The sequence below is a fragment of the Parasteatoda tepidariorum genome, chromosome 7, assembly GCF_982258835.1.
Source record: "Parasteatoda tepidariorum strain Cologne lab strain chromosome 7, Ptep-v5.0, whole genome shotgun sequence".
NCBI classification, from domain to species: domain Eukaryota; kingdom Metazoa; phylum Arthropoda; class Arachnida; order Araneae; family Theridiidae; genus Parasteatoda; species Parasteatoda tepidariorum.
The window spans coordinates 36213440-36339385 of record NC_141761.1 but is presented as its reverse complement, the minus strand read 5'-3'; the positions used below and the strand labels follow the sequence as shown (position 1 = coordinate 36339385).

Genomic DNA, 125946 nt, shown 5'->3' with positions numbered 1-125946 from the left:
TGGATTAAGTACCTTTAAGGGAGTTAACTTTAAAATACATTTGTAATTCTGTCTAATGACAGGACATAGCATAAGTTATTAAAAGCGCTGCTAAAGCGCAAGAAAAGTAATTAGAGAAAAAAATAAATTATTGCTTTTGAAAAACATAATTAATCTTTACAAAGCCAAAAAAAGAAAGAAAGGAAGAAAAAAAATCGAAAGAAAAAAATATATAAATTTTTAAACATTTAAATTGATACAAAACTTTTTTTTTTTTCAAATATTGATGAACAGGATAATAAAATTACAATTAAAAATTCGAATAAATATCGGTAAGATATATGCCCTAAGATTTTGTGATTGCAATTTTTTCGGATTGTTAATTTGCCTTGTTTCCTGGCAATTTGTTATGATTAAAAACGCAATTTGAAATATTTAGAATCAAATCGAGGACCAGTTAAATATTACATAACATGTGTTATTAAATGATATTTTTCAATCCTGAAAATATAATAAAAATTAAAAAAGAAAAAATTCGATTTTGATAGAATAAGTTTAGAACAGATTTTAGATGGAATAGATTTAAAAATAGAAAGAAAAAATCATGTTCGAAAGTGTGTATAGCAAACAAAAACAACCCAAAGCATTGATTCCTGACCTGAGAAATAAACCGGTTTTCTCGAGATAGTTGTGGTTGAAGACATCCTCTTGTGGATGATATCAAATTAAAGAAAAGAAAAAATAATAATAAATCTTATTTCCTCGATTCGAGGACAAGATTTACCAATATAAAACTTTCCTAGGTTTCGAAACATGATTTTAATTCTGATAAACAATAAAAGTAAATTCTGACAATTCTATTCAATAGCAATTCTCATAGCAGGGGAAAAAACGTAAATCTCACTTTTTTTTTATACCCATGGCAAACAGTTTAATAGTAAATTACAAGTTGAAAATTCGTTGTTCTTATGTAGTATGTAATTCGCTCAGATACTGATGTCAGACTTACCATCCTCAGAAAATAAACAAGTCTCAGACTTTTTGTGACTACGGCACGTCGTGAGAGCAACAATAATAAATGCAAAAAAATAATAATAAAGTCATATATTCTTCAAATTAAATTTATTTTAAGTAACATTTTTAACACTAAAAATTACTTAGAAATAAATTATTCTGTCTTTTTAAAACAGATTGAGTGACTGATTTAGCATTTTTTTAAAAAAAGCTGTATAAAAAAATTTTTTGAAATTCATTCAGGTTTGCCTTCCAAGTCAACAATTCTCCACAGTTTATTGTGACAAATAACAGAATTAAGTCTACATATTTTGCTGTGCGGCTAAATGTTCACCACTCTGAGAGGAATGGCCAATTTAATTTAATAATATTGCCAATTTTAACTTAGTCAACACACTATAGGTATCACAATAGGTGTCGTATCGTCATGGGAGCATAGGGGGGCATGTGCCCCCTCAATAATTTCACTTAACTTTAGACTTTTTTAAATTTCTTACTTTTTTTTTAAGAAAAAAAACACCAAAAAACTATTTTTCAATTTAATAAAAAATTAATTCTTTAGATTATTTCACAAATTAGTTCTATGCTTAGCACTTTTACGTAAATGACATCTTAAAAATTATTTGATTTTTTTAAAATTATTCCGATTATTATTTAATGATTTCCTAATTAGCCTATAATAGTGGTTGCTAGTTATTTAGTTCATGCTCGATACATTTTTTTAAATTACAATTATTTTCTGTTAACACAGCATAATAAATTTTAAACATACTGTTTACTTTTTATAACTGTCGAATGTTATTAGTGTCATCTTAACTTATTTTTGCCTTTTAGCATTCAACAACTGCCAGCTTGTTTGGAACTCTAAATTTATATTCTGATTAACTCCAAGCATTAATTTCTAGGTATAATTTGATAGAATACTTATGTTTTATATTTTTACCATTAAGTTCCATTTCATACGAAATATCCTTTCCTCATTATGAATGAACTTCAAATCTAGTGTTAGAATTTTTAGGTAGGTTTCAATCGAAAGAGTTCTTAATTATTTTATTTGAGACAGTCAAATGACTCCTGAAAACCTAAAACTGGACTTGAAAGAACAGATTGCACTAAATGGAAAAAATATTTTAAAAAATGGCATTGCACATAGTAAAAATGTTATTCCTTTAGACTATAAGCGTCATATCCAGGATAACAGTGTTAAATTATAAATAAAGAACATTTATGATGGATTTGATATTGTCATAATCTTCCGGTTATAGTTAAAAACGAACTAAATCTGTAAAAAAATTTTACGTTTTAAGTACTGTGGGTAAAGCGATCATATCACTTATTACAAGCCTAAACTAATTTTATTTATGCTATTCTTTTATTAAAAATATATATTGTGCGAATTAGGTTAGGGTTGTTTTGGATTCTATACTATTTTCTATCCGAACCATTTATTTCAAAACTAAAATGAAACATAATTCTTATAAGAGCAATTTCTTAATATTTACTTAAAAAAGTAAATATAAAAAAAATCTAAGAACAAAAAAGCTTAAAAAAACGAATATATCAAAAAAAAATTATAATTTTATTTAAAAATAAACTCAGAAACCGAGAAAAATCGAATTTTTATGTTACTAATCCTTGAAATATTAATGTGCGGGGTAAAACGGAACACCCTGAATAACTTTTGATCGAATGATCTGATCTTCGCTTTAGGACTCAATCTAAACATACAAAAAGGAAAATTTACATCTAAACTTTGGATATCGGTCTCCTGACCTAGTCATGGGGACCATATTTCCCCGATTGCGAGTGTTATATTCTTGGGGTCAGAAATCCGAATCCGTCAAAAAAAAGTATGTTTTTTCAGAGAAATTATGTTTTTATGCTGATTTCGTAACTTAAAATATCGTATGCACTAATAATTAATTAGCATATTTGAAATGATCCCCTTGTACCATTAAGATTGAGTTTTGGAACGTGAAGATCAAATACAATTCAGGGTGGTAAGTTTTTTTTTTTTTTTTTTTGCACTGCACCTTTTTCTCTCCTTCAATTTTTACTGTAGCTTTTTTTAAACTTTTAAAAAATAAAATATCCAAATTCAGATTGCCCATGGTTTTACAATATGCCCTTGTTCTGAATATATTACAGAATCCGGCATGTTTCAGGAAAGTTTTTCATTAATGCCAGGGACCGACCAAGACAAATTCAGGCTCAAGGCTCACAAAATTTTCGGGGCCCCTAACAAAATATTTTGAAATTAAATTTCTGAAGAATAGTCCCAACTATAAAAAGAATCTATTGAACTGCATGAATCAAGAGAAACATTCCAAAAAATTTTGAAAGTAGACAATTGAAGAGTATTTTTCTAAGATAATGTTTAAACATATAATTATTAAAGCAAAATATAAAACAATGTTGAATGAAAATAAAAATAGTTTGGTGACCACAAACAATTGAAATCGGTGATTTTTGCTAAAGTCACTGATTAGCTTAATTATTTTAAAGATTGCAGCTTTACATATTTGTTAAGTTCTTGTTGACACTAATCGTTTATAGAAAACTTAAGTAATATGCATTCTAGTTGCATTTAAGCTGTTGGAGTAAAAATAGCACTAATTAAAATTAAGCTGTACTTTCGAAATTGATTAGTGCAATGTTTACACGAGTTTAGTTTAACACAATATAAAGAAAATTTGAAATAAAAAATTTCTTTTGAGATAAACTGTTTCTTTCAGTATTTTTTTCAATGTAATATTGTGGACTTTTTACTAGTTTTTGAGGCCCCCAAGAAAGTGGGGACCCTAGGCCCGTACCTATTGGGCCTAGACGATAATCCGGCCCTGATTAATGCCAATAATTATTATGTCCTCTGTTAAATACAGAAAATGGGTGGGTTTCCTCTCAATGTAACGCAAATGCGGGTTTAATTCAATCAAAAGGTCCTCCTCGTAGCCAAAATTTAACCCAATACTTAATCCAGGAGTTCCCTTGTCTTCTGGATTGGGTTCAAAATTACAAGGCTATGGAGTTTAAAATTAGTAGTCATAAACTCAAAATTTAGGTTGGCTGTTCAACGACAGTTATAAAATCAGATCATCTTAATTGGGCCATGATGTTTCAGGGGATAGAGTGTTCGCTCTCCGATGAGATGAACCGGTTTCGAACCCCAACGCGGGCTGATCGATACGAATTCCGCATCCAGCTCGAAGTAACCACAGTGCCGACGTAAAATATCCTTAGTGATAGACGGATCATGGGTTAGTGTCCTCTTGCCATCAGACTAACCGTGAGACGTCTTCCTCTCCATGTAATGCAAATGCTGGTTAGCTCCATCAAAAAACCTTCCACAAAGGTTAGTTTGTCCCAATGCTTGATCCAGAAGTTCCCTTGTCTTCTGGGTTGGGTTTAAAATTACAAGGGTAAGCAGTTTAACATCGATAGTCGTAAACTGAGAATTTTGTCGGCTGATCAATGCTGGTTATGAAAAAAAATGCTTTTGCATTAAAAAAATATTTACTATTCTCTCATACCAATATATAATTAAAATTTGTAATCGAGTCCAAGGTTTTCTTACACAAATAACTTTAAAGTGGGATTGCAGTAAGTTTAAAATAAAAATAGTGTATATGTCACATAGCATATTTGTACAAAATTTTAGAGGATGATCTCTGAATTCATAATATAAAATTTTATAAGATTGCGTTGATTGGAATTGATCATTTTAATAATTACATAAAAGTGCATTCATATTTGTGAAAGTCCACCCCCACAAGATTTGTTACAGAATTTGCATAAAATAATAATCACCTCAATTCATTCGGATAAATATTTCATTACATAAAATTGTTAATTTTCCTTTTCATAGACTCAGTGAACATTCAAAAATATTTAAACAAAACTCAGTGAGTAAGCAGACTATATTCCTGAATCATGCACATAATTAGTAGATGGTCCTTAAATTGAAACTATGGAATTTGATTTCCACTAGCATTAGTCATTAAAATAAAATGTTGGATAGGAAAACAAAATTTTGAGATTCTTCAAAACTATTTTTTAAAAATATGCATTTGTATGGAGAGAAAAAATTGGATAATTTTGAGAACACAAAAATCCTGGACATCAGAACAAAATATTGTTTATCAGGAAAACTAGGAATATCAGCAAAACATTTTTTAATCAGGAAAATCAGGACAATATGAATTCTATGAATAATTGTATAAATGCAATTTTCGCAATTATTCGGTAACTTATTTATAGTTTTTAATAAAATTTGTTTCTTTTCATTTTTTAGATTAGTTACTCAAGTTTCTCAAAGTTCAAACCTTAAACATGCTCATAAACATAATGTTTAACAACTCAGTTTAATAGAACTAATTTCAATATATTTATATTTCCTAAAAGTGCTCAAAATTGAATAAAACAAAAAAGTATTAATCAGTTACTTAATAAACAAAGAAATTGCTTTAATATAATTTTCTTTGAGGTTAACCAAAGTAGGATCCCTTTTCTTAAAATCGGAGAAAAATCAGTAAAGTTTTTCTAAAGATACATAGGTATTTAAAACATTTCTTACTATCTTTACAATATATAATGTAAAACTTCACATTGAAAAAGTATTAACTTTTAAAGACACATGAAATTATTTAGTATGGAACAAGATTTTTTTTATAATTAACATTTGTAATATATTAGCTATTACACAAGGGGAAAATAGTTTCTTTTTTGAAAACGAATTGTCAGGTTAGAAAGAAAAAAAAAGATATATTCTTTAGTACAGTTCTGAGACAGAATTCGTGGCTTGAATATGGTTCCACCTCAAACAAGTTCTTTTGTTAGGAGATGCAGTTGGTAAATATACTCAATAAAAATATCTTGAATTGTATCATTATGTCACAGTTTAAACGTTATTCCAATGCATTGATTAATAAAAAAAAACTATCAAATTAATCCGACACAGTATAAGTAATTTAGAAACAAATTTTATACTTTGAAAATGTTAACTTTAATGGCATATTTTTCTGAATTTATCTTATACAGAGTGTTTAACGACCAGCATAAAAAATTTGAAAGAGATCTGGCAGTGCTTCTCAGCCTTATTTACTTTGAAGGAATGATAAAATATTTAAGTGCTTTATCACAGAGTGGTAAAATTAAAAACTATTGGCAGAATTTTTACCTACAAACAAAATTGTGGCTCCTTAACAATTTTTTGACAAGTTTGTTTCTGATCATTTGCATATTCTCTACAGTCGAAAATATTTTTATTCTAAACTTATCTAAATATAAATGAAATTTATATAAAACCTAATACAAATATTAATCTGCAGTTTGGCAGTTGAGAAACAATGGTGTCGAGCAGTGTTTCCCAAGCTTATGACTTTTGTGTACCCTTTCTAAATTTTTCCTAACGCTGTGTAGCACTAATAAAAACATGAATATTTTTACTACAAAAAAATTGCACAAAAGTTAAAAATCACAACTGGCTGTTGACACCACTAATTATTAACTGTTAACTCTGCAAAAAATATCCAATAGAAAAATACGTAATCTTAAATTTTTAAATAAAATGTTTTGAAATTTTCCTTTGTTGCAGGATATTTCACATAAGAACACGCACCCCGCTAAACCCTGTTCCTGTAACCCCTGGGGGTACGCGTACCACACTTTGGGAAACACTGGTGAATTGAACACAAGTTGTCATTTCTAAGGTATGCTGACCTATCATGCCTGCAGTTGCCCTGCTGATACCAAATGAAAACTTTATTTAACTGAAGACCCCATAAGAAATTTTTTGTAGCTGCATGACATGCCAGAAAACTTCCAGAACATTAGAAATAACAAGCCATACAGCTGTAACGCCTGTTTGACTGCTTCCAGTCCAGATTTTAAACGACTTCTGTAGCAAGTGGCCCAACAGCTAAATATGTCAGACTTTTTTTGACACATTATCCTGGAGCGGTTTTTTTCCTTTTTTTTTTTTTAAATGCTGCTTGCATAGAATTCGTATCTAAACCTACAATGCTGTTTTTTTAAAATTTTTCTTAGTGATCTCTAAACTTTGTACGAGTTTGTCACACTGATAGCGAAACAGTCTATATGTGTACAAATCTTTTGCATTAAAATGCTTTTAAATCTCATACTAATAACTAAGTTTCACAGGGATATTTAACACAGTGATTATCATAAAAAGTCAGTGAAAGGTTTCAAACTAGAAGAAAAACAAAATGTTAAGAAGAAACTTTCTATTTATTGAAACATTCTTAAGATCCAATTAATATTCATGTAAACAATTGGCATCATATTTCCAAGGTTCCAGTTTATAATTCCCCCAAATAAGCAAAGTTCACATAGAACTTAAAAATCACCAATCTCATAAAATTCAATATATATATATATATATATATATATATATATATATATATATATATATATATATAATTATTAAGTATTCAAACAGTTTTAGGCAGATCGTTGATCAGATCTAGATACTGCTTAAAGATACATTTATTTAAAGAGAAGAAATTAAATAAAAGGAGTAACAATAACAAATATAAGGAGTGTCAAACCTTTGAAATGATATTTTATGCTTACAGCACCTTTTTTTTTTTAACCTAAACTAATATTTCAGCTAATTCTAGATAATAAACAATGTCTAAAATTTTATTTAACATTTTGTCAATATGAATTATTTTCTAGAGAAAATTTAATAATTTTAATCTTAGATTAAGGTTTTAATCTTCTCTTTAAAGTAGATATTAATCGCATTAAAAGGGAAGAGTAATTTGGAAGCAAATCTCTTTCAAAGCAAAAAGCTGTTATAGAAAAAATAAATGCAATACTATAAACTAAATTAAAAAATCTCAAAGCGATTTTTTAGTTAGAAAAACCTAATATGAGATTTTATAATTCTGGTGTTCTAAAATATTACACATGGGAAATAAATAACAAAAATAGTTAAAATTAGTTATAGATAATAGTTAAGAATCAGGCATAGATTGAAAATTTTTTTAAATACTAAATGCTGCAACTAAGTATTACATAATTATTTATTTTAAACATTCTTGCTTCTGTACGCATACAAAATTGAAAATAGATTACACTAAAATACAGTTTTGAAATTTTGAATATAGGGAATAAACTGCAATACTTTGATTATAGACAGAACATTTTTACCTAAATGTTTTGGAGATCAATAATTTTGTCAATTTTTACTTGACATTAGTTAAAAATATTTATTACTCATACATACCTAGAAAAGTCCACTTTTCATTCAAAATACAAAATGAATTACACACAGGACAGTACAAATAAAATTTTCAATTTGCAACAAATAAAATTTTCATCTCTTAACAGGCAATATTTTTGGAAAAAAAAATAATTTTTTTATATGTTAATTGAAAATAAAGATATGAAGAGAAAAACTAATAAGCTCAACATATTGCAATTTAAGTACAACTATATACACAAAAATTCAGAGAACCAATTTTTAGAAATATTGCAAACATTATAATCAGAAGACATTATTAAAAATGAAGTTTAAAATAAAAATTGAAAATATTACATCCACAAGAAAACTTTCGATGCATCAAATGACAAGTATGAACACAGGGTTTTTTGCTTTTAAAAAAGGTAAAGAACAAAATTCAATGTTTTTTTTTTGTTAAGCCTTAGAGAAATGTTAAATGATCTTCAAGGCAGAAATGATTAAAATTCGAAAACTCCAAAAATGTTTTAGTTTGTCCAAGAGTTTAAATAACATTTCTAAGATATATAAAAATTAATAGTTCTAAGCATATACAGTAAGGTATGTGTAGTCATTTTTACACAGGTAAAAATGTAAAAACTAGACATAGGCCTAAAAGAAAGGCATTTATTTACGCTGTCTAACATCACGGCCTTTATCTTCTTGATCTGGAATACTTTTGCTAGAAAAGAAAGGACATTAGTTAGCTAAGAAATTGGGAACTAAAATATAATTACAGAAAGGTTAACTACATTAAAATACACATAATGTAAATTATAAAAGCTGAAAATAGATACTATTAAAAAAATGTTTGTTATAACATCTTGCAGACGAAATTTGTATAATTAATGAAACTAGAACTATCTTCAAAATTCAATTGGTATCATGGAATCCATGTCAGGCAGCCCATTCAAATCAGTTTCAAAAAATTTCAGGAAAAAAATTTAAGAATCCCTTCATTAGAGATGTGCCAAATTTATAAAAAATTTCAAATTAGTTCCAGAATAAATTTTTATTTTTAATACTCTCCATTGCTTTATTATATATAATAATCTTTATTCATTATCTCTTTATTTCCTTTATCTTATTTTTATCGCTTTTTAATAATCAGGGGTGAGTGTGAGCCAAACTCAAAAATCCTGAAGATTTCTTGAGTAAAATCATTAATGACGTATTTCAAAAAATTAATGTCTTTATAATTTACATAATTGATATTTCCAAAACATGAAATTCTAAATAAATTATATTCAGCATAATTTAAATGATTAATTATGTATTAGTTTACTTTTAAGCCAAAACACATTTATTATTCTATCAAAAAAATATTTACAAATGAAAGAGATGCCAAGTTAAAATTCTAGTTTTAATATTTTTAAATAAAATATACAAGAATTTTTATACATAAATGTGACCGCTGATTCTTTTTGAGATTTCTGGACCTTGGATTTTCGGAAACTTCCATATCGCAGTTAGCGAAAAATCTGGAGCACAATCATCTCTGAATAATATAACAGGGTGCATAGTCAAATTTTTCAACAAAAATAAGCACTTTTCAAGCATTCAAAAAATATTTTAAAGCACTTTGAAAAATATCATAATTAGACAGGGTAGGCAAGTTTTTAACAATTGATGGTTTTATTTACAGTGATAAAGACGATGGCGCGTCACAAACGATGAAATTAAAAAGAGAAATGGAATTTTCTATCACTGATAGAGAAAAAAATTGACAATGTTTAGTTGGTCCCCGTAATCAGCAAAAATTCGAGAGATTTTTCGATTCTATTACAGAGTGCGGAAAATGAAGTCTGAAATTGAGAATCTCTTGCAAAATGCAGCAGGGTTGTATATGAGAGTCAAAAATCCTTACCACTGAATTGCGGACCCGCAAGTATTTCATCAAATATGTAAAACAAATGGTGTTTTCATACACTACAGACTGGCGGTATGCCGAAATAGATTGGGGTTGAATTAATTGTAAAAATGTTGAACAGGACTATGTCTTTTTGCATAATTTGTGGCGAAAATCAACATGATAAAGAAAAATATCACATTTCGGAAAAAGGAAAATTAAGCACTTTTTAAAAACACCCATGGAAAAAAGCACCTTTAAGGGCTTTTAAAAAACAAAAATCGAAAATAAGCACCTTTAAGCACTTTTTAAAAATGCTACGCACCCTGTATAATAATCTGAATGTCATCCAGTTACATTTGCCAATTACAGGCCCAATAACTACAAACAATTTTATCCCATTTACCTATAAGTTGAATAGGATGTGTATCATTGTTGCAATTTGTTATGCATGTAGGTTAATTATTTTTTAAACTATTATTTTTTGCAAATTGAAAAAACAGACTTATTATTCAATTAAAAACAATAAACATCTAAGTGTATTAAAAACTACATTACTTATGCAACGTATACTATTCAATTTTAAACCAAATCAAATTAATGTTTTTACTATGACTAGTTATGTTGATATAAAGTTGAAAAATCTTATTCAATGTAAAATCGTCTAGTAATAGAATCTAAACTTATAAGAGTCCCAAATAGTTCCTTTAAGTCTGACATATCATTCATAGATATTTGACTAACTTGCCCTCAGTGCTATAAGCCCTAACTATGCCTTTGTTTGTATTAGCAAGGTTTGGTACTTAACATTTGAATGCAAATGGCAACTCTTTATCAAGTATTCGTGCTAATCTAAGTATAAGCATTTCCTTACACTCAAGAACAGTTTCTGAATATGAGCCTGAGATGCTATTCTAAAAAAAGCAAAAAAAAAAAAAAATAAAAAAAATAGCTACAGAATGTTCTGGAAAAAAAAGCCTTTTTCTCTAAATACACACTTTTTAAGATCTAAGCAAAATGATTTAAAATGCTCAAAATAAAATAAAATTTTTTCTCAAAAAATTAAAACTGATTTACCTTATAAGTAAATAATATTTACCTCATAAGTAAATAATATTTACCACAAATAAGTAAATAAAATAAATATATAAAAAAACTTCATTGATCAATCTTAGGTGAAATGAATTTGTTAATTCATTCACCTTGCTAAATAATGGTACTTCGCTTAACAGGATAGAATAAAATTAATCTGTTCTAAATTTATAACTGCTAACTTGAATGTTAGTCGAGGATTAATTTACTTAGTGGTGGTAACATATGTTCTAATGTATATAAATTGGCTATTGAAGTTTTAAAAAAATTTTAATACCCATCATGGAAAATCAATAATTCAAACACATGCATTTAAAATAAATTAGTTACGCAATTATGCTTTTAAAATTGTGAGGCTTTAGATCAGTTATATAAATATAATGAAAAAAGAAAACACTAAAAAAATCACAAACATGAGATTCACAATATTTTAAGTAACTATTACTCATTAATGTAGTCATCAAAATTATGTGTTTCATTGAAAGTAGTTTTATGTCAATTTAATCTTATTTTTTTGAGATTTGATTTTAATTACATTATAAGAAATATAGTGAAAGAACCCTGAATTTTAATATAGAACCTCACATTAATGCATAATTCAGATTAATGCAGGCAGAATTTGATTATAGTACAGTTTGACTATGGTTCATAGAATTTCAGTATTGTGTAGAATAATAAAATATTTCAGATCATTTACAAAAAATTTCACTTTTCAAGTAACAAACATAATATTGAAAACAGACGCTTATAATTTGAAGAGGAAAAGAAATTATATTACTTCTCAGTGTTATGGTCAGTTTCAGATTCATCAAAATCTGGTTTCTGCCTTCGTTTCTCGTAGATGAAGATGATAGTGCACAAAATGGCAACTTCAGCACAAATTCCCAAGAAAGGCCACAATGCTGCATACTTATCTAAATAATTAATAAAGTTCAATTTTGTTAAGTGACTCTGTTTTAATAAAAGATGCATCAAAAAATTCGAAGATATGATAATTAGTAAACAATGTAAAGCAAAAAAACAAGAACAAATATTGCTCCAAAAAATTTCCTCACTTCAAAACTAATTACATTTTTAAGTGAAATAAAAATTATATATGCGTTGAAATAAAAAAAAAAATAAAAAAGACAAACTTTATATGCATAATTACAAATTTATATTAAGGGGCTTGTTCCAGACAAAATAACAACCAGAGGGAAATTGCCAAATATGCGCTTAATTCTAAATTAAACAGACAGATCTAAAACAAATCTTTTAATATAAGGTTGCCCTCTATGAGAATATGATAAAATAAAGTAAAGTTATTCGATAATTTCGCTGAAATTTTTCAAATATAATTTTACCAATATATCCAGAATGGTAATTTAGTATATTATTTGTTTGCTTTGAGATTCCTGAAAAATACTTGTTTTAGCATTTTTAAAATAGCATTGTAAAAAGAATTTTTCATCATCCAAATCAGTTTTCATTTGTTCAAAGAAAAATAAAACTGAATTATGTCACTAAAAATAAAATAATTACACAGTGAATTAACTAACCAAAATTATTAATCTTATAATTTTGTCCGAATTTAAAAAAAAATCTATGAATTATTTCTTTTTAAGTTATTTTTTCTTAAGCAATGAAAAAAATTGTTAAAATTGTTTCTAAAAGTCTAAGAAGAAAAAATAAATGAATAAAAAATTTAACCTAAAATCCAAAAAAGAAAAGTCCTAATAATAATGAATATCTATTTAAATTTCAAATCTTCTCAATTGAGAAGATGGAATAAAAGATTAATTTCCAAACATGGACACAGTTATTAGATTTAATAACAGGTATCTGTTTGTTTAAAAGATTAAAATTAGAAAATATCAAAATAAAGAAATAAATATTAAACTAAGGATTGTTAAATAAGAGATTTTTATATAGAATCTACAATTCACTTGCATTGTAGTACTCTAATTGTAGAAATAAATTTGAATGAAAGATATAGCTTTACACAAAATGAAATTGAAGTATTTATTAATTTTATAAAATTTTGGGAATAATACTCGAGGTATTTTTTGGGTTTTCCTTCTGTGGTTAAAACTCAACCTCTGAAACCCTTAGAAGAAATTTTATTCCAACTCTTTTTTTTTTCCTTCCAAAATTTTATTTGAAACGTTCAATTTTTATCTCATTTTTTAAAAAAAAAAAAAGCCCTCTTTTCATAACAATATGCCTTCATACATAAGCATTATTTATAGCTCTCCCCATTGTCAGCTAAAATAAGCAAATCGCAAACTGTCACCCCATTAGGTGCTTATGTAATATTTGAAGGACACATAATTAACAAAAATAAACAATTTTTAAGAAGCAAAAAAAAAAAAATTACATAAAACAGAAGAAAATTTTAAAAGTTTAAAATTTTCATCTGTTAAGATAAGTTCTAAAAAAGGTAATGCATTATTAATTAATTGGGAAGTAGTTTTTTTTGACAATTATAAAATATTGAAGCATCATTAGAAAAAAAAATAGATTTGTAACTTTAATTATAAACATGGATATTAGTTTTGCTAATGTAAGTTAAGTGAAACATTTTGAATCATTTTTAAAACTTAAAAAGTACCTATAAGTGGTTATCACAAGATATGTTTTTACCTTTTTTAAAACCCCATTCAAAAATTTGAATTATTTTAATTTTGTAAAAATGTAAACAATTTTGTACAGTTTATATGTATTAAATTAGAATTATATAATAATTTTTAATCTAACAAAGTCTTATCAAAAAAGGATTAGATATTATTTTACTGTTCCATCAATCTTAACTCTCCCGAAGTTGTTAACTTTGCACCATTGCTTTTGTAAGTACAAAACAGAAATAACCAGAATGAGAACTCTGTTATCTGTCACACATCCATTTTTCTTTGCTAAAATCACCAGAAGATAGGGAGCATGTGACTTATGGGAATGTTTGGGATGAAGAGAGAAATATAACAGTGTGCTTACTCTATCTATATTACAACTCTATGATAACAATCATATACAACAACTCTTTGTACTCAAATGAATAATTTGTACTTAATTCTAATTTAACTCTCTGTATACCAAATCAGATAAAGATTTTTATCAAGTAGAAATTAAATCAATAATAATCTTCTAATCTTTTTGCCTAAGTTGGACTATATTATTACTAGGATTATATATATTTTTTTTGAATGTTATATTACCTACTTACATATTGTTAAATTGAAAAAGAATAAAAGAAATGTGTCAGGCATTCTATCATATTCATAATGAATTAAATCCGCCATTGCTAAGCGCGACTTTATTAAATAACATGGTTGAATACAGGTTTTTTTTCTTCTTTTTTTTAAATCTAAGCCATTAAAAGTTCAAAAAAAGCAGAGACAAATGCATACGTAAAATGCTACAATAAAAATAAAAGGACATAAATACCTTTTACTCTGATTAAAATAGTAGAGTTAACAGAATTGACTTCATTTGATGCAGTACAAGTATATTCTGCTCGATCATCGAATCGTGCATCAGAAATAACTACTTCAGTTCCTTCTATTCCTCTAACATCAGATTTCACAGTTACTCTTGGGTCTGACATGTTGAGAGGATCAGAGCCTGGAAAGAAAATATCAATGAGCTTGAAGTTGAAAAAAAAATACAACATTTTCAATGATATACATACCAAGCTGTGTCAGAAGAGAATTTTCAAGTTTTAAGACTACTAAGTAATCTCTAAATTTATTTAAAAAAAAAAAAAAAAAAAAAATTCTGTGACTTTTTATACAATTGTTGTTAAATTCATTCAGTAATGTTCTCTTTCATCTGATGCTGGATATAAAAATTATTATACTTGATAATAAAGAAAAATAAATAAAGTGAAATAAATATAATTTATCCCTTTTCTTTCGACTGATTCAGTTTCCTATAATTTTCTAATTGGAAATGTGACGGAATGCCGAATAGAAATCAAATATTTTGTTATTCATGCTTCAGGAATATATAAGTTTCAATAATAGATTTTAGAAAATAAATTTAAAGAAGAATTAGTTATAGAATTTTATTAAAACTTCATTTACTTATGGAATTAAAAAAACAGGGTAATAAATCATCATGCAAATACACATTACCATTTGACTTTATGTTTCACTTTCCTATATTTTAAAAAAAATAATTACCTTTAGTAATCCGGTACCTTTATTATATATTCCTGATAAACCTTTAGTAATTTGTTTTTTAAAATAATCTTTACTTTTTTTTTCCTGCTGCATCGAAAGGATTTGAAGGTGCCTTCAACATTTAGATTGACATTGTTTCCATCGTGGCAAATTTCTTTAGGTTTTCTTTTGTAATCACAATCAAAAATACTTTCACAAATTAATCATTCAACTTTGTAACGTAACACAGTCTGTTCATCTTAAAAATCTATCTATTTTAAAACTAAGATAAGTTCCTAGAATAACTAAACTGATATCTATTTAAACACCATTCGTATGCACTACGATATGATGAAACTGTATTTAGTATTAACCAATTCCCTTTCTTTTGGTAGAAGAAGTAGCAAGGGAGGTTCATCGAAAGTGAGTTTTTTGGCATCTGATCTCTATAGGAAAGGAGATCTTTCTGAAAGGATTTCCAGTAATTTTTACTTTCTAGAAAATCTGTATAATGAGGGAAAAGGCACAAGCATACCGAAAAATCAGAACATTTAGATTATATTTTCAGAACAAGGGTAAAAAATCAGAACAAATACAATATAATCAGAACAGTTGGTAGTTATGAGATAACATATAAAATTTAAGGCAATTAAATATAGAACAACAAAATAGAGCAGGGTTCAATCAGGTGCATATCAGACATATGACAAAATTCTGAAAAAGCATGATGAAACAAATTTGTCATATTTTAAAATACTGATCAGTTTGTACTAAAATTGTACAAGATTACAAGACTTTATATGCAAGTATTTTATGGGTAATTATTTTATGGAAAAGGCTAGTGCATTTATGGATAATAATCAAGCAGCCAGTTTAATCTAGTTTTAGAATCTTAAAAAAAAAAAAAAATTATACACATGCATTAAAAAAATTTCGCAAAAAGCAATCCATTAAGAATGCTTTAAAAAAACCTATAAAACAAAAACACAAGAGGCTTTTTTTTAACAAGGCAATGGGTATTATGAAAACATTTTATTTTATTATTGAATGCAGGCTTAAGTGTTTTTGAATGTCATTTGTAGTAAATATAGAAATATGAAATAGTATTCTATAGTTCTAATTATTAAAGACAAAATTCATATGAAAACTGATCAAAATAGAGCCATAAAAAAGATAACATACATGGAATTTCCCTAAAAACTTTTTCTAAGATAATTAAGAAAATCTATAACACTACAAAGGGTCAGAAGATTTGAAATAGATAAAGGAATTCCAAAATCTCAAGAATACAGTGAATGGAGAAAAAAAAATTTTGTTAAATAATTTTAAAAAAGCTATCAAATAACATCAAGTTTAACCATATAAATCAATGAAACTATTTTATAAAATAAAATCAGCCAACAATTCAGAATCAGATGTTGCTTTTATAAAAGGCTAATTTAAAAATGTAAAGGAGAACCAATATTTGCAGCAATATTTTATTTATAACTAATCAATTTAAAATGTCTTTATACTTAATTGACAAAAAGACATTTATTCAAGGGTCATAGCACTAAAAATCAATTTCATAGTTTATTGATGAAAAGAGATTAAAAAACTGTATTATCTCTATACACCAGATATTTTGATTATTCGAAATAGGTCCTTTCAAGAGTAGCTTAAATGATCTAGGTCCGACCGCACTCGAGTGTCTAAGAGCAATAAAATAAGCCACATCTTCAATAATTCAAAAAAAAATATTTAATACCAATGTTATTAAAAACAATGTTTTAAGCATTGAGCCTCTAAACAATATTGTATTGAAATTTCTTAGCAACACATTACTTCCTCATTGAATTAGGCTAGGGAAAATGTAATTTTAAAAAAAATCCACACACACATTTTTCAGTGTTTTCACTACAGCGCGAGAATCTCGCATATTTTTTTCTTTTCTCGCATTAAAAAATTATTACCGCGAGAAATTAGCGCATTCTATAAATCAAATTTGAAAATTCGCAAATTTCTCGCATTTTGGAAAAAGCTTCGAATTACGCCATTTAGAATAAAATCTGTTTCACTTTTCTTCCTGGATCTTTCATTATTTCCAACATCTGCCCCGTTATCTAGCTTCCCTATTTACCAGTATTGTTCAGAACCTTTTCGAACAACAGAACACAATCACGGGATCCCTTTCAGAACACATTTCTCTGCAACAACGTGTTTGTAATATACGTAAAGTTTCTTCATGTAAGATATTCAAATTTTTTATGTGCTAATGTAAGATGGACAAATATCTTGTAAAGGCAAAATCTTCTATGATGATACACCAAAAATATTCAATGCTTTAAAAAATAGAAAACGTTAATAATGTATTATAATTAAAGAAATGATTTTTATTTTCGAGAGTTTGTGTTTTTTTAGTTTTTAGAAATCTCACTTAACTTTTTGAAACCTCACGCTATTTTTGAGAAAGGGTGAGAAATTCTCACCCATTTTTTTTCTATGGTGAAAACACTGCATTTTTATTTATGTACTGCGAACTAACACAAAATTCAGCCTATAAAACTAATCACCTTTAAGCCACTTGATAGTAGGAAGAGGAGTTCCTTGAGTAACATTGCACAGTAAAACTATATTTCTGTTTTGATCTACATTCCGAGAAGCATCCATAGGTTTAAGCATTACTTTAGCTGGGGGGAAAAAAATATTTTTTTCAGAACAAATCAATAACAATATTGGAAAATTGCAATATTATAAGAATATGTAATAAAAAATAACCATTAATACCTTTTACAGCAATGATAACTTCTGAACCTCCAGAGGAGCAAGTATAATTACCACAATCATTTTCTATAGCATTACTGATTATAAGTGTATTCCCTTCAATATGAATACGACTATCAGTCCGGTTTAAAACTGCACCATTTTTAAACCTAGGGAAAGAAACACTGATTAGGTTTTACAGGAAAAATACTGAAATCTACTCACTGGAAATAGAAAATAACAGACCCATTTTTTAAAAAATTGGAATCATCTGAAAACTCACTTATTTCGGTGAAAAAAGCTATTTATTCAGCTTTGTCTTTAAACCCGTTTCTTTCGATTTTCACCTTGTGAGCAAGATTACTAGACTTTTAACAAACCTATTAAATTAAAACTTGGGTAATTGGTGAATATATAATATGTTGCTTACATTCATATCAAACGTTGTCATTTGAAAATTGATAAATATTTTATATTCTTTGTGATCAAAATAAACTTTTTATGTAAAAATTTTTTTTTAAGAAAACGAAGTTATTTTAAAATATACTATTTTTCAATTTTTTTGATTTGATTGCCTATTAAAGCTTATTAACATGATTTCTATGACATATCATGTGAACAAGACATTTGTTTTTTCATAAAATTTTAGCTCAAAAGAAAATTAAATTTGAAATGCTCTTTAGAATATTTTTCAAATGTGTTTGCAATTAAATAATATCTGTGCTCTTTTAAACTACTATAAAAAAAATTTCGAATCCTAAGTTGAATTTTAGATAAGTTATAGAAAGAAAGAAAAAAGGATATAAACATAGATGCTTTCTTGATGAATTGAAAACCACTTATCAAACCATGCATTAGAAATAAACTGAAGTGTTTAGATGGAAAGCTCCTTCAACAGAAAAAAAGTTTGATGAAATGTTTCTTTCAGCCCAAGAAAAGGAATAAATTCTACAATAAACTATTTACAAGGATATGTAAATGGTTTATTCAAACTTAAAAAATTTTTTTCTATACAAAAACAATATATGAAAATGTTTGATATAAATACATAATTCCAGATGTAGCTACAGAAAAAATTCATAATTTTCCTATTAACACAGATATTCAAGTTAGTCATATGATACCAAATATGAGCTTTCAGTCCTCAGTCGGTTTCAATTATTAGGTTTACACCCCCTAACACCTACCTATCACTTGATAGGAAAGGTGGTTAATACCTCCTTGAAAGTAAACCTCCCATGATTCACAGAAGAAAAAATGCATACCTGTAAAGTATGAGGACTTATGGAGTTGATTATTCACAATTTATCATCTATCGAGTGTCTGAATAAATGTTTCATTAACGTGAACTCTAAGATTATATTTCTTTTTTTCTTTACCCCAACTGTGTTAAATATAGTACTTCTGTGTTAAATACAGTCTTCGAATTGATAAAAAAATGAAAGAAATTTTCAGTGGGGAAGAAGCATTGAGAGCTTTATTTCAACTTGAGGGGTCTCATAACCTGTGTAGTCCAGATGAAAAGATCAAAATATGCAGATTTTGGAATTATTTCACAAAAGCAGTATCACTTTCTCTCCTTTCTTTGGAAACATAAGGCAAGATGACAGGAGAGAGATTGATTATTTAGCAGTGAAATAGCTTAATATTTTTAGTTATGGATAAGGCAAAAAATTTTCATGCTTTAAAATTTGTGAAAAGTTGCATAATTTTTTTTTCTTTCTTCTTGCAATTGAAAACAGAAATAGTTTTATTTTTAAAATTTTGAAAAAGTAGTGTCTAGTTTGAGGAGATAGAAAATAAAGTTTTAGGACAAAAGTAACTGTTTCCATCCGATTACACGAGTGTAAGCTTTGCGGATAATATACATAATTGCTCATTCCTAGAAGATTCACTGTATTTATATATAAGTTTTTAAACTTTCTGTAGTTTTAATTTAATTTATATTATGGTTTTAATTACCAAACTGATTAACAGGGGTAGCAGCAAAGTTTTTTATAATTTTAGGGTAATTTTAGGAACTTTTTCAAAAAATTTTAGGTAAATTTTAGGGGTAATATATGATTTTGCTAGGATAAAAACAGATCACACGGTAGTTTATTACATGACAGAAGATTTTTACAATTCATCCACACATATCATAAATAATTGCAAGCCATAAAATAAAGCTCTGAAATTTATTAAGTCAAGAATGAAATCTCTAAAGTGTAAAAATGAAATTTCAACTTTACATATTACCTAACAGAAATTAAGTGCATAATTCAGGAACAGGCAAAAGTGAGAAAAATCAAGAGAAAAAATAAATTAACACCAACTTGGACTTTTATTTAATTTTTACCTTCTTAATCAAAACTTTATTATTACCCTTTACCTTACTTTATTAAGAAAAACTATTGTGTGATATTATTAGATTTCAAATCAGCAATTTATATTAGAAGTTAGAGAAAAACAAATTAATCATGATCATTTTTCTAATATATTCTTGATATGATTTGTGAGATTCTTTTACTGCCCTCAATAGTGTTGTGGTGATCTTCAACACTCCTCCATAATTTCGAATGGTATCTTTGATTAGTTTAAGAGACATAATAGTATTCTCATGGTGACTCACATTAAGCATTGCTTTATTTATCAAAAAACCTCTCTCAGGATCAGAATTCCCATGTGGCAAAATTAAAACAGTTTTAATTCATGTAGTTAAATTCTTATATTTCAGATTATTGCTTTTTTATTTATATTTAGCATATAACTAATTTTTTAGGAACACCAACAAAATTTTATCAGTTTCTTAGGAATTTTAGGGTTTGCACATAGTTTTAGGAATTTTATAAATTTTAGGGGGAATGCGACCCCTATGATTAATACATAATTACTAAACTGGTGAAAAAGAAACAAAGTTGGAAAATATAGTTTTTTTCAAATATAGTTTTTTTTTGTAAAGGAGTATAAAAACCTTATTTTACAATTGTATAAAGAACTAATACAAATTTTATTAATACACAACTAAATTAACAAAAGATATTCACAACAACAAATCATATTGAATTCCTAATTACAAATACCATACATTAATTTTTATAATCAAGCACCGTTAGGTAAGAATACTCAAACCAACTATTTAATATGATACACAGATTTAAAAATTTTGTATAAAAATAAAATATGAAAATAGTTTTTTTTTTTTTTTAAATAGATAAGAACTTAATTTGCTGGCATTATTTTTAGATTTGTGTAAATTTAAAGTGTACTACTTATCACTGAACAAAGATATTGGTAATATTTAGCTTCATCCATTTCACCCAGTTTGTTCCATTTTGTGTAGTTAGATGAAATCCTGACCCTGATTATTACTTAATGTCTCCAATTCAAGCTTTTATTAAATTTAGAACATGAAATTTTAATAGGAAAATTACTAACTTAAATGGAGATACCTAGATGTGTAACCTTATTGAAGTGTTTCTGTTTTTATCCCAAGTTCAACTTTTTAAAGAAATAAAGGGGAAAATTCTCTCACGGCATGAAATAGTTAACTACAAACTTTGTATTGAAATTAACTATTAAATTTATAAGCCATTGTTGAATAAAATGTAATAAAATTTCTTTAAATAATATACAACTGAGCACTTATGAAGATTTTATATAATATTTTTCAAATTTTAACGAATACATTCAAAACAAGTCTCATTTGGTAAACTCAAAATTAGACAATATACTTTTAAAAAAATTGACAGATAAAAACTGAAGTGTATTAAAAGAATTATTTACCATTCAACTTTTGCAGAAAGATCATCTGTATTATTACACTGCAATGTTAGATCTTTTCCAACAGTTATTAAAATACCTTCTCCAGGCTCTTCTTCATTTGTACTTAATTTATTTGCTAAAATGTAAACAGAATTTTTTTTTATTGATAAGTCAACATTAAATATAGACATTAAATATAACATTGATAAGCATTTAAACAGCAAAGTGAAACAAAAATTTTCGACTAATAGTCTTAACAATTAGCTGACCGAAATGAAAAGAATGTGCAAACGACTTACTGCACATCGTGGCATAAAATCTTGCACCTCGGCATCCTTACCGTACATCCCGGCTAATGGATTCCATTTTATAATGGATTCTATTTTATCCTCATCTACTGAGAGTCCCATAAAAAATTGTTTCATCGCTATTATTCCCTTACAGTTTTTAAAAGACTTAACAATAAATTTTTTTTATGTGTCTAGTATTATTCGACACATGACGTCTATAGAAGTAGGGCTGATATTTCTTGTTTTAGTAAGTGTTTTTTCTCTTATCAAACAATCATTTCAATTTTTTAATTCATTTTAGAAATTTTTATACTTGGTTTTTTGACAGTCTATTTACACCAAACACACCATAAATTTGCTATATCTTAATTAAGAATAGGGGGTTGACTTATACACTCGAATATAATGTATCTAATCTAAATTTGAAATTAAAGAATTTCAAATATAATTACATAAAAGAATTTAGATAAAAAAAAATTAATAAAAAGTAACCAAAACAAAGTTTTTTAAAAACTTATGAATAGTGAGAGATATGCAATTTGTTTTGCAGACATAAATCAAACTATTTATGGATAATTTTTTAGTAAGATGAAAAATAAAAACTGAAAATTCAGATTTCCTATGCTAGCATTATTTTCAATGTCAGAGTTGATTTGTATAAAAGCTGCCAATACATGAGAAAATTAAATGTTTTAAAACTTAAAATCTGACTAATTTAGTAAGATATATTTGCGTGATATATTTTTCTATTTAATTCATTTTGCATGATTTCTTAAGACGTACATCTTTGATCAGCAGAATGCTTTACTAGTGTTTCCATTACACGCCAGAAAAAATTGTAAAAAGTTATATGCTTATTTTGGTCTTTCAAGATGATCGATCTAGAATAGGAATTTCCTTTGTATCTAATATATTTAATATGGTCCAGTATGGTAAACCAGTGTTTTCACTACAGCGCAAGAACCTCGCATATTTTTTTCTTTTCTCGCATTAAAAAATTATTACTGCGAGAAATTCGAGCATTCCATAAATCAAATTCAAAATTCGCGAATTTCTCGCATTTTGGAAAAAGCTTCAAATTGCGCCACTTAGAATAAAATCAGTTTCACTTTTCTTCCTGGATCTTTCATTATTTTCAACATCTGCCCCATTATCTAGCTTCCCTATTAACCAGTATTGTTCAGAACCTTTTCGAACAACAGAACACAACCATGGAACCCCTTTCAGAACACATTTCTTGTTTACCATAGATAAGGTTTCTTCATGTAAGACATTCAAATAAATTTTTTATGCACTTATGTAAGATGGACAAATACCTTGTAAAGGCAAAATCTTCTATGATGATGCGCCAAAAATATTCAATGCTTTAAAAAATAGAAGACGTTAAAAATGTATTATAATTAAAGAAATGATTTTATTTTTTCAAGAGTTTTTGTTTTTTCAGTTTTTAGAAATCTCACTGAAATTTTTGAAATCTTACCCTGTTTTCGAGAAAGGGTGAGAAATTCTCACCCATTTTTTCTATGATGAAAACACTGGTAAAGTTTAGAATTTCAATTTCTGTAAATATACTTTTTGTTTCCTGCAGTTTTGTACCCATGTTCAACAAAAAATATTTCTTCCCAGTAGTTATTAAAGTGTCACATAACTAAAATATTGGAGAATTATGTCAATATACTTTTTTTGCTTGCAAACAGTAAAATTTTAGATCTTTTGATATTTGTCTTATTTCAAAGTCTTAAAACAATAAACTTATGAATCTTTTCTGACTATGCTTTACACACAATTACTTAATGCATAAAAATTCCTTAATGAAATAAAATGAAATGTTTTAATTAAAACTAAATTTTATATAATTGAAATAATTTTTTTTAAAATCCAGTCGATTTAAAAATTATGGATTAAGGCGGAAAATATTTTTTTCATGTCTGATTTCATTGATATTGAAGTTTTTTAACTATTACTTGATGCTCAGAGATTAAATAAAATAAATGTCTAACAGGTGAAAATAAAAGTGCCGTGAAGCTTTTAAATTGTAATTTACCGTTAGTTTTACACTAAATAATTCATACATTCATATTATAATTATACCAATTTTGTTTTATGTTTATTTAAACAAAAAACAAATATCGTAACTTATTTAAAAAGATGTAGTTATAAATATAAATAATGAAAACTAACTTATTCTGCTAAGTACAATTGCTAATAATTGAATTTTTTTTTGTTCCCTGACACAAAATTAATTTATTTTTCCTTTAAAATTTGACAAATTAAGTCTGTCTACAAATTCATGAGGATATTCAATTTGAACTATGATTTTTTTATTTCTTCTTTCAGTGATTAGTTCGTAAAATTAACATAATATTTATAATTTTAGAAAGAAACATAACCTTTTGGTTACAACTGGTACAACATGTGATGGTGCAACATGGAACACCGTAAGCAAAGGGTTAAGTATTTTAGTTACAATATTAAGCATAATTTATACATTTTATCAGAACTGTGGTAGGTATAAATATTAAAAAAAATCATGATTTTCACTAATCCTGGTTTAAAGATCATGATATATTTCTTTGGATACAAGCATCTAATTTGAAATTAGAATAAAGCTTAAGTAAAAGGCTTTTATTCAAATACAGATTTTTATTCTAACTCCAAATTCGTTCACACATTCTCAATCAAAAACATTTATTACAATTATTTAATGTTTATGATATTGTCTTACATTGAAGGCCCTGAACTTGGAAAGAGGAGTGTGACTGTCTTCAGATGTGACAACTATTTATCAACAAATAGGAATATACCAAATAAATTTACTCCTTTATAATTTCAAAGTATTCAATAGATTTCATAACCTATTTTTATTAATAATATTTAGTGATAAAAATTCCCAATTTTTTCAGAATAACCGTAATATAATTTTAAAATTTTAATTATTCAGTAAATTAAGACAAACTGAAAACGTGTTAGGGTCATTAAAACAGTTATTGGCTATTGAAGACTTTTAAAAAATATAGGTTTAATCTATTTTTTTAAATCATATTTTGGATTAAATGTAACTAGTTAACCTGACCCACATACAGTATTAAAGTAAATATGAGTCTTAAGGTAAATTTTACATAAAAATCTATGAATAATAAATGCTCCCAAATGCTTTATTTATTAGCAATAAAAAATTGAAATAATAATGGCTTTAATTTGGATTATAGGTACATCTCAAAATTACTACAAATATTTCCACAAAAATTTATTCTGATATAAATTACAACAAAGCATTAATTTTTATAATGGATGATCTTTTTAAAAGTCAAACCAAAAAACTACATATAGAAGATCTGAAATATTTGTTACTACAACTTTGGGCGGCTCATCACCTTTTGTACGTAATTTAGCAGTTACTTTGCAATTCCTGGCATGATATGCAAGTAATGCTAAGAACTTCGCGTAGCGTTTTATGGTATATATATATTTTGCATAGTTAGGAAGCATTCAAGTATTTTAAAATTATTAACTATTTTCTATCCTTTAAACTCCCGGACATTTAACAAACCGAAAATCTCAGCTAATAATGCAACACGTATTATAGCATGCATTAATTAAAGTTTTAAAGCATTTCTTAAAAATATGTATATAGTATAAGCTATTGAAAGATATATAAATAGCTTTTAACATAAGAAAATGTTCATGAAGTCTTAATTCGACGAACAAACATTGTAACTCACCAAACGTAAATGATATACAAACAAAACTGAGCAGCACGGTAAGTCCGAATTTGTTCAAATAATTATTCATATTTATTAATCCACTTTCGTAGAATACACACACATACAGTTTTCAAACACAATTGATAACCCAGACAAAAAGATTAAAATAAAATCTCAAACTTTAGAAAATGAACATAACCCGACGAAAAGACTAGATATCAGAGAATCGATGAGAGAGTATCCTCGAAACCAGCTCACGCTAAAAAATTGCATTTACCAAATTTCGTAATGAGTCAGCTGATCTTAACCTCACTTCCAGTAGCTATGACGTAAGAGTAAACAGAAATTTACAATGAAGAATTTATTTTGCCTGTTATTATGATTCTTGGTTCTTCGCTTTCTCCATTTCTTTCGTTTTAAATTTTTTTAGACAAATGGGTTTTATAAATTTCCCTAATGCTTTATTTTTTTCTGTTGTAAAAAGATAACTAACCAAATTTCAAATCTAAAAATACGTTTTAAACTTTTCGGCACTTTTTTCGTGCGCTTAAAACTAAGGTGAAATAAGCTTTTTAATTTTTTATTATTTTATTGTTTAAAGGTTTTAAGACTTAAAAAAGAAGGAAATGAAAATGGAAAGTTTAAATTTTTATTGAATCTTATATTGTGTGATAAATAGTTGCGACGTTGCGAGTCTTTCTAGCCCCGAAGAATTTAGAAAATTAAAAAATAATTACTTACAAATATTGTTAATATCTATTACTGAAAATATTAAAGTTTTTAATAAGGAATTCTTATAAATTAAAAATGCAAAATTTTGAATTTTACTATAAATGAATAACAGAAATGAATTACTATAATTATATTTTTGCCATTATGCTAGAGAAAATTAAATTATAATTCAACTAATTCTGAAAATAATTTTATTTTATGATGCGACATTTTTGAAAGAAAATATTATGATCGTTAGCTGAGCCTTTTAGGATCATCCTCAGGAGTCTTTCCCAAACCGTCGCCAATAGCCCATCGTGCAGCTCTAGTGCGACGTAAATTAACTACAACTACACTAATACACCGATTCAGTAATTTCATGATTCACTAGTTAATCTTCAGCTATTTACTCATTCACTTATTTTTTAAATTACTATTCACTCCTTTTTTTATTTAGTTATATTTACGGGAATATTTAAAAACATAATAAAAAAAAGGTACGATCATTTAAAATAGAAATGAGAAACGAACCCGTGTTCGGAAGTTTTCGGCCCCTGGCTCACGATAAATCTTTCTCACATGAAAGCTTTCTTTACTTGTAAGCTAAAGAATTTTGCAAATATCCGCTTGGTTCTGTTTACGTAAGCGTTGTAAAACGTTAATATTAAGTGTAAATATTTAAGAATGATTAAATCTCATACCATGATTCGAAAATAGGCAGTCTTTAATAAAGATATCTTATTCGTCTTTTCTCTTGGTAAATTAACGAATGTAATCTGTCATCTCGGAGGCTCGGGCTGGTTGAGGCTCAAAAAAATTCCATAGATATTGGGCTCAGATTAAAAGTTATTGGGCCAAAGAGGGCTTTAAAAGTGAGCCCGTGTTTATCTCGAAAGCAAAGCTATATTTATCGCTAAAAATATATGATATACGCTACAAAAATCTTTCTCGTGTAATGTATTTACTTTGAAGAAATACATGTAGCAAGTATTTCAATCAACATGGACAACCGATTTGAAAAGTTAATTGGCTGTAGGCATACCAGTATCCAAAGAGCTTCAATACGCAAAATTTCAGCAAATTCGACTCCAAATTTAAATCTTTAAAATTAGCATAGATATTTATTTTATTTTAATTAAATGTATAGCGCACAAAATAAATAATAAATATATGAAAATCTGAATAACTTTTAATCTTAGGATCGTATTTTTTAACGAACTAAGGTACATCCTTAATGGTTTGAGGATTAGACGCAGAATTAATTAATACAGATGATAATTTTAAGTTAACGCAATCTGATAGAAAAATTAAACTTTTTCCGAATAAACAAAACATTAGAGTTAGAGATTTACGTATAGATTATCTTTTATTTTAAATTTTATCAATAGCACACATTTAGTTTAGTCAGTTCAAATCTGATTTAAACGCAGTTTTCCGGAACATACAGAAGAAAAGCTACAAATTTTATTAACTTATTTTTATACAGAATATAATGGTGTTCCGTGAGCCTCGCCCTAAATACGCATCTGTCAAAAATGAAATATATATATTAGAGCTTGAAAATGAATATTTAAGCAAGGAAGAAACAAAAAGGCCATCAAAATCTTTTGAATTATTAGTGAGGGAGGCGGCATGATCACACCAAAATCAGTTTAATTGCCTAATGTAACTTAAAGATGTTTATAATAGTCGCCTTTTCATCCACTTTCTGTTTCTTCCGGAAATCAAACAGTTTTGATATTTTCAGTCTCGCCTCCTCCGGTAGTGATTTTAGATTTTATTTAAATAGCATGTTTTTATGGCTTAAATATTAATTCGAAATTCCTTATGCAGATACTTTTTGACAAATAATCTAAAAATGCTCATTAAGAGAGGTAATGTATAAAACTGCGAGTTGCTCATTTATTTGGTTAGACAAGTTGTTATCTACTGTTACTTAGAGTTATTTTATATTGTCAAGTGTTAAAAAAATATAGCTTTGAAGAAAAAAAATCGTTTTGTTCTAAATTTACCTTTCTGAAATTCATGTTATTCTCCGATGTATTACGTGAAAGAAATTTTAAAAAAGTAAGAGAAAGCTCAAAATAGAAATCAAAACTCGCTTAATAATACTAATTTGAGTTTCAAAACAATTTATAAGTATTCTTTGAGGAATTCTGAGATAGAAATCAATTTAGATGTTCTCTGCCAATTAAAAAAAAAAAAAGATTTATTCATTTTACGAATGTTTGTAATTAAAAAATGTAGAAATATTGAATAAGAATAAATTTTTTTGTGATAAGCATCGAGATCGATATTCAAAAGTCATGAAGGGATATTCACGGATGATTGTCCAAGGCTACCGCCACGCTTTTTCACATCCCATTCTCAGAATAAGTTCCAAGAAATCCAACACTCTGAAAACATTGATCACTCATCGTTATATGACGTACGACCTTCAAAAACATAACAGACCGTGCAGATTTAAAAGTACAATTATTCAGTTTATGTTCATTAAAGTGATATGTCAATTGAACTTTTTCCGGTTTCGATCAATTTAACAGCTTCTTCGAAACCAAAATATCTAAAATTTATTGTCTTTTTTTTATTTTATCCTATTTCGGAATAGTACTTAATTCTAAATCAGGCTTTTTTTTTCTAAATTCATTTTTAATAGAAACATAATATTTTATTTAGTAGACTAAATTCGCCAACTTTCTACGAAGGAAAACTTTAGAGCAGATTTTAATATTTCAAATTCTCCTACAAAGTTAAATCCATTTTTTAAATTAGGCTATTACGCTTCTTAAAGTGAAGGTTGAGATTTATACTAAAATCATAACGTAAAGATAAATCGATAAACCGGATATTCTGTACTGAATCTTTGTTAAAAATGAAATAAAAGAAAGTATACACGCTGAAAAATATTCAATGTATATTCAAGCGAAGAAAGAAATTGGCTATCAAAATTTGTCGAACCACTAGAGAGAAAGGCGGTTGGAGACCATCAAAACCAGTTTGATTGCTTGATGACATTATGAGATGTTTCTACTCCTTCCTGTTTCCTTTTGCAATCAAACTCGTTTTGATGTTTTCACTCCTAATTTAGTGACTCGTAGTTAGATTTCAATGCCATTTCTTTCATTAGTTAGCAACTCCTAATGCATATACTTTTTAGGCGAGAAATCTAATATTACCTTTTTTAGGTGGTCATTACGAAACACGCTGTATTTCAAGTAATTTAGGAAAATCTTCGTCCAGGTCACAAAAATATAGCTAGTAAGCCGATTAAGACATTTTTGTAAAAATATTTAATGAAATTTACGAGACCTAGATACTATTTCTATGTTGGCGAAACTAGCATTGAGAGCAAAAAAATGCCACTTTGTCCACTTCCTTAAAGAAACCTTGACCATGCCAAATAAAACTGAGCTCATTTTGACAATTATTTTAACACATTTCATGCTGGCAACGCTTCCAAAAAATATGATATAATATAATATAATATAATATAATATAATATAATATAATATAATATAATATAATATAATATAATATAATATAATATAATATAATATAATATAATATAATATAATATAATATAACATAATATAATATAATATAATATAATATAATATAATATAAATCTCTCGTAGTGGTAAACAAGATCGTATCAAAGCTGTCGCAAGTTTGTTACAACTTCAATTTAAAGATAATTTATTTACTTATTTTTGTGACTTGCAGTTGTAGTTCTAAATACATGTCTTAATCGAAATGAATTAGATATGCTACCACTTTTTAAACTTTTGAATGTTGGCTGAAATTTCAAAAACGTATTTTTACATGACCCGTCTGTATTGCACAAACCGTTGATTATACATCCTCAAATACACGTTGCTCATACACATCTTTTGTGCTACTCATTTCGCAAACAACAAGAATACTTATACCCAGCTTGTCTCCAGCTGTTTCATTGGAAAGCCAGGCAAGTTTGCCTGTAATAATTAATAATAAAATATAATACTATTAATAAAACATATTACTAATGTGAAACTTTCTTAATCAAACAATTAGCGAGCCTTTAGAAATATTTTGATGATAGGGATGGTGAGAATTTGAAAATCGCAAAACTTACAAGCTTATGAAAAACTTTTTTCTCACTTATTTTATTTTTGAAATATCTTTCTTATCTCTCTGCTTATTTTGCAGACCATGACCCCTATCCTCAAGCCAGCAAATTCATTGGAAACAGGTGGCCAGTAATAAATATAATTCATTCTTGAACAGGTGGTCAGTAATAAATATAAAAAAATTTTATCATTATGAAACTTTCACGATCAGGTAATTAAAATGTCTTTCGTATATTTATGATTATTTTGGATAGCGAGAATAAGCAAATCGTAAGGTTTTTAAATTTTAATATTAAAAAAAATTTTCTATTTTATTTTCTCCAGACTTAGTGAAGGTGCTAAATAATTATATCAGAGAGTATTTCGGTAAAATAAAATTTTAGGCATCCCAAAATTGCAGATATACGATGGTTGCATTTGTAATTCGCTTCATGGATCTATGTTTTGATGTAGCATAAAATTTTTCTACTATATGAAAAGATAGCTTTTTTTCTGTCTCTTCATATACACAAGAGTCCTTCGATGCACGGATGATTGGAGATTAAAAAAAAAAAAAGAAAAAAGTAATCTACTTCGCAAGGTCTGTTGCACAATTTTATTGTTACCTCTCACGGCTAACATGGTAGAAGTGGCGGCTGATCCCTCCATATTTTCAGCTGAACACGTGATTTTGTGGTTGTCTCCGTACTGCACGTCTTTGATGAAGAAAACGGAGTTCGGTAAACCATCATTGTTTTCTCTCACTTCGTATCTGTCATCTTTCATTGCAAAATCGTCTGCGGGATTATTATCTGAAACGAACATTTCAAACGATATATATAATTATATTTTAATAAACGAATAGGCAGGCAACGTTTTCTTCTTTATAATGTTATAATTGAACTTCAAATTCTCTTTATTCAGCAATTTATTTATTTATTTTTAGTTATTTGCTTTTATTTTCTTAAGTTCTCTTATTCCAAGGAAAATTATTCGAAATACTTGGCATACAAAACGGGATTTCCTACCTGCACATTTTACTTATTATTTTTTTTTATTTTCTTCATGATAAAAATAATAATAATCGTAAACCAACATTAAAATTATTTTAATTTAGTAGTTTAGTGATCAAATTTAACGGTTGTATCAATATGTGGTTGGAGAGTTCTTTTTTTATTATTAGTATTAATTTTTGCATAAAAATAAAACCAGTTACAAAAACCTCGCATTAATACCTAGGAAAAATTTAGAAAATAGTGTCTTTAAATCTATAATAATAAAATATAGTGTGACTTTAACTTTGGAGTACTTTTAAGAAATTGTTTAAGGACTGTTAAAATATTTTAATTAGAACTTTCTGAAGAAGCATACCATAAATGAAATTTTTCTCACGCAATTTTCACAGCTCATTGTTACAAATTAATGCAGACAATTTTGAATCTTTAATTGCTATTTAAAATATGTTACAGTGATGTTTGCTAGGTTCCCAAAAGGTGCTCCCATGCATCCTGTGGCTCGAAGACTGATTGTCAATTGATTAATTAATAAAGTTTGTTATTTTTATTAAATAAAAAATCATATAGGGAAAATTCCTTATCGAGATTATAAGAACTCACTTGTGTGTATAGCAATGCAATATGCGTAAATAAAGTGCAAGTTCAAAATTGTCCTTTTTGTATATAAAATGCTTATGACTTCTAAACTATGAATCCGCTTGTCACGGAATTTATCTCATTCTATTTAGCCTGAAAAGTTATATCAGAAAATATATCTTACATGTTCAGATAGCTCTTGAATAGCAATATAATGTGTATACATGAGTAGACGTCAAAGAACATTTTATGATCCGTGACACGCGGAGGAGATAGAGCATTCGCTTTCCAATGAAGTGAACCGGGTTCGAATCCCAGCGATGGCTGGTCGATACGAATTCCGCACCCGGCTCGCACTGAACACAGTGCTGACGTTAAATAGATGGAACATGGGTCAGAGTCCCCTTGGCGCTTGCTAACCGGAAAGTTTTCGCGGTTTCCCTCATCATGTAATGCAAATTCTTGTTAATTTCATCGAAAAGCCCACCAAGAAGGCAAATTTCTCCCAATATTTGCCTTGTCCCTTGTCTTCTGGATTGGATTCACAATCACAAGGCTACGGAGTTGAATATTAGTAGGCGTAAACCCAAAAATCGGGTAGACTGTTCAACGACGGTTATAAAAGTATATTTTATGCATAAAAAGTTTTGTAAGGTTTAGATTATTTATTCTATTGACTTGTGTATGCAGTCTCATTCAACTCTGAAATGAAAAAAAAGTTAGAAACAATATTTTACTTGTCTAGGTAGCAATACCAAATGCGTAATATGCACAAGTCAAACCAGTACATTTTGTACATAAAACCCTAATAACTTCAAACCAATCGAATTCATCATTTCGAGTTTGATTTCAGTCAATTCAGGCTGAAAATTACATCGAAAGCAATACTTGTAGAAATATCACTATTTAAAATTTCCCCCTTTTTACCCTTTCCTGCCAAAATCCTTCACAGGATTTCATATGCATCCATCCCCCCACGACCCTCATAAAGAAATCCTAATAGGTCCTTGTTATTGAATATCTACCTCAAACCCTAATTTAGCTCCATTAAAAATCACTGAGAAGGGCAACAAATAATAATAAATAATAGAATAATTTTAATTTTTTTAATCGTGTTGTGTATGCTCCATCTGTTTCGTGTGTGGTTGAGTAGAGTTGATTAAACCGATTAATTTATTCTTTTTTCTGTCCATACGAAGAGCGAGTAAAAACGTTAATAATAGTTAAACTTAAAAAAACGTAAAAAACGCTTAATAACGTAGTTTGAGCTGATAAAATGGCTTGGTAAATACAGTCAAACCCCGCTATAGTGAACCTTCAAGGGACCGACATTTTGGTTCACTATAACCGGGAGTTCACTATATCTGTTACTCAGGTAATTTAACTAATGGTTCCTTAAATCCTCCTTTTTATTACACATTATTCAAGCAAATGACTGAAAAATATAATGTAGTACCAAAAAATGTGTTCCTTTTTTTATTACTCTTCGTCTGCTTGTTTTGAATTTTACGTCTGCTTGGTTTGTTTAGGGATGGGAAAGTGAGATAAAAGAAGCAAACAAGAAAAAATGTTTATTGCTACACTCCCCTCTAGAGATGTTTTTAAAAATCGATATATGTATTTATTTAAGAATAATTTTCTAAATTATTACAAAAAAATGAAGAAAAAAATCAGTCCAAGACAGAAAAAAGTTCATTATATACAACTTCCTCACTTTTTTGGTTGACTATATCCTCAAAAAATAACATTGTACGTGTATAGCAAGGTACGGGACCGAACATTTCGTTCACTATATCCGAGAGTTCACTATAAACCGTGTTATTTATAGCGGGGTTTGACTGTATTAACAATAGAAATCCGAATGTAGTGATATTTAATAAATAAAAAAAGAACGTATATTCATTGTTCATTGAAGTAAATATAAAATAATGAAGAATGTCATGAAAAAGAAATAGGTAAGATATATAAATTAACTGTTAGTTGCTCAATTGTGAATAACTATATTATTTGAGAGGAAGGAGAAAAATTAAAGAAGAATAAGGGGATTTCGTAGAGCCAAGAAAGCGAGAACGACTTTGATTTTTATTTGACAAGTATATAGACCTTTACGAAAAGACCTTTATTTGAGGCATGTCAGCAAAGTTTTATTTGTTTATTTTTGCATAATTAGTTTAAATACACCCTTAAACTACTAAGTCAGTCATAAAATACTTGTTATTTTGAAATTTATCCTCATTTGAATTCATATGTCGTATCTGTTGCCTTGTTGAAAATACGCGAAAACTTTGAATAGTAAGTGCTTTTTTGCATGGATGGAATAATGATCTTGTTTTAATTCTTTTAACTTTTCTAAAGTAATCTCTAATTGACAATGCCGCGATTCTTTCTCAAAAAATAACCAAGAGTTATTTTTTGAAGTAACTCTTGATATTAACATGAAATGTAGTGAGTTCAATTAGAAAATTAATTTAAAAAACTTCTACCTGATTATTTATTTATATATTTATTATTATTATTTCAAAAAGTTAAAAGAAATTTGTTTCTATATATTACAAAAAAGAAAAGTGTTCGTCCTAACTTTTCACACATTTTCATTAGACAGAAAAATCACATGGTGAAAATTCATACTATTAAACAGAGAAGATCCAGATATATTTGGCTGTTATTAAAAGCGATGAACTGGATCATTTGTTTTTCTGGTGTTTGAAAGCCGCAATGGATTAAAAAGCGATGGGTGATCTAGTTAAGCCACTGATGTTGTTCAGTTTTTGATTTGTTTATTAGTGTGATGTTCTTTTTTTGTAAGAACAGTTATGTTTAAAAATTATTAAAAAGTTAAGTTTTTTAACGTTGCTATCGGCAGTTTTCTCAAACAGAGTTGTGTTTTAATCAGTTCCAGTTCGTGTTTTAACAGTTATCAGCATAAAATGAATAAAAGTTATAACGCCTATTTCTCTCTCTAAATGAATTAAATTGGTGTCTAAATTACCGGTATTTATCAGTCCTTTCTAATATTTTCTGTGGTTATTATTGCGCTTTTGATTTTAATTATTATTTAAAATGTAAGTTTTAAACTAAAAGTGACATTTTTATTATATAATAAAATTGTAACGCGTTACTATGCAATATATTATGAAAAAGATATTTCGTGACCGATTTATAATTATTAAATGGAAAATAAATTATAATTAGTTTTATAATAAATTTTATGAAAAACAATAAAATATTCGAAATATATTTTTTTAAATTCTAGAGCAATATTAATAGTTAACTTGTTGCTAAACTATTGCTAACTAATCTCTTTGCCGAAAAATATTAAACGAGAGTTATCAAAAGTAAAATTAGAATTTCAAAACCAAGTTTCTGGATAAAATTGTGATCATAAACGAGCAAAACGATACGGTTTAAGTTTTATCCTAATCTATAATAATTAAATGAAGTGTGTGCTTCTCTTATAACTGAAAAAACGTTTTTCCCATCAACCTGAAATATGAACAGTGAGTGAAAGGTGTAAATTTTGCTCCCGATCATAGAAACCGCTCAAAAAAAAAAAAAAAAAAAAGAAAGAAAAAAAATTCTATTAGATCGTTCGGGAGAGACGTTTGAAAAATGGAATATTTTCATCAGTTTAAAACTCGCCATTGATAAAAAATAAACAGCAGACGAGTCTGTTATCTTTTTTGTAAAAAAATATTGTAAAGATATGTTAGAGATGTTTGCTACCTTACATCTCTCATTAAAAAAACGAAGAGTTTATTACACACTCTTTTTTCTTATTGGTTTTGTCAGATAAACTCAAGGAATAATTTAACCTAAGAGGACAACGTGATTAAATTAACATTCCTAAAGTTGTCTGAAACCACGTGTTTATTTGGTGATAATTCAATTTCGGTAGTAGGTACTAAACGAATTAAATAAATAAGCTATGTACTAAATAGTAAAAATAAAAGTAGAAAATGCACTTATTCTTTTAGGGGAGCCAAAAAAATTGTCTTGCCAAAATAACCCCTATGATGTTTAATTGATTTTGGTAACAGGCTCTAATTGAAAGAAAAAAAAATAAACTGCGTAATGAATATGAGAATTAACTCAAAAATGGTACTAGTTCGCTTTGGAAAAAAAAAATTAAGAAAACAGAAAAATTAATTGCAGGGGCCTATTCCGTTATATTCTACTATACCACAATTCAAAATGCACTGCATCACTTTCAACTGTTGAAGTTATAACTCGAGATTGAAAATGTTTTCATATGTGCACACTGTTGAACTATAGATATTTTTTTAAATTTTCACTTTTTTTTATTTGTATTAAAGCAAGATACCACTAAATGGCATCCCTGAATTCAAACTAAATTTTAACTTTTCGTTATTGGCACAATAATGTTACCAATGATTAAAAAAAAAAAAAAAATCAAACGGCTGACAGTTCAGGGCAATTTAAAATGAAGCAAAACGCGAATGAGCAGCGCGTTTAAACTGTTGGGCAAAGTTTTCATCAACTTTGATACATTTTCTGTGCGTGTAATTTTTAGTTTTGCCGATCGGTATTGGCTGACTAGATCATAGAATGCATGTTTCGGATTTTTTTCCTACACTTCATAACTGCACATGCTTAGCCTTTAAGGAGGAAACTGAATGTTGTATCAACGAAATTATTAGTCACATTCATCCGAAATGGTTTTTTGAGAATTTCGACAAAATAATGAGTGTGTGTCAGCAAAATCATGAGGGCCATGATATGCAATTTCATTCACACTTCCATACTGTATAATTTATGAGTCAATAAAAACCTGTGTTTCCTATAAAAAGTTCGTCTAGTGTTAATTTTAAAACACCCTGAATTTTTTCTCTCAATCAAATAACAGTAGAAATTTTTTTAAATGTCAGTTTTATTTCAAACATAGTTTTAGTGATCAAATAAAGCGAACCTACATACTTGATGCACAAAATAATGCTAATTTTTCTTCTACATTTTTTTTAAAAATTTACTTTTAATATTTTCTATAATTAATCAATATTACGGCAGTGTTCAAAATACGAGCCTACAAATAGAAATTGTTTTCAGCAACAACATTTTACTTAAGCGCTTAACAAGATACTAAAACGACACACATAAAAAATGCGCATCGTAAAAATTTACAAGCCATTTGTTAACTTCGTAATAAAATATATCGTGTCTTCTAGTCGTAAAATGTGAGTATACAATACACAATCAAGAAAACACACGCACATTTTCCAAGAAGCTAAAAACAAATCTTTGAGGCAAAGGCATTTCCTGATCAATGAGGTAATAAAATGATAATTCATCGAATTCAGTAGAGAAAGGAATTGCTTTTATTTTCTATGCTTTTTTCCCTCGCAACAGAATATTCCTTAGAGTTGGATTATTGGTTAATTTAAATGTGTTATTGAAAAATAATTTTGCAAAGAGAAAAAAGGAGAAAGTTATTTAAGATCATTTTTCTTCAAAATATGTTTATAAAGTAATTTATAAATACACTTAATTATGAAAAAATAACATTCAGAATAGTATTGGAGATCTATTCCAAACAAATTTAAATTTATAAACTATCTATAATGAATTTAAGACATAAATAAAAGTTTTAACGGTTTCTGTAAAAATTTGAATCTATTTTTATCCTGTCGTGGACGTTAGTCCTCAATTCTTATTCCAGTAAAAATAAACGAAATAGTCAGTCTACGTAATTCAGCTTTATTGTTGATATTACTGTTTTATTGTTGAACCTTCACATAATACATAAAACCATGTAAACTAAGTTTTTTATTTATTTAATTTTTTAAATTAACATTTATTGAATTGGTAAATATTAATAGACATTTTTTTCCGGTAACAACGGTCCAAAAGCCTTTTCTTTTAATTATATATCTTTTTTTAGCTTCTTGTTGGTCTAAAAACACTCTTGTTCATACAGTTTAAGAAATTGAAGGCTAAGTTATTTAAAATTCTGGCAATTCACTACTAGTACTACTTTGGAAAAAAAATATTCAAATAAATATATAGCCATCAGTTCCCTTAATATTAAAACGACAAAAGACAACACTTTAATATTATGGAGAAAAAAAACTCGTTTCGTTTGCATCGTGGCATATTAGTTTTTTCATGAACTAGAGCGGCATGTTTGAAAAGTGAAAAGTGTTAGTAATCAGGAATCAATTTTAAATTAAATTGTGATTTAAATGGGGAAAAATATTGAAAATTGCTCACATTAACATTTTACCAACCTTGATTAAAATTCTACTAATAATTCTACAAACTTTGCTCTCTATAGTCTAATTAAAGCAATGATTATAAATATCCTTTGAATATTTTTTTAAGGAAGGAAAGTTGTATGTAAGGACACTCTTCAAAATAATAATAATAATCTTTTCGTTTAACTAAACTACTGGTTATATATGTATATATATATATATATATATATATATATATATATATATATATATATATATATATATATATATATATATATATATATATATATATATATATATATATATATATATATATATATATATTATAACCTTCGTTAAGCAGGAGACCCGATTTTTAGGGGGCTTACGACTACCATTGTCCAATTCCATAGACTTGTGATTTTGAACCCAATCCAGAAGACAAGGAAGCTCTTGGAACAAGTATTGAGAGAAATTTGCCTTCGTGGAGAACTTTTTGATGGAACTAACTCGCATTTGCGTTATATGGAGACGAAAAAAACAGGAGAACCTCCCACGGTAAGTCTGGCTGCAAAGGGACTCTAACATGATCCGTCTACCACTGAGGATATTTTACGTCAGAACTGTGGTCGGTGCGAACCGGGTGCAGAATTAGTATCGACATCACTTGGATTCAAACCCGGGTAATCTCATTGGGAGGCGAGGGCTCTATCCGCTGAGCCACCACGGTTCTACTATTGGTTATGAATAAAATAACATTGTTATTTTAGATTTAACAAATTTGGTTTAAAAAATTGCTTTTCACCGAAAAAAAAATCAAAGGATGTACCCTTTCCCAATAATTTTCTAGTTTTAAGACTTTAAAAAGCGTTTACATTTTTAAAAAAGACGTTCTTAATCAAAATGGGTATGGTGACTTGCCTCGTCATACCCCCTTCAAAACTCTGCAGATTAAAAGTCATTCAAGGTATAGCGTTTATCATTATTTTCGCAATAAGTCTCCAAATTTAGGATAAATTTCGAGACAGTTCACACGCTGTTCTCTTAAGTGCATTTGTGACATGACAGAAAGTGGTAAACACTTTTTACCCTTACACAAGTCGCCTACAAAAACTCAGACGCTAGTGTAATAAGTTTTAAGCTGAACAAATAGGAGAATCTTGTAAATAAGGATTAATATAGGAAATTTACAAGCCCATTGAAATGTCACGTACTGTCATAAATAATGATAATTCCATGCAAGTTTTTCTCCCTTCTCATCGTCGGAAACAAGCGTCCTTCAATAAGAGGTTCTATTAGAGGTTGTTGTTTACTTTTACTTTCATACAGCATAAATCAAGACGGCTCTTGTGAAATGAAGTTAAGGAGAAAATAACCTTTACATGGAAATACTTTTACGTCATCAAAATTTTAAATGGATTAACGAAGAGCTCTTTTTTTTAATCGTTCCTTTTTTTGTTGATGATAATTGGTTTTGAATACAAAAACCATTTGGTGACAGTTCATTGACGTCAAGTTTAAATGGATATTCCGTAATAGCCTTTAAAAGCTGATAAAAAAGCCTTGTTAAAATTTATCAAATTAAAATCTATACATTGCCTCATCTTGTCAACTAGATCAGTGTTCCCCAACCCGGTCCGTGGATCAAATTGTACCGGGCCGCCCATTTCATTGAAACTGAATTTAAATTCCTAGGTTTATACCCCAAATTAAAAATCTGTGCTCCATTGGAATTTTATTTATTTAAGAAAAAGGGGGACCCGAAGGTAGTGACATAAATTTTTTAATGTTTTGAGACGATTACCCCCAGATGGAACAGTCTCATTGCAAAGAAACAAGCCCGGGGTTCTCATTGATTTGCCGTTCTAGTAAATTAAAATGTTAAATCACTTTATATTTATTTTTTGATGTAACTGTATTTTATTTTGAAGACATGTTTAAATAAAATTAAATTAAAATTAATAAATCAAAATAATCTAAAATATAAACAAGCAACCCAGGGGGCCGCGGTAAAATTATCAAACGTTGACAGGTCCGTGGTGATAAAAATGTTGGGGAACACTGAACTAGACAGTAGAGATGAGATTGGTTCAGTCCACGTCCGAGCCCATGCTAAACACGGGCAAATATGCTCAAAAATATGCTTGGTTCTTCTTTGTAGCAAAAAATTGTAAGCGCTGACTCCACTGTTTTGGGTGTTCAACTGTTGTTTTGCTGCTCAAAAACTAAAAGTAGAAACTTGAAATTGGTGATGAGTACGAAGGAGTAGAAAATAATGTAAAGGGAGAATGATGGAATTAAAAAAAATTTCACAATTGAATATTTTTACACTTTAAGTAAAAGTATCACAAGCTCGCTGAAATGCAACTACGGCATGATATGCTGGAAGTGTCATCTATATTTAGTGAACTTAACAACTATTCTAATTTATTTCTTCTTATTGAGTCACGCAATCTTTTGGTTAAATTTTTTTTAGGTACAGAGGAGTTTTACAATTTTTTTTTTAACTTTAAGGGCAGCACTGAAATACATTTTTCAGCTATTGCATCTGAAAAAAAAAATTTTTTTTTAAAATACAATTTTTACATTTTTATTTAATATATGACTAATAGTTTAAAAAAAACAACCTTGCGAACAGGGGTCAATTCCTCGCCAAAAAGGGGTCAATTCCTCGCCAATGTTACCTTTTTGGTATTTTATTTTTATAAAAATATCTATTGGATGCTGAATGGTCGTTCCACCTGAATTTCTATATAAAATCTGGTGACCATCTCGAACTACGGGTTTTTTAAAGCAAATATCCAATTGTAATTGGATATTTGCTCTAAAAACTATTAGTCATATAACAGCGAACATCACTTGTAATATTTAGTAAAAATAAAACAATTTTTTTTAATTTTGCCAGTTGTTTGTCTGTTTCAGGAAAGAATTCCCTTTTTTTCCTTTATGTAAATTAGGATAGCAATTAAATTTTGAGTCCTTCGGAATTCCAATAAAATAAAATTCATTGCTCTTACAATAAAATTTGAATTATTTTATAAGTAACACATTTAAGAATACAAGAATCTAAAAAACAGGGAAATTTCTATTTTTATTTAAAAACGCAGCATCTCTTTTTTAAAATTAAAGGATTTTTTAATTCATTATAAATATTTCCGTATGGTTTATATGGTCCCGTACTAAATATAGCCATAATTAAATTTTTATTTTCGTATTTCGTATTCTCAGCAAATTAATTTCATTTCTTAATCCATAACTTTAAGTCTGTTACTATGGAATTGCCCACAAAAAGTATCAAAACAGATGATTTTTCCAACAAGAATAAAATACGAGAACGAAATATATCTGGTTTAAATACTGGAACGTGAACGGAAAGAATTGAATTACATCATAAAAACCCCAAATAATAATAATAATAAATAATAATTTATGATGCGATTAAGCTAGATCTGCTTTATGTCTCCACGTCACATATTGAAAGGGGGGAAAAAAAGAGACATACTACGCCACATAAACCACTCCAGATTTATCTAATCGTAACCAAAATCAAAAGTTTTAAAAGAAACAACTCGGCTAATCAATCAAAACTAAATGTTTCTTTTTCGTTTTATTATTTGCTTTTCGTTTTTTGAAACATAGAAAGTCTTTTAAAAGCTTAAGAGAGAGATAAATATTGATAGAAAAATAACTGACTGACCTACAAACCATGAGATCCGAGGTACAGGGAAGCCGCGGACTTCGCACTCTAGGCTGAAATTTCTAAGAAAAATGGGACGAATTTGCTTCGGAAAATATTTCACTTCTGCCGGATCTAAAATAAATGAATAAAGGAGAATTTTATGTGAATAATGTTACAGACAGATATTAAATTTGTGATTGAAATGTTGCTTATAGGCACTATTTTATATTCAAAATTAATACTGACGAATGAAAAAATATTTAAAGTTGTAAGAGTTGTACTGTAAGTTGTACTTGAGAATAAAAACAGTAGACACAACGAAAATATTTTTAGATAAATCACTTGAGAAAAAAAAAATTTGTTTACAAGCTTGGTACTTAAAAATACAAAAATACAAATCAGTGAAATTTGTCAGGATGACCATTTATCTAAGTTGGCCACTTATTACCGAGTGAGGATTTATTTATCTAATATTATAAAAGAAAACAAAACATTCGTAAACTGATCATCTGTCTATCTTGAACCTTTACAGTTGAAATAAATCAAATTTGTCTAATAGTGCTAATGAATGCTATTCTAATTTCTTCATATGCTGACTGACAAGAAATTATTTTTAAGAAATTTCCTATGGTTATGTGTAATGTATTAGAATTTCACTGAATTGGTAAACTAGCATTATGAGAGCTCCCCCTTTGTCAGCTGACTATATGGAAAAATTATTTACTTACATAATGACGTATGTTATATTCTTGAATATGTAAGAGTAACTTAATATAAAAAAGCAATGACTCACACCGTCTATAAGCTGACCACTAAAGCAATAGGTCAACTTGCACTGCTTTTCCTACATTATTTTTTTAAAGCTTAATTGAACTTTAAAAAAAAGAAGAAGAAAACGATTTAAGCACACGAGGAAAATTATTGCACGCAGATTTAATGCGCATATGCAAAAATTAAAAACTAAAAAGCCTTGTTAAAGGAACCTGTTGTTTGCCTAGCATTCGTAAAATCTTATCAGTTACAGTAACCGATTGAATACAAAGTTTTACGAGGTAATAAAATCTCCAATGAACCCACGATTTGTACAGAATTCATCCCCTCTATTCTTAATTTATTTATGAAATGCAAATGGGGCGGACTCTTAAGCAAATTTGATTGATGGTAAATTAAGGTTTACCAATGGAAATGGAACCAATTTAAGCCAAATTAACCAATTAAGTTTACTAACGTTTCGTGACGTCATATTACAAGTAATCAGTTACCCCAATTCGTTATAAATATTCACATGCGTAAGGGAACATTATTATAAATCAGATTCAGAAATTTGGTATTTTTAACATAAGCTTAACAATAAAGTAAAAAAAGGCTTTCTTTTTATAGATGAATTTGAAAAATTAAACTGATAACCAAACTAATATATTTCTGTTTAAGATTTTGAGTTGCTTTGCTATTCCCAATTGTTTTGCAACTTTGTATTTTTGAGAGGTATATATTTGAGAGCTATTACGCTCCAAACACGTAGATAACAGCCCAATGCACTGAAATGTTGTCTTTCTTAAATGGAAGTGATTCCTGTTCACCAAACACGCTCTCCTGATCAATTTGAAAATGCAGCTTATCAATACACTATACTTTAATTCTTCATTTCTCGCCTATGTGTGTGTGTTAAGTTTTTGTTTTAGAGTTTAGAAACATAATGAAGGTCTCACATGTAACCTTGGTGCGACCTCCTAGGTAATCTGCAATAGGATAAGATCCGCCAGAACTTTCGATGATGCATAGATACTCTCCAGCATCCTCTTTAGTTGCCCTGTCTATCCAAAGTACCCCACCTTCCATTCGAATTCTGTCATCTTCCACCAATACCCTTGATCCGTCCTTATACCTGTAACGAAAATGGATGTTATAAACTTTTGATGCATCAATACGTCTTCAAGCAGATAACAAAATAAAATTGTTGTCTCAGTCGGTTTTCTGATGCAAAATGGGTTATGTGTAACCCCAGTGGAAGAATTCTAAATTTTATTTTTAGAACATGTGATTATATTTTTTGCATTTACTAATTTTTGCCTGCGAGGCTATTTGCGATGCCTTTCCACATTAATTCTACTGCTATTATTTTGAAAACAGCTGAAGGACTTAGGACAATATAATGATAGGCCACACTTTTAGGGCAATTCAATGTTTGGCCGAACGTTTCTGGTAAAAAGTGCCTGAATACGATTCTCATGTTTCCAAGATAATTCTGTATATTGTGCTGTTATATAATGGGGAAAAAATAGGCATGCATAAATTTTAGCATGCATATTGCATCAGGGTAAAAAAGGGGAAAATGTAAATGTAAGATTGGAGGTGAGGGTGAAGTTTGATTTCACTAGTTAAATTTTGGAAGATATTAAATGCGACTGTTTTTAATTATTTCCTTTTTTTTCTCGATATGACATATTTTTTATCTCAAAATTCTGATATCCACTTAAAACAACTTTTACCTCCTTTCCATTCTGCGATTGCAACGCCATCTGTAAACTAAAAAGCAAAGACCTGCAATTCAAAATATGATATTTTTCTACAAAAAAATTCAAGTCTGTCACAAAATAACCCCCGTGGTTCCCACTAAGATTTTAATTTTTCCCCACCCCAAAACTAGCGGATGAATTTGGAGGGTCAAGATTAGTATCACAGAAAGCAATTTAAAAAAAAAAAAAAAAAGTATTTACCCCTCTGTATTAGATTTTTGATGCAATGCGTATTTTTTGGAATATTTGACCGATTTCATACTTTTTGGAATGGATAGGATTTAGGAGTTATAAAAAATGAAAAAAAGGGAAAAAATGAAAGTAACAAGCCATTTAAAAAATAATAATAATAATAAAAAATACCAATGGTACCAATGCCTAAAATTTTTAAATACTTACCAAGAAGAAGAAAGAAAGGCATAAATCTGGTTGTTAAAACAAAGAACATACGATATTGTAAATTACAAAATCAGACACGAAAACGCATTTTCTCTGAATAAAAATACCTTTGCTTCGACAAAATCGGATTCTTGATCCTCAAGACAAGGGTCAGCGCTATCTGGAAAATATGGTCCCAATAATTAGGTTAGGAGAGAGGTTGACCCTTAAATGATTCGTTTTACCTTTTGCATGTTTTTCTATATCTCTAGAACTTTTTGAGCGAATCGAAAAAGTTTTTCTCCCAATTATAAAATTCGTTTATTCAAAGATAATTTTCTAGGCAAAAAATTTTATTTAATGAGTATTTATTATTTCTTAATATTTCATTTAATATTGGTTTAAAAATTTCCAATTGTAAAGCTTATAATTTTACTGCTTTATTTTTAAAGAATATAATTTTAAATTGCAAAATAGAAAATTTGAACGAAATCGGTTGAATAGTTCTCGAGAAATCAAATTTCAAATATACGCCTTTTTTAGAAATTGATAATTCAGAAACTATTCCGCCGATTGTGCTCATATTTTTCATTTTGATTTTAAAAATTACATTGTGAAAGTTTCCATACCTTACAATTCAAAATCATAGTCGATTATTATTAAATGATATGATAAAAATAATAAATATACAGGGTGTTTATAAAGTTCCGGACCCATTTTGATGCTTAATAACTCATAAAATAATAAAGATAGATTAAAATTAATAACGTAAATGGTTAGATAGCCTCAAATAGTTTCATGATCCTTGTCAATGAACTTTCACGTGTACCCCCTTCGTCGCACGGAGAATATCAAATCGACAGTCAATTTCATGCCAGGTAGCGGCAGGCATGTCGGCATCCACAGAGGGTATTTCGGTTGTAATTCTGACTTTTAGGTCATCAATGCAACAAGCATTGTCCTTTATAAATACCCAAAGAAAAAGTCCAGCGGCAGTCACGTGATCAGTTGACCGAGTCATTGGGCCTTTCTTTTTTACAGAAAACACGGTCTCATCAGTCGTATACTTAGACATGTTGTAAAACTTCGTATTTCCACAACTAGAAGAACTTCAGCCACATGTCTTTTTGCAACAAGATGGCGCACCACCTCATTGGGGTATCATCGTTCGTAGTTCTTTGAATGACTATTTTCCAGGAAGATGGATTGGACAAGGAGGTCCAATTCCTTGGCAACCCAGATCACCTGATATAACGCCGCTGGACTTTTTTCTTCGGGGATTTATAAAGGACAATGCTTACAGGAGGATCGCGTCAAGCATTGATGAACAAAATACCAGAATTACAACCACAATAGCCTCTGTGGATGCCGCCATACTAGCCGCTACCTGGCTTGAAACTGACTATCGACTTGATATTCTCCGTGCGACGAAGGGGGCATACGTGAAAGTTCATTGACAAGGGTCATGAAGCTTTTTGAGTCTATCTAACCATTTATGTTATTGATTTTAATCTATCTTTATTATTTTATGAGTTATTAAACATCAAAATGGGTACGGGACTTTATAAACACCCTGTATATTAAAAATCATTTTTTACATTTTTACATAGATTTTTTGGGAGGGTAAATGAATTTTGTAAATGTGTGCAAAATTTTTTTTTATTCACTTAAAAATTCCAGAGATATAGCGAAATACGCATGAAGTAAAATTAACAATACTTTCGACTGCTCTTCTGACGAAGCTATTGGGACTATATTTTACAGATTGCGGCCAATTCTTTGAAGATCGAAAACCCAAATCCGTTGAAAAAAGATGTTTATTCATAGAAAGTACATTTTTATGTGTGATTTCTTAATTTAAAATATCTCTGCACTATTTAATTACATATTTAAGTTCAGACCATAGAATCATTTGATTGAGTCCTGGTACGTAAAAACAAAAGGATGTTTTTTATATTTTATTTTGCGTAGAGTGCAATGTTCATAGATTTAATTGATGGCTTAAAAAGCATGATTTCAAAAAAGGTTTATCGTTATTATTCGCAAGAAACTCATTTCGTAACGATGTGAATAGTTTATGATGTTTTCATACACGCTTTATGACACGGTTTTAACTTTTTATGATCCCAATAAATGTTCTGCTTAAAACATTCATTTTGGATTCCAAAACAAAAATGTTTTTTCATGGCCATATATTTTCATAAACGTTTTGACCAAAAAATAAAAAGGATTTTTCTTTAAAAACATTCTATTTAATAGCATTCGATAAAAAGAAACATTCTTAGCATATTTAAGTTTGCGTTAGAAACTTTTACTTTCTTAAACAATTTCAATTATTTTTTTTCATCCAAGATATGATTTAGTATAACTATCCCCCTGATTTTTGTTCGTTTCAATTAGAAGGAGCAAGAAACTTTATCAACTGCAAGAGATAATTCTACTGTGCAATTGAAAACACAACGTAAGTGCTTGACGATTGATTCAGTGGCTTGACAACTTTTCTCCTTCTATTGCTAATGCTATGAAAGCTGAAATGAAATTTCGAAAAAACTGACAAAACAAAATTTATTTTTGAAAAATTTTCTTTTGTAATATGTAGCTTACCATATAAAGATACCAAATATATAAAAATTTCAATTTTGAATTTTTTGTCGCTTTGGATGAGTTTTCAATAGCACGGCAGAAGTAGATCAAAATAAGAATTGATCACGTATTAAATGTTAATATCGTTACATCCAAAGTTCACTTCCTGTTTATTTTATTTTTATTTTATAACAGACATTGAACAGCCGACCTAATTTGGTCAATATTAATCTCTAAAGCCTTGTAATTTTGAACTGAACCCAGAAGACAAGGGGACTTCTCGATCAAGCATTGGAACTAAGACTGATGCTTTGATTGAAATGACGCAAATTTGTATTGCATAGAGAGAAAAGTACACTAGTAAAAATAGTGGGAATAACACGTCTACATATAACTACTATTTCGTCTACATATAACAAACGTGTTACTCTCAGTGTACTTTTGACTTAATTTGTATTCTTTTTAAATTGTGTTTCTCTGGATATTCGATTTTATTTCGAGGTGCTGTATGATATTCTTATTTTGTTTTCCATTATGGAGTCTCGGGGCACAAAGGCTCCAGCATGTTAGGATGGCAGTGTATCCCCTGATGAAGTATTATTTGTACTGTAACATGCGTATCTTTAAAATTTGTTTGGTTTATATATATATATATATATATATATATATATATATATATATATATATATATATATATATATATATATATATATATATATATATATATATATATATATATATATATATATAATTTGAACGTGAAGCGTCACTTATGTTCCCTGTCTTCAAACTTGTAGTCATACAAAGTAAATTTTCAATATAAGTATTAGTAATAGTACTCCATTTCCGTCTCACTAAAGCTGCACAATGAGTTAATGGAAAAGGTCGGGGGATGATAAGAGATCATCTCCCCGATCCTCTGTAGAGGGGATGACTTCCCTGCTTTGGTTACCCGATGCCTGCACGTGAAGTAGAGCACTTTACTTAATGAGGACCCATATCTAGTACCCTCGGTCCTATTGCGGGTGATCAAAGTGATCATCCAACCGCAGGTCAGTGATTCTTGACTTCACCTTGTCCTACGATCAGTCTATTGTGGGACTTTAATATGAAATACATAGTACAATAAATATATATTGTGCCTTTTTTTGCAGCTTTATATTAAAGTTATCAGATATGTATACTAAATTTTTTTCCATTACCCTTTTTGTTTTCACGTTTCATTAGTTTATTTGTCACAAAGTTCCTACTGAAGTATGTTTAATGATAACGTCATCCGTGTATAGATTATTTTCATTAATATTTAATACTTTTCTTTTAAAAAAATGCTTCATAAACCATATTTTACTTCTCAGGAATATCACTTTCTGAAGAATCACTCAAAAAGAAAAGTATACTGTATGAATATATAATATTTTATACTTCTCTTTTAAATTTCGCATCGTATTTCGTAAATAATTTAAATTTGTTGAATTATGTGATTTTGTAAAGAGAAAAAAACTTCATTTCATAATTTTCTTTTTCAAAAAAATATCTTTCCAAAATTTAAAAAAAAATGTTTTTTTTAAATTTATAAAAAAAATAAAATTTATGGGGAAAAAAATACTTAAACTCTCAGGGCCGTCCTTTTTTATTACTTAAATTTACAAAATTATGAAACTTTGTGATAGAAAATAATCTACACCAGATAGCAGCACCATACATATTTCTTAAGATGAAATACTTCAGAATAGTCAAATAACAAAATTCCAAATTGCATAGTAAACAATTAATTCACAAATTATTTCTTCTTGTGATAGCGTCATGTATTTTTTAGATTTCGCGTGTTTTGGATAAAATAAAATGTTTTTTAAAAATTTTCATGGACTCATCTGTGCATTCTCAAAAACATGTTGCTAATCACAAACTAATTTTATAAAAATACCGCGCATTTTAAAATTTTATAGAGAAAGTCGTAAATTGCTTTCCCTTATAGTCGTGATATGGATGTGCTATATGTTAGTATTATGCTCCATTGTAAAATTTATTTTATTTAATTATTGGTAAAACTTACATTTGTAGGCTTGTGTGCTCAATTAAAGCTGTTAAATCTTTGTCAAGTACAACGCGACGATATATCCAGAGTAACACTGGGATTCGAACCCGCTGCTTCCACGCATCGCACAGAGTTTTTGGACGCGACACCGCTCTGCCAGGAGAGCCCCTGTTGTATAATATTTTTAATGTTTACCTTGATATAAGATGCTTTTTTAAAATATTTCCGTAAACATTTTAAGACATATATGGATATTTTCGAAAAATATTTTGTCCACATGAAAACAATTTCAAATGAATTATGTGTAGCGAAAAATTGGAAATTGTCCTTAACGTTTGCTACATATATGCATTCAAAATCGCGTATTTTGGACAAATTAAAAACTTAAAGGGAAAAAAAATTACATATTCTTTATACATGTCTAGAAATACGTATAATGCTACAGATTCTAAAATTAGAATAGCAACCATTTACTCATTAGAATCATTAGGAAAACACGAGATATAGTTTGCCGATGTATTATATAATACACCAAAGAGCCATTACATTATGACCACCCTGCTAATAACATGTAGGACCACCTTTAGCCCTCAAAACTGCTAACACCCGCCGTGGCATCGATTCCACTTCTTGTACCAAGTACCTTGTACCTTGTATCTTGTACCAAGCGCTCACCTACTGGTCCTGCAATTCCCTCACATTGCGCGGGGGTAGCGTGGCAGCAGGAATTTGGTTTTCCAAGTAGGATCACAAATGCTCTATTGAATTAAGATCAGGTGAATTTGGGTGCCAAGACATGAGTTGAAAGTCACTGGAATGTTTCTCGACGTTTCGAACCTTATGACATGGTGCATTATCCTGTTGGTAAACACCATCCCCGCAGGGAAAATTGTTTGCCATGAATTTGTGAACCTTGTCTGTAACTATGTTCAAGTAGCTTACAGGCGTCAGAGATTTTTCTATGAGGATTATGGGTCCTAATGTGACCCATGAGAACATTGTTCCTGAGCGAGAAACCATGAAAACCTGGCCGAGCCCAATGTTATAGACGGAGGGTGGTCATAATGTAATGGCTCTTCGGTGTATATTACTAATAATGCATTATAAAAAACATACCAGTTTATTGGAAAACTTGCTTGTTCCTCCAGATCACAAACCATTTTTAAAGTTCTGTTGACCCGTAACTGAACTTTTGATTGCTTTCTCATCACTTCGTCAGTCTCTAAAAATTAACAATACAAAAATAATTAGAAAAATTAAAAGGACTCATTTTTAGTCAAACAAATGATAATGAACTTATAACAGCACTGACCTTCTCGCGCAGACTAACAAAAATAGTTTAAGAGTGCTTATCTTTAAGATTACCAAATGAAAATAATGTATGACTGCCTCACGGAGTCCAAGCAGTTTGAATTTGCAATTGAATCTTTTAAATAAATTCTCTACTATAACACAAATGGAGATTCACTGTAGGGGAAAGTTTTTAGGGTAGAAAACTGAACATGGATTTTCCTAGACAATTTGCAAAGATGATTGGTGACCGAAATTAGATTTTTCAGCAGAATAGCGCCTCTATTCATGATGGAAATCTTCACGTTTTAAGATGATAGGGTGCATGTCATAAATGACATGTCCTTTTTCCTAATCTCAACCCCATGAAAAAGTTTGATGATACCCTCAGTAATTCTGGCATACATGTAAATAGCAGCCAGTTTCAGGCTGTGGCTGAATTGAAGGCTGCTATCAATGAAATATGGGGAAATGTTGGTGCTACTCTCCTCAGAAGATTGGTAAACGATATGCAACATCATGTATTCCGAGTCATATATGTTGTTGTGTTGTGGGTTATCTTCCGATGCCTGACGAAGTCAGACAAGGTCCATCAGACCGTTGACCCTAGGAAAATCGAGGACCAGAAGGGGCAGGGCTCGAAAAACAGCCCGTCCGCCCGTCCTCGACGGTCAAAAATTCTCCGCGGACAACGAATTTCTCGAATCCGACGTCCGCGCGGACGGCCATTTTCCCGTTAATGTTCGTGATGCATTTTCAATTTTTGTTATCTTACAGAGTCTTGTGAGTTACAAGGCAGCAAAATGATCCACAATACAGCAACATACTGCGCATATATTGATGTTTTCTCTGTCTGGGAGTATTGCAGCGGTTGAAAGGGGCTTTACAGCAATAAACTTACAAAAAAAACACAATACGTACTGGTCTTAAACAAGAAGCTTTAAAAGCAATTATGAACATCTACCTAAATGGAAAACCCCTTTCAGATTTCTGTTCAGAAACCTCTGTAAATCATTGGCTTGATTGTGGAACTGGCAAACGTCATATTTGATTCATTTAAAAAACGCAGTACCCTCGGATAACTTGACATTCCAGATAACTTGACCCTTGTCATTTAAATTATTTCATAAAAGAAATACTAGGTTACTATTAGTATTAGTATAACCTAGTATTTTTTTTTATTACTGTATAATGTAATTCTAGTGACGACTAATTTATTGTGCAATTTATATAAATGTTTGTAATAAATAGGAGAAAATTATATTTTTATTTATTTCGAAACGACGGGTTAGTTTAAACGGAGGACGGGTGCATTGTTGGACAAGCCGTCCTCGGGGACGGGTAAAATTTCTGAGTTTTTTCGAGCCCTGAGAAGGGGGGATAAGTATATGTCCTCTCTGGAAAGTCCCCAGGATGTGCTCGGGAGAAGCCTGTTCAGTTTGACATTTGGAGCAGCTCTCGAAGATTGCCCTGCCCTCGAAAAATGAGAGACTTTTTGTGTGATCGCTTTCTAATCTAGAAATTCCGAGTCATATATAAACATGGCAAATATATCAGCTGTTTACAAAAGCGGCTTTATTAAGGCGGATCACTTTTTAAAAAAATTTTATGTATTAGATTTTTCTACTGTCCAGGTTGGGCAAGAAGTGAGTTCATTTCTACGAATATGTACTTGTATATGAACTTCCTTAATGCATATGTTTGCTTTTATCATCGGTTTGTTTCGTTTTAAGTTATGGCACACCAAATCGAAATGGTTTTATTTCAGTGGGACATACCGTAGATTATTGTTCACAACGTGGAATTCACGCTCCACAGGGAGGGGGGGGGAACTCGAAAAAAATACTCGTATATTTATTAAAAAATAATATTGGAAACGGAAAAAAATCAGTACCTTTGGAAATCACTATTTCAATGGGATATGATGAAACGCTTTGAGGATCACATTTATATATTCCTCTATGTTGCCAACTTGCATTATTGGTTCGAAGTTCCATATGCACGAAACTGTCAGGTAAGGTTTCCTCAATTACTGAAAAGTCTGACTCCAGAGGATTAATGTTCACGCCATTCTTCGACCACTTTGGCACCCCGTAGGCTGTCTTCAAACAGGAGATGAAGATCGGAGAACCTTCAGATACGTATTTCCTCCCTTCATACTTGATATCCATTTTACAATCTGAGAAGGAAAAAAAATAAACACTGTGAATTAAAATAACTGAACTTGTGTAAAAGTGGGTCGGAAATATCATCGAGCCTTAAATCTTTCAACGATAGTGTGAAAAACTCTAATTAAATAACATTTGACACTTCAATGGGCTAAAAGTTGACAAAATTTAAATAAAAACAATTGAAACTAAAACTATAAATTTTGCTGATCTGTTCGCAGTAGTATTTAGCAGAAGGAAAAAAAATTGACACGAAAAGAATAATGTAGGTAAAAAAATGTAGAATTATAACTTATTCTCTCTTTTTATTTCTTATTCTCTCTTTTTACTCTCTTTTAATCTCTATTTTTATTTCTTTATTATTTTTATTCTATGATCATTCTATCATGGTATTCACGGTTCATCTATGATCATGGGTATTCTATAATTATGGACGAACTTGGTCACGTTGAGGGATGATAGAACGTATTTTTTGTAACCCGTTTTTTTATTTGTGCAGGAATGTAGAGTTTAAGGTGACGTGTTAAGGTAAGAACGCAAAGAGTAACACAGGAGAAAAAAAAAGTGTTTTTATTTACAAAATCATCACAAAGTGCCTCTTTGCAACAACTCAGTATTCAAATTTACAATAAACTTTCAAAACTAACAGCAATATTAACTGCGGCTATGATTGTTTGGCAATGCAGTGTGCAACTGGCGTTAGTGTGCCGAGTGAACCAAGATTAGATGCATCAGCGAGAGAATGTTAATGCAACTGAACTGTGGATTTTAAACGTGATGGATGAGTTCACTTCCATCCATGAGTTCACTTCCATCCACTTCCAGTGAAAACGCTGACGTGTATCTATCTGATACATAGCGCTGCTAATGGGGCAGGGTTCACAGCAGATCACAGTAGTCAAGGCTGCGGTCAGTGGGTGGATGGGTGACCACTTGGATTAGTCTGTGTAGGGACCCAGGGTGTGTGGTATTGGTCCTCGTTAAACTGCTCTACCGTAAAGTGCTCGACTTCGCGTGCAGGTCGTCGGATAACCGAAGTGGGGTGCCATCCCTTCTGCAGAGGATCAAATTTGTGATGGCATGTCTTCGGATCCTCGTAAGGGATGTTTCCCAGACCGTCGCCAATAGGCCATTGAGCAGCTCTAGTACGACGTAAATGAACTACAACAACAACAACAACAGCTAATGGGGAATGGCCGAGCCGGTATCAGGAACGGTGTCAGAACAGGCGTATTCCGAAAAACATTATGTTCGATAGTTCGCATCGGTCACTGCGTAAAAACGGATAATTTGCCGCTGACACTTGCTGACATTATGCTGATATTCGGAGTGGAAAAAGAACAATTCGGCAACATCGCATGAAAGAATCTATATTACAAGATGTAAGTACAAAAGCTATTGCACGTCGTCTGCATGTGAGTCAGCCCATTTTTTGAAGGGAGTGAGGGTTGTATGTGTCACGCTAGCTAAGTTTTGCAACATTTGAAAATAAAAGATTATAAAATTATATACTTTTTATTTGCAAATTGCCAAGATGGTAATTTAAGAGATAGAAACATTTAATACCAAGTACTATTTCATACGATATAAATAATTAAATTGACGTGGTCCGAGTAGCTGAGCGGTGAAAGTCATTTCCCTAGCGAAACGGAGGTTCCACAAAGTAAAACAGAGAGGTCACTGTTTTTTCTAAGAAGAATGTAATGATGTGTGTCCGAGAAACCGAGCGATGAAAATCATTGCCTTGGCGAAACAGAGATTCCGAGTTTTATCTTCCCAAATGGAAGAGAATGTAAATATGCATGAATATGTTGTTTAAGCTTTTATTTATTTTTTGAATGTTTTCTAGAAGTTTCTAGAGACTTCTATCACATCATTTCCTGTTCCTTATTCAATTGCATATAAGTTAAAGCATTCCAAGTAGAAGTTATCTTGTTTCACGTATGTCAGATGTGTTCAACAAATCAGCGTAATTAGTGATCCTGTTTCTTTCTATGCGACAATATCATTACTTACTTGTGAAATTAATTTCAAATTTTATGCTTATGTTAGCCTTAAAAAATAAGCCTCTCAAAATAAATGTCTCCACAACTTTCTCCTCCCTGGAAAAAAAGTTAATCTATATATATATATATATATATATATATATATATATATATATATATATATATATATATATATATATATATATATATATATATATATATATATATATATATATATATATATATATTTGGCAGGAAACTGCATGTATCTTTCAGATCTAGCTCTTACTAGAACTTCAGGATTAAATGATGAATCAAATCTCGTTTCACTATGGTACGCCGCTTGTTCGGGCGGCTTAATGTCTTATGAAGTGACTCTTTGGACATTCGTAAAATAATTCTCTGAATCCTCCTTTAAGATAAAAGCTGGCTTTATTCTATTTTAATGCTTATTTTCACCAAAATATCAAGCGTTTTGTCGCTGAACAACGCTGAACAACTTTATGGGGACCAGAATAAATAACTGTTTAAGGAGGTTTCGCAGAATCCGCTCTGAGAAATACGTGAGAAAACATGTTCAAATCTTGAAAGACAAACGTATACTCAGCAGAATGGTTTGATGTTGAAACTTATTTTTGTAGTTGCATGTGTTGTTTTAGTTTAATTACAAATTTGTTTCAAGAAATATCTGCTTTTCCTTCTAAGCAAATTTACCTGGTAATCGTAAATTTCCCCCATAAACCATTTCAGCAGTTTAGCATTTTTATTCGTCCTTATAGACAGTTCGTACACCCAACAAAACAGATGGTAAGCAGAATGTCTAATATCTTGGAAGTATGGCAGATAATTGCGATTTTCAAAGTACGAGGCCATCCTTCTATCGCTCCATTTTCCTGTGACTGATATGTGATCTATAAATCCCAAGCATTTTTGTTCAATAGATGAATAAAATCATTTCGAAATTAACAACCACAATCAGCAATAACAGTTTTAGGTACCCGTACATGGATATCGAACCATGCACAGGGTACTGTATAAAGCTTAGACAATTGTGTTGGTCTTTTTGTCAACTAATAGTTTCTGGCCATCGAGCAAAGCGATCTATACATTGTGAGTAAAACTATTAGATGCAGGACAGCTGTTTGCGTCCCGCTCATTTCTATGAAGAGAAGAGTCAGGTCAGCTTGGTGCAGAGAACATAAGAGATTGGAGTATGGATCAATGAGCGACCATTCTCTTCACTGATGAATTCCGGTTCAGTCTAAACACCGATTCTCGCCGTGCGTTCATGTGGAGAGAATCAGGGACCCGCTAACTACCCTTCAATGTCCGCGAAATCGATCATTATGGTGGAGTAGGTTTAGTGGTCTGAGTAGGCATCATGTTGGTTAGCTGCACACTTCTCCGTGTCTTTGAAAGAGGCTCCGTGACTGCGACTGGTGCGAGGTATAGGGATGAGATCTTGGAGCCCTATGTTTGCTTTTTCAGGGGTGCAGTTGGCCCTGAGTTCACTTTAATGGACGATTACGCGAGGCTACATTGTCTTCTGCTCGACGAATTTCTCCCTAGAGTGAGAATATTCGCCGGATGGATTGGACAGTCAGATCTTCAGACCTCAACCCTATAGAGCATGTCTATGATGCTCTGGGGAGGGCGATTGCAACTCGCTACTCCCCTTCGTCCTTATTTAAAGGCCTTATTTAAAGAATGAAATCACGTGGCAAGACCTGTATATCTGTAAGAGGGGACCATACCCTTTTAACCCCTTATTTTTTGTTTATTCTGGAACCGCTGTTTCATATCTTCCGACTTCAACTAGTGTTACGCACGGTGATGCGTGTGTATTACAATTGTTGAGTGGTTATTTGTATTGTATTGTATCAATGTATGTGCGATCAAATTTCATTTAAAATCAATCCAGTAGTTCTAGAGAAATGCTAGGAAATATGTTCTGCATATTTCAGCATAACACATGCAAATGTTAATACACATGTAAATGTTAATACGTCCCGCAGTGGACTGATCATTAAGACACGGTTCCCAGCAGATCACCGAAGTCAAGCATCACTGGCTGCGGTCAGTGTGCGGGTGGGTGACCACTTGGATCAGTCTGCGTAGGGACCGAGGGTGTGCGGTATTGGTCCTCGTTAAACTGTGCTACCGTAAAGTGCTCGACTTCGCGTGCAGGTCGTTGGGCTACCGAAGCAGGGGTGCCATCCCCTCTGCTGAGGATCAAAATTGTGATGGCATGTCTTCGGATCATCCTCAGGGATGTTTCCCAGACCGTCGCCAATAGCCCATTGTGCAGCTCTAGTGCGACGTAAATGAACTACAGCAACAGCAGCAGCAGCAACAATGTTAATACCAAAATGTTAATATTAATTATAAGATTGGATCATAGTTGTTTTTACAAGTCCATAGCATAGTAATTTTACTCAGTTCATGTATGCCTATGAAAATAAAAAGCAAAATATCGAAATAACTTTTGATCTAATGATCGGATTTTCACGTACGAAGATACTATCTTAACCTTGAATATGCTAAGAAACTTGTACAGTGCGCCAAGTGAAGAAGAGAACAAAATGCAGGAACCGGATTTTCAAGCACTGAAGACTCTAACTCAATGGTTCGAGGGTGCGAATTATAAGAAGGTACAAGCAATAGAGGAAAGTTAAGAGCTTCAAAAGAGTTAAGATTAGCGGAACACTGAAATAGTGAGTTATTTTTCGACAAGACTCTTGTAGATTAAAAATTATTTTAGAATTCCAATTTTTTAATATGTATAAACTATACAAAATTGTTTACATTTTTACGAAAATTATTAAAATTTTGATTTTTGAATGATTTTAGAAACGATAAAAATGTTGTGATAATCGCTTATGAGTACTTTTTAAGTTTTAAAAATAGTTTAAAGTCTTAAAATGTTTCGCATAATTTGTAAAAGCAAAACAAATTATTATACTAGAAGTTAATAATCCTTTTTCTTACTATTTAACTTCAAAATTTGAAAATTGTTTTAAAAAAATATGAAATCGTAACTTTATGGTTATGTTTCTATCTTATTCGCTTATATTTACTGTTGATATAGTTTCTAAAACATAAATTTGATTTTAAGAATGAATAAAATGGAATACTCGGGATTAATATAATGTTCTAAAGAAAAGAAGAACAATGCTAAAAAGTTTAATTATATAGCAAAAAAACAATTTTAATTCCAAAAAGTGATAAATTAACTAACCTATGGTATAAAGTCCTCCTTTAATAAAATTTTTTATACAATCAATTGCAGCACAGTAAGTCACCATATTTTAAGATTTTTGATTTAAAATTTCCACATCGATTTTATTCCATTAAAATAACAAGGAGAAACGGGAAGATGAAAATTTCCCTTTCAATTCACCCTTCAGTTCCGTGGTTTCATTCTGAAGACAGAAATTACCTAGATTCACGTGCTTTATTTTTATTACAGCTCTATGGCTTGAACCCCTAAATGTTAATTTAATCTTTCGCTTATTTTGCTATATCTTGTAAACTTCTTAAGCGAATCAAAACTTTTTGCACACAATTATAAAATTCGATTATCAAAGGTAATTGCTCGGAAAAAATATTTAACAATTATTTATTATTTTTTATTATTTTATTTAATAATAGTCGAAAGAATTTTGATTTGTAAAGTAGACAAATTTTTAGATCATTTAGAAGTAGTAATTGTAAATGATAAAATACAAAATTTGAATGAAATCGGTGAATCAGTTTCTGAAAAGTTAAATTTTAAATATACGATTCTTTTAAAATTAGATAACACAGAATCTTTTAGAAAGATTGCTCTCAAATTTTGTATTTTGCCATTCATAATTGCATTCTTTAAAATGATGTACATATTTATTTCCCTTATCATTCAGAATTTCTCCGACTATTATTAAATATAATAATAAGAAATTATAAATAATTGTTAAATATTATTTTCATAGAATGAATTGGATCAACAAATTTTATAATTGTGCGCAAAATGTTTTCGATTCCCTTAAAATGTTCTCGAAATATGACGAAATACACAAAAAGTAAAATTAATATTTAGGAGTATATATTTTTGACCGCTTTCCTGATCAAAGTGTTAAGAACATATTTAACAATATGCTTACTCCCCCCCCCCCATTTTGAGCAACAAAAATTTGAATACGTCGAAAAATTTATGTTTAATCAGGGAAAGTTTCATTTTTGCGTCTTATCTCGTAGCTTGAAATATGGTATTGTTCAAATTAATTTGCATATTCAAGGTTAGGCCTACTAATCACTAAGATAAAGTCCAAGAACGTGAAAATCGGATCCTAAACATCCTTATTCAGATATTTGTTCCATTTTATTTTATTTTTTGTGTTTCATTTTATTTTTTTATTTTGGTCCCTGTACATCCTTAGAAGAAACAGTGACGTCAATTCATTTTTTAGTAAAAGTCGATTAAATAGAATCTTATATACTTTTCGATGATAAATGCGAAAAACACGTGTTAAAAATACTGAAAGAAGGCAAGAATAATAAAAGCGTTTAAAAAACAGCAACAACATACTTACCAATATGTTTCAAAATGAACATCAGCATCAAGTAGCAAATAAGCGATTTCCGCTCCATAATGGCGAAAAGTAATTCTTAATGTTTTGGTCGAGCTATTCCATATCATGAATTGTTTTCGTATGTCATTTTCTTCCTATAAAATATCCATTCCAATTTTCGGTACATCATGCAGTCGTCACGCATTAAACCAAAGTTCTCATCAAGCATCTATTTCTGTTCTTAGCGGAGAAAAGATGATTATGACGAAAGAGAAGTTAAAAATAACATTTTCCCGCTTCTATTATTTGAAGGCGAAAGGAAGGATGATAACTGTTTAATTGTCATGGACCACAACTGTTGCTCTTTGTTTTGACAACGTCAGAATAGATTTGACTATATAAATTGTCATATTATTCTGAGTAATTAGTTAACTGTGGAAAGATACACTAATGAATACAAAGAACGAGAAAGGAAAAAAAAAGATCTCAATGATCTAATTAAACGAAGAGAATACAACCATATGTGGAAACAAAAATAGATCCCACTTTTATTATTTAACTTTTTCCTGTTTTTTAAAACTTAATGTCATACTTTTTTTTTCCCAATCGATTTCTTAAGGTTTCGGTCACTATTGGATTATGATAAAATCAGTTTTATTTTTGTTTCGATGAATTAGATATATTATATATTTTACACACATTATATATTTTATTTATTTAATTATATTTCATTAAATTAGACAAAAATAAAAGAAAAATATTATATTATTTAACATTTTAATAATTTATGGTTAAGAAATACAGCAAAAAACAGAGCTGTTTTTTTTTCTGCGTTAAAGGTAAAATCTTCCAAACATTTGTTCAAAAGAATAATTTTTTCAAATTTGTACTTATTTGCAGCTATTTAAATCTATGAAAAACATTCTATATATTCTAGGAAGAATATTCACCATCGAAATTTCTTTTATTTACAAAATCAATTATTGATAAATTTTCGAATTTATCAATAATTGCTGTATTTGGAAGATTTCACCTTTCTTGTTAATATACTTTTGCATGTAATCAAGCACTAAACTTATAGCAGCAACTTCAACTTCATAAATTGAAAGACTCATATTGTTTACCTATATTGTTTAGCAATCATCTTATTTTGTTTATCATTCATTGTATTCAATCTTTAACAATTACATCTAGTGGGGTGCAACTCTTGTGAACAAATAAGATGAAAGTTTAATAAAATACTATGGTGAGGCTCATGTGAACTATCCATATCTGCTCCAGATGTTTTGTTCACAAGTGTCCCATCATCTTCATTAAATTTAGTTTGAAAAAAAATTAATTTAGTAAGAAAATGTACAATTTTTTATAGTCAAGAGAAATGTTTTCGTAGTATTTAACAATAATAGATTAGAGCTTATTAATTAGTTTAAACAATGTTCTCATTTGAAGAAATCGATGATATAATTATATACCACATCTATTAAAATAAAGAAATTGTAACTTTTGAAAAAACTTAACTGCCGATTGCTCTGAAAATTCTGCTGGAGATGGACAATCCGGAAACACTGGATTTGGAAGAACTGGGGCTAACATCCATTCTATTGAGAAATTTCATGGATTTTAATTTTAAAATAACTAAGTAAAGCATACCATGTTCCCCCTATTCACCTGTGCCACCCCTACATCAATTAAATAAAAAGATCCATTCATGATTCCAGTATATAAATGCTAAATGTGAAGAAAATACAATCAAAGAACATTGAATTTGGAAGTTTAAAAAAAAAGGAATTTGAGCTATTAGAACACTAACTATTGAGAATCGATGGGATTCACTATATTGCATAAATATTTATAGATTTGTTTAAATTCTTGACGAAAATGACCACATAAAAACCTACACATTAGACTCCCAAGGAAATATTTAACAGAAAAAACATAGCATTAACACCTCGATCGGTTAATTTTCGAGAAAACGGTCATAAAAGTGCCTATTTTTTTGGCTTTTGTATTTGCATTACGTATTTGATTAGTGCTGACATCTATTTTAAAATAAACTAACTATCTAAAATTACCTTAAAAATATCCTGGTACTGCCACCTGGTGTGTAAAATGAGAAATAAAATGCTTCCCGGGCACAAGAAATGAATTAGTTTTATTCTTATTGACGCGTTTCTACTGAACACTCCAGCCCGGAAACTTCACGGGAGCGAGAAATAGAGGGCGAAACCTCACCCCGTCATTTTCACGGGAGCGAGAAGGAAGGGGTTAATATTATACACAATTTGACAATTTCTCACGATTTGACGAATTCAAAGGTGGTGTTAAAATTCTCAATGCGAATGAAACTGAAAAGTGTTCACCAGTCATTAGGAATTTCTATTTATTTTCATTTGACGAAAAAAAGGAAGAAAAAAAAAACTAATTTTAATTTTAAGAAAAAGATAATTTTAATTCTATCCTTACTGTGAATAATATCAATGAGGTTTCGTTAGATTTTGTAAACGTATTTTTGCAAACTTGAAAACTAATTAATGGCCCTTAATATGTAGGTTTCTATGATCTCATTTTTAGCAAAGGTTCTATTTAAAATATGCATTAAAGGCCGCGACTACGTAGTACTTTCTAAGAGTATTATCCGATAAACCACAGAGTATTATCCCATAAAGGATTTTAGCATAGATCAAATCAAACTGAAGTGCTTCTATTTTGTTTAATGATATGATGATATATGAAACCAAAAATAAGTAATGAATAAATAAATAATGAATAAATAATGTATAGTAATAAATAAATAAATAATGTATAATAAATAATAAATAAATTAATTAAGTAAATAAATAATACAATTAAAAAAAGTTGCGGAAAAAAAAACAAAAAAAAACATGTTTTAAAAGTTTTCATGTAATATAATTTATTTTGTTATTTTTATTGTTATCAAAAGAGTTTAATTCAATTTAAACAATTATTAGTAAATATTATTTCATTAATAAAATTTTAAAAAAAATTCATGTCAATTATATTTTAAACAATTTTTTTTAATATTGTACTTAAATAACCTTAAAGTCTCCACCTCAAAAACTACCTCATGATATGTATTAATGTAAAAAACTAGAAAAATAATGATCTGGAAAATGTAAGCACCCTTGAAATTAATAAAGTAATAAAAAACATTTGTATTTAAAAAAAATGAGTGGGAAATGAGGTTGATTATAATAATTTTGTCGGACTCTAATTTTAACTTAATAAAAAAATTAAGAAGAAAATGCATTTTTAAAGTTGCTGATATTAAAAATTTTCAGCATTTTTTACGCTATTGTTCGCAACCCTGGTCCCATTCCCCCCTCCCCCCAAAAAACACTGATTTTGGTAATTCTAAAATAAATTAATTAATCAATAAATTAATTAATAAATTTTTACGTATACATTCCATCAAAAAATGCATAGAAAGCATAATTTTGGAATTCCGTAATTTAGACTTAATTAGAAACAAAAATTCGTTGTTATAAGTTTTTTTATATCAGCAATATTGCCACCCTACCTATAACTATAAAACTTAATAATAATCGATAATAACTTAGAATAATTATTGTAGAAATTCTGGCACTCTTGACATTAATGCATCAATAAAAAATATGCATGCAGATATATATTTTCTCTTAGAGTTATTACAACAATGCATCAAAATACGCATAGAAACATTGATCATAATCAATGCCGGATTACCCATTAGGCCAGACTAGGCCATGGCCTAGGGCCCCCAATGATTAGAGGGCCCTCCTAAAAGGGATTTTTTGAAAATGAATTTTAAAAAAATTAAGGAAAACAATGATTTTTTTTTAAAAATCAATTTCAAATATATGTTAAAATATTTTCAAAATTCTATGATTATTTTTTAGTTCTAATTTAAACAAAATAAAGTAAAATATAATTTATTACCATTTATTTTAATTTTAAATATGCTTTCTTAAATGAAAAGATATATAAATACTTGTATATTTGAATTAATAAAAGATATGTGAGAAAAACAACTTAATCGAAGGGCCCAAAAAAATTGAATGGCCTAGGGCCCCGCGTACGCTTAATTCGGCCCTGATCATAATAATTCTTTCACCCTTTCAATTTATTCCTAATTAACAGATTCTGAGGGAAAATGCACATTGTCGTTGACGAGAAACTCAAACAAATCTCTCTCTTAGTTTGGGGTAGGGACCAATATATATATAAAAACCGTCGTTGAGCAGCCGACCTAATTTTGGGTTTACGACTATCAATGTTCAACTCCGTAGCCTAGTCATTTTGAACCCAATCGAGAAGACAAGGAAACTCCTGGATAAAGTGTTGGGAGAAATTTTCCTTCGTGGAGGACTTTTTGATGGAACTAACCCTCATTTGCGTTATTGGAGAGGGAAAACACGAAAAACTTCCACGGTTAGCCTGATGACAAGGAGACTCTAACCCATAATCCTTTACCACTTGGGATATTTTAAGTCAGCACTGTGGTCGGTGTGAGCCTTTTGGGGAATTCGAATTGACCAGCCATCGCTGAGATTTGAACCCGGGAGGCGAGTTCTCTAACTTCTTAGCCACCACGGCTCATTCAATAATATAGGGGATAAAGACTTCTCACTTTTTCCGTTTTTTTTTTTATTCTTTTGAAAAGCAACACTATTGACAGACCGGTTTTACACACAAAAAGTGGAGCTCTCATCTTTAAGTATATTATTTTCTGACATCCTCGCTATACATAAGCAATGCGCGTAATCAGTGGTTTAAAAAGCAGTTTAATTAAAATTCTAATTTTTTTTTCTTTCTGAAAACCAGAATATTATTTTGTATATTGCTTAAAGATGTCAATGAATCGCTTGCTATTTATTCGGTTGTTTATTGAAGTTTTAAAACCAGAATATTATTTTGTATATTGCTTAAAGATGTCAATGAATCGCTTGCTATTTATTCGGTTGTTTATTGAAGTTTTAAAACCAGAATATTATTTTGTATATTGCTTAAAGATGTCAATGAATCGCTTACTATTTATTCGGTTGTTTATTGAAGTTTTAAAACCAGAATATTATTTTGTATATTGCTTAAAGATGTCAATGAATCACTTGCTATTTATTCGGTTGTTTATTGAAGTTTTAAAACCAGAATATTATTTTGTATATTGCTTAAAGATGTCAATGAATCGCTTGCTATTTATTCGGTTGTTTATTGAAGTTTTAAAACCAGAATATTATTTTGTATATTGCTTAAAGATGTCAATGAATCGCTTGCTATTTATTCGTTTGTTTATTGAAGTTTTAAAACCAGAGATCATTTAGATTATGGGCAATTATATACTTAAGTTTCGGTTTTGTTTAGTTACGATTTTCAATTATAACCGAAGGAAGCATATTAGATTATTCAATCATAGTTACTAGTATGAAGCGTCTGGTTCTATTATAACTTCTGTATAATTGCTTATTTTTAGCATTTTTTGTATTTTGTATGATGTATAGATTTAACAGAACGAATTCAAAACTAAAACTCTTTGAATTATATTAGTTTACTATTATTGTTTTAAAATCGTTATAATTAAAAATGATTTATGTGACACACTTTTTTTTAAAAATAAACAATGCAAGCATAAATTTGTTAAATTTTCTAATGAAAGTTAGAAATAAAAATATTTTTCATCGGAGCAATATTTTTTCCCCCAATGCCTACCTGTGTTAACATCCTTCAATTCAGGCATATATTTGTTGGCCTCTCTTTCAGGGGCACCATATTAGGTGGGCTAACGTCGCTCCCACAGTGAAGACAGATAGTGCAGAGAAGGAAAGAACATCCATGCCTTGCCCGGGATTCTAGCCCAGAACCTTTCAGATACTCTTCTTTTGTAGTTTTAACCAGGAAGAAAGATAAAATAACTCATAATTTATGTAAATATTGAAGCATTGCTGCCTTCCTGAATGTTTTTTTTTTTTTAAAGAAAGCAATCATATTTTGCGTTACATGTAAAGGGAAACCACGAAAATATCTTTCAGATTGCTTGACGTTTAAAGAATTCCAACTAAATGCTCAGTAATTCCATTGAATGTTTTTTTGTTGTAATGAATCATTATTTAGCATCTTTGACAGACAGCCAATCATCTTTGCGAATATAACGAGATGCTCTTTATATTTTTGTAATTTTCAACTCAACCCGGAAATCAAAGTTACTCGCAATTTAAGTATCGAAATAAAATCATACTTATAAAAGTTAAAAAATAATTTATTTTAATCAAGATTAAATTGAAATTAAAATTTTGCGTTACGCGCAAAAGAAAAACCACGTAGATTTTTTTCAGATTTATTTTACAGGATATATGAATACAGCTAAATGCTGATTATCTCAAAAACATTATATTTTAATAACCAATAATTTTTTTTATCATCCCGGATCTAAGGCCTGTTATCTTAGAGAATATAATGACCCGCTGTTCTTACTTTTAACACAACCCATAAAACAAATTAAATTAAGGAATTTAAGTATCGGATATTTATGAAAGTTATAAGAATAATTTATTTTAATTTAGATAAAATAATCCCATTTTGCGTTGCACGCAAAGAAAAACCACGAAAATGTTTTTCAGATTGCTTGGTGGTTACAAGATTCCAGGTAAATGTTCATCATTATCTCAATGAAATTATTTTTTGTAAACAACCATTTTTTTATTATTATTATTATTCTTAATAGATAGAGTATCATCTTTCTAAATCTAACGAAAATCTCTTCTTATTAACTCACCCCATAAAACAAAGTAAGTCGCAATTTAAGTATCGAAGCACAATTATATATAGGATGAAAGCTATAAAAATAACCTATTCTAATTAAGATTAATTTAAAATTATCAAATTTTGCGTTACACGCTAAAGTAAATCACGAAAATGCTTCTCGGATTTTTTTATTGATATTTTTTGACACTTTTTTGATTTGATATTTTTCTTCGATTGATTGGGACAGATTTTTTCCAAAATTGAAAGTTTTTTAAATCAGAAATTTTTAATAAAGCTTTACTTCTAAATATTTCATAACGAAAACTAGAACAAAATTTTTTTTTCATTTTATTGAATTAAAAATAAGACGCTACAGTTGTTTATGTGAAGTTAAAATGTGTCACAGTTACTCAATTATAAACGTATAAAAATGTTTAATTTAAGAAGATTTTTCATAATTTTTTTTAGCAAAATTTGAATTAAAAGTTATATTGAAATATATAATTTAATAAATCTGAAATAAAAAAAGAAACTTTATAAATGTAAAATAAGTGCTTAGTCGTTGATTTACAAGTTTACAAAGCTTAAAAGATAAAGAGCGAAATATATGCTTCCGTGTCACCTCTGGAGATCGAACCCCCGGCCTCTAGGTTTGTAGACAAGAATTTAATTAATTTTGAATTTCTTTGATTGTCTGGAAAAAAAATCGTTATAGTTGTAAGAAAAAACATACTGCTGGTAGAATACATATTAGAATAATCAGCTCGAATATTATATACCTATTATTTAAATGAAGAAATTAAAAAGTGCGAGTCTTTGATTAAGTCGAGTCCATGTTAAGAACAGGAAAATTCCGCGAAAACTAGAACTACACCAACTACTAGCGGAACGAGTGTAGTGTAGCGATTGCGCGTCGCCCCGAGGAACTACTTTGTCATGAATGGTTTATTTTGTACTTGGCATACAAAGTACTTGGCATACTATTTATTCTGGTGGCCAAGGTTTTGTTTACATCTCTGGTAGGTTTGAAATGATGACTACATCTAATGATGCTGCCATCTAGTGAGATATATGAGACATAAAAAAAATTCTGGTTTCTTTTCTTTTTCCTTCAAAGAGTGTTGTAAAAAAAATATGTTTTTCATGTGACTCACATCACATGTCCTTAAATTATTTTTATATTTTTAAAGAGAAATGAAACAAAATATTAAGCTTTTTTTTAAAATTACAAATAGTAAAATAAATCTTTCATGATGAAGAAAAAAGAAGTTACTCTTCGTTGTAAAATCTTCAAACCAAAAGATTAACTACTTAAATACTTTTCTGTAACATTTTATACTAATGTTACTATTTATCATAAAAATAATTATTATAAATAAGTAATTATTATTAATAAACAAATTGTTATTATTGATAACTCTTAAAGCATGTTAAATTTTTCTAACTTCGTTCGCGAAGACGCTGTGTGTATAGATAGAAAAGATTTTTTTTTCTAATTATAATTAGAAAAAAAATAACAAACTTAGAAGTTAGTTTTTCGTTAATTTAAAATTGTTCATTAATCCTCTGTTATAACCAAAAAGTAAATATTAAAATATGATACGCTAAAATTTAAAGAGAATAACAATAATTTACAAATTTCAGTTATTGTAGTACTTGTTTTTAAATTTATTCCAGATGCAGCAATCAGTTCTCATTAGATTTTTTAAAAATTGCTTAATATCAAACCCGAATCAGGCTGTGTTATAGTGATGTATCTTTTAAATTCATGACAACCAGCAGTATAATTAAGAAAATATGAACACCACATAATGTCTCAAGAGAACAAACTGTTTATTTAATCATATGATTAAATAAACAGTTTGTTCTCTTGACATTGATTGTTTTTCTTTAAAAAATTTCTTGATTGCTTAATTATTTATTGATTTATTCTTTTGACATTTTTCTTAATGTAGGACTTAACTTTAAAGCATAATATTAAGTTTAGTCACACTAAATATTTTCTAAAAAATTGTATTTAAACTATTGAACGAAAACTGTCTTGGGTCTATAATTTAATTAGTCAAAAAATTTAATGCAATTTTTAAAAAACCTATGAATAATAGTTATGTGTGTAACAAAATTATAACTAATACTAAAGGAGTTATTAAATACCTGTGTATTCAAAGTACTTTTGAAAAAATTCATATAAGCATAGATTTTATTTTTAAATAGCTTCAACTTGGGCAAAAATGTTCTCATAATTTGATGAAATTGACTTACATAAATAATAAAAGAAATTGAATAAATTTGCAATACATAGTAGTAAACTTAACATTTAGTGATAATAGATGTAATTATATTTATTTCATTTAATGCCCATACCAATTGCATAAGAAATCATCATGATTGATAAAGGTTCAATTCCAAAAAAAATTATATATAAGACACAGAGTTGGCCGTTTATTACAGTAATCGATTACAACTGCAATTAATTACAGATAATTACTGCTATGTAATCGTGATTACAAGTAATCATAATTTTTAATAACATTAGAGTTGATCAAAAATGTAATCGATTACATTTTTCACTTGCAGTAATCAATTACTTGTACTCATGAATACAAATTTTGATTACAACTGTAATCATGATTACAATACTCAATGATAGTAATCATGATTACAAACATTCATAATTTTGATTACAACTGTAATCGTGATTACATAGCCAATTACTGTAATTAATTACTTACAATCGGGATTACAAGTAATCAAAATATATGATTACATGTAATCATGATTACGCGTAATCTTGATTTCATGTAATTATGATGTACAGCTGTTTCACAGCTAATCACAACAAACATCTCTAAGGAGAGAGCACACTCTCACCCGCAGAACAAAAGACTTTTTTAAACAAATATTATCAAATCCTAACTAAATTATTTTAATAAATTTAGGACAATTAAAAAAATTAAGCAATTATGCTGGTAATAAACAAAAGAATTAAATAATGTGTATTAGTAAAAATATCAGAAATATCCATTCATTCAATGTTCTGCCATTCAAAGTTTATGTACAAAAACAAAGCAATTTAAACTAACTGGAAAAAAAAATTTATCATTATTTTGACCTATCTAATATGCAGACATTATAATTCATTAATATCTTACGTAAAAAAACAACAACTATTTCTAATTTGATTCAAAACCCACTATTTTTAAGGAGAAGAGAATAAGAAACACAGAACATACGATTTTTCTCACACAAATATAATCAAAACCTAACTAAAATATATTATTATTTTTGGGAGATACATAAAAATAAATTAATTCTACTTTTAATAGATATAAGAAAAAAATAATAACGCGTATTCCTAAAAATGTCAGCCAAATATTTAAGCTTCAGCTCTGAAAACCCAGAAGTTAATAATCATAAAACAAAGCTTATTTTCTCGCATTTTTTTAAAAAAATTTACAACTATTCTGACCTATTTATGAAGCAGGCATCACAGTTAATCTAATTCATTAATATCTAAACAAAAAAAATCAACAACTATGTATAGTATGCATCATAATAAACAGCATCTGTAAAGTGAAACAGAACTTACTCTCCAATCAAAAAATCTAAATTTTTTTCATATAAAGAATGTCACAATTTAGCCGAAACTTACTATAAAGCTTATTAGAACTCTATTTTACACGAAAATTGACCTCAAATTATTAAAAAATTTAAGAAAAATGTAAAAGTTGCTAATTTATTTCAAAATGACATCAAAATCCCATAAACTTACATTAGAGTGCTTGCCACCCAATGGATTGTGAGCAAGGATCGCGACGTCACGCATCCGTACTCCATAATCACCATCCGCTTACTTTTTCTCCCTTGTACATAAGCGAGCTATAAGCTGAAAACTGCAAAAAGCTCAAAAACTGATCCGTAGTTGTCATCATCAACTTTATGAACTGATGTAAATATTTATAGCAGATTCATTTTAAAATTTTATGTTGTTATTTGGTTGACATGAAGAAAATATATATTTTTGTAAAGAAACTCTTAATATTATTATAATTTTACTGTGTAATTGAAAACAGAAGGGAAGAAAAACCCATCTGCTTTAGAATTTGCAGTTGAAATGAAAAGGATAAGTAGGGTTGTACAAAAAGTCCCAGGCCAAAAATTTGGAGTATACAGATTCCTACCACTTTTCTTCATGCTTGGAGCTGCTTTAGAATTCACTATGATAAAGTGGGAATTTCGAGGAGTGAATTTTTGTAATATATTCTTTTATATCAAATTATTAAATTATAAGTATATTTTTTCAGCTGTAAGACCTAAGGGAGAATGTATTTTTTTACTATGTTTAATTGCTAATCTAAGATAATGAGGCATATTATTTGTATGAACTTATTGTTGAGTTTCACCAAAAAGTTCGAGGGGATATTTCCGTGTAGTGATCAGTTGTGTTAGCTACAGCCGCCAATGTGACAAATGGATTTTAACTTTTTAGGAAAATATGTAACAAAAATCTAAAACTTGCTCCGTCTGGCTACGAGTTCAACCCTTTGTGTTTGTCCTCTTCTGTGTTTTTTTTTTCTTAGTTTCTTGCGAGCTGCTGCCCTCAAGTTGCCAAGACTTGGCGATTATTCTGTTGCAAATCACGATATGGAAACCTTCCCTCCTATGTCCTCAAAGTATTCTAATGATCTTTCCCTAAATGGCTCAGAGGATAGAGCGTTTGCCTTCCAATGAGGTGAACCGGGGTTTGATCCCGTGATGGCTGGTCAATAGGAATTCCGCATCCGGCTTGCACCGACCACTATTCTGATGTGAAATATCCTCACTGGTAGATGGATAATGGGTTAGAGTCCCCTTGCAGTCAGGCTAAGCGTGGGAGGTTGTGGTGGTCTTCCTATCCATGTAGCACAAATGCGGGTTAGTTCTATTAAAAAGTCCTCCACGACTGCAAATATCTGCCAATACTTGATCCAGGAGTTCCCCTGTCTTCGGGATTGGGTTCAAAATTACAAGACTACAGAGTTGAACATTAGTAGTTAAACCAAAAAAAATGGGTCTGCTGTTCAATGACGGTTATAATATTATAATATGCTTAATTTATCATACCATTTGATCAGCTTAATATAGTGTATAATATTATTAGATCACAAGCTCTTTTGGCTTAGTTAGGTTGGTTCCTTCATGTTATGCTAGAGCTGCACAATAGGCTATTGGCGATGATCTAAGAAACATCTACTGAAATTGATTTAGAGGCAACATAGATACATCATATCCCATTTTGCTTTCAGGATACATTTAAACGGCCTTCATTCCTCCACTAATCGTAATTTTGACCTGAGCACAATAAACGCCAAAAGGTATTGATTTTTTACGGGAACTCCGTGAACGAGACAGATTTAGCATGCACCAGTCAATATAATATGGTATGAAAAAATAATATATTTTGCAGGAATCTAACTTGCGACGTCTCTGACATGGGCCCAATGCCTACCAGCAAGGCTCTCCCTACCTACATGCTCAATAATATTTCTTTTTTTAATTTGAGAAAGAAGATATAGCGAGGTATTTGTCCAAATTCATAGCAGTCTTATCTTGGCCAGTCATAGAAAGAGAATATGTTGATGAGTCAACAATGTTTAAACAAAAAAGATAAACGCATATAAAACTACTACTACATTATAAAACTACTAGACAAATACAAAAGTATAAAATTTATGATCTAAAAAGTAATTCGGGAATGGCAAATATTCAAAAGTACATTTGCTAGAAGAAATGTTTGTTTTTTAATCATTTTTTTAAACTTATATTTTAATGAGTAGCAATTTTGTTGCAAATTCTGATTTGTAATAAAAGGATAATTTAATCAACTTGATATATTTTGCCTCAATTTTTATTTAGCTATAATTTGATCCAATAAAGTTTTAATGCAATATGACATGAAAAATTTGCATTTCAATAATCGCTTTTAAACTTACTCAATACCATCGTAAATCCGAGTTTTGATCTTTTCTTTTTTCAATTAATGCAGTTAATTTTTTCATGGTTTTTTAAATTCCGACATTATTGCGACACAGAAAATTTGAACCGAAGAAAGTACACAAATGTTTATTCAAATAACTGTGATGATATTTGAAGTATAACTAACTCTAATAACTTTGCGCTTAAAAAAATGTAAGAATTTTTCAACATTATAATACAACAGATAATGAAATTTGGCTCCTTGATTCAGCCACCTCTTTAAACATGCCAAAAAAAATCTTTTTTTTTGTAAGTTTTAAAAATGTATTTGAGGTAAAAACACAACTCTTAAGAAATAGAAACTGTAAAAGGTAAATAAAAATTTACTAACTGTAAAAATATTTTTACTATTATTGATGTTTCAGAGTTAGAAAAAAATTTAATGTGTATCTAAACATTTAATGTATCTAAGTTAATTGACAAAGGCTATAAATTAGAATGGGATGAGAACAATAATGTTTCGATTTTAAATACTAATGATATTGTTTTCAAAGTTTCTAAAGTAAACAACTGTTTTGAAAAAGTTATAAAAAGTAAAAAGTTATGATACTTGGCTCAAAAGACTGTATCGTTTAAATCCACAACGAATGTCTCAAAATGCAAAATATTGTTGGTATAAATGTTAGATTTTGAAATTTCTCTCATTGAATCGTGTGATATAAGTAATCTAACTCGTAAAAATAATTCTTAATTAAATACCGATCAATGGATGATTCTATTTTAGAATTGATTCATGCTGATTTAGCAAAGCCAATTAATACTGATTCTTTGTTTATATATTTTTTAGTATTTGTTGAGGATTATTCTTGAATGTACTTTTTTTATTTTTTGAATCACAAATAGGAAGTATTTGACATGTTAACTAATTTTGAAGAAAGGTATGAATATTTAATGAATAATAAAATCAAATGTTTCAGAACAGATAGTAAATTAGAATTTGTGAATAATGATTTTGATAAATTCTTAGGAAAATCTGGTATAATTCATGAAAAAACTACCGTTTAATCCTGAAAGCAACGACAAAGTCGAAAGAGCTGCAAGAGTTCTTGTGGAAGGAGCCAAAACATTATTATATGAAATCAAATTACCATAAAATTTTTGGTCAGACCCATAAATTGTCACATTTACATTTCTAATCTCATACCATATAGAAAGACAAACAAAAACTTTCAATTGAATTATGGTCAGAAAAAGAACCAAAAGTAAGTTACTTAAAAACCTTAAGATGTGCAGCTTATTTTTATATTCCTAAACAATTCTGACGTAATAAATTTTCAGTTCCTTGTAAGCGAGGATTTTTGTCAGTTATTCTAGATATAGATATGCATATAGGATTTTTATATCATTAAAAATGAAAGAATTGTGAAGAAATTAGTTAAATTTCATTGATTGATTAAAATATGTAAGTATTTAACAAGCGGAAACAAATATTATGATTGGAATATTAAGGATTTGACTAGTTTATCGTATTACAACCACTAATCGAAAGTGAAACTCAAATACGCAATCGGATAAATTAGCACCAGAAACAGCTAATTTGCAAAAAAATTAAAATGTCACTTTCATTTTGAGCGTTTAGAATGGTTGAAAAACAAACTATTACCCTCAAATTTTGCCTTGAGCGGCTCACCGTCCCAATAAATTATTAGCAAACAACAAATAGAATTAAATATTTGGCATAGTCTGATTGTGCCACTTTTCAAATGTAAGCAAAAAATATTGGTGCCCAACCTACTTTAAGGATAATAATAAATATGTACGGTGTAAAATAAATTTTAGTCAAAAATCAGTCTACAAACTTTTTTTTAATAAAAATGTGGTACAAACTACTTCTATAATGTACTTTTATTTAAATTCAAAAAGTGAAAAAAAATGTCCTACCCTAAGCAATTTCAGTAGAGTAATCAAAATATTAGATGTCTCTATATTAGATTTACATATTTTTCTACTTTTTATTTATGCCTGGTATTCTCAAATGAAAGTAAAGTATTATTTGCATTCAACTGTAAATTACCTTTTTATATTTTGAAATTATTTTATTTGATAATGATCGAAAAAATTGGATAATGAGGTATAACATTTTGTCTTCCTTCATATTTTAACATGGCAAAATATAAAATATGAACGAAATGTTGCAAAAAATTAAAATTTGGTCAAATGTATGCACATTGGAATATTCAGATGTATACAGATATTTCATTCAAAAGTTGCTTATTTGAAAATGTGAAGTCACTGCCAGATATTTATTATAAACATAAGTACATTTCTTTATTTCATTCATCCACTCATATAAATTTTTTTTTTAAATTTTTATGGATTGTTTCGCACAGCAGCGCATCTTGATAAATCGTGTAAAATCTAATTAATAGAGGTAGGACCATATCAATTATCCATCATAATATTGAGCGACTTTACACAATCAGTTTTCTATGCATTCAGATGTCACGTTTCAAAAATACCTGTTCCTGATATTCTGCTCAAAAACACAAATGATATTTATCAAACCTGCATTTAAATTTTGTAGGCTAAATAGTAAAAGATTTCTGATAACATGGACATTTTCATCCTTGATTGAAATAAAAAACTAGTTCAAATATATTGCACGATTTAATGTAACAAAATCAATTTTCAGTTAAAAATTAACGTGATTAATGTCTTACAAGACAAAATTTAAATGAAAATTTGATGCTTTTAAAAAATTTTTATGGGATATTAAAAAAAAAAATTTAATACAGTGACAAAAAAACTTAAATGTTTTAAAAGTTATTAAACTTTTTTTAAAAACCGCCCATTTCCTCCTAGATGAAAATTATCAAAAACACTGCCTTATTCCCAATTTTCACAAATTTTTATGAGCCCAAGTAACTAAGCATTGGAGCAGGTTTTTAAATATTTAAAAATTAGACCGCAAGCACTTTTCATCTACACGAAACTATGACTTTACTCCATATTGACATTTTTAGACCATTTTAAAAATAAGCTTTGGCAGAAGCTTAGATAGGCTAAACTTCTAACAGTCATGAGTAACAGTTGCAAACTCATAGCAGTTATAAAAATAGCAAATTATTCACAAAAAAGCATCATTTCTTATTGCAACAGAGCCTTCAAAAAACAGCCTTAAATAACGCTGGTTGTATGTTGTCAAAATTTTATGCCATTTCATTGCATCTAAAGGTATGTCTAAGACTATAAAAGTATTTTTATTAGTTTTAGTACAAAAAATATATAGCTAATGAAGAGCATTAATTATTTTCATTTTTTTTTATTAAAAATTATATGTTTTTGTGCAAAAAAGACGTAGTTTTAATTAACAAAAAGTTTTTAAAACTGTTAATGGGAATTATTTCTATCGTGGTAAACCACGTGATCGCGATTACTTACGCATGTCTCATTTTTTCTGTTTAAATTAGGTCACCCCCTCAAAAATTCCCGACTGTCACAAATACGTGACAGTATAAAACCATATCAATCAGGGTAAAAATATAAAACTGGTAATCAAAGTATTTCTTTAGCAGTTTATTTGTGGGCGGAGTTATAATTGTTTGATTTATTTAATTCACCATTACTTTGTTCAAAATAAAACTATTTAGTTATACTTTGATTAACATTGATTATACATATGGTTTAAACTAACAGTAATTAAAGTAAAAGCAAAGTAAGTCTGTCAAATCCGCAACGACTACATTTAAGTTACCGTTTTTTATTTAATTACAACTTGATTCTGATTTTGTACGAATGCTTTTCTGAATCACCCGTCCCCAAGGGGTTAAACAACCAATTCACTCGGTGAATATGTAGCTTTTTTTCATTTTCAGCTTTGAATTTGTAAGACGGGAAAAGTTTAAAGAACCAGGTCACAATCGCCTTTCAGAAGAATTTTTTTAAAGCGAAACTAACCTTTGTGCAAAAGGAAGGTAAGAAACACGAAAACCCTTCATGGTTAGCGCAATGTCAATGAAGCTCTAATCTGTCTTTACTAGAGTATAACTGGCGTCAGTAATGCACTCTCTGCCGGAAGGGAGAAAAATAAAAGTTAATCATCTGTGATTTGTTTATAAGTCAATTTTATTTATCTTGGCTGGGCTATGCCGATTTTTTATAAAAAAGTTTCCATTAAATTTTCCGAAAAATAATGTACGCTTAACATTTCGGATTTTATACTTAATGTTTTAAGCATGCTCAGACATCTTAAAGATTGCTGATAGGGTCCTTGTTATTTTTTTAATTTAAAAATAATAATGCAAATAATTACATTTTATAATAATTCGGTCTCGTGCATGATTTCGTAATATTAATTATTACCGATTTATTGATTGTTTAGTTTTTTTTTTCAACTCAACATACAATAATGATAGTTCCAATAGCAGAAAATAAAAAGATAGTCGTTTTCAGCATGTCTTTGCTCAGAAAAAAAAATTAACTCATTAACAGAGTGTCTGAAATACATTGTAAACCAGAAACAATAAAATTATTTGTTGAAGATTATTTAAGAGCTATTTTTTTTTCTTTTTTAATTGTTGATACGCAAAAGAATCTACATTTCTTCTTAATGTATGGAAGCTGCTATTTCAAATTTCCCAGTTCCTTCGAACTCCCAACACCTTAGTGTTTGATGCCAAACCAGTGATTTTCTAGGATTATTTGTTGCCAAGTGCACTTAACTTGTTCTTCCACCTGAAAAATACTCAAATATTGTCACTTACCTCCTTCATCCACTGAGAATCCTTGGAATTAATAGAATGTTATAAAATTAAATGACTAGTTTCCCCAAGGAATCTCATTTTTTTTTAATGATCCTTATCTGCTTCATCCACACAGCTCTTCACTTATTAAGTGACGAAATAGCTGATATTAAAGTGTATTGAATGTATTAATTCAAACTTCATTATTTATATATCGTTATGCCTGAATGTTCTTATCATGATTATTTGCATATTTTATTACAGATAAAACATTTAAACGTAGAAGAGCCGAAGAATATGTTGCTCAAGAAATTCATGAGGGTAAATTGTACTTAGATAGTAAAAATGTTAATTCATAATGTACAAATTGTGTTATAAAATGAAGAAATATCATTTTCAGAAACCATATGTAGTATTTGATGTAAAAAAAATAAGATTTCTGTAATAAATTTAGTTTGAAGTTGCTCTTATTTATGTTTCATATTCTATTTTAAAAATATTCTAGTCGTCTTTGACGTGAAAATCCCCCATTTTCATCTCTGATTTACTACCTTAGGATTTTTTAGGGGGTATTTCCAGACAAAAAGAAACTAATTTTGATATGGATGATGTTAAAAAAAATTTAATTGAAGGAAATAAAATATTACCTTTGAAACAATAATACTTGAATTCCCGAGGTTCAAAAGGTTCTGTTTTGTTTAATAATTTCTCAAAATGACCTTAAGTTATTTTTTTTAACTCAATGCCTTAATTCAATACATAATGAAGGAAATTTTATTTCTCGTTGGCATCAGTAGATTTTATTCTTTTTAAAAATGTTTCTAACAATGTTATTTTTGCTGGTACAGCATTGTATATTTCACAATAATATCAAAAAATATACTATATTTCAAATATATAACGTTAATGGTAAATACTTGTTTAATAAATAAAAATTGCAAGAGGTCTCTTTTCTTCATTAAAAAATAAACAAGAAGGGAAACATCAGTTTGTGTGTTTCTGTTTTTCCTTAACAGAGATGACACAGACAGATAAACTAGTTTTTGATGATTTTAATTAATTCTTTGCTCTTATTGAACTCGGAAATGATTGGTCAAATATAAGAATTTTTTTCCCTCACTTAAATATTAATTTGTGACCCTTAATGTGTGATTAAAGAATTCTGAAAGTTTTTATTAAGGGAGATGTTGGTGGATAGTTGACTGAATGTAAACAATAAGTTTCCTAAAACTGGAAGAAATTTAGAAAACTTCTGGTGTTCCCTAATAATATTAAAAATTAAATGTGCCTTAAAAATAAACAATATTTTTGAAAGTAAGAATTTTTTCAAACTATAAATAATGTTATATAAAATATAGCAATAAAGAAAACGAAGGAAATAAATTAAAAAAAAAATAACCACCAAAGCCGACGTCTTCAGGTTGTACCGGCCTCGGAAGCCATAAAACAAAACCTTTTCTATTAAGAGAGAGGCCAAATTAAATCCCAAAATTAACTCTCTCAGTACCCCGAAGGTTTTTTATAAGTCCAGGAAAAAACACATGAAATACATAAAACCAATTCAGAGAAGAAATTCAAACAAAATCTTGAGAAAATAAAAAATTATTGAAAATAAGAATTCCCTTGAAAAAGAATACGTATGTTTTTTAAAACAAGAAATTCCTATAAAAATGCTTTATAAATGAAACTAAAAAAATTTTTCCAAAAATAAATATTGCTTCTAAAAATAAAATTTAAAAAAAAATGTGCATAAACTTTTTGATTGTTGAAAATATAATTCTGCTAGTTCTTCTTGCTGTTTCAAACATTCTAAGTGTATGATCTTGTAATCTCTTTTTCTAAAAACCTTCCACAGTTCGAAGTTGAATGGTTTGTAACTAAAAATTTGTTGAAAAGATTGCAAGCGAACCTCTCAAATATGAGGATGCTCTTTCTCTCTATATATTTTGTTCTATATATTTCATTGGCAATAAACCCTTGGTGATAAATCGCGCCAAGCTAGTTTTCCGGCTAAGCACTAAGGAATCAAAGAGGCTTTGAGTCGAGGGGGGGGCAGATGAAAAGTTGACCCAAGGATTAAACAACGACAGCTATATATATATATATATATATATATATATATATATATATATATATATGAAATGAAATGAAGAATAAAACAAAGAAAAATTATAGACTTATGGAAAAAAAGGGGGGGGGGAATAATAAGTAAAAAATAACAAACAACAGTTTATATATATATAAAAAAAAATGAATGAAATTGTATTTAAAAAACCGGAAAAAAAAGCCAAAAAAAAAGATATAATCTTTTCTTTAGCCCACACGATTATATCCGCAAAACAGTGCTTTCTGATATTGTATCAATAAAGCCAAAGCAAAATATATTAATACAATAGTGTGAGGAGCACTAAACTTATTGTTTTTCTTAACTTTCTTCGTGTTTTCTTGTATTTATTTATGTATTATAATTGTCGTGTAAAAGAAACTAAGAAGTTAGTCCAGAAAGTTAGGGATTTATTAAGAACCTTGAAACGTACAGGGAACAAGGTGACTGGCGTTTCGGCTTGAAACACCTGACCCTGACCTATTATAGGACTAAATAACGGAAGAGGAAATGACAAATTAGGATCTAGAAGATACACAAGTAATAAATAAAATCTTCTATGACATTTATAACTTTTTATATTTTCTTCGAGCTCTGAGAATCGAACTCGGTATCCTTGCCCCCCTAGGATGACCACTCTAACCTCACGGCTACGCTGACACACGTCATAGCATCCTCCTGAAAAAAAAAAACAGCGTTCTCTCTGTTTCATTCTATGGCTGTTCTGGCACGGGATTGGTCCTCGTTACTGCAACTACTCTCGTTCTTAGATTGTTTCTTTGTTTTGTAACTTTTCTGTTCTGCATTTTCGGTTTCACATGGTTCGAATTGAAACGATGGGTTATGGTAAGGTTTCATACACACCACGATGATAGTGCCTGCAGTTTTGCGTCTTGTGGATGGTGCAACGTCTTCGACCTCGCAAGTTACATTAGATAGTTATCGTTTTATTTTGTAAGGTCCTAGATACTTATTTAATAGCTTTTCGAACTGGCATAGAAATCCAAACAAGTTCACCTGGTTTATAACACATTGGTCGGTGTTTTGCATCGTATCGCTTCTTGTCTTTTTCTTCCGCATCAATGGTACGAAGGCGAGCAAGTTGTGTAGCTTCTTCTGCTTTCCAAATGAGATGAGCAGCATAATCAGTTTCAAATCCAGGTTAGTTAGGACACATAGCATCCAAAATTGTTTCAGTATCATAATTGTAAGGAATATAAAATGTTGTGAAGCCAGTAGTTTCTTATTTAGCGGTGTTATAGGGGAAGATGACAAATTGCAAAATAGCATCCCAATCTTTCTGTATCGACAGCATATACAGCATAACATAGACAGCATATCAGCCAACATATTGTTAAATTTTTCCGTGAGGCCATTCATCTGAGAATGTTAGGCTGTCGTAGTGCATCCATGTCACAAAGTTTTAATAGCTCCGATACAACCCTCGAGAGAAACACTTGGGGAACTATATTTTAACAGAATGTCTTCCAACAGGAATTTTGATACCTCGAGGGTTTCCGCGTTGGGGAGAGTTTCTGTAGTAGCAAATCTAGTTGCATAGTCTGTACACACCACAATCCATTTATTTAATAAAAGTGTCTTAGGGAAGCATACTAGCAAATCAAAACCTATGCTGTGAAAATGTGCTTCTGCAGGGGGAATTGGTATCAAACTTCCAGGCGGCTTTTGCGGCAGATGTTTACGCCGTTGACATTCCTTACAATATAAGAAATGTACCACCTCACACTTCGGTACAGTCGAGACCGGTAGAATCTTTTTCTTATCCTGTCCAATGCTTTGGCAAATCCCAAATGACCTGCTGTTGGTGGGTCTCGAAAGTGCTGAAGAATTTCTCGGCATAGCTTGAAGGGAACAATCGGAAGCCACTGTATTCCGACTGATTCATAATTCTGCTTACAGAGTATTCCATCCATAATTTAATAATCTGCATTATTACTTCGCTGACCTATATTCCTCTTTAAAGTTGTTATCTCCTGGTCTTTGTTCAGTTCTTCCGGGAGGTTTGGGATGGCAGTTATACTTTTTTCTGGCTCATTTTCAGTAGTTGGTAGAGGATATCGTGATAGGTAAACAGCATCTTTATGTCTGCAACCCAAGATATAAACAATAGTTACATCAAATCCCTACAATCTGCGAAAGCTAATCTTCCTGAATGATCTTTTAACCCTGAAAACCAGCATAATGAGTGATGATCTCTTATTATAGTGAAAGCTCTTCCGAAGAGATATGGTTGGAACTTACTTATTGACCAAATAGCAGCAAGACATTATCGCTCCGTTGTTCCTACTTTGTCAATATTCGAGAGGCATATGCTATTACGGCTTCTTTACTTTTTTCGATTTGAATTAGCTGCTGCTACGAGTCGACATGCTGACAGCATTCAATGAAAGCGGCAGTCGTTGTTACTCTTTTTGTGAGTAAAATTTGGTAAATATTTTCAGAAATGCCCTTCATAAGATGAGAAACCTTGTCTTCTTCACTCATGCTTGTCACGATGGCATAATCCCAGTACTGCTTGTATGCATGAAAGGCAGGTTTCTCCCTGTTGTTGAGCTTCTTCAGCACGGTGTACGGACTGGAAGATACCAGAAAATGTTTCTTTTAATTTAGTTCTGAAATCTGTCCAAGATGTTAATAGACATTCATTATTTTCAAACCAAAGTTTGTTTTTCCCGCTAAAAAAAAAGTAAGCATTTGTAAGGCATGTTACGTCGTCTCAGTTGTTATATTTGGCGAGTCGATCATATTCTTTTAACCAAACTCCAAGATCTTGCTTGGATTCTCCAGAAAAAGAAAATGGATAACGAATGTGCTGGACAATCGAAGTGGTGACAGATGTTTCGGGCATTTTTGGATATTCTAGCTGCAATCCTCTTAAGCGGCTACTCCTTCTTCGGCTTATCAACGGCCAAATCTGCTTCAATTTCTCAACGCTTCCACCAAATGTCGCCTGGAAAGAAAGTAAATGAGTCAGAGATTTATTAAGAATCTTCAAACGTACAGGGAAGGAAGCAACTGGCGTTTCAGCTTGAAATACCTGATCTTTTATAGGACTAAATAACGGAACAGGAAATGACAAATTAGAACATTCTAGAAACTTCTAGAAGATACAGAAATAATGAATAAAAGCTTCTATTACAGTTATAGATTTTTATATTTTCTCGAGCTCTGAGGATCTAACTCGGTATCTTTGTCTCTCCAGGACGACGACTCTAGGATAAATGTGTCAGTAAATTCTTAACAAAATTCTTTCTTGTAATTAAAAATCCTCTAAACGGGAATTTTTTTAAACACGGAAGTGCGCTTCGACCCTAATGATCATTTAAGAAAATCGGATAGGATGAAGTTCAATCAAAAGCTTTTCAAAATGTTGCTTAAAATTTTATTTTATTTCACTCAGTTGATTGTAACAAATTCATAAAATGTGCACTATCGTGACTTTTTCAATATATGTATAGTTCACTGTCAAGTTGGTGTAACTCAAAATGTTAAAATTTGTATTTTATTTATTTATTTATTTAAATTTGTATTTTATTTATTTATTTATTAAAATTAGTATTTTACTTATTTATTTATTGAAATTTGTATTTTATTTATTTGTTCATTTTATTTAATTTTATCACATTTAGTAAAAGTGAAACGACTCCAATAATTTCACAAACAATAAAATAATAAGCAACCCACCGAATTCTTATTTTTAGAATGGGAAACAACTTGGGAACGATTCGAGTAATCTCATAATAAATAATTTGTTCAAATTCAGTGCCTAGCAAATCATAAATATATAACGTTTTGCTTTTGATATCAAGATTTTATATTACACTTGGTTCCATTTCCTTGTTAGTGCGTAAAAAATCCAATGATAAGATCAAGAGTGATTCACTGTATTTTTTATGACTATAATGACTATGTCATTTTATTAAAAAGCGTTTTTATGATTCATCCTTATCTTGGTTAGTTACAATCCTTAACTTTTAGATTAAGTCTAAAAATATATATAGTGAATAGATTATATACTGTTCTGGAATGCTGAGAATGCAGGAAGAAAATCGGTTAGTATTATAAATTTTTAAAAAAAGAAAAAAAAGAGATTGTTGTCGTGTTCTGGCACCTTAAAAGCTTTAATTCATATTTAATGAAGAGGATAAGTAACTTTAGAGCGCGCAAACAAGTTAAACTTCACAACGTATTTTAAGATTAAGTTTAATTTGAATGACAGATCCTTTCATCAACTGTTCAGAAGTTGGCAACAACTTACTCGTTGGGATTGACACTTTCGAGTGTTGTTTTAATTTCTTTCAGATGATGGAAGAGATCTGGGCATCATTTCTGACTTTTATTTAATCATTTTTAAAAGAGATCTACAAAATGCCTAGGAGTCAGAAGCTTTTTTTTAAGTGCCAGTATATTATGTATCGGAAAGTAGCAGAACAGTAATGATATGATCTATAGTTAAACTCTCATTTGAGCGATTATTCCATTATAGCGACCGATACATAATGTTTTGTTTGCTATTCCATAGACTTTCATTAGAAAGCTTGAACTAAGTCATTCATTCGAATATAGCAACAGAAATTTACTTCCCCCCTTTTTTTTCGCGACAATTTCTTCAAAAAACAAGAGATTTTCGTTGAGTGCTTTTGCGTCTTCTAAACAAACTCCTTTTATCCTATGATAATTAGTAAAAGTTTCAAGGAAACTATTTAAACTGCTTTTTTTTATGTTACCGCACATGCATCGCAAAACATTTTGAATGTAGGAAGAATAACAAGACCAACTCACTAGATTCATTTTCTAGTGATCTATGGTCCGAAAGTTAGTGAAATGTAAATTACTTTGCATTATTTATAATCAAATGAAAATCAGAATAAGGAAGTATGTATTTATTAGGATTAAAATCATGTTTTCTTAATCCTTATAAATTAATTTTCTAAGTGTACAATACTTTTATGAATCATACTTTTCTTCAGTGGCGGACAAAAGTCTCCGGTCTGTATATTTTTATATCAGCTTTTAGCTTTTATACACATAGCTTTAAAATAATACATAAATATTTTAAAAAATGCGTATAAAAACTGTGCTGCATTACAAACAAAGTCTTTAGAAAAACAATTTTATTTTTTATCGTAATCAAATTAAAAAGCAATATACTGGTGGAACTGTATTTTTGTGAAATGTTTGTGTCCCAAGATGGTTTATTTATGAGTTAAAATATTCTGATTGTTCTTGATTTTGTTTTTAGTTTTTTTGGAAGTATTTAAAAGTATTAGTTGTTCGCAATATGTAATGTTTAACACGTTGGGTAATTTTGTCAGTTTTCCAATTCTTTTTATAGCACTTAAATAGTTGCATGGCATGGCTTTATTAAAATTTGTTTAACATTTTTTAGTTATGAATAAATATTAACGTTATTTTAACACTTCATGCTATCACAACCTCACGTTCTTTTACCCGTTTTTGCTTAGACGATTTGTTATATTAAATCGAATATTAAGTCAGTCATTATTTTTAATTTAATATTTTCTAAAATTAAAAAAATGTGTGTTTGTTTTCTTTCAAAAAATTGAATTTCAGTATTTGATGATGAAGTATCTGCAGAAAATGGCAGAATTTGTCTGATTCAGTTTAGTCAGGTGATCGATCTATTCTTTTAGTGAATTATGTTAAGTTCATTCATCAATATTATTCCGTTATTTTTCTTGGGTTTCACCAATGTTCTTGTTTTCCTCTTGTCCTTCGCTAATCACCTGCAAAATAATCGGCGCAACAGTACAAAGTGCCAAGAATAAAATATAATACTAAGTTTTAATGAATGGGGGTAACTGCAATAGTTTAGTCAACAGAGCGGTCGAAAGTTTGGACAAGGAATATTCATAGGGTTCTATATTCTTTGGTTTGGGCCTCTTCATGTTAATTTCTATTGTTGCGTATTGCGCCATATTTCTGGAATTTTATAAGACAATCCAAGAATGCAAACAAAACAAAAACTTTTTGCATATACACTACCCTACAATAATGGAAGACACACTTTTGTTAAATTTCTCAAGAAATATTTAAAGGAATATTTTGTAACTTTAGAGATGTTTAGTTCACTTTTCATACTTAGCAATAAAATTTAAAGTTTTCAGAGGTTTGAGAGACCTGCAATAAATTACGAAATAAAACAAGCATTTTTGAACACTCTATGCCAGAAAAAGAACTTGCAACTTGTATCGATTACTTTAGTTGTTATTTTTAATAAATGCATCAGGTTTCGTAAACCTAGAGTAAATATTTATGGAGATATGGACATTTTTGTAAAAAATAGATTTTTTTCGCCTTGCGTTTTTATGTTATGGACATTTTTGTAAAAAATTAATTTTTTTGCCTTGCTTTTTTCGTTATAACTTTATAGATATTCAATGGAATTAAACAAAGTGTTTGGAGCAATTTAAGATTAATTACAAAATTATCAATTCAAATTTTTAAAAAATTCGTTAAAAACTACGCAAGTTATGAATATTTAAGCTAGTTATTTTATATTGCACATGCACTGAAAAAAATCTGATTAGTTTTCACATAATTTAGTCGCGAACCGTATTTGGCGAGTAATTAAAAAAAAATTTGATTAGAATATCTTAAAAATTTAAAAAGTTTCAAATAATTTTCTAAGTAGTTATTGTACTTTTTAAAAGAAAGCTAAAAACGATCACAAGTTTTATTTTATATCGTACGACAAAATTTAATAACAAATGATAATTAACATACAATAATGGTCCTGTAACTAAACTTTGGTGGTATGGAGAAAGAAACCATGCAAAAGAAAACATACTTTTATGCGAGGGGGAGGGATCCCCCATAATGCAGATCTCATTTTTAATAAATCTTGTTTAATAGTACTTGATGAAATTTATGGATAACATCTTATCGTTTTGAGCTTTCTTTTCGAAAGTAGTACAGTGAATTCGCGATAACTCGAATATATCGGAAGTTCGACTTACCGTTAGTTTCGGTTTTGGACTTTCAAAATATTGTCGGATTATTTAATTAATGCTTATTAATTGCAAATCTTCTAATTGCCTACAATATTTAAGATCATTTTTCTGACAAGCCATTTCGATAAGACTGTTTGAAGCACTTTATGATACCCTGGTCCATCGGCTGCAACTTTGCTGTTGTGTTTGGCGGGAGAAACTGCAAGTTTACTGCTTTCACATTAAGTAGATCACAATGCGCTGTGCATTTGTCCATAAAGAGTATCACTTTTTTTTTTTTAGCGAAGAATTTCTGATCCAATTTTCTTACATAATCTTCAAATAAAACTGATGTCATCCAAAACTTTTTGTTAGACTTGTAATCCAAAGGATATGTTTTTACATTCTTGAAACATCGGGGATTTCGGTATTTTCCGATAACAAGTAAGGGCAATTTCTCTGTCCAAGACGCATTTCCTCCAACTAGGACAGTCAAACTTTCCTTGCTCATTTTACCCCCTGAGCAGTTTTCATCCTTAAACATCATAGTCTTATTTGGAAGACATTTAAAAATTAAATCCATTTCATCAATATTGAAAACATCATTTTAACTGTATCCTTGAAGTAAATTTAGTAACGTTTCATTTAACCACTGTTCACATACTTCAAGAGGGACAGCTTTAGCTTCTCCATGAAGAGTGCGAAAGACATTGTGTGTGTGTTGCGAAGGAAGGGGCAAGATATCAGCCCCTAAATTTTTTTTTCTTGCTTTAAAAGATCCCAAAAAAATCGAGTTAAAGGGAGTAAAATTCGAGTAATAGAGAATAATTAACATGAAATTGAAGATAAAAGGGTCGGGACCTCATAAAAAAATCGAGTTATAGTAATATTCGAGTTATCGTACTTCGAGTTATAGCGAATTGACTGTATAAACTAACCAGTGAAGGAACACTTAAGCTTCGCTTGCCTTTTAAAAAATCATATTAATTTCAAAATTCTTAATTTTAGTTAAATGACAGTGTCAACATATTTGTTACTAATTGCAAATTATGTAAAAAAAATTGTAGAGAACTTACATAATATTGTTTTAAAGTTTTGGAGGTTCAAATAACAAGTAGTAAGAAGACCAAGTGAAGGAATATTTCTTACCTGTGAATGAACACCCAGTAAAGGAACACTTAATTTTGGTTATTTTTTAAGGCTCTTTATGAATTTATAAGCCATACAAATATTTAAAAACAGGCCTATTCTTGAAATTATAACATATAAATACTTGGAAAATGTTACTTTTTTTTGTAATCATGAATTGAAAATTAAAGTGTTAACATATTAACACATACTGTTCATGCACTGGGAAATCTAAGCCCAGTAAAGGAACATGCCTGTTCCCTCACTGGTTAGAAGTTGTTTTTCGTATTTTTAACATACTTTTGATGCGGAACATCATTAAAGGTACAAGAAAATTAAAATTTATCTTTTATTTTCATTAACTTAGTAAAAAAAACCAGTAAAAGAACACTTCTTCCTTCAATAGTTTTTCATCGTTTGGTGATCCAGTGAATAAACACCCCCTTATCTCAGTACTTTATTATGCTATGATGCTTGAAAAAAATAAAACGTAACTTCAATAACTATATTTTGAATTCTCTTTTTCACAGTGAGAAAAATAAAACTATTACGTGCAATTAATTCCACTTCAAACATATAAATACAAACACTCACCTTATAATTTTTTCAAAGAAACAAGGTGTTGCAGAGATAATAACAAATTCCAAAATTTTTGCAGAGAAGTCTATTTGACCGGTAATCCAAAACATTGCTAGATGACTTCCTATTGTTTGGCAGTACGCTATTGTTACCAATCAATCTAAAGAAAAACTTTCAAATTCTTATTTTTAATCAATATATATGGAATGTTCCTTCACTGATTGGTTTACCCTAGAAAAACTACTTAGAAAAAACTCTTGCTTGAAACTTTTGAAATTTTTAAGAAATTTAAATGAAGCTTTTTTTATTAGTTGCCAAATACAATTTCCTACAAAATTATGAAAAAACTTTTTTTAATTTTTCTGCTCATGAGCAGTATAAAAGAACTAGCTTAAACGCTCATCTCTTTTTAAACTATACGCTATTTTAAATTACAAACTACAAGATTTGAACAAAATTGATTAAATAAATCCTAAGTTACAAAATTTCAAAAAAAAATGTTATTTTAAAAATTTTATCTTGAAAACTATTTTATTTCAATTTCTTAAACTGTCATTCAAAATTATACTATTTAAAATGAGGTAAAAATTTGTATATCTCGCAATTCAAAACATTTTCATCGAAATAAAATAATTTAATTCAATTTAATAAAATAATTGAAAATAATAATAAATTTGCGTGCAATTTTCTTAAGAGAAATAAATTTTAAATGTTCAAAAAGTTTTCGATTCATTTACATATTTTTTGAAGTAAGTCGAAATGCGCGCAAGTAAAATAAATATTAAGGGACCCAAACTTTTTACTGCTGCTCTAATTAAATTATTTTATCCATCTTTAGCTTTCCTCTCTATTTTACAGCATAAAATAATACCTTGAGCTCAAATCGAGTTTTATAGTAAATAAAAAATTTACAGAGATAAAAAGATTTAACGAATCCTAATACAAAAAAAATAGGAAAAAAAAATAACTTTAAAAGAAATTAAAAACTTTTCTACACGAAAAAGTAAGAAAAAAAATATTGGGATTGATATGTAATCTCAGTAAATTTTATATCTTTTTCTAAATAGAAAGCAGATGCAATTGTTATTAAAAACAGTCGCTTTTTCATTTGCTTTCTTTAAAAATTTAACAAAAAATTCTGGCCTACATTTCAAGATAAAATTTATACAAATTGAACATAATATCTGGAAAAACTCTATCAACTGAATTCTTAAAAGTTATTTCCAATATTTTATTTCTTATTTCTTCATGCAAAACTGCTGAAACGTTTTTTTTTTTTAATTTTTAAAATTATTTTTCATTTTTTAGCAAAATAATATTCTAAGATCAGAAGAAGGAACCTGTGCAAACGATGACGTCATCCAAGTTAAGGAGAATAGTGGATTTTATGAATACTCCGATTAGATGTTATTTTAAGAAATATTATCTATTTTTATTCATTTTAAACGAAAGTATTCCGATTTTTGACTAAAAAACAATTTAAAATTATTGCCATTTCGCAAAACAATGGCCTAAAATTCATAATTCTAAATAAAAATTATAGTAAATGTTCAAAGTCAATATCAAACCATATTATTGTGAAACTGTCCTTGATATATGCATAAAATGTTATGAACTTTTTCCAAAGAATTAGAAATTCTTCAATATTAAAAATTGATATTACTGTCTTGTTTGGTGCAATAGGTTTTTTTTATAGGATAGAACTGTAAAACTGAATATTATGATCCCAAAAACGCACTATTTTCTGACAGAATCTAAAATAGAACACGTTAAAATCATTTGATAGAAAAGTCATAAACTGATAATTAGTATATTTTCAATTTATACGTTATATAGTTTTAATTTGTATTTACAAACTTTGGACTATAATTGTGTTGGGAATTACACAGCAACAATGGTCTGTGGAATTTTTTTATTTGATAAATAAGGAAAAATATTTGAACAAATATTTTGCAATTCTTTAGAGCACTCAAAATCTTTAAGATAAAATTCAAAAATGGCGATGTTCGAAACATGGAGCATTTATTTATTCATTTTAACCTATTTACGTAACGTAAATCTATCTCGAAAACTACTTAATGATACGTAAATAGTCATCGATTAAAATGACTAATTTTTGTGAATACTCTATTACGGATTTTTCTGTACGCTTATGTCAATAGAAGAAAAAAAATGGAATGTTATCCTGCATTTTTGGAATACCATGTATTTCTTTTTAAACTAAAATATCTTCAGCATTGTTGTAAATATTTACCAAGTTCAAAAATAGTTTTGGATCTATATCAATGTTCTAAACGCATTTCCGGACAAATGGTATTTCTTCTAACTAACGGTACCGTCATAGTAGTAAATATTTTTACAAACAAAATATTTTTCCACACTTCAGAGAGAGCACGCCTAATAAATTGAGAAAGTATGACGCGTGGTTTGTCTCTTCATAAAGTTTTTTTTTTTTACCTTCATCATTGGATCTCTACACGAATCATAACTACCAACTAAATATGTTCCTTGTCGCCATTTTGCGAGGAAAGATGGCGCCCTGCTGTGTTTTCCGCCATCCCCCAATGACAAATCATGCTCATAATGATTATCAATTCAGATTGAAGTCAAGATATTGTCGCGACAAAATGGACAGGCTCCTACAAGGCGCAAATTGCTCGAGTAGCTTGGGTAATTAATTTGTTTTAATTTCTTGATAGAATTTCAACACACTGTAAAATATGTTATTTTCTACTTACTAAATTGCTTGAAGGACTTCATGAAAAATACTCTTATATTAACAGAAAATGATTTAGGCTTGGTGAGGCAGCGAAAAATATTTCCAGGCGAGTTTAAGGAGATAAAATGGGCTATAAGAAATAAAGGTGAAGGGGTCTGAAAAGCCTTAAGGGTAAAGGTATTGGGGATCCCGATTATTTCAAACTCCATCAGTCACTCACTGGGAACACATTGTTACTGTTTTTTGTGGGGAAGAATATACAATAAATAGCCACTGTACGCATCTGAAGACTTTCTAGTAAAAGTTAAAAATATTTAAGTTATGTAATGGGCAGTTGACTTTTAAAAAATATACAATAACAATTTTTGCTATTATAACAAATTTGTTGGAACACATTGTTACTGTTCTATGTGGGGGAGAATATACAATAAATAGCCATTGTACGCATCTGAAGACTTTCTATTAAAAGTTAAAAATAATGAAGTTATGCAATGGCAGTTGAGTTTTAAAAAAATATACAATAACAATTTTTGCTGTTATAACAATTTTGTTGGAACACATTGTTACTGTTTTATGTGGGGGAGAACATACAATAAATAGCCACTGTACGCATCTGAAGACTTCCTTTTAAAAGTAAAAAATAATGAAGTTATGCAATGGCAGTTGATTTTTAAAAAATATACAATAACAATTTTTGCTGATATAACAATTTTGTTGAAACACATTGTTACTGTTTTATGTGGGGGAGGATATACAATAAATAGCCATTGTACGCATCTGAAGACTTTCTATTAAAAGTTAAAAATAATTGAGTTATGCAATGGGCAGTTGATTTTTAAAAAATATACAATAATAATTTTTGCTGTTATAACAATTTTGTTGAAACACATTGTTACTGTTTTATGTGGGGGAGGATATACAATAAATAGCCATTGTACGCATCTGAAGACTTTCTATTAAAAGTTAAAAATAATTGAGTTATGCAATGGGCAGTTGATTTTTAAAAAATATACAATAACAATTTTTGCTGTTATAACAATTTTGTTGAAACACATTGTTACTGTTTTATGTGGGGGAGGATATACAATAAATAGCCATTGTACGCATCTGAAGACTTTCTATTAAAAGTTAAAAATAATTGAGTTATGCAATGGGCAGTTGATTTTTAAAAAATATACAATAACAATTTTTACTGTTAAATTTGATTTATAAATTATACTAAATCATATCATACGATCATATATGTAACGCATCATAAGTTCAATTTATGTAACCCACATTTTTATTTCCATTTTGACTTTAAAATTGCATTTATGCGTTTATTAAACGATGCTTATCAGTTGAATAGAAACTGGTGATATTTTCATTCTAAGGAAAATATTATTTTGCCAGATGCTCCAAAAACTATGCATCATTGTATAAAAATTTTCGAACAAAAACAGAACTACAAAAATGTACTTTATCATTATTAAATTGCTGAAAAGATAGAAAGTTTAGTCATTTAAACCACGTGGTCCCGCAGTGGACTGATCGTTAAGACACGGTTCCCAGCAGATCACCGAAGTCAAGCATCACTGGCTACGATCAGTGTGCAGGTGGGTGACCACTTGGATCAGTCTGCGTAGGGATCGAGGGTGTGCGGTATTGGTCCTCGTTAAACTGTGCTACCGTAAAGCGCTCGACTTCGCGCGCAAGTCGTCGGGCTACCGAAGCGGGGGTGCCATCCCCTCAGCAGAGGATCAAAATTGTGATGGCATGTCTTCGGATCATCCTCCGGGATGTTTCCCAGACCGTCGCCAATAGCCCATTGTGCAGCTCTAGTGCACCGTAAATTAACAACAACAACAACAATAAACCACGTGAATGATGACGAGAAAAAAAGTGATCTAATGGATGAGAACTAAAATAAAAATAAAAAAGAAATTTAAAAAAATTTGAAAAACTATCTAATGTTGAATTGCATTCTTAAAAGAAGTACAACGAACGTTTAATTAGATGCAATTAAACTATTTATGGTAAAATGCAGAAATGAAATACCACCCTTTCTAATGTGCAAGCCGGGCTTAACCGCCTTTACTTATTAGTTGCTAACCGCTTGTTTGCGATATTTATTTCGTTTGTCAAATAAGATTAATCTTAATTGAATGAATTGTTTTATTTTGTTTGAGTTTTTAGGGGAATACTATTCCTATTTAATTAACATTTAGATATGATTATTATTCATAAGAAATATTATTTTAAACAAAATGTTGAACGCACAAAATACATTTATACGTTTGTACATGATTAAGTTACTTTTAAGAACAATTTTAACATCTTGTGAAACCTGAACTACATCTTGTACGGATGAGGGTATGTTGGGTACCATTGAGAGAAAGGTCTAGAGAAGTATTTTTGGGGGTATTCAAAAAAATAATGTGTGGCTATTAGAAGAACAAATTTAGAGCTTTATCACTCGTATAAGGAATCTGACAATATTAACTTCATTAAACGACAAAGAATAAAATGGGCAGGCCACGTTATCAGAATGGATGAAGACCATACCACAAAAAGAGTTTTCAATACCAGACCAGTTGGCACCAGAAGAAGACCTTTTGGTCTTGAAAACTAAAAACTGGAAAACGCTAGCAGGAGAAAGGTTAGCTTGGAAAAACTTCTTGAGAAGGCGATGGTCCACCCTGGGCTGTCAAGCCATCGATTATATGATTAAGTTAATTTTATTTCTAAGGATTTATTTCGAATTTCCATTTCATTCGTTTGAAACGAAACATTTGTTTTCGAATATATTTCGAAAGAGTTTGGTATAGCTCATATTTACTAATTTAAAGAAACAAATAGTAAAGAACAGTATTAAAAGTTTCGAAGTATTTTGTTCGTGAAATGTGTTTTTTTATTATGTTCATTTGTGCAAAGTAAAACAGAAAATTGTTAATTGCGGATGGTTTTCTGAAACTTCTTTTTGAGATTAATGATATATATATATATATATATATATATATATATATATATATATATATATATATATATATATATATATATATATATATATATATATATATATATATATATATATATATATATATATATATATATATATATTAAGACGAAGATTATAACTATTAAATTTACGAGATAGACAAATTTGTAATATGGTTAAAAACTTCATAAAATATTGTTAATGAAATTCAAAAAAATTTTTTTTATTCAAATCCTAGTAAAACTTCGTTTAATTTGTGCATAATCTCTTCTCGAATTTTATCTATAACACGAAATATTCGTTAAGTGAAAAAACAATCACATGCAAAATCTTATAATTCTTCACAAAATTATATATTATAACTCTGAAAACTTTGGATAAGATAAATCTGGAGAAATTTGATTAAAAATACTTAAAATACAAAAGGAAAAAAAAGATGTGAAAAAAGAAACGCGCCAGAAGACATGGATTTTTCTTAACAGCAACCAAATTATTTATTATTATGTTTTCAAATTTTATTTTTAAGCATTGATTTATCATTCCGTTTGAATAAATTCATTGGAATTATACAACTTCAAAAACTTTTATTTTAAAGTATATATTTTGATATTAGGTGACAGTAGAAAAATCAAAATTTTTACAAAAAGTTTGGTGTTTTTTCTTATAATAAATTGAAAATTGTGTAGCATTTTTTTAATCTAGTTTAACGTAATAAATGTTTGTTAAAAACAAAATTAAAAGAAAACAGTACCTATAACTTTTTTACATTCTAAATTTAATGCAGAATATCGATTCTAGAACTTCACAATATTTTGTATATATTTTTGAGTGCTAATAGTTTCAAGTTCTTAAAAATAACATTTTTCTTATTTTCCTTGAAAAGACGATGTGTATTTATAATAACTTACTGTATTTTAGATTCTTTACAATAGATATGTCTTAAACAGGAAAAATGCAGAAAAAAAGGAAGTAGAACTTTTTTTTAAAATCAAAGTGTTTACAAAAACAAAACATATTTAACTTATATAGATATTAAGGCTAAATATAAAGACATGATATTTCTTATATTAAAATACTATAAGATAAAAAAATCTAAAATTTAATTAGCGCATTATTATGATATATTTTGATTGTAATCTAATTATTAGTTAACTGGAAATTTATTATATTAATTTAGCAAAAGGTAGATGAAAATATTTTGCTAGATCATACGGAAAAAGTGTTGCTGGTGGAAATATATAACACCCCATTCGATTTAAGATGATCAAGCAAAATGGCGACTTAACATATGTTAATGTAAATACTAAAATATTTTTCTTGTTTAGGAATAAATTAAAATTACAATTGAAATAGCAAGCGTAGGAAGACAATTTTTTATGCTTCCGAAATGAAACAATATGGGAAAGCAAGAAAATTTCCTGAAAATCCAATGCTTGTGTAATGATACCGAATTGATTACCAGTTATTAAAAAAACTCAGGAAAATTTTTTAAATAATTGCCCAGGGATATGGTAATTGCTAAGTTTGATTCCAATTATTTATGAAAAATAATTCGCATAGAAAGTCTAGATATGATTCAAATATCAACAAAGTAAATGATACATCTAAGATTTATAAATGACGAATTCCTTGCAGCTGTATCACATATGAAAAAAGCAATTGTAGCTGTATCACATATGAAAGTATATTAAAAAAGCAATTTCCTCACTGGTAGTTGTCAACAGCAACAATAAATTTAGATTTTAAGAAAAAATATAATTGTATTTGTTTGGAAAAATGTTTTTGTTTAACTTTTTTTTTTAATATTTTATTGAAACATAGTGTAAAAACTGAATTTCGTAATCTTCATTTAATAAACTACCTTAGAAAATAATTTTATAGTTAAAATGTTTTAATGCGATGCAATGACAGTTTATAATGAGTAAAAATTAAGTTTAAAATTGTTTAATTGTCGCGTGTGCTCGAGTTTACCATATGTCCCACAAGTGACGACCTAATAAGAAATTGAAAGAAAAAAAATTCAGCATTACCATGACTGAAAACAGTTAAAAACTATTGCAAAGCATTTACAAAAGTTTGTTTTTTGGGAAAATAAATAAGATAATTAAATTATCAATTGACTGAATTCATCTATTTCATCCATCTGTCTCACACACAATGCTTGCTTTAATTTATTTTAAGACTTTATTTTAGAAAGAAAAGAATAACATTCTTACATTCAGGCATATTTAATGAAAATTGATTTATTAAAGATTAAAACACATTTACTAACGAAAATACACAAAAAACGTCCCTCATGACACCATGGAACTTTATAAATTTGCCCGTATTACAAAATTTCACGGAATGACTTTTGTAGAAAACTTTTATGTCTAAAAAATACAAGATCACTTCTTTAATAAACCTTTATAATTATTAAAAAAGATTAAAAAAATTGATTAGTGTGGAGATGATAGTTATCAACCATGTCAACCTTCATCTATGAAAAGGTACCCCATCATAGAATCGAGTTAACATGTCTTATATACTAGTGAATTGTAGTTGTAATTTTGTAGTGGTAGATACACTACAGTACTCCCCCACCAGAATTATATCTGTGATAGAATTCGATGAATGGATACCACCAGTTGAATCATTGCTGTTTTTGTGCGAAGCCGGGAGAGCTGTATTAAGATCACCGTACTTTTTGAGTGCTGAATGTGAGAGATGTATTAACTTCATGGTCGTAGTCACTCCTGTGTTGCCTTTAGTAGTCGAGAGTATACGTTGTGTGTGATTAAAACTGAGCAGCAACAGCGCTAGGAGGTGTATGATGTTGCAGTCACAAGTAGCAAGTCAACTGTTCAATGTGGACCATCCATCGAAGTAGACGTTAGTGTCAAGGTAGGCGTGTTCAAATCGAAGTGGGCGTTACTGCCAAGGTACGCGTGTTCACATCACGTCCGGGTCACCAATGTGGGGATGATAGTTATCGACCATGTCAACCTTCATCTATTAAAAGGTACCAAATCATAGAATCGAGTTAACATGTCTTATATACTAGTGAATTGTAGTTGTAATTTTGTAGTGGTAGATACTCTATAGGAGAATAAGAGACAGGAACCAACTTTAAAATTCACAAATATTTACTTAAAAATAATTAAAATAGCACTACACAAATAAAATAATACAAGCTACACTAGAGTTTCAGTAAACAATAAAATGTATTGTTGGATTTCCTAAACATTTTATTCCACAGAATTATTTCTCAAAAATAAGGTGGAGTTTAAATAAAAAAGATTTCACCTTACATTTGACTTTGTTTGTGAATGGCAAAGCTCTTAACTAAAATTTCGATTACCCTCTGACTAGTTTAAATTTCAACTGGAGTTTTTTGCAGGATGACTATACAAGCTTCAATCCTTTTCTGACCTCTAGAATCAGAATTTATTGTTATTTTTATGGTAAAATAAAATTTATCCTACCAAAATTTTGACTAATTTAAATTGGTGCTCTGTGATTGTTTTTTGATCGTTTTTTGGTTATTACAAACGAAATTTATTGCCAAACAACAAAAATTCCTACCAATTTCCATTACAAACAAACAAACAGAGAAAATGATAAATTGAAAATTTTTTTTAAAAACCATATCTTTCAGAAGTAAAGAAAGCGAAAAACAGAATTTTTGTCAGAACCAAAACAAAAAATATAGGTCGTAACTTTTTCGCAAAAAACTTATATAACCACCAAATATTTTGCTATGTTTTATTCACCTAAACTTATCTTTCTCTCTCTCTCTCTGTATATATATATATATATATATATATATATATATATATATATATATATATATATATATATATATATATATATATATATATATACAGTCGGACTTCCATTTAATGAACTTCCAAATAGCGAAGTGAGTTTTCTATTTAATGAACTTTTCTTTGAGATCCACTTTCCCTATTTCCTAAAATATTATAGAACATTTGAAACTTGTTAACGCATTTTATGAGGGAAATGTCTTTGAATTGATTTTCGAAGCCACTTAACTTTTACAGAAAGCAATAAAATCCCTTCCCCTTTCAGTTTGCATTTCAAACGAGAAACTCAGACAAAATTTACGGATTTTATCCGTAGCAATTTAACTTAAGAACGCATGAGGTAATGTATGTTTAAAATTACTTTTATAATAAATGCAGCTATTATTTTTCACATAAATTTAGTCTTTTTTTTTTTTTTTTTGAAAATATATGTAGCATGATGGTGTAACACTGGATAATGTTTTGCTCTATTCTTACTTTCCACGCAGATTTCTTTTATGGTTAAGATTTATAGAATAAATAGTAGATAATAGTTTACAAGGTAAAGGTGTATCAATTGCTATTTTAATTATGTCTAGTGTTTATGAATTTAAAACCTATTTTGTGTTGTTTAAGTGTTTCAAAAGGTGATTTTCTATTTAACGAATTTTCCATATAACGAACTTATTATCTGGATTTAGCCACTTCGTTAAATAGAGATCCGACGGTATAGACATATATAAGCACAAAAAAGAATTATAAAATAAAATAAAATATCCTAAGATAAAAATTACTCTTTATAATGCGTCTATATAGCTAAAAGAAATAAAATGTAATTGAAAATGAGTTTGAGATAAAAGAAGGCAGAAAACAAACTTACCGACGTGGAGTAAAAGTAAAATATGCCTTAAAAATAGATATACTGATCTAACAGTTAACAAAAAAATCGAAAGAAAGTATTAAAAAACAGTGCTTCTAGCTTAAATCGTACAAAATAACTCTAAAAATATATTTTTTAGAAAAAGTATGAGGCAAACTACATTTCAGTGCTGTCATTTATGAAAAAGGAACACGTTAATAAAATATCGGAAGTTTTAGTAACAAAACCCTTAAAAGAAAAAATAAATTAATAAAAAAAATTGAAAAATTTAAAATATTAAAAGAACAGCAACATTCAAATAGGTAATAATTGTAGAGTTTAAATTACAGATGTAAACTAAGAATAAACCATTATTGGTATTCTTTCCTTCATAGGGTGACTGCTTATAATTCAGAGCCTGCATACATGGATAGAAAGCCGTTTATAGACTTTATCCTTCATTCATACATTCTTTCATAACAGTAAAATCTACACGTATTACCTATATTCATTGGGGATGTCTGTTCATAAACCAGAGCTCATTTCATACTCACAAAAAAATAACAAAAAATACTTAAAAATAAATAAATATAATAATAACAGGAAAATAAAAATAAACTGTTTATTACACTGGACAATTAAAATTAAATAATTCGAAGTTATTTTTTAAAGGCTACAATTTATTTAGAAACTTACTTAACAAATTAATTGAACCAGTATAAAAGGTCATACATCCAAACTATTCCGTCCAGTGGCTTTAGAAATAGCTTATCATAATTAGTTCCAGCCTTAAAAATTAATCAGAGCTAATTCTAAGAACAGGCAGAAGATATTTAATATAAATACTTTAAGGATTAAAATATATACGCATATATATATATATAAATATAAACATTTTTTAATGTTCTATGTGGTTTAACATTTTGTTAAAATGAAATTGAAGGAATGAATTAGGAAAATGGCTATTAATTAAATCTGTTTTAAATTGATCAGTTTCTTTTAAAAACCCTTTATAGTTGGAATTATTGCTGTAAAACTTAAGAATCTGATGGGTAATAATGTTGGAAAAAACCTTATTGGCTAAGTTGGAATTAAACTTACGCTCTTTTCAATCAGAAATTTAAAATCATCTTTTGTCAAAAAGTTTAAATATTATTCTTCCATCTTCATTAACAATAAGAAATAAATCTGGAAATTTGCTGAAGAATTCCAAACATTAGTTTTATTAAGAACTAATTAACTTGGATAAATTTGTTTAGCTGTAATACCAAAATCGTTAAAAATTAATAACCAAAAGATCATCAATAAATATGAGAAAGAAGGAATTTATAGGAAGATTAACATATGATTTCCCGAAACTATATTCTTGTAGAAAAGAAGAAAAAAATTCTCAATGTGTTTATGATTTTGACTGCATTTTTGACAGAGATCCTGAAAGCATATTAAGAGTAGTGGTTATGGATCACTTTGTATTTTAAAAACAATGAGCTCAAGTGTGCATAAAATAAACAATAATCGCAACAATGTTCCCTTTAATGCAGGTAAAAATTCATTTATTATTAAATCTAATCCTGTGTTTGGGCAATGATCAATGAGTGAATACTTCTTCCTATGAATACTTCTCATCTACCTACGGTATTTTCATTGAGAAACAAAGAATTAAATATGATTTGATCTGCGAGGAATCAAAAAATTGAACAACTTTCGACACTCAGAAAGATCAAAGAGAGAAGAAACAAACAATTCAAAGACAATGATTTTTCATTTCATTTTTTAAAATAATAACTAGTTAATTTCATTTTGAATGATATTAAAAATTTTACACTTATGTTTAACATAAAAGTAATTCATAATAAAACTTGAATTAAAACTTAACTAAATGAAATAGTATGTAAAAAGAGTATAAATTCAAATTTTATGTTATCGTGCTTTTTTATACGGCTGAGTGACATCATTTCTTTAGATGAACAAAAATTTAAAATATTTACTTGAATTAAAAAGCTGTCATTAAAAAATAATGATATAAGTTAGTAAAGAAATGAGTACTTCAAAAAATATTTTTATTTCTTTATTTAGATGTAAAATCATAAAAAATTTGCCACATTTAAAACAAATTAAGTTTGTATGCGGGATTAAAAAAATCATAACAGGAAAAAAAGAATTTTTTGTTTAAGTCTTTTGCTTATTTAAAGGCATTTTTCACCGCTTTATGCTTTTTATTAAATTCTTTTTATTATTTAATCCTTTTTTTGTCATCAAAATTTAATTTAACACAATATTTATTTTAATTAATTGCTAAAAATAATTGAATTTATTTATTAAAATAATGTTTTCCTTTTTATTGGTTTTGAAAAATGTTATTAATATTTTTTTATTTTTAAAGCATAGTTTTTATGAGCTGATACTGTCACAATTTTTTTTTTCTTAAATATTCACTTATTTCAATGAACATACTATTTCTTACTCGAAGGAATAAATAGTTTCACCCGAAAGAATAAATATCAATAAATTGTAGAGCGGGCAAGGTTTGTTTGTTGCGTACAACCAAAATTGCTTGGTATTTAAACGGAAACAAATATTTCAAATACATCTTGACGCATACCGCTCTACTTCCATCAAGAGAATGAATAAAATTTAGAGGCGCCACGGATGCGACTCCCCCGCAAAACTTTCTCCTCTAATATATATAGAGACACACTTAGTTTATTCAGTTTTTCATTCGGTTAACTTCTTTCATATTGCACCTGTTGATGGTATGTTTGCAATCTTTTCAAAAAATATTTAATATAATTTATTTTGCATATTTTATTAGTTAAAATAACCCTTATAATTGGATTAAATACTAATTAATTAGTTAGAAACTATTAGAAAAAATATTCAGTAGTTTTTGTCTCTTTGTTTATAATTTTTCATACTAAATGAAAAGTACAATATTTGGATGCTTAATACTTTTTTTAAATTTAAAACAGATTATTTTTATACTTTATTTAATAAAATAATATTATGACTAATTTATATTTTTAATTACTTAAAGTTTCAAATATTAAAATAAAAATACCATATAAAAGTGTTATTAATGAAAATTTCTTTAATTTGTCAAAAGGAAATGCTAAGTCAGTTAAAAGAGACTCGGGAATTGTAAATGTTTTTTTGATTGAATAACTATACATTTATCAATCTAGGACAATATTTAAATACTATAGAATTAAATTTTCTTTTAATTTAAAGCGTTATGTTAATGTATTCTTTATAGTATAGAAAATATTTCAATTCTGCAAATTATTTTATTTATAATTTGCAGATCATTCCGTGCTAATCATTCTTAAATAAGAACTCGAATAATTAGAGATTATACGTAAGAAAATATGTTACAAAGTTATTGTTTATAAGTTCTTTTATTAAATAAAGTGTACGATTATTGATCGTTGAATTGCCTTTTAATAGAATTATTTTTTAATATCCTCTACTACTTTCCTAAAGAAACGCCTGTTGCATTTTCAAATTTTATTTCTGCAGGATTTAATTTTACACATTTAAAGGTTTCTGGAAAACGAAATCTCTTTTTCTTAAAGAATGCATAAAATTAATAGATCAGTAATTAAAAATGGATTAATTCAAAATCACTTAAAATGGATTGTGTAAATTAAAGATAAGATTCTGTTAATTCAAACAATTGAAAGACTACGAGAAGTGAGTCTTTTATTAGTTGAAAATTATCTTTTAATAATTTCTTTATATTAAATGAAAAAGTTAGATATCTGAACACTTGGGTATAAAATTAATTCTTAATTTTTAAAAAAAAAAAATTTTTTTTTCGGATAGCGTAATTTTATTGCAGTTTTTTATAGTAATATAATTATAAGTTTTTTCATTAAGAACGCGACCATCCAGGATGCAAAAATTCTTTTATTACAAACATAGGATTAACACAAATTTTAAACAAAATTGTAATTCCCGCAAAATTTAGTAGTTTTCCTTGGTTCATACAACAAACATTGGGATACATTAAAAATCCATATTTTTTCCATTTGCAATGAAAAATGTTGAATCTTCAAAGAGTAATTTCTTTATATCTTGGATTCAAAATGTTGAATTACGAAATAAAAATTTTCAAAGAAACATACAATAAAAATTATTAAGTTTTAAGGAAAATTCAAAATAAATTTTTCAAAAGAATTTTATTCAGCTTTATATGTTTGGTATAATTAAATTTAAACAATTTAAAATAAAGCTGCTAAACTAAAACAATGACAAAGGAAAAAAAATCCAAATTTAACTTGTAAAAAAATATTAATTAGAATTGAAATTGCAATTTTAAACAAGGAGATAAGCATAGAGTTAGCTATTTTCGAAAATTTAAATAATTTTATATTTTTCATCAGTCCACGACAAAATCTACAAATTTTGAAACATAAGTTTCATTTAGGACGAAACTGGTAATGAATTACAAAATTCATAAATAAAATACATTGCGTTAAAAAAAAATTTTTTTTCTTGTGCTGACTGCCAATCTTACTGATTCTTTTGTAAAATGAACAACTGAATCCGAATATGATCCTAATTGTCTTCTATCACCGTTTTCTAAAAAACACCTCCCCCCTTATTTTATGATTTTATTTTCTTGAACTTGATTTGATTTGAAGGAATTAGAAAAAGGGATTTTCTTTCGCCCGTTAACCTTCTTATGAGAACTGCATAAAATATAAATTGCATAAAGAAAAGCCTGACCCGATCTGCTGAATTTTATTTAAAATCACCTCCTGAATCCGAATATGACACCCGTTTTGATTAATCACCCACCATTTTAGGTGTAATGCCCTCCCAGCCGTGTTTATCACTTTTCCATGGTAATTTTATCATGGTAATTTAATGGCTATTTGATTTGAAGAAAGGAAAAAAGATTTTTTTAACTGTCAACTTCTCATGAAGTGCAAGAAAAGTAGAAGGTTCTAAAGCAGGAAGAGTTTTAGAGCAAAAAGAAGTTTTCCTCCTTAAATTGTGAATTAGAAAAGTGTAAAATTCGTTCTTTCTTGCACAGAAAATTTGCTTAAACTTGAATTAACTTGCGGTTAAGAGGTCAATTTTCGAACATCGTATGGTATATTAAACAGTCAACTGTATGACTCGAAATTAAAGGTGAACCGTTGGTCCGAGACCACTAAAATTGGACTCTGACCTCGATAAAAAAAAAATTATCAGCGGTCGCTGGACAAGCAATCAAAGTAAAAGTATGATATATGTTTTGGTTCTTTGATCTTTGAAAATTTGTGCGCACTAGTATAATCTTTTAGTCACTGTGCAAACTAGTAATATAATATAGTCTGCGAATCAGTGACTAAATTTTCTCAATTGTCTTAGTTATCGAATTCTCTTATTCTAATAATTGCAAAATAATGGTAGTGGCAGAAAGAAGAAGTAACCCAATGACACCAATGTTCTAAGTTGGTTGGTTCTATTCTTTCTCGACATGTTCACAGTACTTAAGTTTCCAGTTTTTTCCCTTTCCACGATTTTTAGAGAAAATTATTACTAAATATTTTTCGTATTTGGGAACACCTGGAGGAGGAAAAAGGGGATTAGAAGATGAAAATAAAAAAGAATTATTGTCCTGAACAGAAGTTCATAAAAATGCGGGGGAAAAACTATAATAAACAATCCGTTTGACATTTTTTTAGCAGTTTAAGAGGAAAATCTGATTTCTAAAATATACCTCTACTACAATATTCATTTATTACCTATTTAGCCCTTCAGAACAAAATGGCTAAAATCACACTTTCCTCTCGGAGAAGTTCATGTTAGAAAATTTGTTAGAGAGCTCTCTGATTTCCTGCCCTTTTAATAGAAATAGGGGCTAAATATCTTTGCTATTAGTGGAGTAGATAATGGGGGTTGGAATATGTAGAAAATAAGTAGAAATATTACCAGAAAAGAACAGAAAAAGTGATCATTTTTAATGATTTAGTTTAGAATTTTATTGAGAATATCCCACAAATTCTCCCTCCTTGCTGCAACTGTTCATGTTTATGTTTTAGAACTTTCCAGCACCTCATAAGAAGTTAACAGGTAAAAAAAAATTCCTTTTTCTTTCCTTCAAATGAAATACCGTAAAATTATGGAAAATTATCCATTATTTTATGGCATTATCCATAATTTTATGGTAATCCATAAAATTATGGAAAAGGGATCATGGTGAATGGAGAAGAAAACGTCTGTCATATTCGAATTTAGAAGATCATAACATAACACATAAAACATACATAACATAAACATAAAAATCAGCAGTTTATTCTTCGTTCAGTGTAGTGAATTCATCTGCATTCATATAAAGTTTTAGTACAATGCTTTAGATCAGTGATCACAGAACTTTCGATCACGAGCTACTATTTTTCAAAAAATTCTTAATCAAAATATCTCAAATTTAAAAAATAACGTTTGAAAATATGTTGACAATATTTTATATGCATCTGACAGTAATATTCACATTGACTAAATGTCATTACAAATATATCTTCGCAAATACGTTAGCTTAAAAGTCAATAATATCCCTCCTTGATGTTTGTAATTCTGGCATGTGTGAAGTTTGTACGTTTTAGATTAATAATTATGGATTTCTTAGACAATTAAATAATTTCATATAGATTTTCCTATTTAATGATATTCTTTCCATTGCCTATATTTTTATTAGTTTTATTATATATATATGATTTGCTTTTTTAAATTCTTATTTTTTTTATTATTTTCATAAAATCAAATAATATACATACTAATTTCAATAAACACATAATTTAAACAGTACTTATAATAACATTTGAAAAGCTATTTAATTTATACCATACTTGACAAATTTTGAGAAAGTTCTGATATATGTTGTCATATATTATTGATTAATATATCATATTTTATACACACTTTCAGATATAATCATTTTCATGTGAAACAGGCAGATATGTTTAAATTAGGAGTTATCGATAAAACTTGTTATAGTTTTAAAAGGGAATGGGATTCAAGCACTGAGGGTTAGATCCTGGATATCGATATCAGATTTTCTTAAAATCATTTTCTTAGTTGATAAATATATGCATCATAAGTAAAATACAAACGACTGTAAATTATGAAAATAATACGTAATACTCTATAATGACGGTCTTTAATATGGATAGAATCCTTAAGAATAATAATTTAATTTTAAAAAGGAAAACAAAAAAAGTTATCGAACTCTAAAGAATTATTATCGGGAACAATCAGAGAAAAGGAGGATTCAAAATCGTCAATATCCAGTTCATTTACTGTTAAAGCTTAAAGTTGATTCGGCGAAAAGACTCGAGTGCTAAACAAATAAAATGAATTTTGTTTCATTTAATAAACGTTTTTTTCCCCAAAATACCAATTTCAACCCCTATTATGAATAGTTTTTTTTACTTTATTTATGCAAAAGTTTTTTATATATGTATATGTGAAGTCTTTACAAAATGCCTTTTATTAATAAATTTATATTGAGCCACAATAGCACAGTGATTAAAGCAACTAGCTGAGCTATCATTGTGAAAAACCATTGTTATATCACCTGTCATGACTTAAAGCTCAGCAAGCTTCCGATCGATGGGTACTAGGTTGTTTAGAAAGCAAATGTGGCTGGCGCACAATGCTTAACCCACTGCCATTAGCATAGAGTTGATTTCGAAACTGTAGAGCCTTAACCTCCATGATATGCTTGAAAACATCCGAGAGGGCAAAATTAGAAAATTTTGCCGCCACTGGCCAGGAGCCAGCTGTAGCATTTTTAACTGGCCATTTTTAAAAACAAGCGGCACTTTTTAAATACTGAAAATTTTAACCGATTAAAAAGCTGTTGATATTATTAGTGTAAGGATTTTCTTTTGAAATGTTTCTCAAAATATTAAATATTGAGTCGTGGTGGCTCAGTGGATAGAGCCTTTGCCTTCCAATGAGGTGAACCGGATTCGAATCCCAGCGATGGCTGGTCGATACGAATTCCGCACCCGGCTAGCACCGACCACAATGCTGATGTAAAACATCCTTTGTGGTAGACGGATCATGAGTTTGAGTCCCCTTGCCGTCAGGCTAACCATGGGAGGTCTTAGTGGTTTTCCTCTCCATGTAACCCAAATGCGGGTTAGTTTCATCAACAATTCCTCTACGAAAGCAAATTTATTCCAATACTTGGTTCAGGAGTTATCTTGTCTTCTGGATTGGGTTCAAAATGACAAGGCTACGGAGTTTAAAATAAAGTTACGTAAGATAAAGTTACGGATAAGGTTACGGTTAAGATAAATTTACGGAGTTACGTAAACCCAAAACTGGGTCGACTGTTCAATGCCGGTTAAAAAAAAATATTGTAAACATTACAAGATTCAATTCGGAATAAGTGTGAAAAACATTTTGCAGAATACTATAAAATCTTCATATAATGATTCCATATTTGTTAGGGTGCACCTGGGGTGCATTTTAAACAAAAAAGTAGCGATCAGTCTGGCCGACAATTTTTTAATCATAATTTGTTATTTTTAGAATAAACTATTAAAAATATATCTAATCATATCTATATCAACAGTTTCACATTAAGAATTCGATACACATAAAGGTTTAAATTACAAACGCTGAATAAGACCGAAAAAAGTATTTATATATAAAATCAATATTTTTTTCAATTGTTTCCTTTAACGAAGCAATTACTCAGTCACGATGAATGGTAAATGTAAATAATGAAATTTCAAGAATGATTCTTTCTGCAATACGTTTTTCATTTACTCTGAAATAATTGACAGTCAAACTTATAACAGAATTTTTTTTTCTATTCGCGTCATACTTCTAGTTTTAGGTATTGCAAATAAATGTTAAATTTTTCCAATTAACAATTTTCCCCGTTTAAGTTCTTTGAATAAAACTAATTAAGTATAGAATAAGTAGGTCACTACAAGCTTTATTTTTTAAACTGATAAATATCGTTTATACTATTTTACTGTATATTTAAGAAGAAGAGGAAAGTAATTTCGAATCAATACTATTTTAGTTTAAAACAATTATTTCTTTTCCTTTATAGCTCCAAAATTTGTATTGCTACTTCTGTGCTCGTTATAAAACAGAATTATTTGTCATTTATTGTATGAGTAATATTTTTTTCAGTGAATGTCATGTTTAAATATTTTGAATGTACTAATGGCATTAATCAATCGCAATTTTAAAGCTTGTTTATTTAAAAATGACATTAATGTAGAAACAATTTTTAATGATTAATCAGTATTATTAAATGTCTTATTTATTTATAATCAAATTTTAATTATAAGTCATTAACATCGTTCTGGCTAGTTTTCGAACTATCGAAATAGCTTCGAAACAAATCTAGTGAAATTTAAAAGCTCCTTGTTATTGAGTATAGCATATACTCGTTTTTTAAACAAAATACATAGTCTCAAATATGGCACGTCATGTGCTCATGCAATTTGTTGTTTAAACGAGAGTGGGCATAGTACAAAAAAAATATACAGTGCGCAAAAAAAAGAAAAGAAAAAGAAACGGATTCTTCTGAATACATTTTGATCTAATGACCGGATCTTCACGTTCTAGAACCTGATCTTAAGGGTTTGAGGGGCGACCTCGAATATGCTGATTAATTAGTGCAGACGGTATTTTAAGTTACGAAATCAGGCACAAAAATGTACTTTCTCTAAATAAACATGCCTTTTTTCCCCAACAGATTCAGATTTCTGACCCCCAAAATATAGGAGGTAGCCGCATACGATTATATCCTTAAAATGCTGCTTTCTAATAGTGTAACAATATAACTAAAGCAAAATATATAATAAATACTATAGTGCGAGAAACACCAAAGGAAAAAAAGAAAATTAACTGATTCGAAGATAAACCCTATCAAGCAAAAATCACAGAAATTTAAGAAGAAGGAAAAAAAAACACAAATAGAAACGTATAAAACGAGAAGTGAGAACGGACGTTATGAACTTGCGAATATTTTGCAAAATTGATTTTAAAATGTTTTCGCAACTGAGTTGGTAGATTTCGGAATATGAAATTTAATGGTGGGATATATTTTTAAGGAGCGTTCTTACTTAAGTGCATAACCTTGAATTGGCCGGAAAATTGGATTTGCGTAAGGTAATAATATGTTACTGAAAAATTCAAAATTTACAGTTAATAAAAGGTCGAACTTTAAATACAACATTCTAATTCGATGATTTTTAGAGAAATTATTAATATTTATTGAAAAATATTAATTGAAAATTGGAGAATTAAAAATTTTAGGACTCGGATTCACATGAATTACATTTGTATAAGGTAAAAAATATCAATATAAATATAACAAAATAGGTTTTTCTGTAAATATATTCATTCATTAATTTTAACACACAATTAACCCAATGATTTTGTATGAAATTTAATTATATTTGTTGGATATCACAATTAACCCAATAATTTTGCATAACACACACAATTAACCCAATGATTTTGTATAAAATTTAATTATATTTGTTGGATATCACAATCAACCCAATAATTTTGCATAACACACACAATTAACCCAATGATTTTGCATAAAATTTAATTATATTTGTTGAATATCACAATTAACCCAATAATTTTGCATAACACTCACAATTAACCCAATGATTTTGTATAAAGTTTAATTATATTTGTTGGATATCCATTATTTATAATAAAATTTTGAAAGAGTGCGTCTATTTTTTTGGGTCAATAAATGTTTCACGCATACCTTCTATTTATTTGATTAAAAATAGTATTTGAATAAATACTTCTAGAAACATTAGAATTCTAAGTAATTAATTTATTTATATTAAACTTCCTTTTATTGTATATCTCAACAAGCTTTTCATAAATTCTTTTAATACTTAAATAAAAAAATTAAAATTAATATTATCGTCATGATAATGAAACAAAATTCCTCCAGGTAAATATTATTTAGCAAAATTATGTCTATTTTATGCAAAATTATAAAAAAATTCTTAATTTTTATTAATTTTAATTTTTTATCTCTTTAATTTTTCTATGTATGTCGCTGTGAGGTTTAGAAATATGTTGAATTTGTTGATAAACATCTTAATAATACTGGTAATTTAAATATTATTGAAAACTTAGAAGTAAGACACTTAACGTTAAAAGGGCACAAAATTTAGGTCCATTTACCGTAAATCAATTAATAAATTTCTCAAATACTTTCTTAATGATCTCAATAATTTTTGTTTAAAGATATCAAATAGATTCCCTTTACCCTTAGGTGTGTTAACAAAATGGAAATGGACTATTTATTATTACTTTAAAAACGTTATATTTAATAATAAAATAAATTTAAATAACAGTAACAATTCAACACATTTTCTAAAACTGATCGAGCAATGAAATAACTTCAAAAAAATTTTGTAATTACACCCATAGACGAAGCTAGCGAAAATTATGCTATCTTCAGTAAAAAAATTCGATGCTGAACTTTTAAATAAGGAGTTATTATTAATTCATTATTAATTTATTATAATTAATTTATGCATTAATTTTAATAAAAAATATTTTATATGTTATAATATTTAATAAATTCAAATTTAAAATTAACTTAATTTTAATAAAAGTAAAAGTATCAAATTAAATATTTTTTAATATTTCATTATTTTAATTTAAAAATTAAAATAAAAACGCTTAGTGTTAATTTAGAAAAGAAGTCAGTATTTTAAAACTTTTAACATTTAATTAATTTAATTTTAATGAAAGCAAAAATATTAAATTAATTACTTTTTATAGTTTTTTTTTAATTTAATTTAAAAACTAAAATAAAAAAACGCTTAAAGTAAATTTAGAAAATTTGATACTTTAAAGCTTTAAATTCATAATTAATTTAATTTTAAAAAAAATATTACGTTAAATTTTTTTCTTAATATTTTGTCAATTAGTTTAACCGTGTTCTAGTATTGCAATAAGGAGTTTGAGTTTGATTTTAACGATCAATTGAAGTTCGAATATTTTTTTTTATACTTATTTAAAATTTAGATTGAGAAGTATTTTTTGCTTTTAGTTTGGTTCCGTTTCCTTAATTATTTAATTTTTTTCATAAATTATGAAATTTGATATAATTTGTTAATTTTTCTATCCCTTGGGGTAAAAACTAATTTGTTCATTCGAATGTTTAATCCGTTTCTAGAATTCATTGACAAGTAATCTGACCTCCCCTCTCCGGAAAAAAAAAATTTTTTTTTAGCTACAGACCTGCCTGCTAAGTTCTACATTGGTAAAGTTTTAGATTAGAGAAGTTTTGTACCCGAGAAATTATAAATCGGCAAAGTTTTGACCCCAAACCATTTGCATTTCGAAGAATTTTTTTCTTTCCTTTTAGGACAATAGGTTTATTTTTAAGTATTAAATACCTAGGGTATTTATTTGATGTTTCGAAATTTTATTAGTATTGGATCATTTTATTACATAGAACTTTTATGATATTTTTCTCATCAAATCAAAGTTCGTAATATATCTGGCAACCTTGCTATTCCCATGTGTTTCTTTTTTTTCTTTTCTTATTTTAACATTTAATACAAACTTTTTAAAAATAATTGCCTTTTGATTATTCTTAATGAACGTATATTAAAACAATTATCTGTCAATTAAGGAAAGAAATGTATTATTTTGAAATTCTTGTTTAATTTTAACGGATTTTATTTTTCCTTTAAGGGCATTTCTTAAGGAATTTTTTAAGTCCACAAAATCCTGTCCATAAGTATAAAAATTCTCATCTAATTATGAATATTTATTTCAGGTAACTGGTTGTTTTTTAAAACTTGTCCTCCATCAGAAGAATGCTTCTTTTCCTACCGACAGTCTTTTTCTTTTTTGTCAAAGTGGAATCGTCTATTTCTAATTATGAACCTTTTAATCTAGCGAATCCACTTTCTCATACAGAAAATAAGATCACACCGATCGAAACTTCAAACAGAAAATCGTTACAGAGCAATCGAGTGATTGAATGTGACATGAAAGATATCTTTAATATAATAGGCTTGAGTGAAATACAGGAACTGATTGAATTTCTTGCAGCGAGGAAAGGAACCACTTCTTTCTCAATAGTAAGAATGCTTCAAAAAAGAATGAAAATTAAAGAGGAAATGGAAGAGGTAAGAATACTTTAAGAGAAAAATCCTATATATGATCTTCATAAATATGATTTTAACCCTCAACCATTGGAGAGATATTTTGACAATTTAGCGACAGTTTCATCAAGCCTTCAAAAACGTTTTCGAATCGTCATTTTATTTTTGAACTACTTTACTTTTCGAACAAGTTTGCTTGCTGTATAATCACATGGACAACAGTGTAATATTTAAAAAAAAAAAACTTTTCTGTATACTTTTATGTTTTCCTTTCGTAAAAAGTGTTTTTTTGTTCCTCTTACAAAAAGTTAAAAATGGGGTTTTTCCACTTGCAAAATACTATAGAAACGCTTTATAAATAAATCTTTTAAAGTAAAATTAAAGCAAAACTTTTCATTGATTTTCTGTCTTTTATGCTCTTTATATTTCCTATTCTACGTTTAAAGAAAAAGAAAAAAAAAATTGAAAATGTAACATAATTTAAAAAAAATTTCGAATCAATTTTGAATTTTCAATTTTTATCATGTGAAGAACAACGTGTTTACCTTGTTTTACTGCAGGTACTGTACAATGTACCAAATATAAAATGGAACGCTTGAATAACTTTTAATTTTATGGATTGTATTTTTACATGCTAGATACAACTTAATGGTTAGTAGGGTTAACTTTAAATATACCAATTAATTTGTGCAAACCATACTTCAAGTAAGGAAATCAGGCAACAAAAAAAATTATCTGAATGAACATATTTTTGTAGACGGACTTTGGTTCTTGACTCTCAAAAGAGGGTTGCAAATCGGAAAATATAGTCCCAATTGTTCAGGAAAGTTGCCGAAATTTTAGACACGTTCATTTTCGTTGTTTCACTTTCCACTTTTGGTGCATTTAAATATATTTTTCATAACATATATTTTCATAACGTATATTTTTCAGAATCCTTGTCAAAATAAAGTAAAAGAAGTACTTCCGTCAGAGTCACAAATTAATATTAAAATGATAAAGAAAACTCTATTGAAATCTTATGAATCATTATTGAGGAAAAAGAGGACTTCAAAACCTATTTGCCAGCTGGTAGAAACAGAGGGGAGTAAAAACATGATTTTTAAGAACATCTTCAAATTTCACCTAGGAAACAAATTTGTTTTGATGCTTTCATTCTTGCCTAATTTTGCAAACCATTCTGCCCCTTCTCAATATGACTGATTTGGATCATTTATTTGCACCCCTATTTTGTATATTTTTAGTTTACTTCATTTTTGACAAGGATTCTTAAATTATCTATTAAAGACAACTCTAAACGATGCTCTAATTTCTCTTAAATTTGTGCTTTTTCTTCTTTTGTTCTTTAGAATATGTTTAATACGATTGAGAGAGTACCTATGCCAGAAATGATAAGCGCAGATCCACCCCTACGTCCAAATGATGCAATTTACTCTTTACCTTCTCAAACAACAAATATTCATGAAGATGACGTTGTCATCATTCCAGTTGCTCAAAATACTTTACCCAACAGATTATTAAAAGCAGATTTCTTAGCAAGAAATCAGGAGCCTAGAATTCCGCCTGTGGTCCCGTTTCCTATACCACCAGTAAAGAATAATCAAGTACGATCATTAGTAAGATTTTTATTATATATTTTAACACTTAATTTATACTATTTCATTTTTGTCATTATCACTATTTACTTTCAATTTTTCACAAAAATTAATTGAAAAATATTACAAACTTGAAAAATATTTATAATTTTTGCTAAATCATTCATTATTCATGCTTAAGTTTTTTATAAATAAACACATTAATAAATAAGGTACCTGGAAGAATAACTTTTTACTAAACAAAAATCGCATAAAATTTAATTTTCATTTATTATTGAATGGTAATTAATGAACAAGCTGATAGTAAATGTTAAAGTAAAATTTATAATGTTTTCATTTAAAATGTGTGATATAAAAAGATTTATCACGATACATAGGTCAAAACTTCGGTATTATATTAAAGTCTGTATTTTCATAGTTTTTCTAGAAATGCGCAACTCGAAATGGGTGAAAACTTTTAGCTGTTTCGTTTTATATATAAATATTTACTTCAAATTTTGTTCATATTTGAAGCTAAGAAAAGGATTTAATCGGTTCTGTTACTCTTGTTTTTTTGAGTGAGAAGGAGAAACTAACTTCAAAACCGGTGTTTGTTCAGATTTGGAATTGAGTGTCAGCAAATATTTACATTTTGGCTATAAGCACGGTTAGCAGTTAAAATGAAAAGATGACTAATTATCCATTTGTAATATATATATATATATATATGGTAAGGTAAGTGACCCAACTGTGGGCGTTCCAAGGAATTTTATTCGCTGTAATTCTTATTTCAGTAGATAAAAATCTGTAAATGAGTCGATGTATTCTCCTTGCAGGAGATAGCAGGTAAAAAAGAGAATTGAGTTGAAATCTTCAAATAATTGCAATGTGGGGCCGATGGGACAGTTGAGAATCTATGCATTCATTACGGACTCTTCATCCTAATAGGATTACCTTTCAAGATTATGGAAACAGAAACTTAATGCTAAATAGTCACAAAATAGACATACAAAAACAGTTTTTTTTTCTCATTTAAGGCTAGAACATTTTTCATGCACCCAAACATGACGTTTGTTGCACTGTATTATGTCTAACTGTTCTTCGTGATGATACAGAACACAATACAATGTATAGACCACTTAAAGATGGTTGAGCTGAAACAATTGTTACTTTCATCATGGGTTTAGGCTTGGGTGTTGTTTTTTACTTTTCTCCTTGTTTCGATATGACCGCTAATTGTTTGCAGTGGCTAAGCTCTTTAAATGCCCATATTCATCCACCATTTTTATTTTACTGAATATAGACCGTCAAGGGGGCCAATTCACAACAAAGCTATTTGAAAAATAAAGAAGCCACGGGAATTCTCTCAAAAAAGATTAATGATCAAAGAAGGATATCTTTAAATAAAAAAGACGGGCTTATGCATAAAATTTATACGAACAATTTTTGCTACATGTAATATCGCTTCGTCGCTTTACTACGTTAGATTGAACTACAAAAATTGAAGACTCTTATTATTCCATCACTTCATTAACATGGATTTAGGAGTATACACTGAAAGAAACAATCAAAATTTTGAATTAAACATTTTTCAGTATTAGAAGTAATGCACTCATTTTTGGTTCAATTACCTAATAACACTACTATCTTATAATATATTATCAATTTCCTTATACACTACCTACCAATAAGTATTTGGACACGTGTGATTGAAAAGAAAAACAAACTTTATTTATAATCAATAGTTGGTAGAGCCTCCATGAGAGGCACTTACAGCGTGAACCCTCCGGGGCATATTTTGCACAAGTCCTTGTGTGACGGCTAGAGGTATTTTCTTTCGCTAGGCTTGGAGAAGACATGTAAGTTCCTTCTCTGATTTTGGACGGGTAGTACACCCCTTAATTCGGCGATCCAACTCGTCCCAGAGGTTCTCGATAGGGTTCAGATCTGGGCTCTGAACTGGTCAGTCCATTCGATTAACCCCATTGGCACCATACCAAGCCTTGGTGAGCCTCGCAACATGACAGCTGGCATTGTCTTCCTGGAAGTAACAGGGGTCCACCCCGTGAAACTGCCACAACGTAGAACGAACATTGTCATCCAAAATAGTGCAGTAGGCATCTTGCATGGGACTATTGCCGATGTTGTTCCCTACACAATATATACCGGCGGAGGGCGTGTCGTTTCTCAGGACCGCAGATATAGTCATTGGCATAGGTGTCCGAATACTTATTGGTAGATAGTGTAGCATATACCCTAGCACTATACTCATATTAGGTGTTGTGCCCATATTTAGACTAATTACCTTATATGAAAATTAATAGCAATATTCGTATGGATAGTCTGTTGTTTTGACAGGGTATTCACGCATTTAAAAAAAAAAAAAACAGCCCCCTACATAACTTTTGATTAAAGCATTGGATTATTTTGTCTAAAAAATAAATCTTAATGCTTCAAGTGGCCAGCCTGAAATGTGAAAAATAAAACCTTGGACAGATTTTTTTTTTCTTTAATCGGTGGATTTGACGCACTCAATAGATAGTGATTAATTGCAATCTATTGCAATTAATCACTAATTGCAATAGATCGCAATTAATGATCTACTGCAATTAGTCACTATCTATTGAGACTAATTGCACTATTAGTCACTATCCAATGGTGAAAAATAGCGATACAAAGTGTGAATGATATTTTTACGCTTTTCGAATTTCGCCAAGTCTCTAAAATAAAAAACGGAATTCAAAAAATTTTTACTTTTTCTTCCAAAAACTCACTTACTCAAATAAGATTGCATAGGATTTTTGATGCTTAAAATATAGGATTCAGTCGCAATTTAGAAGATATTGTCCGAAAGGCGATTGAAGGTTTAAGCATTCGAATTAATTTCAACTATTAAAAATTAAAAATATTAAAAAATGATCGTTAAGACGGGGTTCCCAACAGATCACCGAAGTCAAGTATCACTGGCTGCAGTCAGTGGGCGGGTGGATGACCACTTGGATCAGTCTGCGTAGGGACTGAGGGTGTGCGGTATTGGTCCTCGTTAAACTGTTCAACCGTAAAGTGCTCAACTTCGCGTGCAGTTCGTCGGGCTACCGAAGCGGGGGTGCCATCCCCTCTGCAGAGGATCAAAATTGTGATGGCATGTCTTCGGATCATCCTTAGGGATGTTTCCCAGACCGTCGCCGATAGCCCATTGTGCAGCTCTAATGCGAAGTACATGAACTACAACTACAACAACAACTTTTTATGAAATAAACTTTGGGAAATGCCTCTTATAAATCGTTGTAACATAAACGCAATCGATTCTAGCAATATGGAGAAAAAAGAAGAAAAAAGTGAAAAAAAATATTAAATTTTTATTACACTTGATACTGCATTCTTTTTTCGCTACAATTTGTGTTTTATTTCTTTTGATTGAAATTTCATCTATTCAATACGACATTTAAAATTTTCCCCTAACCCATTTTCTTAAATTTCAGTATGATATTTTATTGCCTTTCCTATTTCAATAATGATTTCGAATTCTTTTTATTTTTCAGTTTGCAGCAACTGTTCGAGTAAATACCAATGATTCATTAAATTCTCTTACACGAGATATAATAATTACGGTATCTCCTCTGATGACTCTTATTGAAGCATTAAGACAGGCTGAAATAAAGTACCAGAACATTCTTGGTTTGAATCATGAAACAGATGTGTTTACTTTCTCTCATTCATCAATTATGAATTGCTACATGGTCAACCAAATTAGCGGTATGGTTAATAATGAAGAACATGCTTGGCAAGTGACTATAACAGATCGAGAGAGTCAGGTATAATATTAAAAGAAGTAATAAAAAAATGCAATAACTTTTCAGTAATAGATCTCTGCAACTTATGTTAAAATTGTGACCCAAAGAAGAAAATATGTGTTTACCTATACTTTCCCCTCCAATTAAATAGTTTTTATCAGAGAGTGAGTAGTAATTTTTAATAGAAAGTTTAAATTTTTACTTCAGATTTAGTGTAAGGAAAGGTATGAAATAAAAGTAACTGGTGAACTGATAAAATTTCATATTATATACATTTTATATATTTTTCAAAAATTAATCAATTTTATCATTAAAGCAAAAATTGAGTCTTAAAAAAGCAATAAAATGATTTACTAATTGAAAATAAAAAAGAAAGAAAAATATAATGCAGAAATAAGAAGTTTGTGTCGTTAATTAATAATCTAAAATCATGGTTTAACATAAAATTGAAACAAGATATGGGGTTATTTCCTAGTAACAAACGTAACGTTTTATAGTTTCTTTGACATGTTTATTTATTAAAACGGGCAGTTTCTAAAAGATGAACACAGATCTAAACTTTAAGCACTGAAAACAATAAAGTTCAAATTTAATTCACAGTAAATTCTGTTTAGTGACAGGAATTAACATAAACTATTGCAAAATTTTTCAATAAATATCTTATAAATAATTTTTTTAACCAAAAAAGTCAATCTAGTACATTCATGATGTCCGAAATTGATGCGCCAATAACACAAAACAAACGTTATTTTAAATTGTATCTAGACGTTTGCAAACAAAATTTAAAGTATGAAGTTTAAATACAACAGTTATAATGGTTGCAGCAATATGGTGTGATAGATTTTCAGAAAAAAACAATTTAGTGTTGTGATTCATAACCAAAAAGTAACATATGGAATCGAGCTATCATTTTTAACAGTAAGTAAATAAAGTAGTTTAAACTTATTTATCCATACTTAGAATGATTTTTAAGGTATTTTCTTATGTTTTTATAAAGTAATTCTGCTACATTTTTTTTCTTTTCTTGCATGTGAAATAAAGGTTCTCCGAATTGTGTAACGCCAATAGCTTTTTCTATAATTTATTGTTCTAAAATTCATCGAAAAAAGTTCTTTGTAGTGTCAGTTTTATTTAAATAGAAAAAAGCGTTGCATGAGTAATGAATATTTACCTTATATAACAAAAATATTAGTAAAATTCAAACGTTATTGTTCCTACCCTTGAGAAATGCCCAAATTTAAACAAATGAAAATAATTTTGTCCCATTATTGAATTATTAATGATACAAACACCAATTATGTAGTGCTATTTTTTAGAAATGACTAATAATCAATTCGCCATCAATAATATTACGTAACACTTTAGTAATCATAACAGGTAACATTTCTTTCTGTCAGCTGAATTTCTCAAAAATATAAAGACATATTTAAAGTTTATCATATCCAAGGTGCACTTCATAAAAAAACATATCAGAAAATTTGGGGAAAATAATTTTGCTCAGTAGAACTTTTTTTATTTTATTTAAATAGTGTCACTTACGTGACGAGACTAACGTGACAAATGAATACGACCAATCAAATCATAGAAATAATATACAGAAAGGGTTAGTTATACTATAATTCATACTAGCAGATAAATTGTCGTTATTAGCAAATAGAGATAACGTTAAAATAGCTATAAAAAGATTAAAAATTAAGCAGATACATTTGCCTTTTTTATTTTGAACAACTATATATTAATTTAAAAATACCTATATAAAATTGATTACTTTTCCCTATAGATTGTAGTATTGTTGTTATGAAATGTTTGAAAAAAAAGTTTTCAAATTGTTTTTAGAATAGTCAAGAGGAAAAACAAAAGAAATATTTTTTTTTTTTTTTTTTTTTTTTTTGAAGAGGGGATTTCTAACTTATCTCTCTTTAGAAAAAAGATAACTTAGCTGGTGGTCTGCTTTATAAAAATAATGGGTTAATCGAAAGAAGGAAACCATGCTAGTTTTACTCTTTTCTGTACAAATACTAGAAATAAATAAAAAATGTCTTCCATCGATACCTTTACAACAATGCTCATTTAAATAACAGAAAAATGTATTTTGTAAGAAAAAGTTATCGTAATAACGGAAGACTTGTAATTTTTACATCATTAGAGACCTAATTTAACTGTATGATTCAGAACTTTTCATAACTTCATATTCTTTTTTATAATTATTTTCAAGGTAGTGTTTATCGATACATAACGAATTATAAAATATTTCTTTTATTTTTTAGGTGATCTACAGTAATTTTTGTCTTCCAAGTGGCCGAGATGCTTTTGTGAAACCAGGAACTTTGATATCTTTATCATATGTTCCCCTTTAATCATCATCAATTATTTATTTCATCGAGTTTTATTTATTTTAAAAAAAAACTTGTCGACTCAAAGCACTTATTGTGACTTGCTCATCAAAACTGAACCTTTAGACTAAAATGACCAATTATTCACCTCTTTTCAACATTCATTGGATTTAACTATTTTAATTTTTTTTTGTATTGTTGATTTTGGATGTAAATATTATTAAAGATCACTAAAAGTTAAATGACTGTGTTTCATATTTAAGCAGCAATGCATCTGAACAATGAAATCTACACATTATAACAAAACCACACAATTAGAGAATAGTATGATATATATACACCAAAGAGCCATTACATTATGGCCACCCTCCATCCATAGCAATGGGCTCGCCCAGGTTTTCATGGTTTCTCGCCCAAGAACAATGTTTTCATGGGGCACATTAGGACCCATAACCCTAATAGAACAATCCCTGACATCTGTATGCTACTTGAACATAGTTGTAGACCAGATTCACCCATTCATGGCAACAGTTTTTCCTACGGGGGATGGTGTTTACCAAAAGGATAATGCACCATGTCATAAGGGTCGAATCGTCATGGATTGGTTCGAGGAGCATTCCAGTGACTTTCAAGTCATGTCTTGGCCCCCAAATTCACCTGACCTTAATTCAATAGAGCATTTGTGGTCCTACGTGAGGTCCAATGTGAGGGAATTGCAGGACCAGTTGGTGAGCACTTGGTACCAGATACCTCAGACTATCTATCAGCACCTTGTGGAATCAATGCCACGGCGGGTGCTAGCAGTTTTGAGGGCTAAAGGTTGTCCTGCATGTTATTAGCAGGGTGGTCATCATGTAATGGCTCTTCGTTTTATATATATATATATATATATATATATATATATATATATATATATATATATATATATATATATATATATATATATATATATATATATATATATATATATATATATATATATATATATATATATATATATATATATATATTCTTTTTTTTTATCAATTGGAGAAACATTTCTATTTTAACGAAAAGATTCACACTAATTCAGGGCAATTTGGGCCATTTTTCAATTTAAAACCTGTTCCCATTTAATAGCATTAACTTTAGAGAAAGTTAGGTCTATAGCTACAACTACATTCTACGTTTACATGTATGAAAGTTTTCAATGTTTCTTTTACATTGCCGTGATTTCGAAAGGAAATATTCTTTTAAAGATCTCTTATTCGAGTGCCCCTTTTGAGCTCCATAATAGGAAAACATTAATTTTTGAGGAGTTTTATGTCAAAGCTGAAGATTTTTATTTATCTTTTTTTGCTTCACTTAACTTAGTTTAAAAGGGGAACTAAGATTTTTTTGGTAATTACAACGTCTTTCCAATTTACTTGGATTAATTGAATTTTAAAGTTGTGTTTTCTGAATGTCAATCCACTCCCGTGACAGATAAAAATAGCTAGCTAAATTATCTGATAAGAGCTGAGCAGGCAGTTTCAAGAATTAGTGAACTATAAAAAAAACAGAGGACGTCGTGCCTTTAATGTAATTAAAAAAAAAAGTTATCTCAGTGGCTCGACAGCCCATGGAACGCGAAGGCTCATTGCGCTCATCTCAGTTTTCATGACCTAGGGCTGCAGGAACAGATGTTGGGTGGTCAACCCAAAGCAGAATCTCCAGTGTTAAGTTCCCAAGAATGTTTGGTACTAATTATATCGACCAACAAAAGTGATGAAAGGCTGGGCCAACCTTGCTCGGCCCGGGGATAGAACCCAGGACTTGTGTTATGGGGGGACGAGGCGCTAACACTCAACCAACAGGCGTCAATATAATTGAAAAAACTATAAAATAAATTTAAAACTGGGGCATTAAACAAGATTTAAAATGAGTTAACCGAGATCAGATCGCGAAGCGGCCTGAAAGAGATTGCGTCTGCAGTTTCTGGGATTGGTATCGATAAAGTCAAGGGGACGAATTAAGGCGGGAATGAGGATAACATTTTTGGGTTGATGACCTCTCTTACTATAGTGGTCTGGTATGAGCGTTTCATCCAATTTCGGACCAATGACCTTTCGTCTATAGCATGAGCACTACACAAGTAGCATATCTATAAGTATGACGTATGACGTATAAGTAGTATATCTATAAGTATAGCAAGTATGACGAATGCCATGGGGGCATTATTTCAAGACAGCCCAAAATCGATCAGCATCAACGATTTTTTTTAAGTTAGGGCAGAATTGAAAAAAAGCATTCAATATTTAAAAAAAAAAGATCATAATGCAAGGAATCCATGATTCCTAAATAAATCTTTATTTTATTAATTTTTCCACAACCATAAGCAAAGAGACAAGATAAACAATTTATTCCTCCTCTTATGTCACATTGCATGGTTGTAGTCATTCTAAAACGGGAATTATCCGCGTAGGAAATGAATTAAACCCCTTCAGCTAGAGATATAGATCTGTGGTGATGACCAGAGGACAGAGAAATGTGAAAACCATGGGGTGTCCCACTCTAGCTTAGACTAATTATTCTGTCCTAAAATGCTTGTAAATCATCAATTTCATCAGGTGCTAAAAATCTCCTTGAAAAGCATTTTCGGAATCTGTTGAATAGATTTAAAATAGAAACCATGTTGTAAATTAGCTTAAATCCAATCATAAAAGATGTTTGCCACCCATGGTGAATATCGCCTCTACAAAATTGTGAAATACTAAAAATAGGATGTGTCTTTCCCTCACTCAACAACTAATTTGAACTCATGAAGCGATTTAACAATGAATACACCCCACTATTTTGAAAAATAGAGACTGACTTAAGTGTACATAACAGCTTCTGGGCTTTTATAGTTGATTAAACTATTTGAATGAGCAACGTGCAGTACATGGATTTTCTTTTTTGATTGTAAGTAATCATTTCCTAAATATTCAAATAAATGCATTATACTTAAATAAGCGTTATCTGCGTTTTTCTAGAAATGATGTCTACATCCAACTGCTAATATTTCTCCGAAATATTTTATTAAGTGGTACAGAGTTAAAAACCAAAACTTGCAAAATTTTAGATAAAATACTTACCACGAGATATCTGGAATAAAATTGAGTTTCGCATGAAATTTTGAATTATATAAATAAAAAATAAAATATTTTAATACGGGAAAAATAATTTTATACCAATTTATATAGGCCATACAAATCACATGTTAAAATATAAATTTTGCTACTACTAGAAAAAAAATTCCCATTAAGCAGAGCAAGTTGGCATCTCTGTATATGTAGATTTAAATGAACATTTGCTCTCCCCCTTCATAAAGTTACAAATAAGAATTTATAATACTTTGTAGTTTTTATTATTACTATCTTATGACAAAACGTTTAATATACATATCGATTGCTTGGAAACAAAAAGAATGAATGGAGTATAATTAAATACTCGTTAATGCATTATAATTAAAATGAATATGTAATATAAAAAGAACAATGCTATAATTCCAAATGTTATTGGGAACATAATTTAAGTTTCCTGAAAAATATTTGCGAGAAGTAATCAAGTGCCAACTACCGAGAAATGTTTTTCCTTCCATTCATTAATAAATGATTTCGAGTTTAATCACTTGTAAAAGTTCGATTTTTTTTTTCTTCCTTTCTTTTGAATGGTTAGATTAATGAACATATTGTCAGCCGTTGACATATTTTTTTTTTCGCTGTAAGTCGTCATAGAAGTATTATTCACTCACAATTTTTATTATATTTTATTGCTTTAAGAGTAAGTTTCAATAATTCTTCTCTTTACAAACTGGAAATAAAAAAGAATTTTTAAATTTATAAAGACATGTTTGTCTTGTATTTTTAAATTATATTTATTTAATATTTATCAAACTTTTTTCAAGTTATAGAACACCCGTCCATAGTATCTCGGGCACAAATTTTTGCAATCTTTCTTCTGTATCTTTTCGCTTACTTCAGATTGGATTTTTCTTCCTTTTTTTGAAAAACGAAATTAGATTAACTAACTACTATTTTTTTAATTATTTATAAGTCTTTAACAATATATAGTATATATATATATATATATATATATATATATATATATACATATATATATATATATATATATATATATATGTATATATATATAAAACGAAGAGCCATTACATGATGACCACCCTGCTAATAACATGCAGGACAACCTTTAGCCCTCAAAACTGCTAGCACCCGCCGTGGCATTGATTCCACAAGGTGCTGATAGATAGTCTGAGGTATCTGGTACCAAGTATATATATATATATATATATATGTATATAAATGTATATGTATGTATATATATATAAATATATATATGTGTGTATATCACTTACATTACAGTTTTATCATTATATATCATATTATTTGGAAAAAATTGTTATAATGTTTTTAAAATGGTTCATAAAGCGTCCTGTCCTTTATTTACATATTATATTTGCTTCTTTTAATCAAGGTAAAATGGTAACAAAATAATATTAAGGTCATAATATGAAGTTTATAACCAACCATTACTACCGTTTAGTATCTCAAAGAAAGTAGTAAGTCCTTTAAGTGATAACTAAATAATTATCGTGATTTTAAGAATATTAAAAGCAATAAGCATATAAAAAAATTAACCCTTGTTTGATTATGAAGTATACGCATCTTTAAAATATATTTTATTGATACAAAAATCCCTCTTTCCCCCCAAATATTTTAATGATTTATGTTTCTCTTTTTCCTTGAAAACAACTTTTAAAATTATTTACATTTATTAGTTTTAAGATTTTTTAAAATTATTATTATTTTTATTATTTTTTACAGAAACTTGTTAAGCACGTTGATCATAATTCATATAGCTTGAATACGGAGTTCGGATATCGGAGAAATCAAATTTTAAAAAAGTTTTATATTTAATGCTTGATTTCTCAAGAAATACTCGATTAGTTTCGCTCGAATTTTGAATTTTTCCATTTTAAATTACCTTTTCTAAAAACAATGCAAAAAAATTGTTTACCTTACAATTCAAATTTTTTTCCCACTTTTATTAAGTAAAATAATATTTATTAAAAGTTATTTCCAGACAATTTTCACAATTATAAACGAAATTTATAATTGTGTGCAGAAATTTTCCGATTCATTTGAAAAGCTCTCGAGTTATTTCTCAGATTGCAATTACCCCCTATTTTCTGGGGTTCAGAAATCCGAATCCGTCGAAAAAATTTCATGTTTGTTCAGAAAAAGTATGTTTCAATGTCTGATTTCGTCACTTAAAATATCGCCCTGCGTTTTTTAATTAGCATATTTTAAGTCACTCCCTTGAACCATTAAGACTGAGTCTTAGAACGTGAAGATCTGATCATTAAATCAAAAGTTATCAAGGTGGTCCATTTATGTATTTATATGCGCACTGAACATCTAAAAATTTATAATTCAGATCTGTTTAATTTTTTCGCTTTATCTCTACTTTATTCCATTATGATGCGAAGTGGAATTTTCAGAATTTGAGAATAATGGACCAAAATGTAATCTGGTCTATTTCTTTACTTTTTGCCTTTTTTTCACCGTTTGTAAATTATTTCTAGATATTCTTAAAATAAAACGCCAACTTTCTCTGATTTATTTCTCATTAAAGTCAGTATTAATGTATTATTGTCAATATTTAGTCTAGAGTTTTGTATGAAATTATGTGTACACTTTTTCTTATTATCTGCTATTATGTAATGTTAGTAAAACTTAAATACATTAAGGGCATTGGGTTATTTTTATTGAACATTAAATAAACTAACCAAAATTTATAATTTGATTGTAGCTATTTTATTTATAATTGTCATAACAAATAGTAATTATTTACACTGTAATCCTTAAGGAATTTATTATATCGCGATATTGTTTTAATGTTAGCAAAGCATGATGATTAAAAAATAAAAATTTCCGTCAGTTTTAATTAAAAAAATATTGGGTTACGTAATAGCTATTTTTTAACCCAGAGCTACTTTTGTTGTGTGTGCGTATTTTTACTACCAAGTTATATTATTAAAATATAATTGGTTAATTAAACAAATTGTCATAATTTTTATTGGTAGGTACGTACTTTATTAACTTCGCACTATAGTTACACAGTGGGCTTTTGACGACGATCTGAGAAACATCCTTGAAGATTATCCGAAGACATGCCATTACAATTTTGGTCTTCTTCAGAGGGGATGGCTCCCCTGCTTTGGTAACCTGTAGACCTGGTCTCGAAATCGAGCATACTAAGTACTTCTACATAAGTACAATACTATGTCTTTGATGATAAAATACTATGTCTTTGATGATAAAATACTATGTCTTTGATGATAAAATACTATGTCTTTGATGATTAAATACTATGTCTTTGATGATAATATATTATGTCCTTGTGCTAGAACATTGTGTTCATTGGCGAGCGAGCGCAGCGAGCCATGGTTCACGGCGTGAACCACATAGGATTGCGTAGCAATTCTCGGGGGTTGGCGAGCAGGGGGCGGAGCCTCCTAGTATTGACTAAAAGAGTTAAATACTTCAAACAATGATTTTATTTCGTGTTGCATTAAGAAAGAAAGAGAATATAAATATTTTAGAAAAGGGCACCAGTACAAGATTCGCCATAGGTGCTTCTTTCCAAAGACACGCCTCCGCAATACACCTCTCTTTCTCAGTATGGATGAGAGTTCAATCCCACGTAGCATGGCTCTTTACTTAGCTTGGTTTGGACTAAACAAATGCTTCTTAAACATTTTGGATATGTACTACTCGACAACTATTACTTCACAACTGCGTTCGAAAATTTTCACTCTCACTTTGCAATCTGGAACAAGTTTCAAATGATTTCCTCATTGCAAAAATTATTAAAATTCGCAATCTATCCTTCATCATGTTAACTGTATTAATGCTCTTATTGTGGCATGGTTCGAACTAAACATATGTTTCTTAAAAATTTTGGGTATTTATTTTTTCACATCTATGG

The 125946-nt window shown here is 29.0% G+C and overlaps 3 protein-coding genes across 6 annotated transcripts; 2 read left to right on the top strand and 1 right to left on the bottom strand.

Annotated features, from left to right (window-relative positions):
• Positions 1 to 7220: 7220 nt before the first annotated feature.
• On the bottom strand, positions 7221 to 59828 carry LOC107440016 (basigin). Its single transcript, XM_016052787.4, has 12 exons — positions 59578 to 59828; positions 52748 to 53032; positions 50680 to 50785; positions 43761 to 43936; positions 42070 to 42183; positions 31219 to 31404; positions 21821 to 21935; positions 18080 to 18225; positions 17866 to 17982; positions 14598 to 14774; positions 11956 to 12091; positions 7221 to 8918 (listed from the first exon to the last, which is right to left on the bottom strand). Exons 1-12 carry the CDS (start codon positions 59633 to 59635, stop codon positions 8864 to 8866), a joined length of 1671 nt encoding a protein of 556 aa, XP_015908273.3. The 5' UTR covers positions 59636 to 59828; the 3' UTR covers positions 7221 to 8863.
• On the top strand, positions 57615 to 119177 carry LOC107440033 (uncharacterized). Of its 4 annotated transcripts, none has more exons than XM_043043633.3 (5): positions 57615 to 57720; positions 110904 to 111258; positions 112584 to 112850; positions 116351 to 116623; positions 118870 to 119177. In XM_043043633.3, exons 2-5 carry the CDS (start codon positions 110944 to 110946, stop codon positions 118957 to 118959), a joined length of 945 nt encoding a protein of 314 aa, XP_042899567.1. In that variant the 5' UTR covers positions 57615 to 57720; positions 110904 to 110943; the 3' UTR covers positions 118960 to 119177. The 4 variants fall into 4 exon arrangements, with proteins under 4 accessions (XP_042899567.1, XP_042899569.1, XP_015908296.2 ...); XM_043043635.2 differs by lacking the exon at positions 57615 to 57720 and adding an exon at positions 90340 to 90443; XM_016052810.4 differs by lacking the exon at positions 57615 to 57720 and adding an exon at positions 100731 to 100866 and having other exon boundaries at positions 112584 to 112838.
• On the top strand, positions 70266 to 77458 carry sloth1 (sloth 1). Its single transcript, XM_087167675.1, has 2 exons — positions 70266 to 70544; positions 77253 to 77458. Exons 1-2 carry the CDS (start codon positions 70406 to 70408, stop codon positions 77345 to 77347), a joined length of 234 nt encoding a protein of 77 aa, XP_087023801.1. The 5' UTR covers positions 70266 to 70405; the 3' UTR covers positions 77348 to 77458.
• Positions 119178 to 125946: the final 6769 nt, after the last annotated feature.

Bases quoted from the DNA above. Each gene is read 5' to 3' on its own strand.
- LOC107440016 (XM_016052787.4), bottom strand. From the start codon at position 59,635: ATGGAGCGGAAATCGCTTATTTGCTACTTGATGCTGATGTTCATTTTG. The intron at 43,937-50,679 runs GTATGTTTTTTA...TTTTCGTTACAG, and splicing joins GCAAGTTTTCCAATAAACTG to GTATAAGGACGGATCAAGGG. The intron at 8,919-11,955 runs GTAATATAATTT...TTTCTTTTCTAG, and splicing joins ACTGACCATAACACTGAGAA to CAAAAGTATTCCAGATCAAG.
- sloth1 (XM_087167675.1), top strand. From the start codon at position 70,406: ATGAAAAGGATAAGTAGGGTTGTACAAAAAGTCCCAGGCCAAAAATTT. The intron at 70,545-77,252 runs GTAATATATTCT...ATTTTATTACAG, and splicing joins ATTTCGAGGAGTGAATTTTT to ATAAAACATTTAAACGTAGA.
- LOC107440033 (XM_043043633.3), top strand. From the start codon at position 110,944: ATGCTTCTTTTCCTACCGACAGTCTTTTTCTTTTTTGTCAAAGTGGAA. The intron at 112,851-116,350 runs GTAAGATTTTTA...TTTATTTTTCAG, and splicing joins ATAATCAAGTACGATCATTA to TTTGCAGCAACTGTTCGAGT. The intron at 116,624-118,869 runs GTATAATATTAA...TTTATTTTTTAG, and splicing joins TAACAGATCGAGAGAGTCAG to GTGATCTACAGTAATTTTTG.